The sequence below is a fragment of the Molothrus ater genome, chromosome 2, assembly GCF_012460135.2.
Source record: "Molothrus ater isolate BHLD 08-10-18 breed brown headed cowbird chromosome 2, BPBGC_Mater_1.1, whole genome shotgun sequence".
NCBI lineage: Eukaryota > Metazoa > Chordata > Aves > Passeriformes > Icteridae > Molothrus > Molothrus ater.
Window position 1 is genome coordinate 69,021,936 of NC_050479.2, and position 144,179 is coordinate 69,166,114.

Below are 144,179 nucleotides of genomic sequence, written 5' to 3' on the forward strand. Positions count from 1 at the left end.
TTGTAACCTCTTATTTCAGTCCTCACCTCTGCCTTTAGGAGTTACCTGACATAATTTGTGGCATCACTGAGTGTAACACCACTATGCCATATCTCAGAAACACCCACTAGAGTGGCAGAGCACGGGTCCTGTCTGGTTCAGCTGCATCAGGAAGGTCAGGAATAACCTTGGGCACTCAGTGTCACTCAGTTGTTTCCTATCATCTTCTGTTTGTACACGAGTACTGCAGATGTGAGGGGGGTAAATAAACCCTTAAAGCAAATTGGGGCATTCAGAGGAACAATGTGAGTCGGTTTAAACTGGTTCTGTGTTTTTATTTTCCAGCAAGATCAATCTGATTAATAACTTAAAAAATAGATAAATAAACCATGATTCTGCCTGGCAGTGTGTATTCTAAATGCTGCAAAATCTCAGAGGTCCTTCTGTTGCCTTCCTGCTGGCTCAGAGAAAGGTGAGGACCTGAGGAATGCTGTTCTCAGAAGCCTGCTGGCATTGACAGAGAGGCTGATAGGACCCACATGCTGGTTTGGCTTCACACAGGAGCAGCAAACAGGCAAAAATCAATGTTCTTCCAAGGGGAAAGGAGTCATTTTAGTTTAAAAAAAAATAAATCTGAACACAGAAAATAGGAGTTTTTTGCAGCAGCCAGAAGGAGAAACCAGCAGAGCATAGGAGCAGACAGTGGGTGGCAAGCATTCTGTGGGATCCAGCCCTCATTTCCAGTGCAGATTTTTGCCTGAACACCTTCGTTGTAAGGTGCCTGAATTAACTGTGTCTGAGTCATACCGAGTTGAATGCAAACTTGGCTCTGTAAGAGTTAAAAAGAAAAGGGCCACATGTTTCTACAAAGGTATTAAAAGTATCCTGTTGAGTAACCCGGTGTGCTCCTTGCTGCCCTGGATATCTTGCCGCTGTGGCTGCCAGAGAGGGAAAGAATCCTGATCTGTCTCATGGCCAAACCCCAAAGAATTAAACCTTTTGTCTTGGGAGCCTTTCACCTTCTCAGGGTGCTCTGAAAATCTGAAGGCAAATCAGAAATTGCCTTAAAGAAATTTCCTGATGTTGTGCTACCTCTCCTGAAGATGCTCCTGTTCACAGCCTGCCTCAAAGAGAAAACACTGGAGGACAGTACTGGGCTGAAAGCTTCTAGTGTCAGTCGTGGGATGTAGGCTTGATGTGGTCTCCAACCCCAGCAATTACAACACTCGGGAGAGAGTGCTGCTCTTCTGAAAAAGGGCAATCAGTCTCACATGTCAGCAGTGTGTTATGCTGCCATTAAGGCTATAAATGACATGAAGTTTTGTGCTCCAGGGCATAAACCAGCCTCTCTGGCAGCCTTGGCAGCAGTGGAAACTTAGCAAATAAGATGATTGTAACGTGATTGTCCACTGTGGGGGTCTGTGTGTCCTTCTCTGGAAGCATTTGATGCTGGCCACTGCTGGAGACAGGATATCACATTGGCTGGACTACTAATCTGATTTAGTATAACAGACCTTTTATTCCTATTAAGCACGTCTCAGTACAGAGTCAGCTTTCAACTAGTACTGATGGCCATGAAACACTTAATCCACAGCTCAGTCTACTTGTAAATACCTGGCACAATTCTTCTCTAAGGGAATACAGAATGGCCAAATTCTACTGTGTCATGTCATGTTTTTCAAATAAGGAATGAAATATTAGTTGTATACTTCGTCAATTTCCCCCATAAATTGCCAAAGTAGTGATGATGAATGATTTTGTTCCTGGATGTCCAAATTCAAATGACAGTTCTGTAAAGGAGACTTAATGGAAATAAGATTTGTGCATCTGAGTACAGGATTAGACCCCAAAAACAGAATAGCCTTTTAAGCTTCCTATGTTGCTAGCATTCTTCTTGAACTGCATTTTCCCTTTTTTTCCTTGATCTTTGGATGTGGAAAAGATTTGTTTTCAGATGTGTATGCCTGTAGCACTTGCTCGGGATTTATCTGCAAGTGATCACAGACTGAGCCTGTGGTTATGCTTTTGCAGGGTCCCTTGTTCCAGACAACTGCTGACCACAGCTCTCATTTCCTCTCTCTGCAAATGTGAAATTAATACTATCATAACAGAACTTCTTAATACATGCCAAAGAGAAAAGATTGTTTTTCTGCTTTATATTTGACCACCCTGCATTTCAAGCATATGTGACCTCACCTCTACAAAACTGGTAAATTTTACCCCTGTCATCATATGTAGTGCAACTTCTACCAGGATCATCATTCAGCAACTCTTCTTATTTATTTGCCCATCACACAATCACCCTGAAATGACTTCCAGCATGTACCAGTTGTACTAGACTCTCCATTCATTTGTGTTTGATCATCACAGATAAGAGCCAGGGGAAAACCCAATCATCTGAATATGACATAAATATCAGCTGTTGGGCAAACCCAGACTTATGAACCTTTCAGAACAGGACACGATATGTACTTTTATTGTGCTGTGCCTAATACTAGAGCATTCTGGCCAGCAATCATAACTGTAGAATCAAATAGATGGTAATCAAAGTAATCATTAAAAAGGTAATTGACATCTCTTGGCCAGTACAGCTGTGTATCAAAGAGAGGAGCTGATCCTCATTTATACAACACTTGGCAGAAAAGTTGACCGAGTCGACTGCATACACAAAGCAGAAGAGACTCAAAGTAGTCAGGACTCCTGACTCCTCCTGTACCCCACTGCTTCACCAACACATGATCCTTCCTCTTATTGGACTGCTAAAATAGAGGCAAAAAAGCAAAACCCATAAGAAACGTGCTGGTTTCTTTCCTGTGGTTATGTCCTTTGGATGTGTTTATCATTATGCACCACCGAAGAGTTCCTCCATCTGAACATTAGAAAGAGCCATCTCCAGTGCAGCGGATGTGCCCTGCTGCTGCCTGCTTACCTTGCTGACCCTGCATCCAGTTTGCCTGTGCTTGCTGCTATCCTTACTTGCCTGACTTGCTTGGGCACATGGGCTTCTTGATGTTCAGTGGAAGGGTATTTCCACATAGTCTTTGGCAATCCACCCTTTGAGCTGCAGAGGATTACAAAGCCCCACTGTCTGCATGTCCTGCTTGTAGCAGGGGAGGTGGGAAGGGCCATGCACCTCAGCAGTCACAAAGTGGCCGAGGACATAATTGCGCTGCCACCAATTTCAGTTTACATCAGGAGACAGCTGTGATGTGCAGTGCCTGTAAAGCAGTTTGGTGCCTGTTCTCTTGCCCCTACTCCAAGAGTGCTAGTGGGAAAAGTAGGGGCAGGGCACTTCCTAAATTACCTGGATCACCTCAAGGCACCTGTACACGGCTGCTGTCTGAGAGGAGTGGAGGGCTGGTCTGCAGGATGGCCTTGGAGCAGATCTTACAATCCTGAATAAATTGAAGCTGTTGTATGTAAGTTTCTTGGGGGTTTTTTTGTTTGTTTGATTGTTTTTCAGGAAAAAGCCCACATTAGTACGGTTCTACGGATGAACTCTACTAAGCAAGATCTTTTATAATTCCTTAGTTTGTCACTGATTCAATCAGAAAGTAACAGATACCAGGAATGCATAATGTTTGAAATAGAGAGTCATCTTTCAAGTCTCATCTCTTTGACTCCCCTCCTGTACTTTCTCTGTCCCTCAAGGATACCTAGTTGGAGAGAGAGTAAGTGGTGCTTCAACAGCTTGCTATTCCCACAAACACAAGACCTTTTATCCTGTTGGTGTCTAGAAGGCCTGACTGAGATTGGGGCTGTCACTGACTCCCAAAAATGTACTATCTAAGCAAGTTCAGCTGACAAGAGAGGGAGTGACACGCCTAAAGTCACACAATGTGGCAGTACAGAATGCTCACAGAGATCACACATGTGGGGCCACTTCTGTTGGCCCCCAACTCTTTTCCCAGGCATCAAACAGGACTGCTTGCTATCAGATCTATCTTCTGAAGTCAGAAGTTTTGAACTATTTTGGGGCAGAGTACAAAGTAAAGACTTATAACCCCTGCTAGGGACAGTGGGTTGCCTTTGCAGCATGAAGTTCTACAGAGGAAAGGCAGACTCGAACTTTTAGAATTAAAGGGAACAACTCTGTCTTAATTTCCTGTGGTTTTACATGAGATTTGTCCACAAAGGAACCATCTGTCACCATCTGCTTCATTTTCTTGATTTATTTTTTTTTCTTGGACAGTTTCACAGTCTTGGTATGTGAATGTGCCTATCCACACCCCTCTCAAAAGACCAACTCATTTCTTCAGTAGACATGTGCCTTGTGTGTATTTTTTTTGGTGTGTATTTGAGCTGCAGTGCACTTTTCATCAGGCACTGCCTTTCTTTGTTGAATGCTGGTCTCCAGGAGCTGCCTGGAATGATGGATAAAACACCAGTTTCACAACAGTTTCTGATAACTTGGGTCCATAACAAAATGCAGAGCTCTTCAGGAAGCAAGGTGGCTTCTGAGGGGGAATTTGACAGGATGAGGGAGTTCCCTTTCTCAGAGTGCTTCCAAGGCAGCAGTCATTGTTTGCACTGTGAATCTTACAGGAGGTTTTTTCATTATTAAAACTACAGAGTTTGGGAAAAAAACCCCAAAAATTTCAAATAATTAAAATAATTGGAAAAAAAAAAACAAACTCAAGAAAAACCAAAAGAATAATGTGAGAATGAGAAATTAAAAAAAAAAAAAAAAAAAGAGTGATGTACAGGCCCAGACTTGAAGATCTGGCATGCAAAACAAAACAATAACATGAAAATGTAGCACATCTACAGGCAATCTGTAGAGGGACTCTTGTCAGGAAGTGTAATGATAGGACAATGTGTAATATGACAAGGAGAAATGAGTATTTACATAATGAGGGAAAATACAGATATTAGGAAGAAATTCTTTACTCAGAGGGCAGTGAAGCACTGGAAAAGGTTGCTCAGGCAGGTTGTGGATGCCCCAATCCTGGCAGCGTTCAAGGCCAGCCTGGATAAGGCCTCGAGCAACCTGGTCTAGGGGCAGGGTGGGTTAGGGCTAGATGATCTTTAAGCTCCATTCCAAGCCCTTATCATTCTATGCTAATTAGTTGGGTTGGTTTTTTGGGTTTTTTTTTGGTTGGAAGCCGTCCAAGAGGACAGCGCGGGCCCACCCGCTGGGAACGGCACCCACTACGGGCGGCAGGGGCTGCGAGGGGAGCGCCAGAACGCCCTGAGGGAGCTGCAGCGCCCGTGCGGGGAAAGCGCCGATTCATGTGGAGCTCGGGGCGTCTCTGCTGCCCGGCGGGGAAGCGGCGCCGCCGGTGCCGCGGAGCCCCCTCGGAGCCGCCCTGGCCGACGCTGCGGGAACCCGGCGGAGCCCAGGGGCTGCCGCGACGGGGCGGGCCGGGCCCGCGGAGGGCGGATAGCCCCGCCCCGGCAGCGGAGGGCCCCAGCTGCCTACAAGCCCCATGGTGCCGCGCGGGGCGGCGGCGTGTGACGCGGCGGGAGCGGGGGTGGCGGAGGCGGCGGCGGAGGGTCCGTGTCTCCCCTGTCGCGTCCCCTCGCTCGGCTCGGCGGGCGCCATGTTGGCTTGAGCCGAAGATGACAGGGGGCGGCTGCGGGCGAGGATCGCGCTGAAGGAGCGGCACCTCCGGCTCGCAGCGCGGCTCTCGGGGGGCGGCCGGAGCCGCCGGCGGACGAGGCGGGGGAGGGAGGGAGGGCGGGCTGAGGAGGCGGCGGCGGCGGCGATGCGAGCGGAGAGCTGAGGCTGCGGGAGGCGGCCGCCGTCGAACGCCCCCCGGCCCCCTCCGAGCGCCGCGGGGGAGGGCTCTCCCCTCCGAGCGCCCTCCCTCCCTTCCCTTCCCGGCCCGCGTCCCCGCCGGGCGCTCTTGGATGCCGCACACCGCCTAGGGGGGGTCGCAGCCCGGCGTCCTCCCCAGCGGCCCCGGGCCCACCCCGGCCCTCCCGCCTCCCTGCCCGCCGCCCAGGGAAGGAGCCAGGTCCTGCCTGCGCGCCCGGGTCGCCTGCGCCGACTGAGGAGGTGACTTGGACGCACTATTATCCCGTGTGAATCATCCCGTCGTCATTTGTCGAGGCTGGGAGAGAAGGCAGAGGGCGAGAAGGGGGGAAAAAGCCCGCACGCAGCTCATGTGGCGGTGTAGTCCTGCTGCCTGGTCTACCTGGCACCGCTGGTGCCGCTGCCGCTGACAGGGATCTGCTGCCATCTCTGGTCTCCCGCTGGCTCCTCCGGTCCAGCCCGGCACCGCTGCCCCTGGATATTCCTGCTCCTCAGCCGGCCGCCTTCCCCGCTGCTTATCGGGCACCTCTTTCGCGCAGGGGACGTGGAAGCTGCTGCCTCCGATACTGACACCGGTTTTGCATCTTGAAGATCTCCAGCGGGCTGCCCTTGGTGCTGCTGCTTTTTTTTTTTTTTTCTTTTTTTTTTTAAAGTTGATTTTAAGCCATTTAGGGTAACATCAAAATGTCCAGCAGCGTTCCAGCTGATATGGTGAGTGTTGTACTGCTTATTTAATAGTTATATTATAGAATAACGTTTATTTCAGCCTGGTTTTGACAGAGAACGTGGAAATAACAGGGGCGTGGGAAGAAAAAAAAGGTCTTGGTTACATATTTAAGGAACATAAAGTTCCCAGTTAATTACCTTCCCCCTCCCGCTCCAGATGCTGGTTCTGCTTCGCTTTTTGGTGATGGAGTGGGAGATCTGCAGCGTCGCCTTCCGTGTAGCGAGGGAAGGGGGATGCCAGACTCCCTTACCTCTGGCAGTCAGTACCTGGGTGATCCCGCTTGGATCGTGCAGTACTGCTCTTCAGCTCCATGGAGCATTTTTTAGGGGGAGATAAATACGAAGCAGAGTATTCGGGATTAATTGCTCGACCCATTTCTTTCTTTTTTTTTTCCTTTGTTTCTTTCTAAACCTCTTAAACTTCGCTTGTGTCTTGACAACGCTTTGTCTTCCGATGTTGATGGGAAGTTAATCTCTTCACTTGCTGCCGGCTCAAGAGCGAGAGAGAAATTTTCATGCGCTTTATTTTCATGGCGAGGTCCTTTGTGCACTAGCTGCAATCTGGACATTTTTCAAGGGCACTCCTAGTACTTCTTATGGCGGACTGTACTTCAGCTTGTATTGGATACTCGGCTCGGTACATTTAAATCAGGAAGGTATAGCAGATCAAGAGGAGGTAGAGTGAATCAGGTCTGCTAGGTAACCTCCGTTCAGCACGACTTTCTCCATTTGTATGTATTTCCATAAATCAAGATATATTTTCATAAGTCACTTAATTGGAAGAAACACCCACGAACTTGTAGCTGCAGTTTGGTATGTAATTCTTTATTCTTACAGCAGAATATTTTCACGTATCTCCACATGGCTGTTCACATTTAAAGGTACTTTTTTTTACCTCCCCAAAAGCAGACGACTTGTCTGTGCTTTTGGGTTTTTTTTTAAATTTCAGGATGAAATTCAGTTTTGTGGGTGCAACCTGCCCCGGTAGTGAGAACAATAAAATCGAGTAGCCCTTGCTTAAGTCATTGATGTACAGTTAATTGGGATATATATGGCAACTGGGCTGTTGAAATAATGGTGTCTGTTTAGTTGCTTGCTGTCTGTATTTCCTTCACAGCTTTTGTACGGCAGTCACAATGAGTGAATTTTGACCAAAAAAAAGCAGAAACAGTAAGGTACAGAGGATGATAAAACAGCAAGTTATAAGCCTACAGGTTTTTTTCTTCCCCCTGCCTTTCTCAAATACTATAAATAAATTTTGCCTCCCCTGGATGAAAAGAGTGATGAAAGGATTTAAACTCAGAGGCAATAAGCTCCCCAGCTATCAGTTTTCACATATTTCTTTTTAGTGTCTCTCTCTCTTTCTGACTGTTAGAGCCTTTTGAACCCCCTTTTCTCCTGCACGTGGCTGTCTAGCGTTATATCACAGAAATCCTCGCCTGGGCCGTGGAGGATTAGGTGCAAATCTCTCAGTGCTGCTTTTTAAGTTGCCTGGAGGAGTCCCTTGACTGTGACATGAAACACACTCCTCCTCCCTGTCACCCTGGGCTGAGCTGCCACCTCCGTGCTCCTCCTAGGGCCTGCCTGCCTGCCTGGGAGTCCCGCTGCTGCCACTCGGCTCGTAATGCTTCACATTTGCTACAGAGTACACAGATTTTGAGATAGGCAAAATACAGTTTTTTCTATGAAAACTATTTCCTTGTGTTGTTAGTGTAATGAGAATACCACTGCTGGGGGTAGCTGGGCCTAATGCTGCTCTGTTTATTCAAATCAGGAAGAAGCTTGTTATACATAGTGATGTTTAGATATTGAGTCATTACAAAAACATTTGAATGAAGATGTTTCCAATGTCGGTAGAATTTAACTAAATAAATAGATATTTTCTGGCCTGTCATGGGATCATTTTTCTCTTAGTGTCTGCGTTATTAGATGCAGTTTCTCTCTGGAAGTTTGAAGTGTGCTGTAGAAATTCCAGTTATTAATTACAACTAATAAATATTTCTTTATGAAAAGATTGCTTGAAAACTCATTTTTGGTCTACTTTTGTTGACATCCTCCATATTTGAAAGGAGTTTGTTCAAGAGGGAAAGTGGGATTGCCATTCCTTAGCTATTTGAAGAGGAGCCCTTACCAGGCTGTCACCATGTTTATATATGTTTTTATTTAGTGTAGGATTTTGCAGTTTGCATTTCTCTTACCCACCCACTGTGTAATTTGCATTTGCAAAAAATTGATTTCCCATTTCTGTAGGAGCTGGCAGCAGTGTGATGGAGTGTCATTTTATGAAGACTCCATTATACTTAGTAAATCTGCTATGAATTACATAAGCATAATAATAATAATAATAATAATGTTTGAAACTGTTTATGTCAGATTCACGAACTAACCTACTCATAATAATAATAATATTATAATTGCAGCTTCTTAAAAATGTGTTAATTTGTCTTCCTGTCCCACCTTTGAGAATGATCTGCTATACATAAATTAATAGTAAATTATCTGATTTCCAGTAAGCTTCGGATTTCTGAGTAGACATAATTTGACCCAGTCTCCTGTTCCCTGGCATTGAGTTGACTTGTTTCCAGAACTGCTGCAGTTTTTACCAGCTAGCCATTTCAACATCACTTCCTAAATAATTAACACAGTACTTTATCATTTGCATTCCACTAATAAATTGGATAGTGACACACCACATTCCCGGTGTTGTAAGTTTGTGGTGCATTATTCCTTAGCAATGTTTCCTTATTGCTTAGCATTATTCCTTAAGCAACGGCTTAACACTCTACTCCTGGAATGAAACCTGCTAATACTGACCTCTCTACCTGAGTAGTTTCATTAACTTTATTAGGACTAGATGTGTCTGGGGCAGTTCTTGAAGACTAAACTGCATATCTAGAGCCCAGTTTTGCTCAATTTTTCACATATGCACTGATGACTGTAGTGGCAGCAGGGCATCTCTGATTATGTTCAGTAATTTAATCAGGTAATTTGTCAGTTTTACCATTTGGTAGCAGCTAGAGTTTGACTGTGAATAGCAGCAGGGCTATTTGCAAGTTGTGTTTCTTTTGTAATGATAAATAGACATGCAGTGGTTTATGGACTTGTGAAATTATTCACACTGGCTTTTTGAGTGGACAAAATGAAAATGGTTTGATATTTATTTAAACAATCTAGCTGACAATCTAAAGCAAGCTATGAAAAACTTATGCTCAGTCAAGAAGTTCTTACTCAGTTGAATAATCCCCTTTATTTTAGTGGAGTTATTAGAATCTGGGAAGCTTCCTCTCTGTATTCTGTGCACCTGTGATACTTCTTCTGACGGATAGAATTCTTCAGGGATTTTAGGAGTCCACAGAAAGCTGCCTGCCTAAATGATTAAAAAGTTTTAACAGTGTCCACCGTTTCCTGTAGTCCATGTGTTTTATGTCGGTATGAAAAGGCTCTGCCAGCACTTTCTTTCTGGGCAGTTCTTTGCATGCCCTCTAGGAGATCCAATTCCTTTTCTGTCTGAGCAGTAACAGAGGGTGATGCTTTTGGCTCATGGCGGGATTTTATTGTTGGTTTGTTTTCTTGTTGGTTTGTTGGCTATTTCTGCATGTGGTAAACAGAAAAATGCTGGAATCTACCAAACAATTAAATGTTTTAATTTTAATGTGCATGGCTCTTCAATCCATATGCTGTACATAAGAGATGTAGGTGGTATGGGAGAGATTATTTTTAAGAAAACTGAATGTTTGGTGTAAGACATTTGCAGACATAGAAGAGCATGGAGTGTATGGTTATATGTGGTCAACGTTAAAAGGGGGCAGTAGGTGGAAGAAGAATAACAAATAGAAACCTTGCTCAGTTCACTCCTTGTTAGAGTTAACATCTTTAGTGGAAATCTGTATGTGCATCTTCTTCCTTAGGAAATTTAATATAGAATGTTGATGAATAGTTGAACATATATAAGGACTTTGTTTCTAGTACATGTTAATGGAGGCTAACAGTGGAAAAGGATGGACAGAAACTGATGCTACATCAGTAAGGGAATTTTGGGATCCAAGAATAAGGTTCAGATATGAGAGACTTAAAGGAGTAGTTGGTTGTATGGCAGCTGAGTTTAGTTGTCATCATTCAGTTTGAAAAATTATTTCATTTAAGAATAGTAGGTGCAGTAGGATTATAATACACTTGGAACATAGAAAGTAATTTGTTGACTATAGCACTTTAATGTATCAGAACAAAATGTGAGAAGTCCTGCATCTCTGTTCTTCTGTTTTAGGTGCTTTTCCTTTTGCCTTCAGTGGATCCTTTTTGTGGTTTTGAAAATTATTGTATTCATAGTAGCCTTTGTGCATAACAGGCTTAAGTCCATCCCTTATGTTTTTGTAGCAACAGAAGTATGATTATTTCTCTGTATTTTTGTATCCTCCACATGTTGAAAGTTCTAATTCATTACATTCTGTAATAAAAATAGCTAATTGAGTTTTTCTGTATGGGTATTTTTTCCTTCCCTTTTTTGATTTTTTTTCCCACAATTGTTTGCTGATTATATCAGAAATTAGTAGCCTATCTTTTGCCATTCTCAATGTTTGTTTTGGGTTTGTTTTTCTCCTCTTGGAGAAGGAATTGGAGGTGGGATCTGTGTTAAAAAGAAGAGCTTGGAGAAGCTTCTTTCTGACTCCTTATGTATTGAGCCAATATATAAGCCAGTTGAGCCTTTGTAGCATATTGCAGTGCTTCTTGTAATGTAATGAAGAATCTTTCTCTGTTATTTGAAGCAGTGGCCAGGGATAAACTTACTAAAGCTCATCCTCAGTGTGTATATGTTTGGGTATACACCAAAGTTATTTGTGTTTATCATTTTCTCCCACCCACCTTTTTTTTGTTTCACAGATTATAAATGTATCTAACAACCAAAAAGAAACATCTTAGCAACCACTGACATTTTTAGGTATGACACTGTAGGAGAAACTTTGTAGCATATTAATATTAACACATCTGACATATTCTGAAACAATGTTTGCATGACCGTCCTCTCATTTTCTTTGGGGATGAGAGCTGTAAGCTGTGGTTGGATTGATCCTTACTCTGGGCTGTGGTGCAGCTCTATACTACTGATAGAAATGTAGGCTGATGATATAAACTGTTCCTTCCTTCCTGCCACCCACCATTGTTGTCATTACCTGAACTGGTTTCTTTCTGCTTTTGTTGTCTAACTTCATGAAATACTGGAGGGAAGGTATACTGAAGGAGATTTAACTCCTCCCACGTTGGGAATGCTGGAAAGTAGCTGCTGGCAGCTTGCAGCAGGACTGAGAGGCAAAAGACAAATGCTGAGTATATGTGAGTGTAGGAAAACAGTCATATCTACAGCAGGAATGCCATTCTGCATGTTAAAAAATTAGCAGACATCATCTGGTAACTGGACGGGTCAGTCAGGGCCAGAATGGGAACAAGTTACACCTCTCAGATGTGGAATTAGAGATAATGTCAGGTATCTGTAGCCAGTGTTTCACCGTGGGGTTTGTGACTGCTTTGTGCATATCTAAACCTAAATTTTCAATCATTCAATGCCCATCTCCATCTCTCACTTCCTTGGTTTGGCTTAAGGCTGCAGTGGGAGCTTAGGCTGTCTGAACGTGGTCCTTGCAGCAGTCTTGGGAAGAAATACTTTCATGATACTTTGAACAAAACTACTAAAGGCATGCTTTACTACTGTTTTTAATTGAGAGTGCCTCCTAGGTATAACTTTTGTGAATGTTGAAAGCCACGGCCACGGTATTTGTAATAGTGAGATTTACTTGTTTTATACTTCTGGTCAGTCAGCTTTGTTACTCAGTAAAACTCAGAATGTAACTTTTGGAGATGTCTCTGTATCTTCTTATGCAATAATGAGCAGAATGGAGACCTCGGTTCTGACTCAGCCTGCGAGTGCTACACTAGCTTGCAGGAATCCAGAAATAACTGGAATGTGACTAATCATTCTTGTGGTTTTATGTAAAAGAGATAATTCAGCTTATTTTCAGTCTCTTCTGAGTACAGTATTGGATCCACTAGGTTGGTTATTTCTTATTCTGAATATGGTGAAAGACATTACTGCTGATCAGTATTCTTTTTCGCATTGGGTTTGTTTTTGCAGCAATTAATTGAGCCTACTAAAGTAGCAAGCCTTTCCTGACACAATTTTGCATGGATAAACTTTAGCTCATTGTAATTATTAAAGGAATACGACTGTGTTGTTTTCATTTTAAAAACATTGGAAAATGAGTGGCATGTCAATACACTTCAATATCTGAAAAGAAATTTGAAGTGGGAGAAAAGTTGCTCTAAAAGATTTTTAACAATGTAGATTAATTATTTAGGAGGTCTGTTTGGTTTTGAGAGCAATACTTAAAGAAAAAGTTAAGATCTTCTTATTTGTAGGTTTGCTGAGCCTGAGAAGTAGAGTTCTGGAGAAATACTTAAATGTTGCAGCTGACAACTCTTATATATTTGTGGAAATTTGGTGTATTTTGTGGTCACTAACTGGGATTCTGTTTAGCTCCTTGACAGAGGATAAATTTATAGCTGCTTGTATACTATCCACAGTGAAGGCCTGCTCTCAATTTGTAGTAATACTCCACACATATTGTAAAATGTGATTTAAAAAATAATTTACATTTTCCACAGATAGAAACTTTGTGTAAAATGAAGATTTGGCAGATGGCACAACTCTGACACTGCCATCAGCATCTTGGAGTTTTTTCCTTACTTTCTGTAAAGAAATTTGAAAATAGCTTGCCAGTGACAGGATTACATTTGTGAGTTTGTTTTGGTTTGGCTGCTTTCTTGAAATTATTTGGGAGATTCAGTTTAGAGTTAAATGGAAGGCTTGTGGCGGAGTTTAGCTAAGATCTCCACCGTTGTTATGGAGACAGAAGCAAGCAAGAAACTCCTTGAGTTTTATGTATCCCGTAGAAATTGGCCAAGTTAAACCAGAGATTCTGTCTGGGAGCTTGGTAGGTTTGTTTTACTACCTGCCTAACAAGAAATCTCTGCCTTAGTGGGATGGAGGTGCCAAAACAATACTTGGTGTTCACACAAGGAATACAAACTGGTATTGTTTGCGTTGCTGTCTACCTGCTGTGATGGTTTCAGTCTCTCTCACGGCTGGTATGATTCATGTCAAGGGCTTGGACCACTGCTGAGGAACAAAGGTGGCCTTATCCTGGGTTGGTCTTTAGCTGAGGGTCTGGATTTCAGTCTGTGACTCTGTGGACAGTTTGGTTGGAAATGAAAGCTAAGCTCCTTTTCTTCTTATCTTTTTTTTCTAAGTAGTCCTGAGTTTTTCTCTAAGCTCTTCTGTTATTATGCAATATTAACTGTTTTATGTTGCATAAGAAATTATCTCCAGCACTTGATGAAAATGGGATACCAATTTCAAAATAAACAGAAGGAAGCTATGTGTGTTCTTCTTTGAGATGGAAAAGAACAGTGCATTTAATCTCAAAAAGAACAGTACTTCACAGCCATATATTGTAGCATTGGTTGGTGTCTCCTCAGCAAAATTGTGATGTTGTAATGCTCTGTGGTTTGGCACAAATCCACATCACCATAATCTGTTTCTGATACTTAATATATGCTCTAGATGGTACTACCTAATCTGTCCCCAGAATCTGACATATGTTTTTAATATAGAGAAATAATGGAATAGTGATAAAATAGTGAAGTGCAGTGCTAGTCAAAAATCTTTTGTAGCTGAGGTTGTAAATTCAGGATTCTCTTCTTGAAAGTAGATTAGTGCCAATCTATATGCAAATATTTGTGGCATGTACTAGTAAGTCTCAGAAAACTTACTATAAATTACATTACTATAAATTAGTTCTTCAAAAATAGCATTTCTTTTCAGTATTTCTTTGAAGATTAAATATTGTGCGAGAGTTTTTAGGCATGCTTACCTTTTATATGCTATAAGAAAGTAACTAGAAGCCTTTGTGAGCTTTTAAAGTCTGGAATACCTGGTTGCAGTGCTTTCTTTTATTTATAGGTTTCTTATTTTTATGGGCAGTAGCATCAATATAAAGTTAATTTTTTTAAATAGTTCTTGGTGTTTGTATTTGATGCACAACACATTACTTAGGGCATATGTGAATATTTATGTCATTTTGCCTGTGAATTTATTTTTAATCTGTGCATCATAACAGTTGTGTGGTGTGACAGTGAAAGCTTAGCTCTCACTTCTGAATCCAAATTATTGATCTGTGATGCAAGCAAACTCTATTGGACTTGCAAGCTTTAGTGATTTATACTTTGCATACTTATTAGGTATTTTTTTGGCAATCAAGCCCAAACTTGCAAAAAGCTTTATTAAAGGGGATAATAAAGGGGGAATAAATGGGGAATAAATCCACATTTGCTAAGTCCATATGATTCAGTGGTAATAATGTTAACATGAATTAGTTAATGTTAACACAAAATTAGTAACTTCCACTACCCATATTACAGCACATAAGTGGAGTAATGCTTGACATGAATATTCAAAGATTTTGTACCAAAATGTGCTGTAATGTATATGCTTCATGCTGTGGATTTCCAAGAAAAGGTGTTTTAGAGACCACCTGTATAATTTAAAGTCATGTCAAGTATTTTTTGTAAGGTCAGCTATATGGAAGTTCATTTCAATCTCAAGAAAGTAGGAAGGGAAGATTTGTATCAAAAAAAAACAAAAAAGAATAAGCTAGTGGGTATTTCTAGTGTTCTAGACATAAGATTGAGGTTTTTGAGTGCAATAGGTTAGGTCTGGCACCAAGACAACAGTTTGTTGCTGAGATATTTGACTCTGTTTTGAGGATCTCATTTTCATAACTAATGGCAAGATAACTAGGAGCTCTTAATAAAGAGAAACTGCAACTGGGTTTGATTTCTGTCTGCTTACTGCATCTGGCCAATATATTTCTGGATAAATCAGGATTTCATGTAAGTCTGCAAATGGATAATTATTTTTTTTTCAAATTACATATGTTTGAAATTATTTGGAGGTTCAAAGTAGCCATTGTAGTGGGTGGAATGGTTGGTAAACTGTGAGCCAAGGTTGTGATGAGGGTTCTGGTGAAAGTGGCAGCAGGTATTTGCAAAATTGTTTTAATTTGGAGAGGGTAATTTTTGACTTGATTCTTCTCACTAGGAAGGGAGAAAGTGGTTCAAGGGATAGCCAGGGAAGTCCCCACAGAGGGCTGCAGTGCAGTTGCTCAATAATTCTTGTCCCAGCGTTCTCATGCAGGCACTTGATGATCCCAGCATATGTGCTCCTTGCACTTAACTGCAGGAGTAAGGAGTGGAAAGTTTTTAAGGGTGAGCTTTTGGTGGGGGTGGACTCCAGAAGTGCAGCTGTAACTGTCCCTGAATTAACTGTGAGGACTGAAATATCTCTCTGCAAAGAGCCTGGCATTTTTAAGCTTAGATTGTCTTTCAGTACAGATTTTGTGGTCTTCAATTTTATCTTGTGTGTTCGACTGCTGTGAGGCTGGTGTGTGTACCATAGTGCTGTGTCATACATGGAAACCCCATATTGGGGAACTCCCTCGACTTGCTAAATGAAGTACAACTGGTCCTAAATATCTGACTGTTCAACAATATTTATCCATCCTGTGGTGTAAATGCTTAATTGTCTCTCTTCTTCCAGAATCACGTGCTTTTGCCCCTCCCCTTATTCAGCACCTCCTCATTGTTCAGAGACTGGATCAGTGTCTTGTCTTCCCGCACTGTTCAAACTTTTCTTGGAAGATAAATCCTAATCTTCAGCCTTTCTGTGATACTAGTCTTCTTAACAAGTACTTAATAAAAATCTATCTATTTTTTGGGAAGAAGGTTATTATTTATAAAAAATGGTGGATGTTGAGGAAATGTAGTTTCACTCAAATATACTCTTATGCTAGATAACTGCGGCAGAGCTGTAGGGAATAAAATCTTACAGTTTGAATTGGAGTGAGTCAAAATTCAAACAAGATCAAGACTTTCTTGTGGTTTTTTGTGGTTTTTTTTTTTAATGACATTTCTTATTTTAGTCAAATTCTGTTGAAATTTCTCAAGCCAGTTTTGCTCTGGTGCATCTTCTGTGCCTGTCAGTCTCAGTTGTTCAGAGCATGACTTTACCAGCATTTCAGCTAAGCCAGCATGCTCTGTGCTGATGTGAAGGGTTTATTTCAAAAGACTTGTGGAGAGCAAGTTAATTAAAAACAATGAAATATTTATACATTGAGAAATGCTCCTAAGAACATTTGGAGAAAGGTTGTAACTGTATTTGTTAATGAGTTGTAACAGCAAGTTTTGAGGCTAATGCATATGGGGAAGCTAGTTTTTAGGGTTATGTTAGTATTTCTTTCCACTCTTGCTATTTGAGAATCACATGATTTTGTTGATGTGTTTTTGTTGATCTTTCAATAAAGTAGTAATTCTGAGCTCTTGATTGTCAAATATTGGCTTAATATATCTGCCAATTTTCATGTTCCTACTTTTTAAATAGCATTCCCTCAGTTTAAATCTGGAACAATATCAGGAGAAGAAAAAAAATCCAGAGTAGTTCCCAGTGTTCAAGGACATGGGGATTTAGTTTTATTCTTAAATTATCTCCTTTAAATTCTGTATTAATTTTTTTTTCAGGAAATGAAATGTAGGAAAGATAGCTTGCCCTAAGCATAGAGCACAGAATTATTATATGATTATCAGTCAATGTGTTTATCTCCAAATGTGCTACTTGGTAAGTTTCAAAGTCAGCTTTAAAAAAGCCCACAACCAACAGACAAGCACCAAAGTGAATAATTCAGTGTGCTGAGTAGTGCCAGATAAGGCAGAGTGTAGGTAAATAGTTTGCTGCCTTTCGAACTTGATTCTGCTCCTGCATGTCTGTCCTGACTTTGTTGCTTAAATAAGTGTCCCAGGTTATGAATTTTATTTATAATGAACTTGTGGTTTGGAGGTGATTTTGTTCCCCTTTATTGTTCTCTTCAGGAAAGGGAAAAAAAAAAAGAAACTTCTTGTTTTATCTTGTAATTCTTAACATATAGAAATGAATATCATTTGAAGTACAGTTTTGAAGGTTTTTTTTCTTTTCTTTGACTAGGTGTTGTTTTGCAGGAAATGCAACATAGAGAATTATACTTGAATGAACACAGCATTTTCTGCTGTGTTGTGTATCACATCATTTTTTCTTGTAAAATCAGAATGTTACAAAAAATGGGATCCAGCTTTTAGGAAGACCCATAGCTCTTTGTTGTAGCAGTTTAAAATTTTCTATGCAGAAATCACTTACTCAAAATCCAAAAATAGAGTAGTCTTGTCTTTTTGCCTTGTGTTTAACTTTTGGATAAAGCCAGCAGTTATTTTGTGGGGCTCTGTTGGAAGCTGTATTGGCTAACCCCCCAGAGTGTCTGTGGAGCTGTTGGGATAGGGAAGAGAAGTCTTTTGAATTGCTTCAAAGCAGTTCTTGCTGGGTGGCATTCACTTGTCAGTGTAGGCATTTTGGAGTAGTGTAGCAGTTTGTAGGATGGGTGGTGGTAGCAGCTGAAAGGACTTTAAGGGAAAGACAAATCGTGATTACACAATTGTGTAGTGATAAAGGTACAGACACTGAACATATCAGTGTCAAAGCCATCAGGCTTATTTATGGACAGTAATTTGCTGTACAAGCACAATGGGCTGCAAGAAACAGTTAAGGAATTATAATGAATTTCTCTTACCATGCATAGGTTGTACTTGGAGTGATTAAATTCCATTTAATTAAGCTATTAGTGTGTCAAATGATAACAGGTTTCTGATGAAGAACACCCTTGCTGTTCTTCTGCCTTCCAGACACAGACATATCCAAATCCATCACTTAATATTTGTATTTTCAGAATTGCTGCTGAGTGGAGATAGAAAAGCAGTGTGTGTTACTTTGCTGGGTGAAAAAACTGTTGAGAAGTGTCTGTGTAAACATTATCTCACCTTTTGGCAAAAGTAAATCTTACCTTATTAAATACAGGCTTTACAGCAATAAAGCTTCAAGCACATGATTCAGTTGCCTAAACATGGCATCCAGTGCCAGTGTGCACATGCCAGCATCCTCAGGATGGCCAAAAAGGGCAGGCTGCAATGACACATGAGCTGCGGGAGAGGAGATGCAGCTGCCCTGGACAAAGGGAATATTTCATGACACCTGGAATAGTGCTAGATGTATATTTTTAGGTAATTTTTTTGAGCTGTTGGGGCTTTGTAAAACCTCATTTCCCATCCTTTTATACTGTTTTTTGGTAGGTTGGCTTTTCCTAGCTTAAATTCATGAAGTAGTGTTTCAAAATCATTAAATGGTTCAATTTGCAGGTAATCACAGTTCTACCAGCTTTGTTATTTCCTACAGAAAACTTTCACATCTGCAGACATGAACGATCCAAAAGAAGGAAATTTTTCTGAGTTTTAAAATACATTGCTGCCATTTGAGTGTAGCAGATCTTCTCCTAACTACAATATGAAATATTGTACAGCTGCTTGTGGTGGTGAAGTAGGCACAGTGTGGCTGCAGATCTTTGCTAAGCATGATCCCATCTAAGCTGTTGCATACAGCCTGTTAAAAAGGAGAAAAAGGAATTTTATACATGTTATCACAGTAAATTTAAAAGTAATCTAAGTTATTGAACAAATGAAAATTGGGTTAATTTAATTTGGGGTAATTCTGAAAAATTTTAAGAAGCATTTTCCATTCTCATCATTATCTGTTGCATAAAGTTGGACTTGAATGGTCTGTTCTAAAAATCACAGCAGAAATGTGGTGTGCTTTTGCTTAGCTGTGTAATCACACCTGTGGAGCAGGAGAGAAAGATCACTGCCTATACCATTGCTGTGTTGCTTTAATAACTGAACTTTTTATAATGGAATCTTGCAAAGAAAGATATGGATTGGTCTGGGGGTTTTTGTATTAGATTAAAGGAAAGAGGCTTACTGCTTGAAGCTTGACAGGTCTCTCTTGACATTTGGCCTGAAATGTTTGCAAGATATTTCATATCCTCAGAGCAGAAATGAATATGAGTGGGTTGAAAAATTATGCTTACATAATTAAATAATGAGGATTCTTTGGCATTATGTAAGATATAAATGCAGGGAGATTTGTTATCATTGCCCTAGGAATTCAATGTAATTTCTCCACTTGAATACTGGAGTAATTTCACACTTACATTTTGCTGAATATATTTTCCATTTATATTTTGGAGGGCAGCTTTTGATATGTGTGTACTGCTAAAGATTAATTTACAGATTGAGTGAAGCCTTTCTGGTGTGTTTCATATTAGCACTTCTGTCTGAATTGAAGTTTTGAAACATTAGTTTTGTATATGTGCTGTTTTTTGTTGTGTTTTTGTTGTTGCTGGTTATGCTTTGCTTTTTTAAGTTGAGGTAGAAATCTAATGGTCATAAATGAGACCTTTCCAGTATAAATTGTCATGACAGTTATTTTGCTTATACACTTCTTCATGTTGTGAGGAATTTCACGTAGAGGAATCTTTACATGGTAACTGTGTGAATAGATATATATCCAAATACAGTCTTCATTCCTTTGACAAAAGTAAACTTTGTCTTGTTTCTAGCAGATTTCTTTTGCATGGCCAGATTCCATTACTAAGAGGTCAATGAAAAATTGACAAAGAATTTGTAGATCGAGAACCCTGGAATTAATATTTGACCTGAAGAGTCAGATTTATTTTTTTTAATAATTTTAAATTACAAAGGAGCAAAGAACTATCAGCTCACAAATATATTTGTTCAACTCCATCCCTTTTCTCTTGTGGATATATGGGCTGTTACACATACAGCTTCTGTTTGAGCATGAGTGTATCATAATTGTTGAATGCAGGCAGATTTATTTAAATGACTTTTTTATTGTTCAAACAAGGCTGAAAATTATCTGTAAGGTGAAGCTGTGACATAGTTCTGGACTTCCACGCTTTGGAAAGTATTAAATTGGCAAATCTCTGCACATGTATGTCTATGTTTAATTTTACTTCCTTCTCTTTGAAGATTGATGATGAATAAATTATTTTATGTTTAGGAGTTACGTGTCTGTTAATAGAATGTGCACAGTATTTTATTAAATATTAAATTTGAGGGTTTAATTTTAATGTGAGGAGAATGTTTCACCCAATGTAACATATTGGACGGGTCAGCCTACATCATTGATGTGGGCTCTGGAATAAGTAGTTTGCACATTTGTGGCATCAGCATGGTACATATTTAGGGAGAATTGACTGCCCAACCTGTAGTGATAGGTATTTGAATTTTAGAAGTCTGATAATTACAGAATCATGGAATACATTAGGTTGAGAAAGACCTGTAAGGTCAAGTCCAGCTGTTAACCCAGTGCTGCCAAAGCCTCCACTTAACCTTGTCCCTCAGTGCCACACGGACGCGGCCTTTAAATACCACCAGGGATGGTGACTCCACCACTTCCCTGGGCAGCCTGCTCCAGTGCTTGACAACCCTTTCAGTGAAGAGTGTTTTCCTGAAATCCAATCTAAACCTCCCCTAGTATATATTGACTTTTCTTTTTCAAGGATGGTCAAGTCACTGTAAATGAGCAAATTTATTACTTAGACATGTAAAAATAGAGGTTTTAAACATTAGAATAAAGAATTGCAGTTAAGTAGTTATGTTCTGTGTTTTGCTTTCCTTTCAAATTGATGAAATGTGGGGTTGTGCTACTTTAGCTTGAGCCCAGACTGAGCTTGTTTTTTGTGGCATTAAATTTGATGATTAAGTTCAACAGGATTGAAGATGTTTATCTGTGAGTTTAAGAAAAACCCCTTATTTAAACCAATGTTTTTTCAGAGGATACCTTCATTTTTTCCTATACCATGGGAAAAGGTTAAGACTTTGATTTATGAAGGAATAGAAGGGAATGAGCTTTGTTATTTATAAAAAACAAATCTCTTTTTTCCCTGAAATCCTGTAATATAAAACAAACATAGCAGCCCTACTCTTTTCTCTGTGAAAATTGCATGTTGTTGCATGGCAGCACATTCCAGAACACCTATTTAGAAGACAACTTGGTAGCTATATGAATGAGGGGAAATTTTTAATTGTTTGTAATTTTTTTAAAACAATATAATATTTGGATACAAGAAAGTCACCCTAAACTCCTCACTTTCATGAACACAGATTTTTTTTCTCAGATAACAGAAATGTGGAATAGGATATAATCTATATACACACATACACTTCAGTAAGTGCTTAGCTTTGTTTCATCTGAGAATTATTCTAAGGGTGTTTAAATATTATATCTCAATTATGTTAAAAATAATATTTGTAGACTGAAGCAAAGACCAATTTCATAACCTGTGTCACCATCTGTTAAATACACCAGAAGCTTATTTTTTTTTTTTCTGGACGGGTTTAGCCAGCTGTCCATTTTATAATGTTGCCTGGATGGAGGCGTGCATTTAAGAATAACACAGTAGGCTTTCTGTGAGTTGACAAAAAGCTTTTTTATTTTCATCTGAAACTCCCCTAGCTTGTCTGACACTTCCTTATATTTAGTCTCTGGCTGAGGAATGTATTTGAAACCTTTCCCCTGCTGCACTCCTCTGGTTTGTGCTTTCATCTCCTCCCAGTGCTGTCTGGAGCTGCCCCACAGGAGCAGACTTGCCTTCGCTGCGACCCCTCTGCCAGGCATGTGCGCGTCTTTGCTCGCGGCAACCAAAGTCCACTCTAATCCTATTGACATGCAGCCCACGTGGCGGTCACTTATCTGCCCACCGCTCTCCTTGCTTTATCTGACCCTGTGAGATGATACAGCTTTTTGTAACTTTATTTTCCTTTACACGAGTGACTTGGGATGGTCATTCAGAGCACTAGAGGTTGCTGAAATCATTCTCTGAAATCATTCCCACATTGACTGTTGTCTTCACGATAAAAAAGATCTATTCTGTAATGATGTCAGGGTGACCTGGCAGATTTTAGTGTTATGTTGTTTGTGTACTTGATTATAATTTATATAAGGGATGATCAGACAAGGAAAGAAGTCAGTATTTACAAAAGCCTGGGAAGAAGGTTATTGCAGGTCAGATAATCATTCTATTCTGCTGCTCAATTTGCAGCAAAACAACCTCTATTCAGGGAAAAAATAATGAATTGTAGAAATTGGTTTAGAATTAAAAACATTTTGCTGGCTGCAATTTAGAGCTCGCTTTAAAACTTAGTTTTAGAAGTTAATTTTCTGACTTCCACAGGACTTTTGCCTTTTTAAAATTGCAGAATAATGCCTTAGTAAAATTGAGCAGAAGTCAGTTGAAGAAGCTACCTGAGGCAATGCACTGTACTTTCTGATTTGGATTTCCCTGAAATAAAATTGTGTGCTGTGTCTCATAACTCAGAGCGACAAGCTCCTTTCACATTGGCTCACTCTGTTTAGTCAGGATGAGACTGCTCTGCTGGGAAAGATGGAGGTCCTCGTTTGTTTATTCTTCATCACTGTGTTAGCTAGACATGTTTGTATCCCTTAAAAGCATGGAACCTCTCAAGTCAATGTTGTGTATGAGTACCCCAGTGTATTCTTGTCCTGTCCAGCTTCATTTTTGATCTTCTCAGAACAGCAGCACTGTTCATGTTCAGCTTGATGGAGTAGCATTTTGCTGCTTCTTCAAAGTGTAGCTATGGAAGTGAAATGAAAACAAGAATTTGTTGCTATTGTATGGAGTACGTCTGGACTACTAATCAAGCTTTGGTATCAAAATACTTGAAATGCTTGGGGCTTTTTTATGCATATGTGAGTAGGATAAACTGAACTTGAGACTCAATTGCATCCATCTCTGCTGTTTGTACATGGTTTGCTTTGGCTTAACTTTATTGGCCCAGCTCATCAGAGGCTTATTCTAGGAAGATCAAGGACCTCAAATCTATGCTTTTAAAATCTCCTTTGCCCCAGCCCTTGTCTTCAAAATCTCACTGGAAGCTTTGTAGCTTAAACCAGAGTATATAAGATGATTGCAAGATGGTCCATTTATCTGTCTTCCTGGCAAGTGGACAGCCAAACCAAGCACCTCTGGAGATCATCTAGTCCAACCCCCCTGCCAAAGCAGGGTCACCTAGTGCAGGTTATGCAGGAGCACATTCGGGTGGATTTTGAATGCCTCCACATGAACCAGTAGATGAAACTGTGCTGTAAGCTCTGGTTCTCCCTCTACCTTCCCATCTAGTCATTATGTCTGTACATGATTAACCACTTAATACTTGCCCTCCACTGGTCTCCACATCCTTATAGTAGGACTGGTCTGAGAGGAATTAGCCAGTGAGTGATTTGAGGGAGCAGTAATCTACCAGAAATTCCCCCAAAGCTTTTCCATAGGTCCAGCTTAAACCCACTCATCTGGTGCTAGTAGGTCATTAGATCTGACCCCAGCCAAGGGGAGATAGTGGTAGCATCCCTTTTATTGATAGCCTGTGTTACCTCAGGAGAGGTAACAGGAAATGCACACTCATAATGAAAAGACCAGCAAGCTGAATGTTAGAGATCCAAGCCTGCTTACATTTATGTAACCACCACTGTTCTGAGACAATGCCAGTCTCCAAGTCGGATCATAGCAGTGAACATAGCTTAAAGGATTAGTTGCTTGTCAGGCAAAACAGAAGCCCTCTTCTGATTTTTTTATCTCATGAACGGAATATATTAATAGTGAAAGGCAGATGAATACCTAAATAGTCTTCATTTTTGGTAGTTAATGCTGTTGTAGACTTCTGATGGAATTGAATAACCCAAGAAGAGAATTTAGGACATAAACTTCTTTCATTTTAATTCCTTTTAGATAGGATATTTACTCACTCTTCTTATATTCCTGGTGCCATATTCATCAGACGTTTATCTCCCAACAGGTTCTGTTGTGGGAGAGGGGGGAGGAAGTAAGTCAGAGGAACAGTGAGGAGTCTGTAGCAATAAAAGTCCATTGGTCTGAGAGAGGACTTCTAATACATTACAGTTTTAATAAAACTGTCATGTGCATGTATGGGAGAGGCATTGGGGATATTCACCTATTCCTGTAATTTTTTTGTTTGTTTGTTTAGCCCTTCAGCTATCAGTTGTAGTGAAGTGATAGTATAAAATGTTAAGGCAGAATAAAAGATTTTTTTTTCTTTTTAACTCTTGGAGTTTCAGAGAAAAGTTTTAAGTCAGAGTTTGTTATGCAGAGATATAGTTCTAGACTCATAATAAATAATTTTTCCAGAACTTACTAGCTGGGCTTAGTGGGCTTACTAGCTTGCTAGCTGAGGTTGCCAGACATGAACTTTGAAGCTCTATTCAGTTCACCGGTGCTTTGATATATGCAATGTGTTTAATACAAATGCTAAATAAAAGTAAGAAAATCTGTATTTATAGATGATTGAGTCTTAAGAGTAGAAGAGACCTGTCCAGTTTGTAGCCCAAAGCATGCTAGCTGTGATGGTGGTTCAGAGCAGGGCTAACCTCAGACTTAGATCATGCTGCTTGAGCCTTTTGCATTTGAGTTCTGGCTGTGTCCAAATATGCTGATTCTGCTGCCTCATAGGGCCAGAGCTTAACCTACCTTCACTGGGAAGGTTTTGTCTGCATGGGCAGTGGGAATTTCTCTTGCTGAAGCTTGCCACCATTGAGATGGTAAAAATGCTCTTAGATACTTCTGCTCTTGGAAATCAAGCTACTTCAGAATTCCTTTTATTTTAAAGTCCACATGTGATTGATTTGGCATCTGTAGCAGATAAGGATTTTGCCTGTACATAGGAGTTTGAAGATATATCTCTGAAGTTTTACCAAAATAGCCTGTCATTCTGCATTCCTCAATTCATTTAAATGCTTGCCCCCATCTCAAGATGGAATGGTTGTGATTGTGTAGATTTGTATTGAAAATCAAGCTTACCTAAAATACCAACTAAAAAGGCCATCTCAGTTACTTGGGTGGAAGTAGGAAAGAGAAAGTAAATTTATTTTTTTGGGTTAAGAGGAACTTAAAAACAGCAAGATACTTCAATTGAAACTAGATAGCTAAATAGGAAGAAAGAAAAGAATTCTTCCCAAATGTTAAACAGGCTATTGTGTGTGTGAAGCTTTGGACAGGAGCAGTTGATCAGATTTTTCTAAGGGAAAAAACAATAAACAGGGAAAAGTTTCTTCTCTTTTTGCTGTTTGTTAACGGGGTAAAGTGCTTTAAAAGTGTATGCAAAATGTTATGTTCTCCCATCCAATCTTCTGGGTCAGAAGTTAACCTTTTGTTCCTTGCATGTATAGTAACCTGTATTTTGTTCACTTATATACTTCATTTAGTGTGTTGGAGGGGTTTTTGGTTGCTTGCTTGCTTTTGGTTTTGTTTTAAACTTTATTTTAAGCATTCAGGCTACTGAAAGGAACAAACAGAAAAACGGGGGAAAGAAACCAGCAAATACCTTATTTAATCTAAGTGGTGTCGTTGATACTGAAGGATGTGGAAATTGTGTTTTAAGTTGTTCTCTGAAATGCTTTATTGCATGTGTCTCATAAAGTTTTGAAAACAGATATTACAAGAGTTGTCATCTCTGAAATATGTATCCTGGCGGAATTTGGTGCTAATTACTGGAAAAGAGGGAGATCTGGAGCAGAATATTGCTCTTAGCTTTTGTTATCAGCTAAGAAAGGGGCCTCAGTTAGCAATGTTATCCCTGTCTGGTCAAACATGTGACGTGTGTTTCACTGTCCTGTGCTTCACTTGAATGTCCACGCTGTCACTGTACCTTGCTATTTGTACATAACAAAGTTTTTCATTTGAGTGTCTGTTCCCCTGGCTTTATTTCTGAAAAGCCCTTCCATTTTCTGAAGTGATAAAACACAGCAGTTTAATCCTGCAGGGCCACTGGGAGCTGTGCCCCTCAGGATAATGTCACATTAGATGTACGGTACCTTCATCTGAATGCTATCAGGCAGTGTCATCCTTGCAGCAGGTTGTGTAGAATTTTAGGTGGTGTGACCATATACTGAGTAGTGTTTTTCACTCTGTCACTGCTGGTGTGTTGCTCTCTCATTCCATTTCCAGGTGTGAACAGGCAGTGACTCAGTGAAGAAAAGCATGTTTGTAGCATTTGTATATCGAGGGAGTGTGGGTGACTGCTTATACCTGGTGACTCTTTTGATCCTTTCAGATATAGGAAAAAAAATGTGCCTGTCACTCTAAGAATTGCAATACTGGAAATAAAATTAGGACCTAAGAAAATGCCTGAACCACCCATAAAGCTCTGTAAAGGGTTTGGGTAATATTCTAAGAAAGTGATGCTTCTGAATATCTTAATTTTAATGAAAATGACACTATGGTATTTTTTTTTCCTCCCTTCAAATATGGGCCATGAAAGGAAAAGTTCATGCTGTTTTAATGAATTAAAAAATGACCTTTTCATAGTCATAGTAGTTAGAGGAAGAAATCATAAAAAAGCACAAAAAATACCTTCAAATCCTAAATTACTTTCTGAACAGATATTTATTCTCTTCAATATGTTTGTCTTTCTAAAGAGATCCAAGGATTGGTATATTAAATGTACTTTTATTTCTCAGTGCCAAGGGAGGATTATGAATAAAATGAGAATAATTTATAAGTAGGTTTATATACCAACAATTGAAAATATTCTGATATGACATGCCTTTCTTCCCTGGACTTTTGCCTGGCCTGAAAATCCTAACATCCATGGTATGGTTGTGGGGAAAAACTGTGTTAATTCAGGTGTTCTGTAGACAGACATATGGTTGGAGAAGAAACAGAAGGTTTTTTTCTTTTTTAATTAGATAATGGTGGAGATCCTGTAGACTGCAGCATCCTACAGTGCCAGCTGGAAACTGTGCCATGCCCCTTGCCAAACTGCTGAAGCTTCCCTTGTCTGAGCTTGCTTTATCAGGGCTTTTTGCAGATTCCACCTGCTCTAAGCACAGAGGTAGTCTATCCCAGGAATGGGGAAAATGAAGAGAGGAGCCTGTAGGTTGGTTGGTTAAACAGGGAACTCATGGTTGGATCTTTAAACTTTAGATAAAGGTTGTGCCTAATGGTTGGTTTCCATCCTGCACGTTGGGTACAAGCAGACCCGCAGGGCTCTTATTGTTGGACCAGATTATTTAATATCTTTTATCAGTGACCTGGAGGAGGAGACACTCCTGCCTTGTGAACTCTTGTGAACACCAAACTGCAGTTTGGTGCAGTTGACCTGCTGGAGTTGCAGGGCTGCCATGCAGAGGGACCCAGCCAGCCCAGGGAATGGACCAGCAGGAACTTGAGGCAATTCAGCAAGAACAGATGTCTTGCACCCGGGGCGGACTAAGCTCTAGAAGTGATGCATGCTGAGGACTGATTGTCTGGGAGCCAGACATGAGCTGCCAGGGCATCTTGGCAGGAGTGAAGGCTGACAGCACCCAGGTGATTCCAGCAGGAGCATAAACTAGGGAATTAGGGGAAGTGAATGTTCGCCTTCACTTGGCACTCAGTAGGCTGCATCGGGAATACAGTGGCAGCTTTGAACATTGTTTCCTGTACTGCACTGAAAGAGGAAATGTGTCCATCAGCTGCAGCATGTTCAGCAGAGAGGAGTGAGGTGGAGCACTTCTGTGAGGGAGGCTTGGGGAACAGGGCTTCTTCAGCCTGGAGAAAAGCTGGCTTTGGGGAGACCCTAGAAGTAGCCTCCTTGTATCTACAAGGAGCTTGTCTAAAAGCTGAAACCAATCTTTTTACTAAATTAAAAGGGTGACAGAGTGAATGACAGTGGTCATAAATGTGAACAAGAAAGGTTTTAAATTAGGGGATGGGATGGGGGAATACTGGTGGCATATTTTTTTTTAATTTTTTTTTTTTTTACTTTTGCATTCATCTACATGATTTTTTTTTACTCATTCATAAGCTTGCTTCATGTCCTTAGTGTTCAGGTTTACTTTGAAATTATTTTTGCTTAAATCTAGGTTTAGATAAAATTTAACCCCCCCCCCCAACTATATTTATAATATTTCAAAGAGAAAACATAAATGGTGTAAAGAACACAACCACAGAAATGGAAGAGAGGGTCACAGTTAACTGATGTACATTAAGATTGAATCTGGAATACCTCCCTCTTGTATCCAGATGGTTTGCCATATTTTATTTCTTGAAACCCACCTTGACAGGGATGCTTTTTGTGTTGTGTTCCATATGTAGTTGCTTCTCCTGGAGCCTCTTTAAATTTTTTTTGTAATTTTTTTTTTTTTAATCTCTGGCTTTTAAGTCCTGAAAGGCTGTGAACATATTTAATCACTTCCTTGAAGCATGTTAATATATACTTCAAGCAATGTCTTCTGTTGTGTTAATACAAGTACTGTAGTACTTTCCTCAAGACGGAATTGCAATTTTATCTGATATAATTTGCAATTGTTTTTGTCCTGCTAGGAACAACTCAAAAAGACTCAAAACTTCTTGTTCCAACTTCTGTGCCCAACAAAAGTTGGAACTTTTGTTCCAACTCTAGTGCCTGTAAATCCTTGAGAGAAATGTCATCTTCAACTACATCTTATGTCTGTGTCCAATGTTCATTAAATAATACACTTGTTACTAATCTCTAAATGAGATGTGTGCATGTATCTCACTATCGGCAATAAATTACAGCCTTGGAGTTATAATGGATTTGAGGAAGTCTCAGTATCCTCAGGGATACTGTAACATTATTTTCTCTTTTTTTTTCAGCAGTATCTTTATTGCTTTAGATGGCTCAAACTCTTTCACTCCAGGCTTTCTTGCAGAGGTTTCAAAACACACTGTCCTTGGTACTTTGCTCAGTTGTGTTTGTGTACCCATCTTTGCTCTATCTCTCCTTGCTACGACTTTCCCAAGCACTTCCTTGTTCACAGAGAACCATCTGCTGCCAGGTTTGTGTGAAAGCCTCTAGTCCAGGCTTGTCTTTTGGTCCAGCTAACATCTCTGCCCCTCTGATAATCTTCTAGTAGCTTGAGCAGAACTGGGCCTGAAGGTCTTCGCTTTACCTCTCTTCTGGTTACATGAGCACCATCAGCTTTCTGATCATCACTTGGGCCTGTAATCTGGGTGACATTTTTGAATGGGTGTGATTGAAAGGCCTTAATAAGATCTTCATCTAAAGCTTTCAGATTCTTCTTTCATAGCAGCTCCAAGTAACTTCCATTTTCTTGGCCCTACAGCTCGTACTGTCCAGGTTCTTTTTTTTTTTTTTTTTGTTAGTTGCTTCGGTATTCTTTTCTCTGAAAAAGCTCATTTTATAAGCTTTCAGAATGATCTGCAAAGATAATACATGTAATGTTTGCATTCTTAATATGTCTATTCACTGCCTCTTTCTCCCCTAGTTCATGAAAAAGTAGATTGCTTATCTTTGTATTATACACTTCTGTTTGCTGCAGGATTGTTTGTCTCTCCCTGGCAGCTGCACGTGCACTTAATGATCCAGTGAGTACATCTTGACCTTTATCCCATAGTGCTCTTTCTGTTCAGAAAGAGTATGGTGTATGTCTGTTGCAAAACTAGTATTTTCCTTTTTTTTTACCCCTTGAGTATCTTTTGCAAATTCCCACAAGGATTTTGACAACTCATAGGTGTTAGTCTAAGACCACTGAGCATAATAATAGTCAGCAGTGCTGTCTTTGTGGTTTGTCTGTAGGGATTTTGTATTTTTTTGTCAACCTTGAGTTATAAGGGACAGCTTGTTTGTTCTGGTAACAGTTAAGTGTGCTAGACTTGGATTTCTAGGCAATATTGTGATTACAGATAAGTAAGGAAAAGGTGGACAGTGTCTGTCCATATTTGTAAGGAGCAAATGAAAATTGTAAGGTGCCCTGAGTGAGTGCTGGCCAGCAACTACTCACAGCAGCCAGAAAAATGGGACAATAGTAGTAAGTACAAGTAGGAATAGATACAAGTAGGAAAGAGTTTGAAGGCAAAACACAAACTTACTTTGGATTGTGCTGAGCCTGAGCTACCTGCAGATAAAATGGATTGTCACATATGTAAGTGACTAAATTAAGGGCAAGTGCTTCAATGTATAGTGTCAAATAAATGTGTGAACATAAATGAGTCGCCTTGTACTGAGTGCAGATAATGAGAAAACAGTGCTGAAGGGGGGAAAAGTTAGGAAAATAAGTAAGGAAATTGATAATAATCTGAAGTATTGTAAGAGGTGGAGAGAGCAAAAAGCATCCAGGATCACAGCAGATGACTAGGGATTAAAGAGTCATCAGAGTGGTTTCTTGCTAGTTTTGTTCATCTTCTGGGAGTAAATTGGTTTTTGGCTTCTTGACAATTTCCAGTCAAACAGGAAAGGTGATGTAATCCATGTTTTCTAGTGATTTGCACTGTTTTTCCCAAGGAACAAGAACTCACCCACCTAGAAAAAGTAAAGTTAGTTGTATAGGATGATTCCTGAGGGAAGCTGAATATGATATGGAATGCTTATAGAAGGATTTCCTAAGTGTTACATACTTACCTGTATTATTGTGGATGCTTGGTCTCTTGGATAGTATTTACTTCTTCATCTAGGTGCATCTAGTTCACTGTGAGCCAGGAAAGAAACCTAAGCTACAGACAGCAATGTGGGCCAATGAATTAATTACCAGAAAGCTGTCAGCTAAAATGACATCTGCAAAGGATGACTTGTTGCAAAGCTTCCCTTTAAAATGTAACTCTTCCAAGAAAGACTAAATGTTGTTGTGCTCTGATACAGTTTTCAAGATAACTGTAAACAGCTTAATTTTCTTTGCTTGAGTTAGAAGGTAGCTGTAGATAATAAACATTAAGGGGTTGGAATGGGCCTTAAAGATGATCCAGTCCCAACTCCTTGCCATGGGCAGGGACACCTCCCACCAGACCAGGTCGCTCAAGCCTTATCCAACCTGGCCTTGAACACTGCCGGGGTTGGGACATTCACAGCTTCTCTGAGCAGCCTGTTCCAGTGTCTCACCACCCCCACAGTGAAAAAATTTTTCCTAATCTCTAACTTAAGTTTCCCCTCTTTCAGTTTTCATCCATAACTCCTTGTCCTATCAGTTCCTGATGAAGAGTCCCTCTCCAGCTTCCCTGTAGGCCCCCTTCAGGTACTGGAAGGTTGCTATGAGGTCTCTCTACACAACCTCCTCCAGGCAGAACAGCCCCAACTTTCCCAGCCTGTCTTCATAAAGGAGGTGCTCCAGGCCTATTACCAACTTTTGTGACTTTCCTCTGGACATGCTCCAACAGCTCCATGTCCTTCTGTTGGGGACAGCAGAACTGTGGGCAGTTCTCCATATGGGGTCTCACAAGAGCACAGTAGAGCACGTGGTACACATCACTCAAACGTTACCACTGGGCATTTAGGTTCCTTTCCATTTGTACTAAGACAGTTGTTTCAAACTTTAATTTAAATTCTAAAAGTTATTTTTTAAAAAGTAAGTGGAAGCGTTTCTCATTTTTCCTTATTTCTTCACTTTTTTCAGAAGAAATTACTTCTTTCCAGCCCTCCTTTTGAACATACAGAGCAAGCCCTATCTTAAGTGAGAACTAGTGTAGAAAATCTCAGTGTCACAGATGTAGGTCTGAGAATATTGAGTGTGATCAGTGCAGAAGGTTTCAATGGAAAACCTCAGTGAGTATTAACTATCCCTTTGCTGCTAACATTGTATGTGTTAGTAATGCAGTGAATGTGGGCCTGTTTGTCTCTAAAAATGTTTTTCTGGAAAGATTGGAGTCATATGTACAACCTGCAGTTTTATACAACAAAAATGTAATTGTGCTGTTTCTGAAGCAATTAAAATAATTGTGGCCATTTAAAAGCCCTAGCTACTCTAATCCTTTATTTTACATAGAAGTATCTAATCTCTTAAAAGATATGTATTCACAAGCACTTAATGCTTTTCTGGAAAGGGAAGCAATCAGTGTTATTTCAAGAAATTAAATATTTGTTCTGTGTTTTGTACTGCTTTCATACTTGAACCATGTGCAAAGGAGAAAACATTTTGGTTGGTAATAGAGTTTCTATGCTAGGGCACACTTTTTAAGTGTCACCAAAAAAAAAGAAAAAGAAGAAAAGCTACCACAAAAATATACTGAAGTTCTTGAAGTACTGTTGGAAAAAATATTAATTGTTGTCCTTGCTGAGCACTCTGGATGAGAAGTCACAAGGTCTTTAAAATCTGTTAATTTTGGAAGCCAATGGTTCAGTTCCCTTTTCTGCACATTGAACTGCTGCCTGTGGAAGACTGGTAAAAAAAAATCTGTTGTTCTTTCTCTTAATCTCAAACTAAGAGCATGTACCGAGGGTGGTACTTTTACAACCCTTTCCAGGGACATTATGTCTAACTAAAACTATTTCAAGTGTGCACAGGTGTGGCACAGTTTTCAAAATGGAAATGGAAACCTTTCTCAATTTGAGGCTTGTGCCTTTGGCCTGTTGTCATGAACTTATGCTTCCAACTGTTAATCTTGCTGGTTTGCCTATAGGATAATTTTTCTCCATATGTATTTCCTAGTGTCTCTGTCTGCACTCATTTATATGCAGGAGATAAATCATATGACAGGCTGTGAGTGGTTTTGGAGAGACAGAAGGGAATGGAAGGGGGTCCATTTAGCAGCTTGTCATCTTTAATATTTCTCTTTGGTTTTCTTCTTAACGCTTTTCTACAGAGCCGTAACAGCTCTGTAGGAGAATCTGTTTGGCTTCAGCCCGTTGTTAGGAGGCAGCAGCAGCAGCAGCAGCCTGGGGAGCTGCAAGTCAAACTTCAGGTCATCCCCACCTACAAGCACATGGAAATGCTGTAGAGGCCTCACTTGTAACTTCTCCTGTTGAATCAGTGTCAGTTGGACACTCAGTGTCCATTCAGAGCTTAGTTTGTTGAGAGAGGGGAAAAAATAATAATTAAGAGTCTTGATGACTTTGTCTCTCGTGGTTTTAATGTCAGTTACACTTCCTTCCTTGATGAAACAAGCAGTATAACAACAAGGAAGTATTATTTACCGTTGTATTTTCCTTTGGAAAGTTTGGAAGTACTTAACTGATGAGTATCTGTGAATGTAGCTTGTGAAGCAGAGGAGGATGAAATAATATTTTGATTTATGTCCCTGTAGTAATTTAGCTTATTGCAAGTACCTTCCCTCTGTGCAAGTTCCCTGTTACCAAACCACAAAAGAATTTATTAGTAGGCAAGAAACATTTGAGTTTATGCTGCAATTTGCAGACTTCTTAGGAAATATGTTTTCCCTGTATGTATGTGCAGGTGGTTTTTTGGTAATGATTATCACTATTTAAAGAAGGATCAAAGTTAATGTTTTTCAAACCTGCCAGTGTGCACCTTAGTGCACTTGCATTTGACTTGAACTTTATCTATATGTGGAAATATCATATTATGAATTATGTTAACTATTAAACATTAACTGAGAAAATAATGGAGTCTGAGTAGCTGTGAATTGTTATTAACCCTTAAATTTGATGAGAAGTGAGAAGTTCATGTATATTAAAGGATAAAAATGCTGTTTTGGGAGTGAAAGATTACTTTTTCTTGATTAAATACAATGTTTCAAAATAGACCAAAATTGGGTATGCTACCTGCTGAATTACTTCCTTTTTGGACAAGAAAAACATGCTGAATCCCCCTTTTGAGGTAAGAAAAGGATGGGAAAATACTGTAAGAGTTAATAACCATATAAAGTGTCTTTGGACAATGAGGGAGATTAATGGTCAGATTCCAAGAAAAGAGAGGATGTGCAAGGTAAGTATTGAGTAGAATTTACTAGTTTGTTTTAATGACACAAAAGAGGTAATTTAGTAAGAATCATTGTGAAAATTATTGTCTTGATTTACGTCAAACAGGGCTGTTAATTTTCAAGACCCAAAACCAGTCGTTGAAGGCAGGAAAACATTCTTCAGTTATGGCATAGTGGAAATGAGACTCTCTATAAAAATTTTATTCCTTTCTCTGAGATATCCAGAATAGGTTTGTGATAAAATAAAGCTCCATCTGCAAGTTAATATTCTCCACAGGTAGAATTAGTACTGAGAAGTAATACTATAATTAATAATTATGGAACTGCTTGCTAGTATATGGAATTTACTGTTGTTTATTTGGCAGAGTTTTTAATGGAGAAAGATAGAGGTGCCTTTTGGAAAAACACTAATAATATTTGAGTTACAAAGAAATATCTCAGAAGTTTAAGAGAAATTTAAACTTGTGACCTGACAAGCATTCTAGAAAGTAGGATTGAAACACTGCCTCAATTTTCATTGTGAAAGCACAAATTATTATTAAATATATGTAAATAAATTTGTGAAAGCACAAATTTATTATTAAATTAATTATTATTAATATTGTATGTATTATTAATATCCTCACTATTAGTGAAACTAAATTCTATGGGTAGTTTATCTTAATTTTTCACAATCACATTGCATGTGAGTTATTGTTCTTATACCGAAACCAGACTGACTCAGGGTATGTGTAATGCTTAGAAAACTGGTGGGTTTTAGCAACACTAGTCACATTTTTATTACTTAATCTATTCTCTTATGTGGATTCCTATTTGTTCAGTGTTTTGAAGTTTCAGATTATATCCTGATGGAGACTTTTGTAAAGACTTACTCTTGTTTCCATACTTAGTGTGTTGAAGACTGGTTCTGTTTTGCTAATCTATTATATTTCTATTATAACAACCTATAATTAATCTATTACATTACTACTATATTTTTGTTAATATATTGTATCTATTATATTACATTTATATAATGTATATAAATGTATATAATGTATATAAAATGTGTAATGTAAGTAATAGGACATTTATTAATGTAGGGATTTTAGTTTTTTATTAAGGAAGTGGATTTTCTTCACCTGTAAAGAAAGGAAGATGGATTATGGAGCACAGGTGTGTTCTCAGTTCCAGAGTGTGGATGGGTACAAGAGTGCAAGGTCTATGCTGTATAACACAGCAATCGTGCGACCTTTCCTATGTTGTTTTGAGATGACACCCAGGCTTTTGAGACTTGGCTGTTAGTAGGTAATCATGATTATGGTCTCTTCTTCAGAGAGCAAATAGCACCCTGATGACTTTACTGACGCACTTGGGGAGGAAGGTGAATATGATCAGCTGGTTCAGTACTTGCATAAAAAGCTAATTAAACTTCTGAATCCTACCTTTGAGGCATGTGTTGGAAAGGTCCAAAATACCATGGGTTTTGAACAGAGGAGTATTGCTTATGGTTGATTACAATTCTCTGTGCTGCCGTTATTAAAATGTGAAACATGTTTCTGCCAGGATAGAATATAAACTTTGATACTTTATTAGAAGTTTCTAAACATTTGCCTCAGAGGTACTTTGGCCAAGCTTTTATGTGGGGCATATCACATTAGGTGTATTCACCTGCTCTTTCTTGGAGAGGTTTGCTACTCAGGAGGCTCAATTGATTCGTACCTTGGTTTTACTTATTTTTAATTGCTTGGCCATGAATATTTGTGGCCAGTTACTTTTCATGGCTTAGAGCCTCATAGGCTTCAGGTAGCTTTACAAAGTTTGTGGCTGGTAGCCATCAGTTTTGTTCCATGCTATGTTCATCACCACTGTTCTTGATTTTTGTCCTTTTGCTGCTGTTCTGTTTCCCTTGCTTTAGTAATTCCAGTGTTCTTTGCAGTCTGGAATTGAGTTGGGTTTGGGTTTTGGTGGGTTTTTTGTTTGCGTTATTTTCTGTTTGTGTTCTGCTTTGGATTTGTTTGGTTTTTTCCCAAGGAGACAGTTTCCAGGTTCTGCAAGTTTTTGTAGCCGTCATTTTGTTCCACTTCTACATTTGTTCTTCCCCTCTGTGCTGCCTTGTCTAGTTGCTTTATAGTGGTTTCAAGCTTTATTAAAAAATCTTGGATTCAAAAAAAAAAAAAAGTTTTTTGAGCCTCCTACAGTACAGATTAAAACAGAACTGAACTGTCCCACATGGTACTCACCTGTCAGATAGCTGTCACACTAACAAATGTGTACCCAAGATGACAAGATTGTATGTTTGTGTAATGTGGTGATGTTTAGATCCTAGGCAGTATCCAGCAGTGTACACCTATTCTGCTTCTCGGATCTTGATTTGTTGTGTAAATTCTGCATAGTGTACGTATAACACTTATCTGGTATGGTCTGATGGGCTGTTTCATGCAAGCCTTGCTTGTTGAAGTAATCAATGGAATAGTTATATGCACAGGAGAATTCATTATATTTGCTGAAAAGTAATTTCTGAATGAGGATGGGAGTGTGGAAAGCAGATGATGCCATTGCTGTGTCTGGCACAGTAAGGGACAGTGTTACTTGTCGCAGGTTGATGCTGATTGACTCTGCTGAATAGTCACCCAAGAAAACAATAGTTTTCTTGATAGCTGTTTTGTATGACAAATACACTTCTCTTTCTAAATGCCAGATCTTCCTTTCAGCTTTGTATAATTATTTGTTTCCCAAACTGATAGGGAAGAATGGAATGGATCTGGCTATGTGGACCTTCATTCTCTTCCTGTAGAGCAGCTGTATTTTTCTAGGCTGTCTTGTGTCTGTGTGCTAGACCCTTTGTAAGAAGTAGTTGCATCTACAATTCTACTACTGTGCTGTAATTTTGACTTGGTAATAAGCTAGAAAATAATTTGCCTGATAACTGGTAACTTTTGAACCATAATACTGTTAGCATGAGGTTGTATGTACAGAACTGACATTCGGCCAATATACATACGTATTTCCCTAAAAACAATTTTATAGATGCCTTTATATATTTTTATGCATATATAAATAAAAATAAAATTATTTTTGTTAAAGATTTGTCATTGTTGCTTACATGAAGTCTGTCCACAACTCTTGAGCTGAACCCCAATAAGGAAGACAATCTTCTGGCTTGTTAGTTTTTGTGAGAGATTATTCTGTTTCTTGTAACATCAAAGTAATGCTTCAATTGAGATAAATACAAAAGTTTAGTAATTGTCTAGGAAATTATTCTTTCTAACTATAACTGGTTATAGCCAGTGGTGCCAGTGAGATTTTTCATAACGTGGTCAGTTGATGCTATCACTGTAGACTGTCAGGCCTTTTCCTTAGTGAAAATAGAGGGTTAGAGGGTCTCTGAAACCCATTATAGCATTTGTAGAACCATTAATAAAACACTCTTAATTTTAAATCGGCATCTGTCCTGTAGCCTGGAAGTAATATTGTATGTCAAGCACAACAAATAGCAATCCTAAAAAACTTAACAGTCTGAGTACACAAGAAACAAAAATGAGGAGAGAGAGTCAGGTCATCTCCGATTGGGTCATCTCCAGGTCTCGGAGGACTTGGACATGCAGAGGTGGCGAGTACTGTGTGCTAGCTGTATTGACTACGTGCAAAAACATGAGGACAGGCAGATTTAGAGTTTTGGAATATGACTTAGGTCTAAAATTATTTTATTTTAGCAAAAGTCACAACGGATGAGAAGAAAAGCATGTTAAATTATGTATTCTGCTGTTGCCTCTGTATATAGATTCAAAGAAATTATTTCAGGGAGGTACTACTAATTCCTTTTTACTTTAAAGGCAAGAATCATAGCTACTTGGGGAGCTGTCAGTGACATACCTCTGTGTTTGTCCATACATAGTGTTTTGTAAACCATAATTAAGATGCAAGCTAGAACACATGTTGCCCCAGATTCACAGAAGCCAACCTTACTCACTGCTTTGACACAGAGCAGATGGCTTGTTATAATGTAGTTGTTGATGCAGTAAGAACTGAGAGCCGTGACTGGTGTTGCTTCTAATCACTACTGATTAAAAGATTGTATTGCCTTCAAGAAGGCATCACTGTTCTCTCCTTGTGGTAAGGATTTAGTGAGATCCTAGACCAAGAGGATATTTATGCTTAGAAGATGCCTGAATAGCGAGTCTTAAATTTGTGCTATTTGAAGATAGATTTTTCTGAAGGGCTGGAACAAAGCATTTTTATGTAATTTGATGCTTTTTGTGTAGACTCTGGGCATATAAGACAAATGAAGATAGAAGAAAGCTCTGAAAAGTTTTTCTTATCAATCTTTTTTTTTCCATCTTCACTAAAATCTGTTTTTCTTTGAAGAAAACTCTTGTGTGGAAAAAAGTTAAGGTACCTTCCCATGCAGACACACTGTGGTGGCAAGTACTTCACAAAGCCATAGGGTAGTCATAAAGGGATACTGCATCAGAAACTAGATCATCCAAGGCAGTTGAGTGGTAAGTTAACAGCTGGTAAATTGTATGTTTCTGACTCTACAGAAGTCTTTACAATTCTGGAAAAGGAGACCAAAATTAAAGGGCAGCTTCAACTCTTTTAGTCATTAATAGGCAGTCTGGATGTGCTGGTGCTCTTCATAATGGAGGCAGGATAAGAATTACTCTTAGACTGAGAGCTGGTTGGAACAACAGAAGCGCTTGACTGGCTTCAGAGGGGAATAAGCTGTGCCTTTTAGTGTTCAACAGTGAATGCAGGGCACAGTAAATAACTGCATCAGACCTTATTTGTGATGTCGTTCCATTAATTCAGACAGTTGACTTCAGCAAACTTAGCTTGGGGATGCATTAGTGCCATAATGTTTAAATAGAAGAAAAACATGTAAGCTTTCTATAAACATGGTTTAAATTTTTGTTGAACATTAAGGAAGGTAACTCATTGAGGAAGGAAAAAAAGGAAAAGAAAGTGTGTTCATTATTCTATTCTGAGGAGTACAGGCAGAGGTCAATGTCAAGCTGTTTGCTCTTGAAGAGTTGTATTCTGAATAAATTGGCATCAGCATCAAAATCCTTTATTTTTATCACGTAATTCATTGTTTTCTCTGGGCTATTTTAAAAGGAAAACAATTAGAAAAGGTTGTGTTCTCATTCATATCTGAGTTGCTTGGTTTTGCTAGAATAAAAGAGCTCTCTGGTCATTGAAACATCCATTTTGATTAAACTATGAACTATATTTTGCATCAGAGACAAAAATATATAATGTCCTGTCTCTTGCCTTTAATTATCACAGCTCAGTGATTTATGTAGTGCTTTGGAATGGCAAAACTTTGGCTGACTGCCATGATACACAGTAGGCCCAGAGAAGCTAGGAATTGGTAGTTATTAATAAAAATTTAATTTTATGATATGCCCACCCAAGTGATCTGAAATATATCTCTAAGTCAAGGTGCAGCTCTTTGCCTCTTTCATGTTTTAAAAGATTTTTAAGATTTTTTTCTATTTTGTTTTTGACACATACTCTCAAGGCCTGAAAAATTTCATACTTTGGTGCTGACCAAGTTAAAGGACCTGTCAGCAGAGTCCCAGTATGACAATATGTCCCAATAGGACAGCAGATTCCCAATATGAAGTGAGAAGCCACAAATTTGACCTCCTGTTGCTGGTATTTTCATTGGGATCTAGGTCCTGAAAAATCCTAGGGAAGTTTGTTGTTTTTTTTTTTTTTTATTCATGCAACATACTTATTGATAGCCCAGAGTTTATATGAGGGGACTTCCATGGAACTGTGTCACTCTTTATTTATCCTTATGGAGTGACTTTTTTTTCCTAAGAGTTTTTCAAGCCATGTTTAGTTGAAATGGAAAATAGTATTTTTTTTAGCTATAATCTCCTACTTAGTCACAGTGTGATGTTTTCTGTATAGCACAATAAACTGTATTAAATAACATATAATGCAATACTTATTGCAAGAGAAAAGAGAAGATGAAATTGGATTCAGAAGGTTGGGTTGTTTCCTTGCTCTTGTATTATTTCTCTTCTGCTCCAAATCAGGCTATTTTTGTCCATTTTTGGGGACCTGAAGAGTAGCACATTTTAAATAGAGGCTTTATGTCAGAGATCAGTTTGTTTCTGAGGAAAAATATACTCTCATTCTGTAATCTTCATGAGTAAGATCTCATGAATCTGTATGCTCTCCTATGTAAGGAGTAGACCATTCATTTCCAGGACAGTGGGGTGATTTTTTTTGTGGATTTGTATGTGGGTTTTTGTGTGTGTGTTTTATGTTCAGGGGTCTTTTCTTTTTAAAGAAATCCTTTTTTTTCCTTATTTAAATATTTCCAAGAGATTTTCTGAATTGGCTTGTTACTTGTGTCTTTATGTATATGTTCATGTACCTGAATATCCACACTGAAGTGATCCTTAGTTGGTGTTCCTGCCTCACATGGTAGAAAGGGGAATCAAAGGGAGGAGCAGTTGGACTTCTGCAATAAAGTCTAGCTCAAGAATGCAGAGAACCCAATCCATCTTTATTATGTTTAGGTAACTAAATATGAAAAATCATGTTTTAAAACTTCATTTAAAAACAAACAAAGAACATTTTAAAAAATCCAAGCTTTTCTCCTGAAAATTAGCATGTGGTACTAGAGGATATCCACGAATAAGTGCTGCTTGCAATTATAATTATTTTGATTGCTCCAGTAAATAGCAGCTCCCTTGAAATGTCCATTTTTTTTCATGTATTTTTAATGTTTTCGTTGTGTTCACTTTTTTTCCTCCAAAGAGCTTTAGTTTTGGTCAAATTGAAGCCGATGTTTATTTTCATCCAGGCTATAAGTGGAAGACTACTTTGACTTTTGTCGATGGTATGACCTCTGTGGGTTATAAAATTGTAGTACCTCCCAGTCTAGGTAATCTTCTAGCTACATGGTTAAAAGTAAGAAAAAATAACTGATTGGGGATTATGAAGGGATAGGGAGTATCTGTCTGCCACTTGTACTTGGAAAAAAGTAGCTATGAATGGAACTGGTTCCGTGGAATTTTATGTTCTGCTTTGTTAGCAGCAGTGGTAGTGTTGACTTTCAAATTGGAGGTGTTAGGCATTGCACAACATCAGTGGTCTTGCATCGGTCTTTTAAAAGGTGCCACTGAACTGCCCTAAATAATATTTAAAAACAATACATAAATATTCTCTCTACAGAACACAATAGAACAATTATTGAGTTATATCAGAATTAAATCCAAATTTAAGTGACTAGAATTATCATTAATAATATTTGTGGGGTGGACTCCTAAGCTTCAAATACCAGCTTAATAGAAGAGAATGAAAACAAAGTGTTGGGCTCATCCAGGGGCAGCTCTTGAGAAGAGATGGCAGAATGGTAACACAAATGGTACAGGCTGATTTCACTTTTAAATTCTGGAGTCAAACACTGGGATGTGTGTCATTAAAAGATATTTTTAGGGAGACAGAGATTGAAAATATAGAAACAGACACCTTCTTCTCTCTCTCTCTCCTACTCACACTCTTTACCACTTCAGAAAGAAACCCTGGAATGCCCTCCTCTGCTGTTATTATATGTAAGTTCTGAAGAAGGCATACAAATGCCTGTGTTGGAGCTTCAGCACTAACTCCATGCACTACAGCCAGGGACCCCAGGATACGTCACAGCAGGATGGCCTGGTTCCTGTTTTACAGGTCCCTCCTGAGAACAGGAGCTGTAAACCACTGTAGTTACCAAACCACCTCCCTGTGGCCCTGCTGACCAGAGCTAACTGGTTCAGCCTGCAAGCAAGAACTTCCCTTGTGGGCATTGGCGTTGGATGCAATTTTACTGCTATTTCCTCTCTTGTGTTTGGAATTGACTGGCCCAATGTGGCATACCAATGGCTAAAATGGTTTCTACCAAAATTTTGTGTTGAACTGAGTATATCAGTTTCTCTGTTTCATGTTTTAGTCACTTTATTCCTCAGTGAGTTGAAAGGATGATCTCTGAAAATAGCAAACTTGAATGCCACTTTCTGCATTTTTACTACCTATTTTTATTAAGTCTCGTGGTCTCCTGACATGTGTTAAAGACAAGTTAAAGGTCTTCTGTGTTTTCTGTCTTGTAATTTGCACATTAGGATCACGATGGACTAAGACAATTATAACATGTGCAGGGTAAAACTGCCCTGACTATTGCTAATGAGTAATCAGAGTAGGTTTTTGAGGCTTCTCTGTCAGAGTGAATTCTCCTGGGAGGCGGCAGGAGACAGTTTATGACTGAAGTATGTACTTGGGATACAATGTCCAAAATTCCACTTGACCTGAGAAGACCAGGTGCTTAATCCAGGTAAAGTAGTGCCTCGGTTTTCTTTTACTGCTGTGAGACAAATTATTCTGTGGTAGAGTCTTACTTCATTAAATCATGGAAAAATCTTTTGCTAAAACAACCAATATGTTGTAAGAAAAAGTTATTCTTCTGGTTTTGAAGTCTTGTTAAAGTTGATTTTCAGTGAAAATTCTTAGTTCTTAATTAGCTCCAGCAGGCACATTAGTGTGTTGTGTTTACCTCATCCCTCTCCACAAAACCCCAAAGAACCAAACTAACCCAGAATTGTTTCAGGAGTGCAAATAGTCAGGATGATAAAGGAAACGGTATGTAAATTTGACTGAAATCCATTGTATTTTGCTGCTTATTTATTACAGTGGCTGTATTAATTTATTTTGAAGAACAGTGTTTCCTAGATATTTCTTCTGAGAACATAACCCTGGAACTCATTGGAGGATATTGCCATTGTTCCTATGTTACTTGAACTGAAGTGAGGAAATGGATGAAGTATAACCAGGCACTAGGATTTTAAGTTCAAGAGTGTCATGGTTTCCATAGAAACAGCTAGTTCTATCATAGCTACTGAGTTAAATGCCTATAGTATTTTGCTTTTTTTCCCCCCTTTGAGTAAAATTTCTTTATGCTCTTTTTTGGTTTTCTCTTTGTTTTCACTTCAAGTTTCTGAAATTTGCTAACTAAATTTTTAGTAGTGCAAAGCTTCCTTAGTCATTCTTTGTTTGAGAAAGCATTTGCACATAAAACCATATTTGTTTCACTTTGTAGTAATCTAAAGGTGAGTGTGTCATTAGAACTGGTGTGAAGTTCACCTTAGCCCTGCACAGTGACGCAGGGTGCTGTCACATTTACCTGGTGTCATGTTGGGATTGCCCTACTTTCACAAGTGCTGTGCCTTTGAACAAGTGACCAGCTGGCAATGGACCTTCAGAGCTTGGTTCATTCACATAGACAATGTATGTTTCTTTTCATTTTCCATGTCAATCTTTGTTTCATAATACAAAGTAAATTTATTACAGGTACTGCAAGGTACTGTAGAGGTAGAGCAAAGCTAAATACAGGGGTTCTGACGGTTGACAAGTGTAAATTTTAGGTGTTCAGTTGAGAAGTGTGGTTAGTTACCTGCATTTCCGATAAAATATCTGGTGAAAATAGGTGTCTACAAGTGTGATTCATGAGAATTGTAGTTTAATTTGTTTTACCAAGTGACTCTTGAAGAAGAGTTCAGAATGAAGGATCTCTTCTCTCTCATTGAGAATGCTTGCACGGTTGGGCTACAACTCTATACTTTTGTTCTCTTACTTTCTTACCTTGTGCACCTCAGTCCCTCTACCAGCTAGTTTCTTGGCTGAGAAGGAGCTAATATTATTATTCTATATGTGTCTCAAATTCCCAGAAGGTTCTGGAAGTCTTCAGAAAGCTGCTTGGGGAGATGACTTAGTTTCAATGACCATAAGCTGATGCAGTTAAAATCAAATGGAAGAATAAACAGAGCAGGAGTATATGTAAAGGCTTTGGATTTCAAGGATGCAGATTCTGATTAAACTAAATGTTGTGGGTTAGTATTAAGGAGTGTGCCTGAGGAATTTGCATGCTTAGTGTTTCTTCAGGTTGAAGAAATTAAGTTATAAAATATCTATGTGCTAGTTGAGTGAAAAGATGTGAAGAGAGACTTTGAACTTGACAGATGAGTAACCATCTCAGGATGGATGCTGAGAAGGAGCAGAGAAGAAATAATGGAATAAAATTCATGATTTCTATTTATCCAAATCAGATCAGGACAGATTCATCAGCCAATTTTCTCTGGAAGGAGAGTGTTTTCCACATAGGGGAAACGCAGAAGAGGTGTAATCTGCCTGGACTTCAGTGAGTAGTTGATGTTGCATAGCAAGGGATCAGTTGAGGAAGGCAGGGTTTGATTGAGTGTGTGACTTAGGTGGAGAAGATGGTAAAGTACAGTGTTAGGATGTAAGCGTCAGGCTGTCAGTTATGCTTAGTGGAATTCCTTAAAGATAATTTTGGGACCAGCTGTCTTTGTATTGTTTTCGTTTATGCCTCTAGGACAAGGAAAATGAGTATGCTGATGAAATTTGTTGATGGTGAATAGTATAGAAGATGATTGTAGTGTTGTGTGGGGATGGGATTATCTCAAAGACTGAATTAAGAGGAACAGAATTAGTCAAATTACAATAAAAATATCCTGTACATTACAGGTGGTTAAAAGCTGTATTTTGAAATGCAAGCTTGAAAGTTTATGTCATAGAAACAACTGGGCTGGAGAAGAGCATTTTGAGATTACTGCATTACAAATGTAAGACAGTCGTGATGTTTGTAATTGAAAATGGAGAGGCTTTTGCAGTCAGTTTAAGGAGGTTCTAGTATCATTTTATAAATTCCTGAAATACTGTGTATCATTCTAATTATGCATACTTAAGAAAGTTTAAACAAAACTAAAAATATGGATAGGGATTAAAGTGGATTGTCGAATTGTTCACTTTGGAAAGGACCTTGAGCAATTTTCTAGCCCAATTTTCTGCTGGAAGCAGACTCACCACTGAATTCAGACCAGATTGCTTGAGGCTTTGTTGGTTGGACCTTGAAAATCCACAAGGCCAGAGCTTCCAGAGCATTTCTGAGTGACCACTGTTTTGAGATCCTCAGGGTGAAAACCTTTTATCTGATCACAGTTCAGAGTCTCTTGTTTCTGTTTATGACCATTGATCTGTTGATTTATGACCATTGATCTGTTGATCTTCTGTCTTGGACCTCAGTAAAGGGGTTCTTTGGTAATTTAGGCATGGGAAGGCTGCTAATAGGTCCCCTCCAGGCCTACCAAGCCCAGTTACCTTAATCTCTGTTGATGTGCTTCAGCACTCTGAAGACAGTGTTCCCACCAAGGGCCAGGCTTTTAATGAGGAGAACCTTTGCTTTTTAATTTTTTTAATTTTGGCTAAGTGTGTCCTTGTCTGCAGATGCAGAAGAAAGCCATCAAAACCCCAGGGTTTTTTTGGCTAAAGCGTGATGTGCATGTGACATCAGTGAGTGTAACTTATTCAAGAATAAATTTAAGCTGGGAATGAGAAGAGAGCACTCAGTGAAACAGCTCAGGTTCTACAGCAGACTTGCAGGACATGTAAAAACTGAAGTTCTTCATTATATTAGGTGGATGCATTCCAGGAGTGGCCTGGTGTTCAGAACCTGCAAGTCCCTGCTGACTTGGCTTGTGTGATGCTTAGATTGTTATTTGGGCTTAGTTCAACCTTGTATGTAAATCTGATGGAATTCAGTCGCTAAAGTGGGGGCTGGGAGGTTTGTCTTTGGCCTAGAGCCATTAGGAAACCTTAATGTGTCTTTAGAGAGCCAACTTACTTTTTACATTAATGAACTTGAACAAGAAGGTAAGTGTATTGGATGTTGATGAAAAAATTGTTTTGTGTATGTATTTCAATCTTAAAATAGCTAAAGAAAAGCAGTTGGTTTAAACTTGGGGCTGCATATGATGTAGTGATATGACACTTCTCTGCATTTGAATTGTAAGTTGGGGAGCAATCTTAAGCTGCTACTGGAGCATAAAATTAATAACCAATTAGCTTGTTTAACTGAATAGATGAGAAGTCAAACATTAAGAAATGAGATTTCCAACCTACACAATGTTTATTGATGTTAAAGTGACTTCTCATTTATTTAACATTAGCTGTGAAATTAGAAGCACTGTGGCACTAAGATATTTTGTAGGTATGCCTTAAAGAATGAACGAACTTTGCAGATGCCTAGAACAAAGAAAACACAATTTACTCCACATCAGCATATATGTGACCCAAATTTCTCTTCTAAAAATTGTGGTCACGGTTGTTACTATAATCTTTTCATAAATACAGTTTTATTTTTGGGTGGTTTTCTGTTTGGTGGGAGGGGTGTGCTGTTGTTGTTTGGATAATATAATCTATGCTGAAAATTTTTATTGTGTACACAGTGCAACTGATGGGGTAGTTACTGGAGCTGTGATTATGAGATTGGGGTGGGGGGGAGAGGGTGAGATTTGCATGCTCGAGATCACAAACAGAATGTGCTATTACATAAGAGTGCAGAGGGGATGTAGACTGCAAGTTGTATTTAATCCTTCTTCTGATACTCTGGCTGCCCTTGACTGCTGTCAGCAGTAATGTTGCAGTTGGTGCTACAACGCAGAAGTGTGAGGATATGATCACTTTGTTGTAGCAAAAGGCTGGAACTCCCTTTGGTACCCTGAAAAAAAGAAAAAAAAAAACCATAATCAGGACAGTTGTTGTAACATTCCCAGTTGAAGAGCAAACCTGTCAGGGCTATGAGAATTGCAAAAGTTTTTTGTGACCAAGACACTTGACAAGAATAGGTGGAGGGGCTTTAAGCATACAAGGAATACAGATACGACCTCCTTGGCAGCTTTTAATGTAGGAAATAGGATAGCTCAGATGACTAAGAATTCTTTCTTAACTTGAAAAATAAAAACTTGATGCTTTTGTGTCAAAATTTCTCTACCTAACCAAGACTTTTTTCTTCACTTTGAGTAATTGTGTATACACATATGGGTTTATCTTTTCTCTTTCTTCTTTTAGTTCTGAGGTTTCTGGAATTTTGCCAGAAATATTTTTTTCAGCTCCCTTATAGTTTGTTTGCAAGATTAAGTAGTACAGCAGTTTCAAGTTTTACATTTACAAATATTCTTGAGGGAAATGAGATTGGATTCTAAATTTAGAGGCAAATTTTAGGATTATTTGCTTCAAACCCTTTGGGGTAGTGTGATACGCAAGTCAAGACTAAGATTCCTTCAAGCCAAGATTAAGAAACACAAATACATATATATAGAGAGAGAGACAAACATGCAAACTAAATGGCAGTGGCATGCTGTGCTATAAATAAGAAAATACTCAAACATTTCATTAGAACAGCTATATCTTTGCACTTCATGTAACATCTGCTTGACTGACTTAAAAATTCTTTTAGGGCTTCTGCTGATATGTGATGATTTATTTTTTTAAATGAAAATATTTATCCTGTGTTTTAGACATACTTTGTAATATACCCTGTAAAATTACTATCTCATCTCAATGTGCATTTTATATTTCATAGTAAGTCTGTAAGAAATGCTCTTCAGCATCAAGAACCTTATCCATCTTGGGGAGGTAGAGGGAAGGAAAGTTCTCACATTTTTCATTCTTCCCCCCAACCCTCCATATTGCTTATATTGATTTTATGGTGTATATTAACTGCAGAGGTATGAATTAATGAAATTTTCCAGGAAGCCAAGTTAGTTTTGGTTATTTTTTAGTGATATTAATCTCCTTTCTGTATTCACTTTAGTGTGCCTGGTGATCTCAAAACTCAGTAGTGAGAATAAAAATAAATGTGTCTTCCTAATGTTGTGGCAGAAGAAGAATAACTTCACTTCTATGTTAATACAGTGCCATAATCATACTTTTAAGTGCTGAGTGTGGCTAATCTTTTGGGTTTTTTTTAGTCATCTCCTTGTAGGATCCAAACCAGGTAGTTCTAGGGAGTGGATGGTTTGGTGTTATGTCTACTGCTGAGGAAAGTGCTGTGGTCTTAAAACCAAGTAACCCCCACCACAGCTAAATTCCACACAGATGAAGCAAAATAAATCCTTAGGTAAATTATATAAATTCAGAGTTTGGGAACTGCTTAGCCAGAGGGAGCAAGCTAAGGGGGGTGTCTCATGAGCCAGTTAGAGTATAGGAAATGGATATGGGGAATTAGAGAGAGAGGCAAAAGGGCTACTGGTGAAGAAGCTAAGGTAGGCACTGGTGCTGAAAATTTGGGGTTGGTTTGTTTGTTCTTTTAAACAGGCAGCCCATTCCAAGCACAAGTAACAGTTTGTGATGTGGTCTGAACTTCCCAAATTTTTGGCAGTGTGCTGGTATTTTAAAAAGGTGCGTTATTGCTTAAAAAATAATTAAAAATAATTAGGTATGGAGAGAATGGAATCAAATGCAGTACACCCCACTTCCAAAAGCTGGAGTGTGGCAAACTGATGAAAGGAACTTACTTTCTCCATTCATATTTTTATAGTGTCATCTGAATATGTACTTAGTAACTAATGTGGTGCTGTTTTGCAAACTGTTGGTTAAACAGGAGAAATTAAAAAGTATTAGAGAAATTGTGTGTCTGTGAGCCTCACATAAAGGACCTGGCTGAGAGGAGGAGAGGCAGCTCAGAGAGCTCTTGTTATTAAATTCATTATGAAACAACTGTCAGATCAATTTTGATGTTTCCTAATTCATTTAATGACAAAGGGTTGTGTAAAGATGTCTTGCTGCTAGAATTCATTGGTGACATGAAGTTTGAAAAGTGCTTGTAATGCAGAGAGGAAGAAGAACTTTGGGGGATTTCTTAGGTCCAGTGCCCAGACATGGAATAAATCTGAAACATCTTTGTGATGCAGAATACTTCTTTACACCTAACCTCCTTTCTCTCTGAGGGATGGAGTAGTAGGAGTGGGATGAAATTTGTAGCCATGTGCTTTAGGGTGATACAGCCAAAATAAAAGCTTGGAGGTTGAATAATTAAAAGGATCAAAGTAGAAAAGTGTGCAAAGTAACTGAGCAAACACTGTGGTGCAATTATGAAGAAGGCATTTGTGCTCTTGGGACACAGTTACAGGTGGTTCCAGTAGACAGAGGAAATTACTGGTGGTATTCTACAAGCATCTGGTTAGACATCATGTAGTATGCTTCAGAAATTGTCATTTGTTTGGGGAGGAGATAGAAAAAATTATGCAGAGACAGGCTTCTAGGATGAAAGGAGAAATAAGTATCTCACTAGAGAAAGCTTGAAGAGCTTAACTGGGGTAGTCCAGCTAAAGAAACTGTGTATATGAGTGTTGTCTATACATGCACAGGTGGAGACAGTACAGGGGGGTGAAATACTGAAGCTGGAAGACAATATAAGCAAAACAACACCTGAATATAGTCCAACTTTTTGAAGCTGTAGTTTCATCACAGTAGTCAGGTTTTTGGAGTAAACAAGAACAGTAGAACTTGATCTGATTTTTCTGCTAAATGTTGGTGAAATTTGAAAATAATTCCTTAATCATTGTGGAAATCCCAAAGAAAACAAACTTTATTGTGTATAGCCAAATGTATTCTGAATTTTATGAAGAATTGTCCTTGACTAAACAGCATTCCCTCTGTTTCTCTCTTTCAAGTTTTTTTTGTCTTTTCATGGTATGCAATAATGCTCTTGGAGTGGCTGTGGTGCTTTCTCAGAGACAGCTACCATTTGCTTTCCTAGGCTAATGGGAGAACTTGTATTTTCCAAGGGGTGTTAGTGGGAGGAAAGGGAGGAGAACTTAGCATTTTATGCTCACTCTTTTTATACTTGCTACACTTTGAAATAGACACTGAATTGCTTTTAGGAGGAGTCATTTCCTTCATTGACCTTGCAGTGTGCTGGATGGTAGAGATTGTAATTTGGATGCCTCCATTAGGTGCTTAAAGATAGGTGGGATGAATCCAAGCCAAAGCATTCAGGAGGGAATAGATGATATGTCTAAAGAGCTTCTGAAATAACTGGAGAGTAGGCAGCTGAGGCAGGGCTCTTATGTTCAGAAGATGTGATGCACTGAGATCTTCATCCAGAAGTCTAGAAAACTTGGACTTTGCTGTAAATTTTGCACTTGATATTTGATGTAGAAAACAGTTTGCTGAATTCCAACAAAGAAAGCTTTGTTGCAACTTACCTAAAGTGAGAGCCACAACTTGAGAGTGTGACTTGGAAAAAAGTATCCAAGCAGTTAGTCTGCTAAAGTCTCACTGAAACTTGATGAAATGTGGGCTTGTAGGTCAAAGTACAACAGCAGCTAGACTCCTGCTTGCCATGGGCATTGCTACGTGCTACCGAATGTATTTTGTGACCTTGCAAACAGTCACTTGAGGAGCCGAAATTAATCTCTTTTGCATTGTAAATAATGTCATGGTGAGCTTTTTATATGTGTTATTTTAATGCTATATGGAAAAGAAATTATATTCAGTAGTTTGCAAATAGAAGAGAGGAAAATTATGGCTGAAGGTGCTGGTGGTTATATGGAGGAAATTAATGAAAGAAAAATTACAGGTGTGATGTTATTACTGTGTTGCATGTGGACCTCACTTTACTTGTGGTGAAAGACAGTTGTGGGACAAAGTTTTGGATTCAGAAGACTGGCAGAGGGATTCAGGAAGGCAACTCTGTGGCAGCTGGGAGCAAGGAAGGATGCTGTCTGACTGTGGCATCTTGTAGGAGATGCACTAGCTGAGATCAGGAGGGAGCATTCTAGGGCTTTTATTTAGGCTCATAGGGTATTCAGGTGTAGATTTTGATATTTTAATTCTAAGGTTGTTTTTCAGGTTTATATTTTTCCTCTTCATTCAGGAGCTATGCTGCTTATGTGTCATTGCTAGAGTATGTTTCTACCTTATTGAAAGCTATTTTTTACTGGCACAGTTGATTCAATCACTAACAGAATCTTCTCGTGTTTATAATCAAAAATACCAGCTGTCAGAATTTAATCTTCCTAGATTATTGATATGTGAACAACATTCTGTTGACCTCTTTGACCCTCTTTTTAACATATGTTAATGTGTTAAACTGTTTTCTCAAATAATTTGGAGCAGTCTTCCAAAACCAACGACAGTTTTTAGTAACTGTAAAAAATAAATAATTTAAGTTGTCTCTGTAAACTTTCCTAATACTGATGTTTTGGGGTTTTTTACCAGATAAATTTGCGCCTCATCTTGGTAAGCGGGAAAACAAAAGAGTTCCTGTTTTCACCGAATGACTCTGCTGCAGATATTGCAAAACATGTGTATGACAACTGGCCAATGGGTGAGTAGCAGCGTGGCTTTGGCTTTTTAACTGGTGAGCAAGGAGATTCCCTGTGTATTCAGACTGAAGTGTCAGTAAACTGATCTCTTGCTCAACAATCAAATTAAGCATGTTTATTCACTATCTGGACAAAGATTTATGTAGAAATACAGGTGTCCTGCCTTCTTTTTCACAGTTCCATCAGTTGGGCAGATTTTTACATGTTAGGACTGTTTCGTACTTTATTTCGAAAATCTGCTTCCCCAAATTGAAGTAGTTCTTTCCCCCATCTTTAGACACTTCTCTTTATTGATCAATTTAGAAGATCTAGTAAGTGTGAGGAAATGTCAGAGATATAAAACCTCTTACGTGAGAACAGCTAAAATAAAACATGGGAAGTCACAGGAATGCGTTAGTAAAATTGAGTCTGAAGTACTTTTTCCTTACTGCCTTATCTTGGAAAGGATCTGTAATACTGATATTTCTTCAGGAAGAAAATGAATATAAAAACTCATTTTAAGAGACATTAGAAGACTGGATGTTGTTTGTGTAAATATACTTGGTGTCATGCAGGAATACTGGCTTTGGAAAATGGACTTGAGAACTTAAGATGTGTATTCACATATGTGAATAGCTCCCCAAAACAAAGTGCTTCTGTTCTCCCCGACTATGATTTCATGGGAAAATAGCCAAAACCCAGACATAGCATTACATACGATGAAAGAAAATGCTTCTTTTGGTACAGGACTTCATTTGGGTTACTGTTTTGATGTTAAAAAAGACTACTATTTAGACAAACTAAAACATTGCACTATCTGTTTCTGTGGTGCCTTTGTCAAAGACATATGGTGGATAATAGTTTATGCCAAAAAGTTAATGGTGATAATCAGTATTTTAGGCCTTAAACTGGTCTTTGAGGTCAGGAAAGAAGTTCAGTTTGCTGTTTGATTTGCTGGGATGCGGTATTATGTATTTAGTAAAATATGTAATGAAGGAGGAGGTTTTAAATTCTCTGAAGTATTAGTTACAGAAGTAAAACATTTTAAAAAATAGGTTAGCATAGCTTCTGTGCTGTACATATTTTAATGTACATGTGTACATAATGTACGACATAGTTGTCATAACCAAATGTTGTTTGTGTACATTTATCTGAATTGGTAGAGGCAGAACTGGATTTTTTTTCCTTACTCAAGTTTATGCCTGTGAACATGTGATATCATGTTCACAGTCTTGTGAAGAGCTTGAAAGTTGCAGATTCTGAGTTTAGAGTTGGGAAGAAACCCAGACCTTAAAGTCTCTTCTTTAAAAAAACGTAGAACCAGACATGGAAATCTCAGTTCAAATACCTGCTGTCCTGAGGGAGTACTCTAAATTTTGATGAATATTTAATTGCTTTTACAAAGAAGAATAGTCTCAATTTAAATGAAAAATAGACATCTCACTTCAGAATAGCATATAGATTTTCACAAACATTTGCCCATTAGATGTTTTCAGACTGAGAATGCTCTCTTTGCCACAGGACTGAGAAATCTTGATGAGGACTAAAGTTGCCTTGAAACAGAGATGTTACAATTGTTTTTACCACCATTTGGACTTGTCATGATCTTGTGGGGAAAAAAGGAATGAAATAACCTCCGTCACATGCTGGCAGGATTAAGGCAAACCTTGCCCCACCTCTTTTGGCAATACAGTTGTTAATTAAGGATGTCTCGACTTGCAGTAGAAAATGCCAAATTTATTTTAATGTATATCATCTAGATAGGCTACCTATTCTCTTCTTCTCCTCCCCATTTTCTGCTAAATAATATTAACTTCTTTCTTGTACAGCAATTATCTGAACTTTAAAAAAAAAAAAAGGTAGATTCAGTGAGTCCTTGGCTCATTTAGTCATCAGTGGAAATCAAAATTTGAATTCATGTCAGAAAGAAATGTTTCAGACTTCCAGCCAAGAAGCATAAATTAAAAGGATGGGTAACTTGGCAGCTTAACATTGAGAAAATACCTGTGCCAAAATCTAGTCTGTCTTCTTTTGGTTGTGCTTTTACATCATTATGGCACTGTCAACTGGCTGAATTTCTCTTTAGAGCCACAGTAGAGTGGAGTTCAGACTGTATGGAGTAAAAAAGTCCGAAACAAAACTATTATGGTAGCAGTGCAATAATTCAGCCTTGGTGTAGCCCACTTCACAGCACAGCGGAACGGGCATGTGCTTGAATTGCAAGACAATTGAATCAGACCCGAAGTGGAAATACTTGAAATTCAAATAGCTTTGGTTGCCTAATTTGATCTAATCTTATAAACCAGGCACATGGGAGCACCTGGGAGTGTTGCACATTCTACTGTTGGTACCAGCCTGGCTCCCACCGCGGTCTGGGGCTGAGATGGCTCCTGCTGCCCAGTCCCTGCCTGCTTGCTTTTTGCACCAGATGCCTCTCTGTACAGTCTGCAGCTGTGGCTTTTGTTTTACATGCTTCCCCTTCTACCCTTTTCAGTTCTTCTCCTTTTGTGGTGCCAGTTGCTTTTGCCTGTATGTTAATTGTGTGTTCCCAGTGAACAGGTTGGTTTCTGTGGCTTGTCCTGATCCCTTGCTGAATATTGATTTTGCTATATAAACACTACAAAAACAGAAAGAGAGAATGTTTGTGAACAACTGTAGCCAGATATCTGGTCATCTAAGAAACAGAAGACACTGTATTCCCAGAGAGACCATTTAAATTCAACATTTCAAGGCTTTATGATACTTGTTCTGAAAGCAAAGTGCATATTTATTTGTTCTTCGCATTGTGACAGGGAATGGGAAAAGAGTAGGAAAGACTATTTAAGCTTATCATTTATTTATGATAGCTTAAGCATTATAGGAAAATGCAAGCTTGCTTTTTTTTGAACCACTGTTTGCTACATAAAACCACTGAAACACATAAAAACACACATAAAAACAGATGGGCCTTGGAGAAGCTCCTTAAAATGTAATGGTGGGTGCTCTGGGAGAGCTCTGTGGTGGCAGTCGGGGGCTGCTCAGGTCACTGCCCCCTCCAGACATGGAACTGGTTGGATCTGGCCGTCATCGAACAGCACTGAGCTGCCTCCGGAGCTTTTTTCAGGGCTGTGATCTCAGAGTCCTGTTTCAAGTGACCCATCACATGCATGCTCGCTCTGTGTGCAGCAGCTTCCCGTTGCTGGAGAACGACTCCAGCTAGTCAATTAGCTGGTGATGAGAAGTATGGCTTGGGAAGCTTCAGAATGGCCTGGATATCAAGATTCAGGAAGCAATTTGCATGTATGAAATATTTTCTTCAGGACTTGTGTATCTGCTAAATATATCCTGCAGTCTGTGACATCAGTAATATTTATACTTGCAGACATAAAATTATGTGTTTCAATGCCCAGGGTCAAATAATAGATTCAAGAATAGACTTCAGGAGTGCTGGCCTTGAATTATCTTCCTGTACCTTCAGCCTGTGTTCTCTCTTCAGTGTTTTATACAAGAGTCCTTTCCCGATTTTCTTCCTGAGTAAAGGTGAGAGAAGTAACAAAAGATGTTTTTATTACAATGTAACTGTGAAAATTCTCTCTCTTTTCAGACTGGGAAGAAGAACAAGTCAGCAGTCCAAATATCTTGCGGCTTATTTATCAAGGGAGGTTTCTTCATGGCAACGTGACATTAGGAGGTATGAAAATAATTTTTATTATACATGTTACAGTTTGGCGAAAGGGGATATTTATTTACAGTTCAGTGAATACTCCTTTATTGTTCAAGATCACAGGATGGCCTGCTTTATACTGCTGTTCTTGTGCATACAGTGACATTGTACTTTATTGCATATTTTTCCATCTTGTTACCACGAGCTGTTAAACTTCGCGAGGTCCCACCTGCTAAGTCAAGTCTCCTCTCACACAAAGAAACTGTAGTGCTGCTTTTATTTGTTGTCTTTCTAAATGGAATATTTTGTTCCAGCTCTCTTACACTGCATTTGCAGTACAAGCTACTTAATAAATATCTGAAGTATTTTAAAATGCTTGATAAACTTTATGATAATTGGTCAAACAATACTTTAAATCTTCGTGCAACGCAGGGAGACACCCTGTGAATGAGAATGAGGGGAAGCATTCTTGCTGTCCAGTGCTCTCCCAGGGATACAATTGCATAGTTATGTGAAAACAACAGTAAATGGCTTCACTTCGATTGCTAAGGAAATGCAATTCAACTGTGCCCCCTCGTGGCAAGTGTTTCCCCACGATTACGCATTTTGGTGGGAACCCTTCATAGAGGTGTGACACACATTTGTTAAGTCATCCCTCCTTTTGTAGGTAGCATTTGCCAGTGGGAATATCAGCTGTATCAATGACTAAACAATATGAGACTCTCCATTCTGTGCCTGTTTAAAAACAAATTAATGCTTCTACTTTGTATGTTCAAATTATATATGGTTTGGTACCTGAATGCTGTACAGAAAGGAGAATATAATATAATACAAAATCATCAATTAATTATTTTGAAGTTAAGAGGAATCTGAAAATAATATTTCTGGACTGCTTATGGTGATGTTCCATGAAAAATTGGCTGGGATGATACAGCTATTGATTCACTTTCTACCATTCCCAGTGTTGCCTAGTGATGTACTTATAGATTTACTCTCCACATATATACATTTTTAATGCTTCTATATATACAAACAAGATCATTGTCAGCTCAGCTGGAAGAACTCTGAAATTTTTATTTACTCTTTAATTTGTATTTTTACCAGGTGACAGTGAGTGCAGCTAGTAGCAGTTGGAGTAGAGTTGAAAGACAAATGTTAAGTCTTGGATCATCTCTGCAATTAAAGATGCTAGTCTTACCCTACATTTCCAGGCAAGGATAGCTAACTGGGATTTACTTTGCCATTTATTTACTTCACACTTTACTGAGTGCTGCTCTTCACCATCAGTATTTTTCCATTTAGTGACATTTGTCTCAATATGAGAAAATTTTGAATATTTGTTCAATATATTTAATATATTATTTAATGAGTTAAGCTGAAAAATAATAGCTGCATGCTGCTGACTTTTGCATTAACTTAGGTCTATGAATTTTGAACACTTACTTGGGTTCGGGGCATTTTAGTTCATTCTTAATCACTCATGCGTTGAGATTTAATCATCATGTTTTTACCCCAAGGATCTTACATGTATATTAGTGTTTTTCAAAAATATTCTCGTTGCTATATTGTTTTAAGAAAAAGAATCCCTAAAACATTGGCTTAACTTCAGCACTAATGAAGCTATCAGGAGTAAGATTACACAGCTGAAAGTGGAACAGGAATTCATGAAACAGCCTGAAAAGACTCTTACTTCAGTTTGTGTTGTTCATTAGAGGTAACCTTAAGTGAACTAGTTACCTTTATAAGGGAGGTGAAGGGGGGAGTTTATTAAAATAAAAATATTTATATTATGTTTCTTAACTTAGCTTAACTTTCATTAAGCTTTTCTAGCTGCAGTTCTCTTTGACTGAGTTATAGCACTTAGTGTTATATTTGCTTTAGGTGATAAGGAAATATTGACTGGAATTTGGACCTGCTGAAAATCATTTTATCATCCAGTGTAACAAAAGTTTCTAAGGAAACAGTTTGATGTTTCTCTTTTTAACTGGAGTCCATTTTTGTTCACTTTTACCTTACATGTCTGTGTAGTGTTATGAATTTAAGACTCCTATAAACTAAGATGCCTCAGAAAAGAGAAATTGGTAGGAAAAAGTGCTTTTGAGTGAAAAACTGTATTTTCAATAAATCATCCCTTGTGATACCCCCTCTGAATGGCCGGTCACTTATAGGAACAGCAGAGCTAATGGCACTGGGAGCAGTGTGGAACAGACACCTCTGTAAAGCTCTGCACTGCTCCTGCCTGCAGTGCTTGAGCCACACTGCTTTGTTGTGTCCTGCCTGTGCAGAGGGCTGGGGACTTGGCTAGCAAGGCAGAGTCTGTTGTTCAGCTTCCTACAGGAAATTTAATCCTTTAGCTAAATATTTGTTCTGCAGTTTGCATTTCAAATAATATTAATTAGGGAAGTAATACATAATCAACAGTTCTCCATTTCTTGGTAGATAATGGTAATCAGCAGCATTTGCTTCCTTATTTACTGGTGAAGGGAAGTTTAACTCACCATATGCCATCCACATTCCAAAAGGGGGTGAAAAGTAAGTTCTGACGATAGAAAATACAAAGCAGCAATGGAATTGAACAGTTGGGAAAGGAATTAAATACAAATTGGCTAAACTGAGAGAAAGGGGTGAGAGCACAAAGAGAAGAGCAAGAGAGGATTACTGAGCATAGGTTAGGCTGCCCAGTTGCTGTCATGGTGCTCCAAGCAAGAAGCTGGAAATTTCTAGCAAGAGCTTGTGTAAACTGTGCAAACTGCTAATATATAATATAAATATTAGCACAGTACTACTTGATTACTGTAAATAGTTAATCTCCACAACTCACTAATCAAGTCCCCTGAATTGTGTTGATATTATGAAAGATGTTCCTAATGTGATTATTTTGTAATTCAAGAGTTTATGTTGTGAACACAATCCTTTTCCATGGAGTTTGCAAACAGCATATTAACAGTCAGAGTTTTCAGTTTTATCATAGTGTCAAGTACCCAAAATGCATCGCCTTTGTCAGATTTCAAGTTATCCATAGCTTCTAGTTGCAGGGCACAGGCAGTGCTTCAAGTAAACTAAGCAACTTTCAGATTTGCCTTTCCATGGAGATGGCTTTTCCCAAAGTACAGCTGCTTCAAAGAATCTTGTGGAGTTCTGTATCACTTTGTGTGCTTACACCTGTGTTTGAACCTGTGTTTTAATCATCATTTGCATTTTTTTAAATAAATATGTAGGCAATGAACATGATTTAATAGTGGTGTTGTAGTGTGGCTTTTTATTGGTGAATCTTTAATCTATGCTGTAGGGATTAAAACAGAAAGGCATTTTTTACTTCATTTGCCTTCAGGTTCATTGCCCATTCCTTATTCATTTATTCACTTAAAATGCCATCTCACTTTACGTGAAAATAAAAGCTTTAGCTTGAGTTTGATAGGACAAAGTCTACTCAAGTCAGAATTATTTGTGTATTAAGGATTAAATTCTTGTTAAATTTATCACTGACTTTTTTTTCCACTATAAAGTAGGAAGGACAGAACTTTGCCAGAAGACCTTTTATTTCTCAGAAAAACAATCAAGGAAGATAGTCTAAGTATGCAGTGTATTTGTATACTTAAATTGGAATGTAGAAATTATCATTTTAGTTTCAGACACAAGCAGAATGAATTGTGGAAAGCATAATTTTAATTTTTTTTTTGTTGCTAAAGCTCACAAAGGCAGCATTGTGAGACCTACTACTTTAAATTTTATATTTTTCACATGCAGCTGATATTACAGATCAATATTAAAAGGCAAGATGCAGACATTTTGTATTTCAAGAAATCTGTGTCATGGATCAAAATATGTGTTAGGAAAATCTGTTTTGCTGTAGAGGCTCAGTGTTTTGATATCTCAGGAATAACAATTTGGTGGCTGCATTAGCAAATTTTTTGCAACCTTATCATTAAAGAGTACTTAACCACCTGAGTCTTGGCATGAATGCCCACTTCACTTTTTTACTCAAAAGAGGAAGGCTAAGCTTCCTAACAGGAGTATCGTGTCTTTAAGAATGCAGTGTTCTAAGTGACTGTTGTCATGCCCTGAGTCCCTGTTTACCAAACTTCAACCAGTAAGCAGTTAAACATAACAGTATCAACTTTTGAGTAGGTGCTAATTAAATTACAGTTATTTCAGCTGGGCATTTTGGAGAAAAAAGGGCTGATATAATGTGTTAATAACTCTCCCTTTTTCCTTTTGTAGCATTAAAACTTCCTTTTGGCAAAACAACAGTGATGCATTTGGTGGCTAGAGAGACACTGCCAGAACCAAACTCTCAAGGTAGGCTGGGCACTAGAGGAGTTTCTTACTCGAATACATGGCAGAGTGGTCAGGTCTCCTATGGGCTCTTTGAGTATTTCATAGTAGAGAAAAGTCAAGTCCTTGTGCTCTTTTGTGAAGAAGTTAATGGAATGCTTTTCTATGTGTATGTAGAAAACTAAGAAATTAACTTTCTTGTTTAGCATTTTTATATAGTGCAGAAACTTACTCAGATCTTACAAGTTCTTGTTTTTATTGTGAAAAACTAGTCCTTTATTTATTTTTCAGTTATGTATGCATGTGTATAACAAGAAATAATTTTTTTACTGGAAATAATTAAGAACAGACTTGCATTAAGCATACTCTCACACAGAACAGCCTCATTGCTTTAGAAATGGAATGTAAGTAAAACTTCCCTCTTCTTTGCAGGTCAAAGGAACCGTGAAAAAACTGGAGAAAGCAATTGCTGTGTAATCCTGTAAACCCTGTTAGCTTTACCTGCTAAGTGTGATGTAATATAGTCTTTGTCTTTCATGCTGCTGGAATAGAAGAGGCCCTACCTTGCTTCAACCACCTGTAGGAAGAGCCTGTCTGTAAATCCATGGAACTGAAATAATACACGAACACTGTCTCATTAGTCTTTAAAAAAAAAAAAGTGAAAGATCTATGAACACTTTAGTTGTTTATTTTTTTCAATTCCTCCTTTTTGTTTGTTGAATAATCTTACAGTACATCACTTTTTGAATGAATTCAGTCTCAGAAAAGTTTGTGTTTTTTTCCATAGCAGGAATCTTTTTGCTACCACAAAAATCTGCATTAACCGGATCTAACCAGTCAAGCTTTCTAGATGCAATTTGCACTAAATATGGTTGACAGTATATTTCTCCTCAACAATCTCTAACAATATTTGAGACATCTAGTAATAACCCACAATGTATAATGCAACACTGGAAAGTAGTATATTAATAAGTAAAACAAATCTCACTTATGGCCAAATCAAAGGAAAAACTGTTAAGTCAATTCTACCTAAGTCAACCTCGGTGGCCAAACTGGCACAGATACTAACTAAACCAAGTCTAACTATATATCTTTTCACTGCAACAAAGAAAAAATACTATGTGCCTGTAATTTAAAAGCACTCTGTAGAGGGCTGATGAAACTGATTTTTTGTTACTGTGTGCACTCCGATCGTGTGTTAGTTGAGTGCTTATTCAGACAGCACAAACAAGTGCAGAGAGTGCATTTCCTAGCCTTAATATGGGAGGGGTAGTTTCCTGTAGTTCATAGGCTTTTATTATTGTGCATAAATGTTAGAAAACATCATTTACTAATCAGTTTTATGTATTTGAATATTGGCAATTGGTGTTTTTCAGTCATTTTTCTCATCTGTACCTTAGACTTCAGTGTCATGCTTACTCATTAGAAATTTCAAAAGAATTATTAAAATTTAAAAAGCAAAAAGAAAATCTTCTGCCATAGTACTAGTTTTGTTTCTTTACGTAATCTGCATTTGGTATTAGTGCTTGCAATGGTATTAAAATCAGAAGCTGATTTTTGAAGGCATACATAATTGAAAATGATGCCATTCTTTTATTTCATATCAATAATTTAAATGTTGATATGCTAAAGAAATTTGCACAGCACTAAAGCATGAGCTAGTTTCATCTAAACCTGTAAAAAATAAAAATAAATAAAAATTAAAAAATATAAAAGATTTTATATTTTTTCACTGGGGAGGAATTCTTCCTGGGTGAAATTACAAATATGTGTAGAATATATTTAATAAAAATCTTATAAAATACATAACTATAGAAGTTAAATATAGATTGGCGTGTAGTATAATAGAACAATATTCCATATAAATAGCTTTAGCCTTTAAAAAACTGAGTCACAGGTTGACATTGTGTTCTGTACTTAAGTGTCCACAACTCTTACAGATGTTCTGTGTAATCGTTTTTCCGAATGATTGGCATCATTCAAATGTAAACAGGTTATTTTATTCATTGTTACTGCTTTGATGAAATGCTTTATATGCAGTAGATTTACAAAAATATTGTTCATACTGATCAGAATTAAATTTGTATAGAGCAGAGTTTTAAAACAAATTGTAAATAGCACTAAACATTTTCTTTCTGCAACCTGTACTGATAGACTCTTCTGTAAACTAAATAAAAGAATATTGTAGTGCATTTCAGTGGTGTTTCAAGGGTTGTAATTGGGCCTGAACTGCTTTTAATAGTACTTCTTAATCTGGAAATTAAGTAAGGACTCCATTTTACTTATTTTTTAAAAAGGAGGGGCACAAAGCTTGCTGAAAAATGCTAATGGGATTTATCACTTCAATATCTGTTTTCTTTTCACTCCATAAGTGGCCTGGAAGTCTTCTGTAGAAGAGGAATGTGGGCATGAGCAGTTGCAAAAGTGCAGCTGTGTCAGACACTTGTGTGCCTCCCAGGAGCCGTGTGCTTGGACTGGGAGTTTTTGCAGTCTTCATTTACTGATGGCAGAGAGCACGGACATTCCCCTTGAGGTGCTGGGAACTGAGATGACACCATTGTATGCTCATTACCAAAATGAATCTTGGGAGGGGGCTTTTCCTTCTGCTCTGCAGTGTGGTTGCTAAATAAGAAACTGTAGGGACACAAACCTTCTTCTTTAAAAAGACAAAAGTGTGATAGACTTCCCTTGTCCAAAATGCTGACCACCCAAGTAACGCAGAATTAGATGGGAAATGGCTATGACAGCACAAGAAAAAGAAATGGTCTGAGACAGGACATGCTCAGTCAGTTAAACAAATCTTTCAAATGCATTGATTTTGAAAAACAAATGCATGAGATGTAATCCTAGTTTGAAAAAGTAGCCAGGCACTTAAAACAGAATAAATACATGAAAATCCAGAAGCTTCCATTTAAAGTATTTGGTGAGGTTCTGTAGCAAATTATGTGGAGTTCCCTTTTGTTAAGGTGAATAAGATGCATATATGCACATGTCCAAGCAAATCCTTAAATACTGCCTGGCATTTAAAGCATGCCAAAATGACTCCTGCAGAAAGTGGATACAACAGTTGCCTGAATTTTCCCACCAATTGTCAGAGTTCTGCCCTTGGAAGAGCATTTCTGTTGTGGTGTGGGGAGGGTGGAAAACTGGGGTGGGGGGATTGCTCAAAGATGTGTGCTTTTTTCCTTGTGTGCTTTGTATTGTGGTTTGTGCATTTGCCAAAACAAAAGCAGTAGCTCTTAGTCCCACATTTCCCAGCCTTGCTAAAGCTCATGCATATGCTTCCCTTCTTCTTTCATGGGAGTAAAGTGGATACTAGAAGCCCAAAAAGATTAAAGCTAAGTCTTTGCAGGGTCAGGCTGTTGGATGGTCTGATAATACACTGAAGAGTTTGACATTTGATTTGCACTGCTAGATGGAAATGATCTTTTCCCTATGCATTAGTTAATAGATGTCATGAAGGAAGGGAAGGACAGGATGATCTGTAGCCCTTCTTATTCTGAAATACCATGAAGGGACTACAGCTGTCTCTTCTACCACTGTGTGTGTTATAAACCATCACACACGAGAGGAATGGTATTGTGGCCGATAGCCCAGAGTGCTGGGCAGCCCTTCAGAAGGACCTCAGCAGGGTGGAGGGATGAGCAGAGAGGAACGGTCTGAAATTCAACAAAGGCAAATGCAGGGCTCTTCCCCTTGCACCAGCACAGGCTGAGGGAAGGAGCTCTGTGGAGAACGGCCTGGGAGTGGGTCCTAGTGGACAACAAGCTGCTCCTGAGCAGTGCCCTTGTGGCCAAGAAGGGCATTGGTGTCCTGGCGTGGATTAGGATGGAAGAGCAGTGCCAGCAGGTCGGGAGAGCTGATCCTGTCCCTCTACTCTGCCCTGGTGAAGCACATCTGGAGTGCTGTGTCCAGTTCTGGGCTCCTCAGGACAAGAGAGACACTGGAGCTCCTGGTGCAGTGGAGAAGAGCAAGGATGAGCGAGGGACTGGAGCATCTCTCTTACAAGGAAAGGCTGAGGGAGCTGGGCCTGTTCAGCCATGGGAAGAGATGACTGAGGTGGGACCTCATCAGTGTCTTTAAGTATCTAAAGAAGAGTGCCAAGAGAATGGATCCAGGCTCTGCTCACTAGTGCTGAGCTACAGGACAAGAGGCAACAGACAGAAACTTATGCATAGGAAGTTCCACCTGAACATGAGGAATTGCACACTGGAGCAGATTGCCCAGAGGGAGTGTGGAGTGTTCCTCACTGGAGACATTCCAGAACTGTCTGGATGCAACCCTGTGCCATTTGCTCTAGGATGGCCCTGCTTGAGCATGGAGGTTGGACCAGATGACCGACTGGGGTGCCTTCCAACCTGGCCCATTCTGTGATTCTGTAGTATCTGGTAGCAATGAAAGTGCTCTACTTCTAACTTCTCTTAAAGGATAGCAAAATTATGGCTCTGGAAACAGTTCTGGGGATTAGCTCAGCTGCTGGAGGGAAGAAAGTGTGGCTGGCCACTGTAATATTAGAGGCTTTGCTAGGGTGCTGCATCAAGATTAATTTAATGCTGATCTCTGCAGTTTATGGCTACCATTCCTTAGCACATGTGCAACAGAAGGAACAATGATTTAACTTAGAAGAGAAACATAAGCACTTTGTAAAAACTTCTTTCCTCTCTCACAGTTAAGAAGGCAGGCAGGTGTTTCTGGGCTAGCTAGAAATCAGGGATGGCTGCTGCTCCTGCTTTCCAGGGATGTATTTTGTAGTTCTGTGTGTGTTCTGATTAGATTTCTTATACAAATCTTGCTTCAAGAAGCAAATGGATGGATGGATATACTTCTCCATCTAAAACTCTCTTGCTAACTTTATGTTAAGTGGTTAAACTTGAACAGATTTTGAGCTATATGTCCTGTGTAAATTGGCATTTAGACAATTATCAGCAGATACGCTATTGAAACCGGGAGGAATTCTGTGCCTAAATCAGAGGAAATGCCAAGATCTGTTAAGATTCTTAAAGGAGAGTTCCTTCCCCCTTTATTTCTGCTGCAGTACTGAGGTTCTTCCTAGATACCCTGTCTTGGCCATAGCGTTGAATTTTCAGAGCACAATAAAAGGTTTGTTGTTACTCAAGAGGCTGATGGTGATAGATGGCTCATGATAATAAGCTGTTAACAATCCTCATAAAGTAGTATAATAAAGACATATTTGTCCTTCTGTGCCACATGTACATACCTGTGAAGAGATTTAAAATGTGTGAGCTAATTTGCTTACCAATTTCTTACACTAGACTGTATAATTACAAGACCCTTATTATGCTCTGGGTTTTTCCAGTAGTTTATTGTTGACTTCTACTTGGCTTTTGTTTTTTGTTGTTTTTTTTTTTTTTTTGATAAGTATTTGGTTTGGGATTTTTTAATTAATCTGGAAAAGGACTAGTGAGATAGAAAATAATGAAGGTTATGAAAGTCAGCTCACAGAAAAAAAAAAAGACTGTAATGATACATTATCAAGCTCAGGGAGTGGATCACAGTGACAAAGGAAGTTGCAGTTTGGAATGTGAAGGACGGCATAGGCAGAGGAAGCAAAGTATTCTCTTATTTTTGAAATTACCTGGATCAGTCCAAATCTGAATTCTGGCCATCATGGGCAGATGCTTTGTATTTCAATTTCCTTAGGATTTTGAAAATGCTAACAAAAATAGTGAGACAGCAGAAATATTACAGAGAGATTGAAGAGAATGAGAGGTTAAAATAGCTACAGTGATGATTAACACAGACAAAATGGATGGAGAACTTCTATTTCTGTCTTGTAGCTTTATAGGCCCGGTTTTTACATTTGTAAAGCAGAGGTGACAAATTCACATTTGATAGAAACATTTTCTCATTAAATGAATGGCACTCGCTGCCACCAGAAGTAATTTGAGGAGAACAGCTGAACTAGATATAAAAGTAAAATGGATTATTTTATCAATGAAAATTGATAGAATTTCCAGAATTAGCAACATTAGTGATGCCAAACTCCCAACTAGGTAGTATTTTTATCCTTTAGAATTGTGTTACCTTTCAGTGAAGAGCCCAGCTTTGAGGGGAAAAATATTTCTGGCATGTTACCACCTTCATTATGTACAAGCACGTGCATAATGTGAGCCCCAGGGCCAGCATATCATGTACTCCAGCAGGAGTTTATCTCTACAAATTCTCTGCTTCCTGAGAAGAATTTTTGGTCAGAGTCAAGGAGATGTTTGTGCTGTAGCAGGCTTGAGGGAATAATTTACTGTGGTTTAGCTGGTAGAGAGTGTGAACTATAGTTCCTTAGGGCAGAAGCTGCTGCCTCTTGAGTAGTGCCACATGTAAGCACCCTGTTTTATCAATTCCAAGGATGCTGAATTTATAGGTAGTAAATGTTGTGACACTTCTCACAGAAAATACTCTGCAACTATTATTTTGTTTGTTTGGATAGAGGCAAAGTAGTCGGATGAAACAACAATTTTCCTTTTACTTTCATTGAACTAAAAATCAGGAGGAAACAATGGGAGAAGTTTTAGGTACCTACCATTGGATCAACCATTAAATGTCTGGTGAAAATAAACTGGCCAGCAGCTATCCATGCAAGAAAGAACAGCTGTAGGAAAGAATTGATCACTGCCCACAGTCAGCAAGTGATTGCAAGGGTGAAACAGCTCAGGTTGAGAATGAGAGGCAAAAGTGGTTGGAAAGTTGTCACTTTGGGACTTTCAGCTGTTGCCTGTCAAAAAAGGGGAATAGGATTTTGCACCACTCATTAGGGAGCAGAGTAACAGAGTGGAACTGCTTGTAGAGGTTAGATTGGAAAATTAATGTTTTAAAAAATCCATTATACTGGAAGCCAGTTCTTTATTGGATGGTTAATATTGGACTTCCAGAATGAGGGAAATACATTCTGGTGTATGTCTTACCTTGATCTGTTTGTTACCTGTGCTGGCTAATTTAAAGATTGGGTTTCAGTTCTTTAATTTGTGCAGCTCATGTGTCCCTAAATAAGGCTCATTAATCCCTCGTGGTCCCAAGGTTACGGCTCTGCTGGAGCTGGCAGTGGAGCTGGCAGGGAGCTCCGGGGTGCCCTGCAGCCTCACCAGCTGAAAAGTCACTGCAACTGTGCCCACTGTGTGACAGGAGAAGCACAAAGGTCTTGAGCGGCATAAAATGTCAGTGTGGCAACTCAGCAGGTGTCCAGACTGGGGCACTCCACCAAATCCATGGGACTGTCCAGCTGAGCTGTCTGTCAGTGAATGCGATGGGTGCTCTGCAAAGCAAAAGGCAAGAGTCTTCTCTTGCACTCTTGCATTAATGAAGTGATGCCAGCCAAACCTTTTGGTTCCTGTCACCATGACTGACAGCATCCCAAGGAAGGGTCTGCTCTCAACAAACAGATATGAAGGCTGCCTCAGGCTCTATTTTTCTTTGCCCTGAGCAATGACCATCTCTGGCTTCATCACCAAGGTCTTTGAGTATCACATCATTCTTCTGCCTGCAGACAGGACTCCTCCATGGCCCTTGTTGATGGGTAGTCTGAAATGCCTAGAGGAGAGGAACATGCTTTGAGCTTCCAAGCAAAGTGCAGACTCACCATTCACCACACTGGCCAGCCCCCAACTCCATTTGCCTCTTTCCTTTGGGTAAGTCTGCGTTGCAGCAGTGAACCTCACTGGTGACCAAACCAGTGAGAGCTAGTGGCCCTCCTGCAGCAGGGAGGCTGTAACTCCTGGGCTGCTTCTCCACGTCTGACCAGGAGAGCAGATGTGCCTAAGCTCTGCCCCTACTGCAGAGGTGAGTGCTGTGCTGGCTACTCTGGGGACCATGGGGAACACGCAGCAGAAGAGTGCTCAGCGGGGATGGTTTGGGACCTGGCCCTGTCCTTCTCTGCTGCTGGAGCTCCCTGTCACAGTGGACCAGAGCTGGGATCACAGGGCCTGGCTTCAGCACCCCGAGCTGCCCTGGGAGGAACTCGCCTGGGGGCTGCTCAGCTGCCAGTGCCTTTTACCATCTCAAGGTCTGCCATGATCAGAATAATCCTGAGCTCCCGGCTGGGAGGCTGGGATGTTACTGCTGGGCTGGGACAGCCCAAGGCAGCCCTGTCCTTGGAGAGCCTCTGGGGACATGCAGTCAGTGCAGATCACTTCTGCCAGCTCCCCGTGGCTGCACAACTGCTCATCTGTGCCCCAGCCCCTTTCGAGAAGTGACCTCGATTACCACGTTGACCTTGCATGGCTCAGCCTGACTAGCAGGGAGCAGCCTCACTGCCCCCCTCATTCCCAGATCCAGCACCCACACCTGAGCTGGTAGCCCCTCAGGAATTAAATGCTCCCATGAGCTCCCTGGAGGTGTGCTGCCACCAGTGGGATGGGGGGATCTGAGCTTCCAGAAGGTCTTGCAGGGTGCCAGGCCTAAGCCTGTTGCTTTCCTTTTGCCTCATTGGCCTGGCAGCTTCCCCTGGGCTTCAGGGCTGTCGGGGTTTCATCTCCAAAGACACAGTTTCTTCTGCCTGCTGGTTAAAAGCCTGAGGAGGCTTTTGGTCCTGTTAGATCGTATATGTGCCTGGCTGTCCTTTCTCACCTGAAAGTTAATAGTTAAGCCCTGGAGACTGCAGCCAGGCACTTAGAAGCCTCTCCTTACCTCTGGAAATTAAGGCAGCTTGAAGGTGTGGTGGCTTGTTGCCTGTGTAGGTGCCAAACGCCCACCCTGCCTTTGAGGAGGGCTGGGCCAGCAGTGATGTAGGGCTGTGGCAAGGCTTGCATGCACAAGTTCACAGGCTGCTCGAGCGAGCCTGTGGGTCTTAAAGATGTTGGGGTGGTGTTGTGGTATCTAAATCTCTAACTCAGCTTCCCTTTGATTCAGTAAAGAACTTTTGTCCTGTTTCCTGGAAAGGGGAACCAGTGTGCAGAAGTTAGTCAGCTCTGGTAAAAGTTCTGCTGGAATCAGCTGCCTGGAGGGCAGGTGTAGGTATTCCCCTGTGCTCCAAGAGGGAAGAGTTGGCCACAGACAGCAAACACGGAGATTCCTCTCATGCCCCTTAGAGTGAAATATCACTGCTGCCAGGAAAAACCCGACTGGTTCCTCTGATCCCTGTAGGCTGATTCCATAACCTGGAGAGAAACCTCTCCTTCCTCAGGTGAAAAAATGAAAAACGGAGATGAGACATTTCTGTGTCGGTGGATTAGGGCAAAACAGGAGAGCCTGGAGATAATGAAGCTTCTGAGAGCATGGCATAATTGGCGTTCAACAACTCACCTTTTCAGACACGGAGAGCAATTTAAATGTGAGTGGTTCAGTTCCTACCCCCTGGGATGAATAATCCCTGACTCGCCAGATGTTTCTTTGAAGACAGCCAAGGGATCTGCAAAATCCCAGACTGAAGCTTATTATCTGCTGAGCCAGAAGACAAGGGAACTCGATAGCCCTCCGGAGCTCCTGGCCTTGTGTGGGGCCAGAGAGTCTGGGGCAGCCCCAGCCACCCTGGCACCGGTGTGGGAGGAGAGAAGGGGCCCAGCAGCTGCGGGGTGGAGCTGCCTCAGCCCTGCTCACCCGCGTGAGGAGGTTTAAATTAGCAATGTGGGCATCCCCAACTGCACCATCAGGCCAAATCAGTCAAAAGGGTTGTGAGCCAAAGCTGAAACAAAGTATTTGTGGAACGGGAAAGGGATCATAGGTTCAACTCCCCTGAAGCAGCATTGCTGTCAGAGATGCCAGTTTCCAAGGTGAAAGGCAGCCCGGTAATGGAAGAGGAGGAAAAAGGCTGAGTGCCATTCAGCTGGGGAAGCAAGCAGGCTACTGCAGTGTCTGGCATCAGCAACGAAAGGCTGCTTGTAAATAATGCTGCTTCCAGCACTTTGGGATTTTGCAGACTGTCATATTGAGGCTGTTATCGATCCCTGGATACAGGTGCTGAATTCCGACATCTGATAGCTCATTACAGCTGCAGTTCTCGAGCTTGTTTCTTTACAGAAGTACAGTTTCTACTGCTGAAAAGAGCTTTGTGTTAAGAAATGCTCCAAGGGAGACGAGCTGGTTTTGTCAGGAAGCACAGAAGTGACTGGTGAGGGGAGCTGAGGCCATGGCTTTCATCTGACATTTGTGTCAGGTCCTGACAAGGCGCTCACAGCACCTGCAGGTCAGGACTTTCCCTCCTGTACCTGCTGCCATTCCTGCATCAGGGTACTTGTGCTTACTGATATTTTCTTAAGGGTGAAAATAAGGTCTCACCAAAGAATAATTTCCAGAGCAGGCCCTTTTTGTCACCTTTACAGTACTGTAAAAGTAGCTTGACTCTTGGTCCTAGTTTTGTAATGAAAACAGTATTTTTCTACTGAAAACTTGAAAAAAATAATTGTAAAAGACTAAAAGTGCAGAAGCTTGTAATAGATGCTATTATTCATTTCTAGACTGAAAATCCAGGCAGGATGTTGGCATCTGATTCAACAAAAATCTCTTCTTTTCCTGTCTCTTCTTTACACCTCTTTTGAGCACTGAATTCACTTGATCAACATGAAAAATCACCTTTCTGGGTGAGGTGACATCTTGGTAATACTGGACCATCAGTCCTGCTGTAGTGAGACAGTATTTTCTCCTTATGGCTACTCCATCACTGCTCCCTCTTGGTACTGCTGGCAGGAGCAGGGACAGAGGCAGAGGTCACCACCTCCAGCTCTCAATCACACCTTGGATGAGGCTGCCAGGTTTTCTGGTGCTTTCAAGAAACTGTGAATGGGCAAGCCTCTGAACTTCTTTAGAAAAACTCTACAATAATTCCCCAATTTGTGTCTCTGCATAGATCCTGTACCAGTGATCTGTGTACTTATATGCTCTTTTTTTTTTTTTTTTACGTGCCAGCTACAGGATTTGGTTGGCCAAGCTGCTGCAGCAGCAGGAATCAATCTCCTTTCCTCCTATGAGGTAGGCATCTTTATGATGCAGTTGTGTGCAGAGCAATAGCTGCTCTGCTAGTGCAGTCATTACTAAGCAATCACAGGAAGGCTCAGCAAAAACAGCTGAGAGCTGCATCCCACACATCACACAGGGAAGGAGGAAATAAGGCTGCTGTACTCCAAGACCAAATAGAAAAGGCTTTAGTCTATGGATAGGAAGGTGGGCTGGTGTGCAGCCTGATTTTGGGCTGGTGCAAATGAACATATGGGAACACTGGGGACCAAAGCAGAGGACTGTCTGCTCTCACCAGCAGCTGTTTCTCAGCCACGCTCTTAGATTCCTCTTCCAGCACATTGTCTCTTTTGGGCTTTTTGCATTTGTCTTATGCCAAGCTGCAGGGTTGCATTCACCATGTGTTTAGAAGGAGGGAAGAGAGATTTTTCTCTGAGCAAGTTAATGCAACTCTAAGCTGACATAATATCCCTGTTAGGGAAAGGGCAGACGATAAAGGAGCTTGCACTGACTTTGCCCTATTCAGCTTCACTGCTGTGTTGGTGCCTCAGTGCTTTTTTGCACCTGTCTGGAAACCTGAGGGTCCACCTTATTGGAGTACTTGAAGCTCATGTGTTCCATGATGCTGCTGTGCAAACTGGTCTGTTAAATCTGTCAAGCCTAACTGGACTGTTGGAGAGCTACAGCTGTCAGATAGATCTTGTTCAGTCTTCCTCTGCCCAGACTGCCCTGGGATTTATCAGCAAACTGAAAATTGCTGCACAGTTTCCTTTCCTTCCCTTCAAAGGCTCCTTGGTCAGCTCTCGGGAGCGATTTGGTTTGGCAATCGTGTATTGTTCTCTCAGCAGGCACCTGTTCTGCTGCAAACATTTTGGAAATCAGAAAGGCTGATGCTCATTTACATGAAGGACTGCATGTGTCATGAGGGAGGTTTCAGCATTAACAGATGGGAAATTTGCATGTGGATGGAGCCTTCAGTGCCTTTGTGTCAACAGCAATGCAAAGGGCTCACAGCCCATTGAACCTGGATTACACTTGCATCCTTAAAATCAAAGCAACTCCTAATGGACAGTCCTACCTGAGCACCACACAGGAGTAGCAACTGCAAAAGGACTCATGAAAGAGCTAAGATCTTTCAGAATCTCCTCCAGAAGAAATCGTTTGAAAAGGCTTACAGAGTGCTGGAGACCCAGTTGTCAACACAACTCGTTTCACAGTCTTTAATTAGCTGAGACTTCATCTTGTCAAGCTATCCTTGTTTCAGGAAATGGTAATGCACTAACAGAAGCAGCCAGTGCAAGGCTATTGATTTTTAGGTGTGTGCTGAAAAACGAGGAGCACAGGAAGCAAACTTGGCTGGTCTCCAAGGACTGTCAATAGAGAGGAGTAGCAAAAAGAAAAAAGTACTGAGAAATGTGGCCTCCTCTTGTTCCTAGAGGAGCTCATGGAAAGTTTTCTGTTGACTCCAGTCATTACTTTGCATTTGGCCCGTGTACCAAACATGGTGAGAGCTCTGATGGAAGTTTCCTGGTGAAAGACTTTGTCCCTTTTCTGAATGCAGGATATCTCAGTCCTTTCCGAGATCAGAGTCAAGCCCCTCTGGCTATCTGAGTAAGTCAGCAGGCTGGATCAATCTTCCCCTCCCACAGTTTTTGTTTGAGGACTTCCTGCAAGGGGCTAGAAGGAGAGAGAAGATTTCCCTTGGTGGCTTGTGGTTTTGCTCTGCCCATGGTGCAGATGCAGCCATGGATGGCACCTGAGGACACTTTTATCTGCCTAGATTATTATAGCACCACTTCACAGGTTCTGTTTCTCCTCCTAATCTTTATCATGTCTGCTCTTTGCAAAAGCAAGCTACTGATCTCACAAAGACTAGTGTTAGCACACTGCTAAATAATTACTGAGAAGAGGACAAAATTTGTGAAGAGAGGAGAAATTAGTAGTGCCACAAGAGACCAGCTTTTCAAATTTACCATCCTCTTCCAACTCTTTGCCGTGTTAAAGAGTAGAAGCAAAACCTGTGTAGATGATCAGAGGGTAATGGGTTGTGCTCTACCCACAGCCCCGTAAGGAGGGTGCCAGGGGCCACTGTGGGCACCTGTCCAGTCTCAAAGCTGACCTTGCTCTGTGCAGCAGGGTGGACTAAAGACCTCCTGAGGCCCCTGCCAGAAGTATCCAAGGGTCCCAAGATGAACAAAATGCTGAACCATTGTTGGAGCTACAAATTATAGCCTGGTGCATTACTTCCCCTCTCACACGTGCCGCAGCTCCTGACTTGTTTGGTGTGTATCTATTTCCAAATGGTTTCCTGACAATTACAAAAAACCCCAGAGATACTTCCATTAGAAACGGCTCCAGTGTGAGCAGTCATACCAAATGATGTGGCTGATTGCTCCAAAAGCTATTTACTCATAACTTTTCCCAGAAACCTTCTTGCTTATAAACCAGGTAGAAGTACAAAACTGGTTGTCACTATGGAAAAAGCAGTCCTGCTCTTTGAAGTGGCCCTGGGGAGGATGGGAGGAGCAGGAATAGCTGCAGCATCCTCTGAGGAGGCTCAGTGGGGACAGAAAAGGAAAATAGTGATGTGCATGCAGGGGGCAAGAGGAGGATAAAGCCTCTCTCTGGCCCTGCCTGGAATGATGGCAGGTGATGAGGACCCCTGCATACTTAAAAGCTTTTGCCTTCCAGATTGGAGTGAGGCAGGCAATCCATATCAAGGTAAATGTAAGAAAGGTCAGTCTGAAAAGGGTAATTTATTTTCTCTCTTACATTTAACAGTGTCTCCAATTCAGGTGATTCTGCCAAAAAAATACATAGGTAATGAGACAGAAGTAGGAGGCAGTTTGTTTCCTGTCCAGGCCATTTTTTCCTCTGGCAGATATAGCTTCAAAAAAAAAAAGGTACAGGTTCTGCTAAACAGCCCTGGCATTCCTGTGCATCCTCTGCATGAAAGTCGTCTCCAAGCCCCTAAATCAATACATTCCTTCCTGTCCTTCTGAGATCATTTATCTGCCATGACTTCACTGCTCTTGCTGCAGACTGCTGAGTTTGTTGCTTTGCCAGTTGAGCTGGGTGCACTGAAAGAAACCTTTGAATTCCCATGCCCCAGCTCAGTTTGCTGGTTCAAAAGCATTTTCCTCCTTTGTCACAGCAAAGCCCACTCCCTGGAAGCTGCAATTCATGCTGCCACTCCAGCCCCTGCCATATCACCATTTGCCATTGGTGGCATAACAGGAATGCAATTCCTGATGAATGAAAAAACCTTCTTTACAATTGACTGAAAGTGCTCCTAGCCTTCACTACGAGCCCATGCAGTGGAAACCCAGTGTTTATTTTGGAAGGTACAGGTGGGGGCAGTGCTGGATGCCCCTCCTGTCCCTGGCTGTGCTGCACTCCCAGACCCTGCTGCACCATCCTGCAGCGGGCAGTAGAGGTGACTGAGGACACTTTTACTCCCGTTAAGGTGTTTTGGCTACTGCTTCCGTTGGATTTTGAGCTTTTGGATTTTGGATGACTTTAGATTATACCTTGATATAATGTTCATGGAATGCCTGGGGAAAACCCTCCTGAGCTCCTCTCAATTCCCCCTGGGTGTGCGCCCCATCCCAGGGGCTGCTGCCTCCCCCTCAGCTCCCTGCCCTTGCCAGGACCTGCAGTGCTGCTCCCAGGCTCCACAGCAGGGACAGGGACTGGGGCAGGTGGCACACACCACAGTTTACACAGGATCAAATGGTTTCTTTGTCTGCTTGTAAGGAAAGGGAAAAAAGAAATGCATCTAGTTCACAGCAGTTTCTGCAGCAGAGCCACTCGTGTTGGAATTTCAGGGACAGAGAGAGCAGCTTCCCACTGCTGCAGCCCTGAGCCCCAGTGTGCTCAGACAGCCCCAGAGGCACCTCCAAACCAGGCAGCAGGGGATGAGTGGGGATAGCTGTCCTAGGGTGGCTTTATGGCCCTAAACCAGGACAATAACTCAGCCCTGGCCCTTCTCCAACCACGGACCATGTGTGCACACATAGGTTTGTTCTGGCATGTCTTTCCTAGGGGTAAATTTCATTCTTGATGCAGAAGGCTTCCTGAGCCACAGGCATTGGCTGTGTGGTGAGAGGCTGTCTCCAGGAGGCTGTCGTGGCATCTGCAAGCTTAAAAATTTTCCCTCACCTTCATAATTGACATAATTCTCCAATTACAGGAGTGAGATGCTGACTGAGATTCATGTCATAGGGGGAGCCAGGAGGATGGCTGCAGTCAGGTGAAAATCTGGCTGAAAAGCAAAATCCCTCAGCTGAGGCTTCTGCTTGAACACCAGGAAATTTCCCCTTGTCCCTGCCATTTAACAGAGCCACTTCCATTTTCTGGTGTCCCTGGGTTTCCACAGGAGCCAACGAGGACTCCTGGCAGAGAGTGTGTGTTCTTTTGTGGTTTCAGGAACACAGAAAGCCTGTCAGTGTGCCCTTGTCTGGCCCTGACAGATGGGCTATTCCTGCCATGGGAGAGCATCCTGAAGGCAGCACATGAGTGTCAGGGTACAGCATGTGCTTCACCTCCTATAAACCACGAAGAAGAGGGAGAAAATGGGAGGAAATTCATCCTGGTATTTTGCTTATATGCAAAAGTTTATTTTGTTGGCTATTTCATGGTGGCAGAGACTGCCACAGATCAGAAGGGCAGCTTGGCTGTGGATGCTCTGCCTGCAGAGAAGGGCATGGCTGGCTGTGGTGGCTGCAGGAAACTGTTCCCTGTTTCTCTGCACTGTGCCGCTGCCTCCTGAGCACCAGCAGCCTGCAGTGAGACAAAAAGGGGAGGCTGCACAAGTCCCCAGCAGCTCTCAGCATGCTGGCTGCAGGAAAGCAAAGGAGGGAGGAACAGTGGCCCCTTCCCTGCCTGAGGAACCACCCCTGGGTTTTGCCCATCTATTTTTAAAGTACATTTTGTTCAGACTGATCTCTGTGCAGTGGTGCAGAGCCACAGCTGAGCTCTGAAGAAAAGAAGGCATTTGGGCTCCTGAACAGGCTTCACTGAACTGAGGTTGCCAGAAGCAAGTTTCAGAGGGGTTTCTGGCTCCTTCCCTGCCTGCTGCTGCTGGCATGGCCCCAGCATCCCAGCATCCCTCTTCCTGCGCTGGCCTATTGACCCTGTGGCTGGACACAGGAGATGCTGGTCTTGTTCATGTCTCTTAATGGTATTTTTTAATTTGCTTTTCAATCTCTTTTAGTGCCATAGAGCTAAAAGGCTGTCATCACCTTGTAGGGCAAAGCCTCCTGTGCCTTCCTCCAAGGAGAAAAGGGGATGTTGACATAAGTTATCCTTGGGGTAGAGGTGATGGGCTGTTTCCCCTGGGCCCTGCTCATTTTTGCTGTGTGTGCTGTAGGTGTGCTCTTCAGGAAGCACCTTGACCTTGAGTGTCCCTCTCTGTCCTGGCAAGGGGGGGTGAGGGGGGAAAATCAGAAAGCTACAGCTGCAGAGGGCCCTGGGGTCCCTGGGCTGGGCACCACCTGCATGTGGTTGGTGGTGTTTAGCTGTGCCCACTGCCAGACAGAGCAGAAGGAAACAGGGCAAGAGAACGATCACTCTGTTCTTCTCCTGAAGTCACAAACATTCCACAGATGACACCTGGCATGAGCCTGGCAGGCAGCAGTGCTGTCCCTTACAAAGGAATGGATGAGCCTTGAACCCCAGCCTGACTACTCTGGGCCATTTGTGCCCTCCTCCCCAAATAAGTTGGATAAAAATGGCAGAACAGGATGTGTCCTGGACTCAGATGGAGCACGGCTTTTTCTGCAAGGAGGCTTAACTAAATAAGGTTTAACTGACTTTTTTCAAAGAAGCTGAGCAAGCTTGGGCAGTAGGTGAGCTGTGATCCAGGCTGTATGAGTGAAGGGCCTGCTGGCCACCAGATCTCTCTGGAAGGCTCCCCAAGCCACCAGAAGTGTGGAGGGAGGGTGGATGCAGAGTCAGTGGGCAGCAGTCAGACACCCCCACTCTGGGGCTGGGCTGGGGCCTGGGGTGCCACTGAGGAGCAGGAGGCTGAAGTTCTATTTAAAGGCTTTTCCATCCTTATTTTCTGTGACTCTGCTTCTGTGCTTGGGGATGGATTGTCTTTGTCAGCCATAGAAATAAGAAAGTCTTTGCTAACAGGAGATCTTTATTGCTGGATATATGTATTTGACCTTTTGCTCTCAGTTGCCCAGGACATGCAGTGAGCCCAGAGCTACCTCTTCACACCTTCCTAGAAACCACTGCTGTCATGGCACAAACACTTAATTTTAGCTTAGATTTCTGAGGAAATGAGGTCCATAAACTCACACAAGGCATCTGTCTCAGCAGCCAGGCACCCAAGCTGGGTCTGCTTGCCCTCAGCAGCTTCTGATGCCACTGACCAACTCTATCTCAACGTGCCAGGCAGGTGTTGCTCCCAGCAGGGGGAAGATCACACAGGTGATGTTAAGAGTGATGGATGGCTGCGTGGGTGACAGGTCTGGAGACCAGAGGGGGAAGGCAGGAGTGTGAGCTGAGCTATCCATGGCTAGTGTGATCCACTGATGGCCACACAAGGAGCTGGGGGCAGGACAGCAGCACGTGGAGATGCCTGCCTCCCTCTGAGCTGCCAGCTGGGGACAGTGGTGGGAAACAGGACGTGACTTCTGCTGTGATAAGATTTTGGACCCAGTTCTTGTGGAAATCTGTCTTTTCTTCCTCTGCCATCCCCAGGAAAACCACTGCCTGCAACGTGGAGCTGGACAGCCGGGAGAGGCAGAGGTGGGGCAGAAGCTGCTGGGGGCTGGCCAGGGGGAGGGGGCACAGCTATTTCCCCCTGTTTCCCTGGGGTCAAACCAAATGGTTGCATTTTGTGTGAGGTCAGAGGAGCCAGGCCCTTGACCTCCCAGGCTGCCTGGCCCTGCCTCGGGGCTCTGCCTGCCTCCAGGCAGCCACAGGCTCAGTATTTCAGCTCCTATTGCCCAGGCTGGAGCACAGCTTGGGAAATCCTGATTTATATTGCCAGGGAGTGCAAAGCGTGGCAGACAGAGGCCAGGGCACCACTTGGCACAGAACAAGGAGACAAATGCTCCTTTCTTCTCCTCTGGATGTGCTCTCTGAACTCAGGGCACCCTGTGTTCATGGACTCCACGCTGCAGGGGGATAGAGTGCCGTGAGGAAGGGTTTTTCCATTTTGAATTCAGTATTTTGAATAACTAAGAGTAAATCCTACCTCGTTTGTTCCCTTTTCTGTTTTTCTGACCCTTTAAACATGTAGGCTTCTTTAAAAAAAAAAAAACAAAAAAAAAACTTTGCGAGATTTTACCCTGAAGTAACTCCAAATCTCATAAATTCAAACACACTACTATTCAGCTGCCAAACATCATAATCCTCACGGTGAGACTGCAGGGGGAAGCACATTTAGATATTACCATGGCTTGCTTTGCCACATCACTGGTTTTATGGGAATAAAACTGTCTTGCAGACTGAGCTCCAAGAGCCGGTGGCTTAATAACCTTAACTTTCTCTAGAGTGTTATAATAACATTTTTAACAGATCCCAGGTGAAAAGTAACCTACTCTGACTTATAGATGCCATTTTGCTGTATCCTAACATCTAGCCAACATTTAGAGACTTGAAAGCTATTTTCATCTGGAGAGAAAACAGCCCCAGGATGGCATCCAGCGTTTTTCAAGTGTTTTTTTTCTGCTGTTGCTTAGCATTTGTGTTTGTTCCCATTGGTCTTTTTACTTCCCTTTCCAACATTATGCCTGTTCCAATTTGTGAATATCCAGGCAAGCTGTTTGTTGTCTGCAATGATGTAGAAACTGCATACACCTAATATTTGTCTGGAGTGGTAGCTTTTGTGCCAGCTGACACGGATGGGAACTCCAGGCTCCCACATGACAACGAAGCTGTTCCATGGGACAGTGAAGCTTTTCAAGAGCAAAAAGATGACCAGGTTTTGACTGGTGACCTCCTGTGAACCAGATTAGGGTATGCCAGAAAACACAGGTTTGAAACCCTGGAAGTCCTTTTGACCCCAGCTGATGGAGTCAACTGTGCATACATCTGTTTGCGTGATGTGACTGTGCTCCCTCAGACCCTGCAGAGGAGCAGCCTTCCTCTGCCAGGACTTGCTCTTTCAGGTGCCTTTTTCCCTTTCTGAGCCTTTCCAAATCAGTGAGCTGTGAAGCCGAGCCCTGGGCTAAAACCTATCACACCCAGGGGGTTTATATCCCCAGCTTTACCCCCCATCCCAGGGCCTGCACAGCCTCTTCCATGAGTGTTCATCACTGTGATGACTTTGGTAATGTGGAGTGACTGCAGTACCCATAGTGTCAGAGCAAACAATGTCATGATACACTAGGGCCAAAGCATGGGGCAGGGGGGATGCAAAGGTGGGGGGATAAGAAGCATCCTTCACTTCCCACCTTCCCAACCCAAGTAGTTTCCAAGAGGCAGCAGTGCTGCAGAGCAGCTCTAGGGACATCCTCGTCCTCTCTCACTGGACCACGGGAGGAAGGATGCAGAAAAATCAATGGGCAGCATCCATTTACTGTAATGGGCTTTTGTTTGGGTCAATGGGCTTCTTCCTCCTATTAATCACCACTGCAGTCCACTGTGCAAAGGCAGCACTTGAAGCTAAAAGGGAATAAAATCCCATCCCTTCAGGGAATGAAGGCAACCCATTAGCTATGCTCTCTCACTTGCATAAGTTCTGTCTGTCTGTCAGTCTGTTGTGACTGAGGTTACAAGGGGTGGAAGGGCTGGGTTCAGTTTAAATATCTATTTATCATTGCAAGGATTACTCAGAAAGAAGTGGCCAGCACACAGGTTTCCCTGAATAATCCTTGACATTTTTAAGAGTCAGACATTTCCCCATGCTATTCAGCTTCCTGACAACCTTTTCTTCTGACATAACTGGTGATGAAATTAGATTTTAAAATTACCTGGTAGCCCTTGCAGCTCCTTATGGAGAAGTGTCTATCAGGAGTTTGTCCTCTGATGGGAGTGGGGGGAGGCTCCTACCTGTGTGCCACAAGCAGCCCCTTGGCCCCATGTTCTCCCAAAATCCCTCTGGGAGCCACACATGGTCACCCAGACCAGCCACCTTGCTGTTCATGCTCAGTGATGAGGAGTGGCCATGCTGCCTCCACAGGTGTGTGGGAACCAGATTTTCCACCCCTAGGGGAGTCTCCCAAATGCCTCTTCCAGTGGAAGGCAGCAGCAGTGAGGCACCTGTAGAGGGAAAATTTCTTGGCCACCAGTGCTGGACCCGGGTGCAAGAGCCAGGTGCTGGTGGGACTTGGTGAGAGCCAGGGCTTGGCTTCCCCCAGGCTGATGAGCCTGTGAGCGAGTAATAAACTCTTGGTGATTAACAGGCTTCTGAACGGGGCTAGGACTTGGAAGCAGTCCAGGGAAACAGCTCAGGGCTATGCCATGGCACACAAAGGAGCTACACCTGTCAGATAAATTATTCATTGCTACTTTCCCAGCTCAGCTCTCTCTTGACCTGGTACCACTGATGAAAAAAGGCCTGCAGGGAATAACGGACAAGGTGGGACTGGAAGATCAGGAACCTTGGACAGAGGCTTAGCATGGAGGAGAAAATGGAAACCAACAGGAAGAGGCAGATTGAATTGGGAGGTGGAAAGGGAAAAACCTGGTGGAGAACTACTGGAAGTGATTGAGGTTGTGAAACTGGCACCAGGAGAGGAACAGTTCTGGAAATTGCAAGGACTGGAGTGCACTCCCAACATTTTGCCAAAGTCAGGAATGAATGTGTTTAAGATGGCTTCACTGAATGGGTCAGGATGTGGAGCATGAGAATGGCAGCAACAGAGAGAAGCCAGCTGGGCTAAAGTTGCAGAAAATAAAAGATGATGTGATGAGGGAAACAGCTAAGAGGAGAAGCTGCCCTGTTACTGAAGTGTTGGAAAAGACAGCTGAGATGACTTGGACACATGTCAGGAGTGTTGCCTGAAAGATACCTTACATGGCAATGCACATGGGAGTGCTAGGAATAGAGGAATGCTGAGCACAGGGCAGGCAGTGAACAGCAAAACTGAGCTAAGTGGTTTGAAGGCAAGGGAGGCTTCTCCAAGACCAACGGGGTAGAAGGAAACCTCTTCTGAGCTGATGGACTAGAGGAACAAAACAGAAAGCCATTGTCATTTTCTTGGTTCAGCTAATTAATGGAAAGGTTTGAAACTTGACCCATCCAAAGAGCACCTCTCACCCAGGTGTTGGAGGAGCTGCTGGTCCCTGAGAGGGTTGGTAGGGAGCTGGAAGGAGCTGTCACATCCTGGGAAGAGGATTAGGATCCAGCTCTACTCACGGCCAAGACACCAGGGTGCACAAATGGTCCCTTGTGTGTTTGGTGGACACTGCTCATGGACAGGCTTGAATATTTTATTGAAACCTGTGAAATAACAGTCTTCAGACAGTCTAGGCACCTACATCCCACTGTAATCCTTGGAGTGGGGTTGGTACTGGAAGACCACCATTCTTCCAAAGTCTTTTGCTACCAGGGAGGAACTCTGGGGCATCACAGCTGCCTGCTGTGAGTGGGGAGAGTTAAGGAAGATTCTCCATGAAGCTCTTTTATGGCTTTCTGAGATTCATCTTTGCTTTGATTTATGCTGAAATTTATATGCACCTAGCTCATGTTTTGGAGCTTTGAAGTGTACTTCAGGCAGCAGCAAAGGGGCAGTGGATATTAAATGAATAATTAAAATGAAGAAAAGCAGTTAGTACAAACACAAAGGCACCTATACAGGGAAAAATGATCCCTTTGCTTTTCTTGTAAAGATTAAAAAGTGCCTTATGTAGGGCAGGATATTTGGCTTTCAGGAATTCAGATGGGAATGACTTAGTGGAAGTAACAAATATGGCCAAGAAAGAAAGCAACAACTTTGATCTACATTGTTGAAGGGGGGCTCCTTCTCCCACAGGATGGCTTGCACCACAGTGGTTCTTGTGCCCACCAAAACCAGAGGGGGCCGTGCCTTTGGGCACAGCTACCAGGGAAAACTGGGATGGGGGGCAGTGCATCAGGTGAGAACATGGTTATTTAAAATTCATTTAATGAGAGCAGCACCTCACAAGCCAATGCAAGCTGTGTGTCTCATTCTACCAATTGTCTTGGGGGAGACACCCCAAAGCCATGAACCTCCTTCCTTTCCACCCTCTGTGAGGTGCACTACATGGAGTGAGCCCCTGGGTTTGCAGCACCTCCTCTCTGCAGGAGGATCATGATCTATGGAAAAATAAGGACATGGATAAAGTGTTTGTACATTTTTCTTACTGAAAACGTGAAGCCTAAATATATATGCAGAGCTGGCCTGGATGATAGATCCATCAGGGCTTGCTTTTCTCCAAGATCAAGCTGTCAGCTTGTCAAAGGCAGCTGCTCAGAGCCTGAATTTTGTTTCTGCTCCCACATTAATCAAATTTTAAGTCAGTTCCAGCTTGAATAGTTGTCGTAGTCCTTCAACAAATTGTCTGTACGTCCCTCTTTCTCTCTGGTGAGGACCCTGGGATGGGAGGGAAGCTTGGGCAGGTGCTGGTCCCCTTCGCAGGTGCCACCAGGGCATACCTCCAGCCCCTCCAAGGACATCTGGCACTCAAGAAAACCTAGGAGAAAGGAAAAAGCATCTGGTTTATTTCCATAGGGCTGGTTTTCAAGATTCAGGAAGTGCCAGAGACACATTTATGGCTGCAATTGCTTAGCTTTGTTAGTAGTAGTAAAGCAAGAAAATATAATTCCTTTTTCCAGGAGAAAGTATTTGAAGGGAAATTTTTAAGGGAACTTCTAGAGAAAAAGGCTCAATAAAATCCTGGTAGCAAGCAAGGAAGCATTGCGCTAAAATAATAAAATTACTTTGCTTCAACCTTTGCATGGTGAAATACTTGGCTTAATCCTTTATGAGGCAACATGTTCTGAAATTCATCTAATACAAAAAAAGCCCTGTCAGTTGTTGAAATGACAACAAACACTTGACAGGTTTCAAAGGATCTACTTGTGTTACCCAAGTTTAGTTTTATAGGAAATTCCAAAACTTTCTGGTTTTGATCCAGGAAAGAAAAATAGCCCATTGAAAAACTGGGGAATTCCCCACGAACATGGAAATTCCAGCTCCTGCACAGTGCTAGTTACTCTCACTGGCTTTAGTTTCTGGCTTGAACACTCCCTGTTTTCCCTCTGCTCCCTGGGACACTGTGATGCAAACATGAGAGACAGCCAGTGCTGCCCAGCCATGCCTGCCCCCTCCCCTGCCCTCTGCAGCCACGGCCTGGGAAAAGCACCAGCTCAGCAGAGTGAGGAGGGACAGGGAGCTCATCCAGCATGGGAAGAGGTGCCCATGTTCCTTTGTGTTTTGCCCACAAAAGCAGTCCAAAAAGAAAGAAGAACGGGGCTGAATGTGGTCATGAAGGCTGGGAGTGCGCTCGTGCCACTGGAGGGGACACCTTGCTGAGGGGGAGAGCCCTCCTCCAAACCTGCAGGCAAAAATGAACACTGCTTGCAAAAATGGAAAAGCAAAGTCCTGCTGGAGCTACAGCATGAGGTAAGCCTGGTCCCATCTGGGCTTGTCCCTGGCAGGAGTATGCCCAGGTGGCTCCTGTGCCTAGGCAGGAGTGAACTCCTTTTCTCTACCAGGACACCTATATCTACCAAATGAATAGGATATATCCCCCTGCAGCTGATCTCCACCCTGCAGTTAGGTTACTTGTTGAGGGATGGAAAGGTGGATGTTGAAGCACTTGAGGGAAAACTGTTTTTTCTCCCTTCTGAATGTGATTGTACCAGTTCATCTTGAAAACTTGGCCAAAAGAGGGCTGAATATAAATTGATTTAGCACTGGATAAAAAAAATAATAAGAAAGTTTTTCCCATCCCTGCTGTTTTGATTATTTTTCTATCTGGTTTCCACACTTTAGCATCACACAGAGAGTTGCTTTCCATGGAAAAACTATACTTACCATCAGGAAAACCAACTTTCTGCTCTCACGAGCAACAGAGCTGCTTGCCCTGGCCAGGAGTTTGCTCTCTCAGATGGGTGTTTGCATGGGCTCACCCTGTCTGGACCCAGGCATGCAGCCACAGGGATACATGTCCTTCATAGCTCCCAGATCCTCAGCACAGGCAGTCCTTGTGCACCCCAGTGTGATGGTGCACTCATACTTTACTCCTTGACACACTTTAGGCTCTTTGCAGCAACCTATTCCAGCATGAAGTTTCCCTTTAGGATGAGAAAGAGGTTGCACAAGAGCCCCAGCTGGGATTCCACACTGCAGTTCTTAAAAGCATACTTGTATCATGCATGCAATTTTTGCATAGTCCTGGCAAACATTTCTGGGCATTGCTGCAGCATTCATGAGAACTGAGAGGATCCCAGCCTCTGAGAGCATTCCCACTGGTCCCACATGTGCTCCTGAGGCCACTGACAAGGGGAATGCACCAGCATGCAGACCTGTGGCAGGATGTGCCTCCAGCCAGGGACAAATAAGGAAGCTCTTGCACAGAAAAAAAGGAAGTAATTGGGAGACAGAAGGACAAAAGTAACAAAATCTTTTGAAGGAATAGAGTCATTTGCTATGACAGAAAATAATTCTTTATCAATACAGAACAGAACATGTTCCAGTTGGGTTTTTAGGTGTATCTCCTGTGATTCACAGACTGACTCATATCAGAACATCACCAGTTATATAAAGGGATATGTTTTTGAAAGAATGTTGTGGCCTGAAATTTTCATAATGGATGAAATTTAGATAGGAGCCTCTATTGTTACATGGCTGGACCATTCTGGCAGTGACATACTGCAGAAAGAAGCAAGAACAGGGCAAAGTCACAGAAACATGTGCTTTAAAATTAGGAACTCATAAAGTTTGCCCCAGAGTGGGGCTCCCCTGCAAGATGCACTCCATGTACGTGGTCACTGGCAGCAAGGCAATAGTCAGGACTCAGATGTGTACAGATAAGGCAAGGGCTACTAAGCCCTATTTCTGCTTCCTAGTGGAAATTCCCAGGGAGACTGAGAGCTGTGGGACTGATGGGACTCCTGGCTCATCAAAACAAACCTCCTTTTGCCTCCTGTGCCTCATCAATCACCTAGCCCTGCTTATGAAGCTGCCATCCTCTGCTCCCAGGTGGAGCAGGGCCCTGTATGCTGGGGCAGGGGCTGCCCTGGGCCCGCTGGGACCCTTGGGGAGTGCCCTGGGCAAGCTGCTATCAGCCTGCTCCGTGCCAGCACTGGTTTACAGCCTCTTCAGCCTTCCTGTGCTTGCCCCTGGGGCATGAGGAGAGTGCTCACAGCCTCTCTCAGGCCTCCTCAGGAGGCTCGAAATGCCCACCCCATCAGCGTATGCTGATCCTGGGAAGTTTTGTTTGTTTTGGGCATGGCTGAGCAGAGCAGGCAAAGGGCTCACCGGCTCTTCAAAGGAGGCTTTCCACCCCCATGCCAATGTGGGGCATGCAGGCCTACACCAGCTAGCACCACAGCAGACACATGGAGCTCATTGCTCTGCCAGCCTCTCCCCCATCACCACAGGCCACTGCAGACACTGCTATTGCCCTGCCAGGGCACAACCCCTGCTGCAGTGAGATCTGTTTCTTCTGCTCTGGTCCTCAAGGTGAAACAGAATCACAGAATTATTTAAGTTGGAAAAGACCTTTAAGACCTTTAAGATCATCAAGTGCAGCGACTAACCCAGCACTGTCAAGTCTACCATTAAACCATGTCCCTCACACATCTACACATCTTCTAAATGCTTCCAGGGATGGTGACTCTACCACTTCCCTGAGCAGTCTATTCCAATGCTTGACAACCCTTTCCACAAAGAAATTTTTCTAAAATCCCACCTAAATCTCCCATGGAACAGCTTGAGGCCATTTTCTCTTGTCCTGCTACTTGTTACCTGGGAAAAGTGATCCGACCTGGCTACAATCTCCTTCCAAGTAGCTGTAGAGGGCAATAAGGTCCCCCTGAGCCTCAGTTTCTCCAAGCTGAACAATCCCAGGTCATGATCAGGATTTTAGCAGAAAATAACCATTTGAAAGAGCTGTATCACCAAATGTGGCACATTGTTAGTGTTTCACTCAGAGGACTGGATATTCTCTGCTGGATGTGGATAGCTACTGGTACTATCACCAGCTTCAAGTGCTATGAAGGTGGCACACAGAACCTGAAAGCCCTCATTTTGAGACATGGCCTTTCTCAGGGGGGATCAGGGCACAAACAGGACCAAAAGGCTTGTGAAACTGATGAAACTTTTAGTACTAAAGAAATACTTCTAACTTGTGGTGTTTGATGTTGATGCTACAGCCGCATTCTTCATGTTGTCTTACTGTGATGTGGATTTGATGTTTAGATTTTTTCTTCATAAGGTTAGTTGCTTCATCTATTTTTTTTAATTTCATGTTTTTATTTATAAGACACTACTATTGTCAACTGGAATACTTTTAGTGAGCAATTTGGATAATTATTTTTATTTAGGTAACACTAGAAAGCCTTCAGTGAGGGTGAGGTCACTATGATTTCATGCACTGTTCAAAGAAAGGGCAGAGACTGTTTTTGTTCTACCTTGTTGTCTCTGTCTTGCTCTTTATTTGTAAAGGTAAACATGCCCAGAAGAGAGACTGAGCAAGAGCTGAGGATTTGGCCCAGTGATGTTGCTGCACAGTTAGAGCCAGTGCCATGGACAGATGACCCCAGGAGCACAGCTCCCTCCCAAATGAAAAGCCTGGGGGTGCTTTCAGCCTCAGAGATTGCTGGGGCACATGAATCAGTGCTTTGCTGGCTGAGGAAATATTGTGTTCAGCACTACTGCAGCAGGAAGTGCAAATCACATGGACTGAGCTGCACCAGGTGTAGGATGCTGCGGACTCACAATCTCATGCCAAGGCAGAGCTACTTTGGAGGCCAACAGAGAGGGTTTTCACTCACTGGATAGGGTTGTAGCACTGGAATCCTGCTCTACATAGGCAGCAAAGATGAAACAATCTGCAATGAAACCAACCTGGACAATTATTTATTAACAAACTTGTCCCACGCACAGCGCTACCAAGGGCTAAGCATTAATATAAGAGGTGGTTGAACACTTAAATGTCCTGCTCAGATGCTTCCTATGACATTGATGCCCAAAAAAGTGGTTTAGACATCAGACTTCCCAGTGTTGGCTCTGTATAGACTGTGAGGAGCAGGGCCTGTGTTCAAACCAAAGTCTACTGGCACCTCCCCAGGGTGTTTTGATGGCTTCTCTTTATGGACCATGCAAGCAGGCAGGGTCTGGGCATGCTGGAAAATAAGGCTTTGAATTGCTCACTGCTCTCTCAAACATAGACTCCACAGGAGGCACCAGTGACAATTGTTGGTATCATAGAAAATTACCTCAGTATCATCTTAGTCACTTTTTGAGATGTTTGTCTAACCCCAGACAACCATTGATCTGGACATAGGTTCATTCTAAAACAATGGTTTTCCACAAATAGAACTCTAAAAGATATTCATGATTAAAAACTAAATTACTGCATAAACAACTTTAGCTTAATTGCAAGCTCCAGCTGAACAGACCCACTGGGACATTAGAGAATTATAGCTAATGCAAACAGAACCCTGATGTGTTTCTTCACAATATTGTGTTAAGTAAAATCCTTGAATTCCTCCAGTGTTATTTTAAAGAACTGTGTGTGATAAGTCAACTTGGTTATGTGTGCTTGTGTGACAAATTGCCAAACATCCCACAGGGAAAATATGAAAAAACAACAGAGAAGTAATTCTGAAGAAATGAGACTTTATTGACTTTTTTGTGCCACTTTCAAAGTCCATCAATGATATATTGTTGAAGACTGTGATTTCACAATTTCATTGCAATTCCAGAGAGTGGGGAGCAAAGTGAGTTTCACGTTGGCATATCATCATTGATTGGGTGATTTTTCTTTTTCAAACCAAAAAAGAAACAAAGCAATTGAGGGAAGAGTGATGGAGAGTGAGGAAACAATGACAGTCCTTGATTCACTCCTTTCTGATATCCATGACAGCTGGAGTTGGTCTGTTACAAGGACAGGATTCACACAGAAGAGGATATGATGAGAAAGCAAAATCTATCATCAGGGAAATGACTTCTGAGCAGATCAAGAAAATGTGGATCCCATACTTGGGCTGGTTTGTTTTGGTTTTTTATTAAGCAGAGAAATAATAACTAGAGACACAGATATCTAGTTAGTCTATAGCGGCATTTTTTTTGTTCTTTTCTTCTTTGCCATTGCCAAATACTGCTGATCCAGCAGATCAAAACTGAGTAAGGGCTTTTACTCTGTGCTATATCATGTTTCTGTTTTGCAAATGGTATTCCTTGAATAAAGAAAGCAGGAAAGACAAGCCCACTGGTTCATGCAGGCGCACCCGCTGCCCCAGCTGGGCTCAGCAGCAAAGCCCTGGTGCTGAGCAGGTGCAGAGGAGCACAGCTGTCCCCACCCGTGCACAGCTGCACCAACCTTCTCCATCCACATGACCATGAAGATTTAGGGCCTGCTCTACCATCTGGTTTCTACCATCTTCTCCAAACCCTTCAAAGTCCCACATCGCACACTCCATTACCAGAGGTCACCTTTGATTGCTCCCTCTGCCATATGTCTCATAGTTCAAGGGCTGGTACTCTTTTTCCTCCTTGCTGTTTAGACTCCATCTTGGTGCTATCACCATCTTTTTATCCATTGATACATATTCTTACCTATTGGCAGTTTAGTCCTTATCTCAAAGAACACTGTGGGTGAGACACCAGTGATCTGTATCCTCCAACACCTCCAATGGCCTCGAGCTGTTAATTGTCAAGGACTACTGTGAACGACATCAGGGGAGTATTTGGTGCTGATAATTTACAAAAGCAATGATTTTTGAATGCAATCTTCTAAGTGAGCTTGTGATGTGAACAATAATGGAAGAAAAGGAACTGGGGAGAGCTGCATGCTGAGGAAGCAACAAGGGATGCCAGGAATGAGCATAATTGCAGGTGGAAGGGTAAAACTACAGACAAGGCAGGCAAAAAATAATGAGGTAGCTTGTGCTAAATTACAGCACCAAGCTGTGAGTGAATTGTTGCCATGAAGTGGTGTCACAGGCAAACCCAAACTGTGTGTAGGCCTTTAGAAGTTTTTCTGATATTCCTGTTTCCAGATGTTGCTTCTCGGGATTTGGGTCTTGCTGGAGATGGGACAACATTAATTCAAATGCTGACAGTCACTGATGCTGCTACTTGGAAGGCTGCGAAGTGCTGTTTTTCTTAACATTTCAAATGAAATGTCCTTGAAATGTCAATAAGTGTGACAGTGTGATGGAAAGGATTTACAGCAGACTTGCCTGGAATGTGTATGAGGGGACAATGACAAGCAAAGAAAGTAGAAAAGAAAGCAGGCAGAGCTGTAAACGACTGAAAATATAGGGTTTATTTATTAAAACGGAATTTGTATTGCAGTAACAATCTAGTTGTTCTCCATTACACCAGAATATGTGTTATGTAGCAGCATCTCCTGCAAGCATCAGAAACATCATCCCGTTTCTCTTAGCAGTGGGAGCCTTTCTTTCCGGCTAGATTTTGAATCTGATTTCCAGATTATCTTAATTACTTTCCAACTGATTCAAGATACTGGAATGTTTATTTTGGAATTGTCCAAAATGAGCTTTTTCTTCTTTTCTTGGAGATTCACTTCTGTTTCTGTACGGAGTTCATGAAGTTCTGAGTATTTAAATTTTCTGCAGCTGACCAGTGTCGACGACAGCTCCGCACACAAAGGGCTTTGTAAAAACAGATCCTTGGCACTACTGCAGATGAAATGCATTAAATTACCTATGTGAAACTGCACAAATCAACAAGTATTTTCCAGTAAACTTAGAGGAAGGAGAATAACCTGGACAACTCTGACCAATTTTGCAGCTATTCCTGCAGAGAGAGTGGCTGATGAGAAAGGAAGTGAAGGATGGGAAGATGCATTGAGACACTTATCTCTGTCATGTCTTGATTAATACAACCGAAAGGCAGAAGCTGTAATTGAACACAAGGTCCTGTGCTGAAGTCTCTGACAGACACATGCTTTGAGGAGAGCTGATAAGCCAAGCTGGTTTTGGTACATGAATATCGCTATGTATTATGTTTACCTAAGCATTAAGGGGAAAAAAATTGAAGAGAAAAATGAGCTCTTCTCTGAGTTTAAAATATTAAATAGAGGCTGAATGATTGTTTCTGAGCCCTAAAAAGCCTCCTTACATGAATCATTGACAAAGTGAAGACATGAACCTTATTTAATATATCAGTTCCTAGAATGGGACTCTGGGCTTTTTACTATAGAAAAATGATCCCTGAAAGTAATGGCTTTATCAGTGTGATTAGCACCATGCAGAGTTTACTGCCTTCTGAAATCAGTGGTCCCTTGCGAGAGGTCCAGGACAGTACTTGGCTCTGGTTGTCCCTCCTCATGCACAGGTGATTAAAACAGGAGAATGTGTCTGGGTGACATAGCTATAGCTCATGGGACTGGATTTATCTGTATGCTGGGGAATGAGCTGATTGCTCTACTTTTTCATGATTTATTTTGTGTTCTGGTGTTGAATGTAATTCCTTAAGGAGAAAGACTTCCTGACTGCAGTTACATTTGTTCTTGCTACAGAGCCACTCCCCATGTCAAAGTGCCTAATTTACTTTCCTAATGTTGTCAAATTGCTCTCAAATTTAGATTTCAAGCTTTGATGTACCAAAAATACCAGGCAGGACTCTCCAAAGTACAAGTAGTCTGAAGTCTGTGTAGAATTGCTGCCCTGGAGACTGGTGATTAAGCTGAGATTTTTTTTTTTTTAGAAAAAGATATGGAATAATAGAGCTATATTTGGATGTTCTTTTAAAATCAGTGGCTGTCTAAGAATGGTAGCTCCTAGCACAGGCTTCACTGTAACTGGAAAATGGATCCACCCAGAAAGTTCAATCACACATATATCACACAGGCTGACAGCTCACATTCTATTACCTTTCTTTAATGCTTCATTTCTAAGTTATAATTATTTTAATGGGTGATTATTCTATTTTTGAGCAGTTTAAGGAATTTCTGATATGGGTAAGCAGGCGTGGCTTTTAAAAACCTTTGCTTCATATAAATTTGCTCTATAATTGATCATATAATCTCTGTGATACAATCCTCAAAAAATGATCTGACTAAAACCTATCATTTTATCTCATTTGAGATACATATATGCATTAGACAAGGTTCTCCATTCTCTCTTTAATTATTTGTTCTGGCAATAAAATTTTCAGTGGCTGTTTAAGAAAAAAATCTGGTGTTCAAAAGCTCCCAGTAGAAACTGTGGTGAATATACACAGCACAGAAAACATTCTATCTGCTGAACCCTTTGTGGCCTACTGGGAGAGTCCTGGATCAGGGAGAGGAAAATGCCTCCTTCTATGGGTTGAAAATTGGATCATATCTAAGTTTTAATTTTGAGCTGAGACAGCAGTGCCAAATGAGTCACTGGCCAGATGAAGAAAAAATACAACAGACACCAGTTTTCTCTATTGTTTGTCAGCCTTGCCCTGGCCCTTTTTTTTTGCATGCAGGACAAAAATAAGAGTTCTAAGCCTCCTTCATTCTTCAGGAAACCATGGAAAGCAACTGTCTGGGCACAGGAGCTCCTAATTTGGTGGTCAGTGAATGAGAAAGAAAGGCATAGACATGAAAGCTGTTCACACCAAGTCTGTCAGGAGATTCAGGACAGGGCACTGTCCCTGCCAAGCAAACTGCAATGAGCAGATACCTAAGGAAGGAGAATATCTGCTTTTCAAGGATCATCACTGCAAGGAAAGGCTCTGGAGTTACTGGTGCATCTGCTTCTCATGCTGAAGACTGGTGTGGGGGTGGATACATCTGTGCTGGAGGTTTTCCCACATACTGCAATTATGAAGAGGGGATTACCCAAGGATTTTCCCTATTCTGAATGGTGACAGACAGATGTGCCAGTCTGTGATGAACATGTTGGGAAAGAGGAGCTGCTGCAAAACACTGTGTTCCTTCTTTATGGTTATGGGGTAGGAGGGCAGATAGGTCAAGATCTGGTCTGGTCCTGTTTCTTATGACCCCAAGAGGGTGGCTGGAAGGAGGCAAGGCAAGGCAAGGCAAGTTGTGGTAAGGAGAAGAGTATATTTTTCAGATACAAAATAAAACAAATGGAATCCTAAAATTTTCTTTGACTAGTGCATGAATGTACATACCATCACCAAAGAATATATTCTCTCAAGAGGCCTGTGGTGTCCAAAATATCCACAATGTTTTCCCATTCTGTCTATTCTCATATTCCTTATGAATATACATATATAGCACAAATTTGTGATAAACTAGAATAAATGTGCTGGTAAGAAAGGACACAGTCACAGTAGGATACAGTAAGTCAATAATACCTTGTGTGTGTGACCAGCTCCTGCTAGACAGATCCTTACAGTCTTCATCACTGATGCAATGCACTCTGTGAACAGGAAGGTCTCCAAGCAAGGTGGCTAAAGCTGCAGCCTTTGGGGAAAGTCAGCTCTCTTCTGGCAGTCCAAAGATGGACTTTAAGAGATTAAAACCAGTATTAGGATAAACCCCACGAAGTGTGACTGGCCCAGAACTGTGTGATACTGGTCAGACATGAAAAAGTATTATTTGCTGGTCAGGTGAAACAAGTCAGCTCCTCTTCTTGACAAGGACATGGGAATGTTTCAGCCTGCACGGTTCTTGGATGAGCAGAAAGTCTGTCTTTGTCAGCTCTCCAGGAAGATGGGTGAACTTTTGTCTGCATTCCTAGCTGAGACTCATTCGGTATCCTGAAGGGCAGAGCTCCTTTGATCGTGTTTCATCAGCCTGCTTTGCTGAGCAGGTCTCAGCCAACTTTTGATCTGTGGCTGGTAACACACTCCTAATAAGCCAGCAGTCAGTTCTGCAATCAGCCAGCCTCTGGCTTCAGGCAATGGGCTTCTTGAGAGGGCACCTGCTGTGGCAAGAGTCTTCCCCTGGGCTGCCAGGACCACAAGCTAATTGCCTCATCCCTCACATCTGGATTCACTGCACTCCCTGTGAGAGCAAGCTGGGACAACCTGACAGGAAGAACTGCTCATGGTCAGCTGTGAGAGCTACACAGAAGCCTGTGGTAATGTTTTTTCTCTCTGTGGAACAGCATTCCTGAGGCATATGTCATCAGCCCAGCCTCAGCATATCCTTCTTTCTCAGTGGAAGATCTCCTCTTTCAATGTCATGGCATTGGCACATTTTGCTGGCAGAAGAGAGGTGAGCTTTAAACAGAGATCGTCTTGTAACGTAATTCCTTCTTTGCCCACCATCACGTCTTTCTGCACTTCAGTCAAAGTACCACAGTTCAAAGATTCTCAGGTGCCAACCATTTTGGGATATCTTTTTATTTTTCCAATAATTTGGTCATACCCAGATAAGAGTTCAGCTCCATGGTGACACTCTGTAGATGTCCTCAGCTGGCTCTTGCCGGAGGAGTACTGGACATGGAAATGAAGCTTTCTCTTGTGAATCCACATCTGCTTGCATTCAGATGAGTCTGGCTTTTTGAAACAGTCACAGCATTTTGGTCAGATGACCACAAAGCATCCAGACAATAAAGCCATGCACTACAATGTGGTGAAGGTCACGCTTATGAATATTACAGTGGGTGGCTAATTGTCTTTCCAAATGTCTTAGATGCAAAAGAAATTTCAAAGAATAAATATCTGAGCTTGCACATTCAAATGCAGCTGGTGGGTGTCTGGAGAGCATCTCAGACATGAGGGAATGATACCCACAAAATACCATTCATTTTAGCGTGTTCTTGGCACCAAGTTTACCTGGCCAAGTGCATGCCTGGCTGCTAGCTTAGCTAAATATTGTGTTCCAGCTTTTCCTGATCTCTAAGCTGGGGACCATGCTATGGCCCATCACATTTCCTGAGCTTTAACATTTAACATTTTGCAGAGTTAATTTTGAGGAATATCAGATAGGCTTCCACAGGAAATAACCTATAAAGAAATGACAGTTCCCCTAATTTTACCAAGTTGTCTGTGTCAGAAGTGGAGGCAGGAGCAGAGAGGAGAATCTGAGTGTCACTGAAACTGCTGGGCATGTCTGTGATTTAAGTCTTGTGCCAACAAAACAGCACATTGCAGCTCTGAATGGGGCTGTGTGCTGTAAGGCAGCTCTTCTGCAGGAACTGGAGCTGTATGAGGCCTGCTGGCCAGCCATGGCTTGCCTTTAGCTTCTCAGCTTGACTGCAGATTCTCATTAAGCCGCTGTCACAGCTAGTTCTTCACTTAAATTACAGCTCAGCAGCACTATTTAAAAGGTTTTAACTCAACAGATGTCTTCCTGTGTGGACAGCATCTCAAACCATGCTGGTGTCCTGGATACTGATTCTGGCTGAGGGGACCTCTTTGGTACATAAAATTGCCTGCCAACAGGGCAGGGTGTGTGCTGAGCCAGAAGAGATTTGTACATCTTCTCAGGAGTATCTGTTCCTATCATAGTCCTGAAACAGACTGTACAATCTCAGTGTGAAATCTCTCTATTGCAGTGACTTACTCCCTCATCTCCCCAGAGTCAGATGTGTGTCTAATGGCCCTTGTGTCCTTTATTACCTCAGCCATTGGAATAAGCAGCTACTGCTGCACCAGATGCATACAAAACTGTTTTATTTTGTCTTACTTTGTACAGACTGTTTTTTGCTTGTTTGGAAAAGCTGCTGCAGTGCAGGTTATTGCTGATATTTCTTTAACTGTTGGCATCAAGTAATAACATGGTTGATGTTTCCTAGGGGACTCCTGGACCCTGCAATGTCACCTGCTGCTTCTTGGAGTTCTTGGTTTGCGTATTTGCTGTAATTGCTTTCTCTGGCGTCAAATCAGTGTCAAGCTACAGCCTCTCTGACACCCAGCAATCTCTCTTACAAAAAATAAAAATAATTCCTGTAACATTTAATCATGAAACCTGTGGGTGAATTCTCTGTGCTGTGCTGGGATGTGCAGGGCTATGAAAACTTTGCCAATAGAATCAATCTTGTAAAAAAAAAAAAATCCAGTATCTTATGAAATATTAATTCAAGTTGCCAGCTTCAGCATTCTAGACTTTTGCATTTTCAAAGTCATCAGCTTGAAGGAAAACATATTTTCAGCTCTTGGCCCACCAAATACAGAGAATAGAGAGCAGAGCTGTTCTGAGAGTTTGTCAGCCTGATCTTTGGCTAGACTGCTTGAATCTTATTTTCCATTTGGTCTAATCAGCCCCAGCCTTGAAATAAATTCAGCATCTGGCAGTGGGAGGACCCAGACCTCAGGGCCATTGTTAGAGCTGGTTTCCTGCAGAGAACATTCAGAGAGTTCTCTCATTCTCTTCCCAAGTTTTTTTCCCCTCCTGTCACCAGAGACATTTTCTCGTTTAAATAAAAGCTGCCCATCTGCTCTGGTCTCCACAGCGTGCTTCTACTCAGCTTTTAGCAAGCTAGCCTGAGGAAGTGCCGTGCTTTCTGAGAAAAATCCCAGCAAACCCCCTTCTCCACTAGCCAATAAATCAAAGCTCACATCCCAGCACCCTGTGGCAGGAGGGAGCAAAGATGGTATTACTGCAAGGGGGGGAGGAATCCCAGGAACACACAGAGAATAATAACAAGAGGAGGCTCGTGATTGGGCGTTCCTCAGCACTAACAGTGTTTTGGAGGCTTTTGCCAGAGCTGCTTAGGACATGCTGTGGAGCTGTAGTGAGGCTCCTGCTACACAGTGCTCAAAAGCCAGTGATGCTGAAGGGAGCAGCCTCTGTCAGCTGCCTTAGTCCTGAGTGGTTACTGCACAGTACTTGGTACCACATGTGAAATCAAATGGAAAATACCCCCAGTGAAAAAGGGAAGCCGTTCAGGAAAAAGACACAGCACAAGGACCTGCAGGCTCTGTGGCAGACACCACAAACAGAGATGATGTTTGTCATTTGGAAGGAGATGCAAAAGCTGCAGCATCTCCAACGTTTTGCAGCATTGACAGAGGTTGCCAGTAGGTGCAGAGCACACATGGGTGATCAGCCCCAAACCAAACTGGGTATTTGTTTATTTAAAACTGGATACAGATGCCCAAAGTGGTGTGGTGCTAAAACCAGTTTTAACAACACTGGAAACAACACCATCGATAAGACAAGACACGAATAAACCCTAGACACTACACAAACTGATCTTTAACAGGAAGGGTGTGAAATGCAAACTCAGATAAGTACCAAAGTGAATGTGAACTTGTTACATTCAGAATGTGTATGTGCACGAAACACAGTCTCTTTGTTATGTGGGAAATCCTACATGCTGAATTTCAACAGAAGGGATGGGCACCAAAGAAAGAGGGGACTGAAAGAAGGGAGAGATCAGAACTCTCTGATGGAGAGATTTTAAAGGATTCCTGTAAATGTGTTGGAAGGGAGTGATTTCACTACATGCAAAGGGAATGTTTTCTTCAGGATATACTTGATGCCAGGTATTTTTCTACACTTCATCATCAGCAGGTCTCTGGTGAGGCTGTAAAAAGACAGCACATGCTTTTTTGCATTCTGTTTGAGAGGTATTCTTGTGTCCAGCCACTGCTTAATTCGCATTCAGCAGCTCAGAAGCTTCAACAGGCCAACCAACCATCGTTTCTTACTGTGGGGAGAGATGGAGACTGCCCTCACAGATCTTTGAAAGAACATCTCAAGCAAAGCTATCTGGCATAGTGCTAGTAAAGATGATGCTGCATTTGGGCTAAGAACTGGAAACATGACCCCTTAATTCTACATCTAACATACTAAGACCTGGGAAAACACAGTAGCAGAGATTGTGCCAGCACACCAAGCTGGTCAGACACCAGCTGGAGCACTTGGGCCAAAGCAAGGTGACAATACTAGAAGACAGCTGCAATATGCTTGTCCTGCCAGAGAGAAAGGTTTACAGAATAAAAAATGTGTCTCATCTTCCTCAAGCAACACCTGGAAACTGAATAATATAGAGACTGAAAAAATGGGAAGCAAATCTCATTCAGGGGAAAAACTGAAGGAATGCTTGGAGTCCTGCTGTAAGGGCAGCACTTTGTTGGCTGAGGTAGCTCTGGGCAGAGCCAGAGGATGGATTTGCCCAGGGTGCAGACATTTTTATGCCACTTCTACAAGTGCCAACACATACACTTCGAAAATCAATAGGACATTTTAAATCAGTGAGGTTGTTTATTTATGCTGGAAGCTATGTGTTATGACCATTTCAATTCTTACTTGCTATTACCTTTGGCTTGAGGAAGAAAAAGGCATGAGGAACTGCCCTCTTTAAGGGAGCCTGGTAAGAGCCAGGCAGAAAGAGCTGTGCTTGCAGAGCTGTGTCAGGCAGCCCAGAGTGGATGGATGTCCCAGTCAGTGTCCTTTGCTAGGACTGATTACAGAACATATTTAGCTTTCTACCATTTAAATGTACAAATGAGTGCTCTGTGACTCAATTAATAGCTCCAGTGCTCCTGGCCTGGCTCTCTCCCTTGAAGGGCAAAAGGCAGAGCTCTGTGACTATTAATGCTCCTATAATGATGCAGACTTGTTTTGATTTTCATGATGTGGCACTCCAGAACCACGGCACTCTCAGCTGGATGTCCCAGACTTGCTTTCCCACTGTGCTCCCTCTTCCAGGGCAGTTTGTCATATATCTCATTCCTCAGGGACAAAGAGTCAACTGATCCTTTTGTTTTCATGGAAAATTGCTACCATTTCTGATAACACCAAATTTACCAGGAATCAACTGATTACCCCTGAGGAAAGGGTGTCACAGTGAACACCCATCTCCTCCCAGGCAGTGGGACCCACTCTTGATTTCTACCAGCAATTCTCCACACCCCTCACCGAGTGACTGGGAAGGGTGGGAGCCCGGTGCCCATCCTGTCTGTGCTGCACATGGGCACTGCTGGGCAGTGACCTGTGCTCTGCTGAGCTCCAGCAGCCCCAGGACATCCAGAGCCATTGTGTCACTGGGCAGGAAAGCAGTGGCTCCACGGTGAGTGAGTGCCACAGAGCGACAGACACAGTCATGGTCTTGTCAGGCTCACTGAACCCTGCTCAAGGTCACGGCCCTGGGCCAAGCACTGGGCCTGGGCTTTCCCAGTGATGGAGACAAGTTTTCACATAACACTTCCCTGGCTTCCAAATACCAGGAGAACCAGGGTTGTTTGGGGTAAAAACATTGCATAAGGTGATTAGGTATTTTCTGTCTGAATTTAACTCTGCCAGAACCTGAGAAACAAAACACAGTGGGGGAAGTTGGAGACAGCAAACACCAAGCTGCTACATTTCAGAGGCAGCAAGGGTCTGAGAGGACAGGGCAAAGATCAGAGGTGCCTCTGGTTTTGCTACTCAGATGTTTTGCCTCAAACACATGTGTTTTTTTACTGAGAGACTGGAGGATGATATGTTGCTCTGGAGAAAAGTATTAAAGGCTACCAGTGGGAGGGAAAGTCTGGGGAATTTCTAGATGGCACCACAACTGGGGTGGAACATAATTACTCCTCTGGAAAAAAAGCATAAACAGCAACCAAAACCCATGAGGTCTTAGAGAATTGCACGCAAGGTATGTGCATTAAAATAAAGCCATATTACAAACTTAGGAGAGGGTAGAAAACTGCTAAGAATGCCCAAAGAGGAATGGGCCACATTAGGCAAGCTAAAGCAGGAGTCACCACATGCACATAATTCCCTGCTGCATTTTCATTGACATCTTCAAATTTCCTGCAAGGGTAGCCCTTTCTCCTTGAAGACTGAATAAAATGTTCCTTCATGAATTCCTGGTTGTAGGAGAGGCAAACAAAGGACAGGGGCTGGGGAAAACCCATGAGCAAGAACAAGGCACAGATTTTGCTGGAAGGTTATTGAGGAGAGACACTGGAAATGCATTCCTGTCTGGGAAAGATGTCCACATCTGCTTCTCACTGCCTTGGTATGGTGCAGCTTGAGGGAAGGAACAGAACAGAAGGAAGTAATCTCAGAGATGCTAGCTTGGGAGATGCTGGTTTCAGGCCGCACCCAGGCTGTACCAGGCTACCCTGCACCAGAGGGGCTGTGAGACTCTAAAGCAGAGAAGATACAGGCCTGAACTGTCCCATTGTGGCAAGGTTATTGAATACAGAAGAAGAAACACTGTGTTTGAAGGAATGGAAAAGCCTAAACAAGGCACCTGAAGGAGAGGATCTGATCTGAAGTTCTTTGTGAGAGCTAGGCCACACCATGGACCTGGAAGGATCTACTTTTGAAGGAAATTGAAAGAGTTTTCTGATGGAAAATGGAAAATGCCCATCTATTTCTGATGGACAGCAGGGTCTAGATAGGGAAATACTGGCAAAAAGAAAAAAAAAAAAAAAGAAAAAAAGAAAAAGAGCCACTAGCTCAGAGGAACAAAGATTTGGTAGCCAGGAACAGATTGGTAAACCCAAGAAATTGGCAAATTGGTAAACCCAAGAAATATATGCCTTGTTGTTGTCTAGGAATGGTATTCTTCGATTTAGTAGTCCCACTAAAAAGAAATAACACATCATCCTGCCCCCTCCAGTTGGAAGCACAAAAAGCAAAGAACATGGATTGAGATAACAACAATTTACTGGAAAGAGTAATGAGATAAGAAAACAAACACTAACAGCAATATTAATAATAAAAGTTATAAGACAAAGAAACTCTATACGCAGAAAGCCCCAACAAATACAGAGCAGCTCTTCCCCACCACAGCACACTTTCTCCTGACTGGAAAAGAAAGCCCTTCTCCTCAGAAGCCAGAAAGTCCCTTACCCCCTGTGTCAGCAACTGATGTGAGGTGGTACAGAATACCTTCCAAGCCATGTCCACACCACTCCAGGCTTCCCCTCCTCACAGCTACTGCAAAAATTAACTCTGTCCTGGATGGAAACAGGAAACTTACGTGTCAGCAAGAACATGAGCTGTGGATGGCAATGACCCCACTCTTCATGAAGCAATGGGGAGACCAAAAGGATATTTCTAGAGGGTGTGCAGTTTTTGTGGGGGAGATGATGGATATGTCAAATGGAGGAGGGTCAAAGTCCAGGCATTTTTTGGTATAATTCAGCAGGTTCAAGTAAAAGCCGCGGTAATGGCTTCTTTTGCAGGCAATATGGGAACCTTTAAATAAGGAGGAGGGATGCTTTTCCCTCAGGAGCATTTCTCCCAGGCCACATCCAGGAAGGCTGCTCTCATTGCAGTAATAGCCAGCATCAGGATAATTTGATTTGAGCCAGTGCCCCACTGTGTTGTCCCCACTGGAGGTGTCAGGAGGGCTCAGCAGTCACCCTGCTCAGCATCTGACCTGGCCAAGACTTGGGAGACTGCATTAGCTCCAGCAGCACTTTGCAAACTGCATCCATCTTATTTAAGCCAGCCAAACCACACAGCCTCACTACAGCACAGTCTTTGGGTGGGAATGGTTTTCCCCCTTACATGTTTTCCCTTTTGTGTCATGGGTAAGACGTAATTTCTGGTGAAGAAACACAACCACCACCTCTATGGAACACAGGTGCTCCACGGCCACATGGTCAGGGTTTTCACTTTATTTTTATGTCAACAAAGGAGAGTTTGTAGGGGGTTTTTTGGGGAGTTTCTCCATTAGCTCAGTGGGAAATTCCACACTGCCTGGAGAATGTGAAAGAAATTAAGACCTACACATGTATTTAGGTACCAACATCCGACTGAAACCGGAGGGTTTAGGGGCCCAAATGTCTTTGTGGGTTGACTCCTTGGAGAGAGGAAGGTTTGGTGGTGGGAGGTCAAGCCGGGGAAGCGAGGGTCTGTCCTCTGTCCTCTGTCCTCTGTCACTCCAGTCACAGTGACTGCTGTGACAGGAGCCTCCGTAAACCCTTGGGGACCTCCGGGGTGCGGCCCGGCGGATGACAGGGTGAAGCCCCAGCAACACCCACCGATAGCTGAGGCCTGAGCCCCGCGGAGCAGCCGATCCCGTTCCCGGGGCTGGGCGGGGGCTGGAGGCGGCTCCGCCGATCCCGCAGCGGTAAGGGAACGGGAACGGGAGCGGCAGCGCGGGAGGCAGGCGGCAACGCCAACGCCGCCCGCACGGGGGCGCCCCAGGACGGCGCCTGGGCCCGGGCCCGGAGCCGCCACCGCCGGCTCTGCCGCGGGCCTGGGACGGACAGGGATGGGCCGGGATGGGCCTGGATGGGGCGGGTATGGGCGCCGGATGGGGCCGGGATGGGCTCGGGCGGGAGGCTGCTCCTCCCTCTCCGATTCCTGGAGATTCAAGGTGTGAACACGCCCTCGGATCCCAGCATAGTCCAGGCTAATCGTTCACACTGTGCTTGGCGGTGGTGGTCACAGGCACAGCTTGCTTGCTTGTGGTGTGGCTTGCCTGGTTTTTCCCCTCGGCCCTTGCTCGTGTGCCCAGAAACCATTGCCCAGACCAGTGACAGAGCGAGAGTTAAGATTTTGGCTATCACGGCTTGCCTGGGTTATCAAGAAAGACTGGAAATGATGCAAGGCCACTAGTTCCTGTCGTACAGAGGATTCACATGGAGCCCTGCTGTCACAGCTTGGTCCTGCTAAAGAAAAGACTGTGTCTAATTCAGGTAGGAAGGCAGAAATAAGAAACCCTATTGCTGCAAGAACTAAGCTGGGAAAAATAAAGCAGCAGAAAAAAATATTGTCACCGGAGAATATTCAAACACTGTTGGTTGCAATCCTGTGCCACATGTTTAGGATGACCCTACTTGAGCAGAGAGGTTGAACCTGATGCTCCACTGTGGTCCCTTCCAGCCTGGCCCATTCTGGGAAGAGGGTGCAAAGGGTGTATGTGAGCGATGAAAGAGGAGCACAGAAACAAGACCTGAGTATGGAAGAACATGGCACGTAAAACCGTCATGGTGTGCTGGGTGAAGGACTGGCTGAAGGGCAGAGCTGAAGGGCTGTGAAGTGAAGGGGGTACAGCTGGTGACCGGTCCCCAGCACTGCTCCTCAGGGGTCAGTTCCAGGGCCACTCCCCGTACTTCCCAACCATCTGCATGAATGAGTGCAGTGCACCTTTACTGAGTTCGGTGGTGATACCAAACTGGGAGGTGCTTTGGCTTCCCTGAGGAACAGGGGGCTTTGTGTAGGGGGATCTACATAGATTGGAACACTGGGCTATGATTTATAGAATGAAATTTAACAAGTCCAAATGCTGGATTGTGCACCTGGGACAAAGTAATGCAGGACGCAAGTATAAGCTGGGAGAGGAGTGGCTGGAAAGCAGCCCTGCAGAAAGGGATCTGGGGTTCATGGTGGGCAACAGCTCAATGTGAGTCAGAGTTGCAAACTCAAGAATAAAGGGACGTGGTATTGTGTATCTCCACAAGCAAAAGGACATGTATTTGGGATGCAGTTTTAGTAGTGAACATATTATAGAAGAACTATAGAACTATAGTTAAATAAAAAAATTGGATCAGAGTATTGATAGCATTTCAGTAGAATGGGGAAGAGGTTAAAAAATATCTTTCTGAGTTTTGTTTGTTTGTTTGTTTTTCCACAGGGAAAACATAAAGAAATTTAAGAAAACTAGTGACTGGAGTTAATCAATTTGACAAGATCTGGGGTTGCATATGAGGGTGTATGAGATTTTACATCAGAGGTAGAAAATCCTTCTGGAATTTGTATGCTAAACAAAGAGAAAACTAACAAGGACATTCTCCAGAGTTACCTGGATAATTGACTGTTCAAGGAAGGATGCTAGGTGTAAACACTGTGGGAACAGATAAAGAGGTCAGGCAGTCTATGCAGCTATATTTTGAAGGTCAAAAACTGTAGGAATATAGCATCAAATGCCAAAAGTCAAGCTGCGTTAGACCTTGCAAAGATCTGTGAAGATGAATGCGGAAAGGTTTGTTAACAGTATAAAGAGAAACAAAATTTAAAAAGGAGGAAGTGGGGCTGCTGTGTACAGAGTAGGAGGCTGAGATCAAACACAGTATTTGGATTACACTTTGGATCATAAAGGGCCAGACCTAGGGGGGTACACAGGCTTGTAATGCCAGGAAGTTAATTTAGCTCTGGGAACAAAATGTACAATGCTAAGGAAGATGTCTTATTGCTAGTAAATGAGAGAAAGTCACATTCTGGGGGCGAAAAGCTACAACTGGTGTGGTGTCTGAGCTACTCATGAGGAAATGCCAAAGCCATATGTCCAAAACCATCTTGTTTGGTTCTAGGTTCACAGCAAAGCTCCAGCCTTCCTGGCTACACCTGCATCAGCAAATAAAGGATGGTGAGGGCTCAGGATGGTGTGCCAGTCCTCAACTGCCCATGGTGTTAAACAGTTCCTGCTACAGGTACAGTCTAAACAAGACAGCCCTCTCCCAGGAAATGCCTGTGCACAGTTCATGGGATAGCATCAGATTGTTCTTCCCAGTGAGCAGTTTGGAGGTGGTCACCCTGCTATGGAGTTGTTTTGGAGAATAAGAGGGTTTTGCTGAATGGATGTAAGCTGTGCTGTGCCCTCAAAGACAGAGAACAAGCCCACCTTATTTAGTAACACAAGTCTAGCTTCTGAGACTGGGATGATACAAATGACACTTGTTGTTGGGACATCTTGGATGACTTCAGTCATGTACTGTTAGAGGTCATTAACCACTGGATAACTGTTTTTTTTTTTTTTTGTTAAACTGATAGACAACTGCTGCATTACTCCATGTACACCTTTTGTTACATCTTCACATTTGGCTTGATAATTTTGAAGAAAATGTTGAAGTGCTTAGTTAAAGCAGCTCTGCTCTCCTCACTGCCTTACCTATCATGGTTTTGTGGTACACAAGGCAGTATTCATCTCACACTTAGCTTCACACATCCAGCCCACATCTGTGCTTGGTAGTGAAACATGGGGCACGTCCCTAAGCACTGTTCCACAAACAGCTGTATGGACTGCTTTTTTATTAATCTACTAAGCTTGCTGAAGACAGAAAATGCTTATGGAACAGAATGGTTAATGTCTGCACTATTATATCCTCTTACCTTCCATAATTGAGTGCTTGTATGTAAACAGGGAATGGCCACAGGCTTGTGTTAACAGCTCTTGTGTCTAAGGATTATTTGAGATACTGTTAGTTGGTATGATGGGTTCCACTGATTAAAATGAACTAGGACAGGCAGATCAGCTGATTAATTAAAGAGCAAGGAAGGATTAAGGTGTGAGAAATGATTTTTGAATAAAGAGTGTATTTCCAGCAGAAAGAAATTTCAGAGCTGTTGTTTGGTTGGGGTCTTTTTCCTATTAATTGATACTTGGTGTCTTGGGTATTTCAGCTTGGCATAAAAGAGAGGGTTTCTTTCCAAGAACAATTTTAGGAGCCATTATCTCAGACCAGCACTCCCCTTATTTATGCAACCACATCTATAATAACAGAGGACAAGGGTTCTATGGAAGTGATAGGCAGAAGCAGATGGCAACATGACAGGTATAGATGTTGATCTCACATGGAGCAGCTGATGAAGAAACACAGCAGTAAAACACTGTTTTAGGGGTTTTTTTAATGCTTACCTCCAAATTGTCCTCCAGCATGGTGCAATTGTGATTGACATTAAAAAATTTCTTTCTTCCTTTAGTGTTTATACCTTTGCTTCTTAATCACTGAAGGACTGTTCTACTCTCTACCTTTGTCCTGAAAAACAATTCCTTGAACTTTTCTTTAATGAATGTGGTTCCTACCAGTGTTTTTTCAGGATTCCACCAAGTAGATGTATTTCTTTATGGTTAAAGGCCAAAATTAGCACCGTACTAAAGATTTGGCACTATTGATTACAACTTCATAATTACTTTCTATGTACTACATAAGTTTCAAGTAAGGTGCTCTACTAGAAAGATCCATTTTTTTTGGGTGGTATTTTTCATTAGCACCATTAGCAGTCTCACATGGCTTTTGGGATCCACTTTAATCTCTTGATCTCTTTCGAAACAGAGTTGTTTAGGTTGCAAAAGACCTCTAAGATCATCAAGTCCAACCATTTACCCAGTGCTGCCAAGTCCAGCACTAAGCCGTGTGTCCCTACACATCTTTCAAATACCTTCCCCACTTCCCTGGGCTGCCTGCTCCCTTGCTGGACAACTCTTTTGTTGTTTTTCTTAAAAATTAAAGAAGTTTTACTTAATAGCCAAGCTAAACCTCCTCTGATGCAATTTTAATTGGTTGCTCAGCCAGATGTTCTTCACTGCTTATTTGGTTTTCTTTCCTTAACTATCACTCTCCTCCTTTCTAGAATTCCACTTTCTTTTGAACAGTTTGAATCTTGATGTTTCTTCAAGATTCATGTTCAGATGCTATCTCATCCTGCAGCACACTGGACAGTTTTCCCATAGTGATCTCTTATGAATGGTAATGGAAATGGGATGTTGTCAAGCATGGCACAGACACCATGCTGTTCTTCCAACATCCACAGCTCTTTTGGGCTGTTTGCCATAGTTTTGGGGTCAGCCATGGAAGTTTCTTCAACAGTGTATTTTCCAGATTGGGAGCATTGTGCTTCATGAGAGGTAATGTAAAAAGCCTAATCCAAATCTACCAGTGTCTACCATTAGTGAATCCTGGGCTGCACCAAAAGCAGCATGGCCAGCAGGCTGAGGGTGATTCTCCCCCTCTGCTCTGCTCTTGTCAGACCCCACCTAGAGTGCTGTGCACAGTTCTGGTGTCTCCAAGATAAAAGGTCATGGAATGGTTGGAGCAAGTCCAAAGGGTGGTCACAAAGTTGGTAGGAGGACTGGGACACTGTTGGGGGTTAGGTTTTGGTTTTTTCTATTCTTTCCTGTGGAAACCTGTAGAAACCTGTAGAATTTCTTCCCATTGAGTTGATAATTGGAACTGACAGGTTTGAGACAGGCAGGCAAGGGGAACTCTTAGTTTGTGGGATTTTTTTTGGGGGGAGGTGGCAAAGATACTGAGATTGAGGCTGAGAGAAGGGGCTAAGGGCAGTTCCTGGCTGGCTCTCATTCTCTCGGCATGGAGGGGAGACAGGCTGCAGGCACTGTGGAGAGGATTCACCACCACAGTGAGGCTCCGGCCCTGCTGCCTTCTCCTACCACCACCGTGACCCAGTGGGGAACCCTGCCCTGCCAGGACACCCTGCAGTGCCACCTATTTGCCGTGGGGTTTTGGGACATCCTCATTCCCTGCCCCAGGACTTCTGTTCATTCCTGCTGTTTCCAGCCTGCTGCTTCCAAGAGTCCTGTCAGGGGCACCGAGATTGGCTGCCCAGGGGCTTTGTGAAGCGAAGCCTCCCCTCCACGCCGTCTCAGCCGAACCGCCATCGCCATGTGCTCCCCGAGCCCGCGCCACAGCGCCCCCTGCAGGCCCGGAGGAGTCACCGCACCCGTCCCGCCCGCCGGGCGCAGCAGCGCCCCTGCTGGCCGTGACCGGAACTGCACCGAAGGTTCCGGGCTCTGTTAGGTGTTAGCGCCGTAGTTGTTGTTGTTTGTTACTTTATTATACACACCAGAAAAGAACTGTGATTCCTATTCCCACATCTTTGCCTAAGAGGCCCTTAATGTCAAGATTCTAATAATTTGGAGGGAGGGGGTTTATAGTCTCCATTCCAAGGGAGGCTTTTCTGCCTTCCCTAGCAGACATCTGTCTTGTAAACCAAGACAGACACCTCTCCTGAGAAGACAGATAGAGAGATGCAGTACTGCAGTTAGCTGGATAGAAACTTTCTAGCACAGTTCTGAGTACTAGATAGAAGGCATTCTTTATTACAGCATGCTGGAAGATATTTCCTCTAATCGATGCCCTGAGTGTCAGGTGTACAGTTTTTATCAAAAACACTGATTACATGTTCATTAGCTATCCCCACTTCCTTAACTTTATTTTACACAGTCTCAATCCTTATCAAAGTCCTTCTATTTGTTCTTTAGGGGTCCTCATCAAAGTCCAGCGTCCTTTTCAGGGGGCTATTCTTTGACCCCTGCTTTTCATTAAGTACAGCCAAGATTGTTTTGCTTAACTTCTACTATTTCAGCCTTGCAGAGCTGAGCTGGCATCCTGCTTGCATTTTGCATGAATTCTGTTTGCCTAAGTTACATCCTTCATTTATTTCTCCAAGGCTGTGCTGTTCTGTTCTACTGTCCTTGGTAAGAAGTGTTGTTCCCTATCAAGTGAGTGAAATGCTGTTCTAGTGCCCTTATCAGGGGCTGTTCAGCCTGGAGAAAAGTTTGTGTGGAGACCTCAGAGCAGCCTTCCAGTATCTTAGAGGGGCCTATAGGGAAGCTGGTAAGGGACTTTTTGTCAGGAACTGTAGTGACAGCACAAGAAGTAATGTGTAAAAATTGAAAAGGGAGGAATTTAAGTTACATATTAGAAATTTTTTACTCTGGGGGTGGTGAAACACTGGAACAAGTTTCCCGGGGAGACTGTGGATACCCCAACCCTGGAAGTCTTCAAGGACACATTGGATAATGCTTTGAGCAACCTGACTGAGGGGGAGGTGTCCCTGCCTACAGCAGGAGTTTAGGACTGGATGACCTTTAAGGTCCATTCCCAACCCTTAACATTCTGTGACACCCACTGCATCCATTTCATGCTGGCATCTCTTGCTCAACCATGTTCTGCAGAATCCATCAGCTCTTAGAGCTGGATGTGTGTTACAGCCGAATGGATGATTTAGTCCAACCCTGCCCCTCAGTTCTCACTCCCAGGGAGCATCAGGAGAAAAAGAAAAGCCGAGTAGCTTTTCAGCCCACGCCAAACGAGCGGCATGAGCTGTTTGCAGGGAGCTGGCCTGTGAAGCTCCTTCCTGCCCCACGGAGGCGATCTCCGCGGCCGTGCCCAGCCACGCGGTTCTCCCGCGCCCGGTGATCCAGGGTTCCATTAGCCGGCCTCCCCCTGCATCCCGCCGTAGGCTACCCCCGGCCCACCCCCTACACACGTAGGGCTTTTCCCACGTGGAACAGTGAGCGCCTCCCATTCATTAGGAGGTGCGGTGGGCCGGACCTGAGCAGCGATCTAAAGCGGCAGCGGGGAGCGGGGTTCGCGGCTGCGCTGCCTCACCGCTTGCCCGAGCTCCCGGCTGGGTGAGTGTGGGACGGAGCGGGCGGGGGCTCCACGCGGCGCGTCCATTTTGCGGTGCGGCGTGTAGGGCGCGGCGCTCCTGGGCGCTCCCAGGCGCTCCTGGGCCGCAGCCGGCCCTGCGGCGCGTCCCTGCCGGAGCGACCCCCTCGCCTCGCCTCGCCTGACCCCCCACCCCCTTCCCTTTTTTTGCCTGTCTCCTCTGCGGTGCCAGCAGCGCCGCAGGGAACGTGCTGTGCTGGAGGTGAAGGCCCAGGTGCCGTGGAGAGACCCTGGGCCGTGCCCCTGAGGGCCTTCCAGGGTGGCTCCCGGGGGGCTGCCATGCTGGGCTTTGCTTCCTTCGTCAAATTGCAAAAGAGACTTAGAATTTGCCGAGAATGCGGGTATAGCCCATAGGGCTCATAGCCAGGCCCGTAGCCCAGGTGTTCTTGGAGCCTGCTGCTCCCGAACCTGCTCCTGTGAGCAGGACAGGGAATTCTCTCCATTTGGACTGTCAGCGCTTTGCAGGCAGCTGCTCTGGCTCACATATGGGTCTTACCATTTTCTGCATGTGTGTGAATGTGGGTGGCAGATGGGGTGGAGCAAGGGGAACCCACTAAAAATCCTTAAGAGGAAATTTGTATGCAGCTAAGGCTGGAGAGGAAGATTGGGACTACATAGGAAATTGCTAGTTAGTTCTGTTGTCATCAGCTGGAAACCTTAGTTTTGGAGCAAGGTGGTATTTTTGTAGGTGCTGTATAGATTAGTGACAGAAAGGCAGTTGCAGCTCTACAGAGGCTGCTGATCTGGGCCGAAGAGCTGATGATGATGGTGCTGAAGGTTCATGAGTTAGCTGGCTTGCTTGCCTGTGGTCATTTGCAAACATTATTTTGTGCTTGAGCTACGACTGCCTGGTGAAGTCCAACATCAGCTGAACTAGTGCATACCCTACCCTGACTCCCTTTGCCCACCTCTGTGGACTCTGCTAAGCCACGGGGACTAGTATTGACGATGTGGTCACACGTGGTGATGCAAGTGTCATGTGGGACCCTCTGCAGTGGCACAGCAATGCCTCTTGAAGCCATTCATTCACTCGCTGATGCTTGACTGGCTGCCATCTCCAAGTTAGAGGCAAATACAATGAAAACTTGGAAAGAACAGGCACAAATTTATCTTTCTGGTCAGGTGCTCTATGGACTTCTCTCGCCTTCAGTGGCCATCTGGACACATTTTTTGGACAAGCTTTCCACATAATGCAAAAGACCGTGTAATGGCACAGGGTCCTTAGCTGCAAGTGCTGAACCTGGCACAAAGCAGGAGTAAGCTTGTGCATTGCCACAAGCTTTGAAAGTTACTTTGCGTTCAAGTACTTCAAGTATCTTGCATTTTTAGTGACCTGACAGGGTCAGACCTTGACTGTGCTCCATCACATGCACGCTTTAGATGGTCACGTTGGCTTTGAAATAAAGCCTTTTCTTGGGCAGGGGAGCCAATTGGTGTTTAGTCCCCAACTTATGCCACTTTGGTGATATTTGTAAAATTTTGAGTCTTGCTGCTTGTAGGACTGTGCTTAACAGTGAGGAGGTGTGTTCAGAGGGCACTTCTTGTTTCCAGTGGGCTGTAACAAACCCGAGGCCTGCTAGGCTTCTACATCAGGCTGTTCAGTCGTGCGTGTGGTTGAGATGCAATATGCTCTTGACTCCTCGTGGAGTATATTCTTGCAATATTTTTTATAAACAGAAGGCATTATTTTAGAGAAGAAAAAGCTAGTAACTGTTTAACCAGTTACTGGAGAAACCAGTTCTAAGGTTATTGTTGAAAGATTTGTCACTCCCTCTTCTTTTTTTTCCTTCTCTTTTCCCTTCTTTTGTTTTCTTCCTCCTTTCTTCCTGGGTAATCTGTTGCCATGTGGCAGGAAGTGTTCATTCTCATGGTGTTGTGCCTGTGTTCTGTGTCTCTGCTTTCAGTTGTGTGACATGGCAAATGGTTGGATTTGGTCATCTGGGAGTTCTTTTCCAACCTTAACAATAGCATGATTCTGAGATGACAGGAGCAAGTTCCAATCTAGCTGGCGTTGAGCACAGTTGCTGGCCTGGTGTGTGCAAGAGGGAGGGGGGAAGAAGGAGGAGTGGGAAAGAAGAAAAAGCAGATGGGAAAGAAGAGAGGGAGAAATATGGCTAGAGTGCAGGAGGGCAGGGGTCTTATTGCAATTACTGCCTCTGCTACCTTTAGTTCACTCTTGATCTAGCAAGTTCCTCAACCTTGAGAACAGGTTAACTAGACTTTGGTAGCCTTTCAAAAATGTCCCTTCCAATTGTATCCCACCTTTAAATGAATAGAAAACAAAGTGGTATGTTTAATTTTCTTCTCTTGACCCATATCTGTGATGCTAAAAGCATTGGTGTAGAGTGGGGCAGGAGGAAAAGAGAGTGAGTTACTTTGTCTGCCGATGTGCTGAGGAGATGCTGGCTTGATCCTGGCAGGATTTATTGGCTCTGCCTTCCAGTGGTGACAAAGGTGGATGGGGATGCGACACAGCCCCTTTGCTGCTCCTGAAGGATGAGCTAGGAAATCGTGCTGACTTAACTCTGTATGAGGAGAAGCTAGCACCATGAGGCTGTGTGGTGTGGAGAGCTGCTTCAGTGCTTCAGGCAGATTTGCTTGGGGTCAGCTGCAGTCAGTGCTGACCCAGAGTTAGTGATGCTAGTCATAGTTTCATTTGGGAGTGCTGATGTAGGAGGTTTATTTGGATGTGTACGCAGCAGGAGAAAATGCACTGTACAAGAAATTACTGTGATTTGATAAGTGAACTGTTTCCTTAAGCTGAAGAATAGCTTGCTTTTGTCAGGTGACAAATTCTTAAAATAAACTAGTTGGAAAATGCATTGTTGAGTTTGTAGAACAAGATTGTTTTGTTGGAGTGACTCTTTTATAAAGCATTTTCAGGTAACAAAGTAAATAATGTGTTGAATCTTTAGAAGATTTTCCAGAGGGAATTAGTTATCTGAGGTAACTAGAATGTAGTCTTCTGTCATTAGGTTGCTGATTGAACTTTACTGGGGGTTGCACACTCCCTGATAGCTGGTTGATGACCCGTGTGATATAATCCCCAAGCAATGGATGCTGCTGCATGCCACTTCATTTGTTTTTCTCACTCCAAAAAGTACACAAAACAGCATGACCTCTAACATATGTGATGTCAAGATTCTTACTGTTTGTCTCACATTGCAGGGACAGGCTGGTTTGTGTGCTTATAGCTTCCAAAAGCCCTTGGGGAGGCTCTTGAGAAGAATACAGCACTTGGCTGATGTGGGTTGAAGTGCAGAAGTGCTGTACCATTGTGTGTCTGTCCACGCTGACCCCAGGTGCATTAGGCACAACTGTTCTGACTCTGCAGTTGGCTGGGAGAAAGGAGCAAAATGTTCTGGCACCACAAGCAAAATGAAGGCACAACAGCCAGAAGTCATCAGCTGGATCTTGGATTAGGGTGGAGGTGCTACATCTTGGAGGACTAAAACAGTAGGTGCTTGTTGGAGTTTTGGAAGTGAAAACTTCTGTGAGATGGGAGCAGAAATTTGGCTTCTAGCAGCTTTGTAGTTCAGGAAAGGTACCAACACAAGCAATACAGTGAAAAGTGTAACAGCTAAGTAACTGGAAAAGAGCATAAGCAAAATGCTTATGCTTTGCGCTGGAAGTGGTAGGATCAGTGCTTGGACAGTCCTGAAATCACAAGGTTTTCTCCAGAAAACACTATTATTATTATTTTTGAGGAAAGCAAGAACAATCAGGAGCTATTGCTCTTATGAGAAAGGTGCATGTCTGAGTCTTAAAACCCCTAAGACTATTAAAAGACTTTCACCATCTTTTTATTAAGTGTCCACAGAAAGACCAGTCAGAATTCATCAAGGTGTTTCTGCTTCAGCTGGGTTTAGGTACAGTCCTGTTTTCTGTCTCGTGCATCTGTCTGGTGGAGTTTTTGTAGATGTTGCTAGAGTAGTGCAGTAACTACTACACTAGTAATAGTTACTGGGAACAGCAGGTACCTCTGGAGGACCATAGCTCCCATCTTTCCTCCAAAGGGAAAAAGTTCATGCCTGGAGGGGCCTATCTTAGCCTTACAGAGCGAGGTGAGATGATGCCCTATGTCTGCTTTGGAGTGGGCTGAAGCTAGTCAAGAGGAATCCTACCCCTCATAACCTGGTTGGTATGTGAAGAAACATGGATGATCCCCCAAAAAAACTTACACAAGTGATGAAGCCTCACTCTTGTGCTTTGGCTGCTCCAGATAAACCGTCACAGATGTTACAGCGTTTTTGAACCTGTTTTTCCCTTCAAAGGAAATACCTGGAGAGCAGAACAGCATGGTGTGGGGCACCATCAAAAACACAACAGCAGTGCTTTACTTTTCATGCTCCTGTTCAGATCCTTGGGGGAAAATGGTAATTATCATTTGTTTCACTTACTTTGCTTTAAAACCACCTATTTTCTTCTGCAAGTCTCGGCACAGGGGAGCTAAGCAGAATATTTACAGCCAGTTGTTTGTTTCCTTCTTGCTGTCACTTAAAGCACCTTGCAGCAGCAGAACTTCTTATACTTCAAAGTTTCTTGTTCTAGGTAAGTGACATGGGGCGAGATGGCACTGTACATGTTCTGAGAGGTGTTGCATTATACATTTCACCACACTTCTCCAAGACTGTCATATCTAGGTCTCTGTCTATTCCCTCAGTCCCATAAACATAATTAGGTATGATTTCCTTTGATGCCAGAATGATGATGTGGAAAAATATAACATTGTTTTAACAAGTTGAGCAGACTGGATTATATTAGTAATTTTTCTCCCAATAAAAATGTATACTTACTCCAAACACTGCATTTTGCTGATAGGAACACAATTATTTTTAAGGATAGCAGTATAACTTCCCTTGACAGGACTGTGTGCTGGGTGGCTTCACTTACCTCTGTTACTGGGTTGCAGGAGCATTTTTTTGGGGCAGACCAGGCTTCTGCATGAAAGGCAGGGAGGTGCAGGTGGCAACTCCAATGTATTCAGAAAACTGAGTAAGATAAGATTTTAGCCTATAGATTGGATAAGTACTACACTGGTGGGGTTGAATAAAAAGTAGACGACATCTGTTTTTTTTTCTCACAGGATTTAATTACTTCTCTAAGTTGACTTGTGCTTCCAAGGGAGCCTGAACAAGCTTTCTTCTTGGAGATATGTGGGTTGCAAGACCTGGTTTTCTGCCACACAGATGGCAGAATAAGCTATAGGGGTGTCTACAAGGTAATGCTTGTCCTTGTGCAAATCAGGGAGCTGAGTCTGCATGGTATTTTGCAGTGGCCTCATGTCTCGGTTCCGGCCAAGTCTGCCAAGTTTTTGCATTTCTTACCTCCTGGTATCCCTGTGTTGTCCCTGCTGTCATTGCTCCTTCAACTGTCACATCCAGCAGCTTTCTGCCCAAACCCCTCTTGGGGCTGGCCAGCGTGCAGGATCCTTCTGTATGACATTGGCAGCAGTGAGATGTGAAATATGTGGTCATGGTCTGGCTCACAGTTTGGTTGGTCAGTGTCATCTTTGCTTTTCGAGGGGAAAAAACCCTTAAAATCCCACAAACTTTAGTAAGTCTTGATTTAATCCAAAAAAGGAGCAGGAAGTCTTTTGTTGTGCTTTTGATAGAAGTTCTGAGATAAATATGAAATATGCTGTGTTTGTATGCCTCTTTTCCCCAGTCCTTCCCTATATCAGCAGCCTTGTAGCCATGATTGTTTGGGTCAGGTGGAGGCAAAACTCTACTTAACAGCTTTGCTGTTCTGAAGAGGAGAAAGCTGAATGGTGAACATATTCCTAAGGAAAGAGCATTTACCCAAAGCAAAAAATCCTCCACACCTACCTCACTGTGAAATTTAATTCCACATCAGTGTTCTAGCACTTTTCTGATGAGATTTGTTTAAGAATATATCAAAACTAGGTTGTGATACCAGTGTGTGAAAACAGGAATAGTTGGTTACCCCACTGACATATTAATCAAATATGATGATTGTATGATTTGCCATGCTCTGTACTTAATTTAGACTTAAATGCCTAAAGCAGATGCAGTTTTCCAAGGCATTTTGTTGTAAATCAGTCAGTTTAGGAGCTGTGAAGTCTTTGCAGTGATGGCTTGTGGGATAGTATGCAAAACGCCTTTGAGACTGATTTTTTTTTCCACATGGCCCCATACTTTTATCTCCTCTGCTCCACCTCCTTGCACCATCCTCAGCTCCTGTTTTTCTGTGTGTGTGTATATCTAGGCTACACTGATGTAGGCATATCCCGTTGACCTAGCAGCCAGGTTTTGTGACTGACCTGCACAACCAAGTCCCATTCCAAAAGGATGGTCCCTGGTGAGGCACATGTCATGGACTGGCGGGGAAGGGGAGTCGTTTCCTGGCCCAACAAGATGGAACATTGCCATATCCCAGTTACTCTGGGAGTGCAGCCACACCATTGGTGCTCAGCAAGCCCCTCTGCCTTCAGCTGGGCTACCCAGGCTGCCTCATTTAGGGCTTCCTCCTGCAGAAGCTTCTCACGCTGTTCCAAGGCAGCTGAGGCATTGGTGCATCCAAGTCATGCACTGTTGTCTCATTCAGCACTGAGTTACCCTGGTCAGTGGGGTAGGTCTGGTCAGTGAGCAGTACTAGTTGGATCAGACGGTAGGATTCAGTCATTGCTTTCATTCCAGTGTGTGTCAGGGCACTGCCTGTTTGGGGAAGGCCTTTCTGAAGAACTTGACAGTAGGAATTACTTGGAAGAGGCACCTGGGGAACTGCAGACATGCAACAGCCTCTCTGCTGCAGGAGAGGATGTGTCTGCTGCACACACCAGCCAAGCAAGGGGTGTGAAGTGCTTGTCTGTGCCTGCAGTGATGAGCACATGATGCTTGGAAGGAGCTGATCCCTCCCCAGCCCGTGAATTATGGCTGGAATGTGGGAATACTGAATCTAAAGCAAACATTTAAACTCCTTTCACAGTCAGCGTCTCTTTGTATGGTGTAAATCATAGTTGCAAAAAGCTTTAGTATTAGGTCTGTAGTCATGCAAGCACTCTCAGAAGGCTGTAACATATTTTTTAATTCAGCTGGTGTGTTCAATGAGAAATTAACTTCAGTTTCTTCAAAAAAGGAAAGTTTTTCTTAATTATTCCACTGTGTTGAGTCATCCTCCAACAGCCACACCAGGGTGCAGAGTTGGCAGATCTCACTTGGAATTTGGCATAGGGCAAGCCCTTGAATGGCCTGCAAACCAGTGGAAAAACTCCTAAATTAACAAAAATGTGTTCTAATTACTTTGCTAATGACTTAGTTTTGATTGCAGGAGCCTAAAGGAGTGATGTAGCATATTTTGAATTTTCACAGAATCCTAGAATAGTTTGGATTGGAAGGAGCCCTTGAAGTTCCATGCGGTACAATCCACCTGCCATGGGGTTATTCAAAGCCCTATCCATCCTGACTCTAGATGCTTAATTGGCATACCCAGTTACCCAGGGATAGCAAAACCTTTCTCAGAAGCCTGCAATAACCTTGGCATAAGGCAAGGAGCCCTGTGACTTGACCACATACAATTTCTGTTCCCCTTCCTCCCTGAATGAGTGTGTCCAGCTCAGGCTGAGTACTCCCTTATGTGAGCCATTCCTCTGAAGTTTGTTACAGTGTGTTTTCTCTGAAAAAGGTATTCAAACTCTTCCATCTCATTTACAAAAACAACACTCCTGCTTTCCCAGCAAGGGAACGGGATCTTTTACTTCAGTTCAGCACCCTTTATGGTAATGGAGGAAGTTTTTAACTGGGACAGCATTTTTTAAATTGGGACAGTTTTTTAATTAGTTCAGCAGTGCTGGGAGCATGCCTGTTTGAGAAGCATCTGATCTGCAGACATGCTGATCCACAGGGGTGGCCACAGGTCCATGGCCCAGCCTGTCACTCAGGCAGGATTCTCATGGATTGCTTGACAAGGGTGACCAGGGTCTGCAGCTGCCTCATGGTCCTGCCTCCAGCTGGAGCTGCCACTGCTCTCCATGACCTAGCTGCTGGCCTCTGCCGGTTCCCCGCTGCTCAGGGATGTAGCAAAGTCCAATTGTTTATACCCACTTTGATCTGCCCCTTGTCTGCACCTGAAAGTCCCAATTTGGCTCTGCCCTTCGTTCCTGGTAAAAATAATGGTGTTTGGGGAAGTCTTCTCTTTCCTTTCTTCTATCAGTCTGATTGGATGTGTCCCATGTCTGTACAGGATACTTTTTGTTCTGCATGAAGGTTGGTGCTCTTAATGTTTTTGTTTGTTTCCCCAGTATTGTTTTAATAACAAACCAACTTCTGTTGCTGTCTAACTTACTTCCTTATCCCCTAAGGAACATTTCCCACCTTCTTCCAAGCACTGTGCTCCAAGGACCCCAACTGGTTTATGCTGAATGACATTGCCAGGGCTTTTGGCTAAGCAAAGTTCTGTCTTCATTTTATCTGGGTTTAACGTGACAGAAGCTCACTTATTTAATATTGTTTCCCAGAGCATTATTTTTTTTCTGTTCAATACCAAGGCTGAGTCCCTGGCAGATCATGGATGATGGGTTGTTTCAAGTGAATCACTGCCAGTCTGTCTCAGGCTTTCATTTGGGAAGTTTAATTATCAGTGGAGATCCCCTTTGGTGTTATGACAAATTGAGGGAGTTAAATCAAGCGGTTTTCTTGCACGGTGTAATTTGAAGTCATGCTGAGGAACTGTTTGAGGAGACTGTACTAGAGCTGATGGGAGACTTCAATTAGATGCTTTTTCTTCAGAAAATAGTGATTCATGTAATTAGAGAGGTGTGATGCCCTTTAATGGCTAGGCAGGAAGACAGTTCCTTAACTTTTTTATTTCTGAAGAGCTGTGGATGGCAAATGTGCTGCTGTCCTCCTCAAAACATCCAGGTGCTGTTTTGAGCTGACAGGATGTTACCAGCTGAAATTTGAGGTGCGGGCTAAAAGGGCTGAGGGCACTGCTGGCACCTTTCACTGGATGGTGCTTCTCAAATGGGCATCTATCCTGGAAAGTGTCACCTCCCTCTCTTCTGCCCTGGCTGCTGTTTGTGGTGGCCTACCATTTGGTCAGCTGTAGTCACACTGTTGAGTTTGTTTCAGTAGTGGTGGTTTTCAGCATGATTCCCCAGGTGGTTATTCTGGTACAGATATGGATGATAGGCAGTAGGCTGGGGAGAGGAAGATCTGGTTTCATGATTTAGCCCTGCCAAAACAAACATGTTGTCTGGTTGCTCCTGTTTTCCCTGTTTTAAGGCAGGGTGCACTATACCCAGTTAGAGTTTAAAAGGCATTTCTCTAACCTGTTTTTGCAACACTTGGGTGATGGAGATCTGATATTGTACCCTGTCCCAGCCTTCCATTGTGCCCACAGTTGGAAAGTGATTGGAACATCAAATTCCCCACTGCAAATTAAGCATGATATGGTGTGTGTTTCTGCAGTAGGGGAATTAGTGTTTATCCAAACTTTTCCCTGTTGAATGGCTTACTGTGTGACATGTTTGATGATAATCACAGCTGGAGCTTTGTGCAGAAGAAAGGGCATCACAACTTATATTTTGGAGATTTTGAAGCTTGAATTCTGAGTGTTCGAAGTACTCTTCTCATGTCTTCCACAGCAGGAACGTCCCTCCTTTTGTCAAAAATAGCTGCTCATTTCAAAATGGATTTTGTGTATCATCACAAATAACCCAGATTGACTTTTCTGCAGGTATTGAGACAAAACCAAAGTTTGCCTGCTTTGAAATTTTGGGGAAGTTGAGAATTCCTATTTGAACTTGTGCAAAAGGATGGTCTTTGCCATCTTGGAAGTTGTCCTGGGATGAGAGGATTTTCTGACCTTGCTACAGCCAGTAGCCATGACAGTTTGGAAAGCAGCTGAGTGAGCTGCAGCACCCTGGCGTTCGCCCATGGCAGTAATTGAGCGCTGTCCTCGTGTCCAGTGGGACTCGGTGGTCACCTTTCAGTAATTGGTTGTTGGTCAGTGGGTGGTGTAGGGATTATAAAGAGCACCTCACTGCACCTTTTCCAGTGGAAGAAATCCTCCAGGTCTATGAGACACCTGAAGAGGAGTGGGCAATGCTGCTTTGAAAATGTTCCTAATACTCGGGAGATTGAAGAACAGAAAGCTGCAGCATGCCCAGCTGTCTGTGACAACGGGCTGCTCCCCCAGCACCACCTCCCTAGTGGTGTTAAAGGACCTGCTCAACAAAGGAGGGTAATATGATCCCCTTCAGACAGGCAGTGTGCCTTTAAGCACATGAAAAAGATTGGGTTTTGTGTACACCGCACACCCACTCCTGTGCATGCCTCTCTATCTTTATTTAATGTGTTGTTTGTATTTAACTGCCTGGCTCCTTTCCTCTGAGTAACAAATGCCTTGCTAGTGGCTAATCTTGATTTTTAATGACAAAATTGGCAAAGAATTTAACATTAATGTCCATATATGTATATAAGTATATACACTCAAACATAATCTAGATTTTATGCATATATCTCAATAATATATATTGAGATATATGCATACATTTGCACACATATTAAAAAAAATAATGGTAATCAATAAGGGAACAAATTTACCAGCTCATAGACAATACCTTCCTTTTCTAGTTAAAATACTTCAGCAAGACAACATCTCCTCACACACAATTAAACAAATGCAAAGAATTGCAGCTACTTTGGTGGTTTGGCTTGGACTCCCTGCCATTGCTGCTACTATAGTGAGATAACTTCCAGCTTTGCATAATGCTTGGTCATGCCTTTGCTTTCACTGGCCTTTTTGCTGGTAGCTGCATCTGCAAATGACTACACTTGAAGTCTCTGAGTTGGTCTCAGCATCTTTCTCAAGTGTGTCTTCCCTAAACTGCCTGCCCTCTCCAGCACAGCTGATGGGGACACTTGGAGCTGCTTCAGGGACATAGCCAGATGCAGCTTAGGGTCTGATGCCACATCCTTTGCTTCTGTTTCTAAAAGTCTAGAGACAGGTGCTCAAATATCTGTTGGGAAGGCTCAGCATCTTCTGTAGTCATCTTGCCTCTGCTCTGTTGCTTGTTGCAGAGTAACATAAAATATTGGAGTTTCCAAGGCAAGGCATTTTGGAAGGATGTATCTGACACAATTCTTGCTTAAAACTGGAATGGATCACACCGAGGACTGATGTGCCTTGGTGATTTGGTTTTCTGAATGATGCTTCAGAAAACATTCAGGAGATGTAGTTTGGTCCCTTACTTTATGATCTTTTGCTTTTAGGAGTCTACAGTCAAATCTGACACCCCAAAAATACCTGTAATGCTAACAGCAGTAGTAGGAGTTGAGGTTTTCCACCTCTTTTCCTCTGTAGGACTTCTGTGTGAATGATGCTGTCTTGGGAATGGAAGCAGCAAAACCAGCCTTTGGAAAGGGCTCCCAAAGGGGTTTGTTACCCATGTATTGATCAACTGGTTGGCATCATCACTACATGCTTGTTTGGGGACCATGTTTGGACTAAAAATACAGGCTGAAAACCATTCTACATTGTCAAATATACCAGCACCAGGGCAAGCTCTTTGTTCTGCAGACTTGTAGCAGTGATTATACAGCTGTATGAGGGATATTTCTCCTCAGCATTCTTTTGGTCTTCAACAAATGTCAGATTGTCCATAGGACATGACTTTGCTGTGAGAGAAGGGTACTGATGGCAGTAGACATTTCCATGTGTTTCACAATGGATATAAGCATGTGTGGGATAATGTTGAATGAGGATTTCAGCTCACTCGATCTTCAAGGAGATGTCTGGGGACTTTGTTGGGCATGCAGCAAGATTAGGCTTAGGTTTACTTCTTTCTTTAGTAGAAAACTCCTTGTTCTGCTTAATCAGCTTTAGTTTTATGCTCTTCTGCAAATTGGAGAAGAAAATTCTCAGGAGCAGCAATGCCTTGAAGTAGGTAAGGGGTGGCTTTTCAGAAGCTGAAACAACTTGTAATTGTTGAGGAGGTGATAGTATTGCTTATGTAAAATGGTGCCCTGTCAGCTTATTTTTACACATGGTGTTTTATGTTTAGCTGGACAGATGTTTATTATGGTTTACTTCTTGCTGTCAACCACATGGCAGATTGCTTATTTTCTTATGGGTTTGAGGAATGGGGAAGGAAATCTATCAACCTGATATAATAGGTATGTTAACTGTTAGATAAAAGGAGGAAGAATATCTTATTTTATTTGAAAATACAATAGAGTCAAGACACAAAAAGTTGGACAGGGAACAAAAGTAATAAACATAAAATGCACTGTAAATAAAACACCAGTAGCAGTTGGACTATTGAAGTTGGTGGGAGCTTTGCCTTTGACTTTGGTGGGACAGGATTCACCCAAGGATGTGGCCCCTGGCCTGGGGTCCACCCTGCTAGGCTACCTGGGTGTGTCCTTGCTTCCCACCAGTCCCAAAGACCTCGGCTCCAGCCAGAACATGGAGATACTCAAGGTCTTGGGGTGAAACCATGTCCTACCCAGGGTCTGAGTGGCTGGGACTTCCAGCTCAGTGTTTCTCATCAGAGAAAGCAGAGCTAAGCATGTGCAGAACAAAACTCATCTATATTCATTCAGATTCAAATTTCCTCAGCTTGAAGGTGGTTTGGTACCATCTGGAAACATTTCTGGAATAATTTATATTGTTTTATGTTATTAGGACTGCACTATGCCACAGGAATACTGACTATGCATTCAAAAAAAAGGCTCATCTTTTCAAGTGAGGCTGGGAGTGGAACCACCCCAGAACAAAGGGTCACTTCAAAGTCAAGGATGACTGTTTCAGAAGGCGAAATCACAGCTGGATCCAACTTCTAAGGAGGGGAAAAATCATAATCTCTGCCAAAATCACCCTTTGATACACTTGCAAAGATAACAAATGATACACAGAAGGTTTTGGGCAGAGGTGTAATGACTCTGTACTGCATCCTGCTAAACCAAAAGATTGTTCTCCTGAAAAAAATTCCACCTGTCTTCACTGAAGGTCTCTTTGTTAAGTGACAGTGAATATCATTGAAAGTAAAAGGTTGATTTGGTACCTGCTGTTTCAAAAGCAAAGAAAACATGTAAGAGAGGCTTGGGTGGTGATCAGTGGTGCCTGTAAGATGAATGACAGTTCTGTGTGTGAGGGCCACAGAAGATGGCTGCATTGCAGACTCCCTGTTTGTTACCTAAAGGCTATAGGAAGTATTCTATTCACAGCAGAGATGCTCAGACTTTGACATGTTTTTTGTGAAAGAGGCAGTTGATATCTTAATCTGGAGTTCACCTGGAAGAGCACTGTCTGCTGGCATCAAGCCAGCTGCAGGATGTTGGTCTTAATTTCCAGGTCTGTCATAATTAAATAGCCCCTCTTCTAAGCAAATTACTCAGAAAAAGCAGTTCTGCTTTATTCTTGATGGCCACAGTACAGTGTGCACACCTGTAGATAGGCCCAAGGGAGCTTCCAAATGAAATTGCTTTGAGATATATTTCTTCTGGGACACTCTCCAGTGATATATAAGCTTGAAATAATTCACTAGGTTATTTTTTTAGTGAATACATTGTATGTCCCCCTGCACCCTAGGACCTTGCCAAGTTCTCACCCTGGTCCTCTGTCTCTGCACTAAGGGTCTGTTCCTCTCCTGGGGATGTTTCCCCTCCCCAGCCCTGTTTTTTGCCAAGGAAGCGATTTCTTATGATGTTTGTGTCTGTGACAATGCAGAGAATTGGGGACCAGTTTACCCCTTCATTTTCAGTGGAGAATTAAAACCACTAAGTTATGTTTGTTTTGCAGGATACCAGATTTTGTTAAGGTAGATGGCTGTGTAGGAAGTGAAAGGTCTACCATTGTTGTTAGGTAGCATCCTAGAGAGCAGCAGAGTTCATAGGAGACACTGCAGTACCACAATCTTCTTGTCTGTTTAACCCAGTTCAAAGTTTGTGACTGCTCTGTCCCAACTTTAGGGAGGTGGGCAGTTGTCCAGCTAAAAGCAATCCTGGCTGATATGGATTTGGGTAAGGCTCAGGTGAAAAGGAGATTGAGTGAACTATCTGACATGAATGCATTTAGGTAAAGACTTAGGTGTGTCTTCCTGCTGAAGGGAGAAGGTATTTTTCCCTCTCTGTATGTGTTGGGAACTCCCATGGTTAATGAAACAAGATTTTTGTAAGATTGGCCTAAAACCTGCTTTTCTTTATTTGTCCAAATCCATGTCTGTTGGGAGCGTGTTTGAGAGCTGTTGGTGGGGTACAATTCCTGACACAGTGGGCCTTATAAATCCCCAGCCCTGTTCCTGCAGTTGTAATTACTTTCTCATAGTAGGGGAGTTAGTGTATAGCCAAGAGAAAGGGATTTAAGCCAGGATTTATGATGGGTGTCTGGAAAAGTGAAGAGGATTTTTGGTTTTGTAGTTGATGCTGTGGTAAAAAAATTGAAGCATGGATTTAATAGTTGCCTCAGTTAATTAAGTTTCTTAGCATGTATTTTGCCACCTATTACTCTAGGTTTAAGCTGGAGCTGATGAAGTACCAATCTCACTGAACTGTACTGTAAATTGCATTTAGGAGTATTTTTTCCCCCACGTTATTCTCAGCATAGTATTGGTGTCTGTGTGCAGTGTATCCTGCTGGAAAATGTATGTTTCAGTCCAGCATTGCATTGGAATAAAAGAACCTTTTTCCTTTTCCATAATTAATGAAGAAACATTTTTAAAGCCCTGTTGTTGAAGCCAGCTAAATGGTGCAGTGTGGGTATCAGGATGGGGCTGTTGGAGCTAGAGGATGCAGTCTGAGATGGAAAATGAGGTTCATCCTTGTAGGCTGTGGGCGCACAGCCTGGAGATTTGTAGAGCAAAGCAGAGAAAATCTGATGTCTGCACAACACATCTTACAGAGGAGGTTGTCCTGGAGTAGCTGTTCCCCCAGGCTATCAGGTTGAGAAGTGTTACGTACATCCCTGCAATGTCCTCAGGTTTAGATTCATCCCAGTAGTATAGGGTTTGTGCACTCCACAAGCTCTCTGCAATGTGAACCAGAGCGTGGTAGATGGGCAAAGAAGGACATTCACTTTTAAAGTACTCTCCTGCCCAGAACAGTAGAACCCCTCTGAAATCTGAAAGACAAAATTTGCATTTTTAGTTTGCCCACTTGTGTATGAACAAAGTGACTGTGGAGCAGGGTGGGAGCTGGACTGGAATATCACCTCTCTCCCGGGGTTGCACAGGGTTTGCAGCGTTACTGAGAGTTGGAAGCAGAACTTTGGGGTTGTTTATTTTAATTCCCCATGGTAGGTCTTGATAAAATGCCAAAGGAGACGTTTCACCCTAAAAAGGGGAAAAAGGTGGAAAGTGGGAAGTTTCATTTGCTGAAATGTTCCAGGGCTCTAGTATTGTACCTGTGCAGTGATGCTGATGTAGGAGGGTATTCTGGTCTGGATAATGATGGCAGCATCTTTCTTGCAGGCCCAAACAGGAAGATGGAGTGTCAAAAAATTACGAATTTTGGAAACCAGCTTCTTCGTCGGAAAAATGTGGACTGCTCTCGAGAAGACAGTCGCCTCTCGCGATGCCTTAACACGTTTGACTTGGTGGCTCTGGGTGTAGGCAGCACTTTGGGTGCAGGTGTCTATGTACTGGCTGGGGCTGTGGCACGGGAAAATGCAGGACCTGCCATTGTTATCTCCTTCTTGATTGCCGCCCTGGCTTCCGTGCTGGCTGGACTCTGCTACGGAGAATTCGGTGCTCGAGTTCCTAAGACGGGATCAGCTTATCTCTACAGCTACGTGACTGTGGGTGAGCTGTGGGCCTTCATCACAGGCTGGAATCTCATCCTCTCCTATGTTATTGGTAAGTGTGGTGGGTGTGCTGCAAGATCCTAGCTTCAGTTCAAGGTGGCAGCCTAATGTTTAGGGTCACCCTTGTTTCTGGTCACGCCTGTGTTACTGTTACAAAATAGATGCTTCACTCTTGCGCTCACCAGGATTTCAGGACTCATCAGTGGGATGCATTTTTGATGGCTCCTGTGCTGCTGGCTGAGGGCTTATTGCTGCTGGGAATTCCTCTGAATCTCCACCTCATCCCTCTGGCATCCCCTGTCTTCTGCACACTTGCTAGGGTGCTAAAGAGTGTCCTCTCTGCTGAGAAAGGAGCTGCTCACGGAAAGATGGTTTTATACAGAGTGCCTGTACTCACAGTTGATCAAGGATTAATTCTGGTCCCTTTGGGATCTATTTAAAGTATCTGGAGATAAGAGTTTTGTCTTGTGAAGTGCTGCAGAATTAATCTTGAGATGATCTGCAGGTTCAGAGTCTCTGGAAAATACAAACCAAATCCCTCCTAAGTCCTTGACTCCCACTAGGAGAGGCCCTGGCTCAAGCTCAGAGCATGCGCTGTGCAACTCAGCTGATGCATTAAAACTAAGCCACACTTTGCTAATTAAGGATTTGTGTCTTTTCAAGCACATTCTGGGCAGGCTGCTTGTTATCACGCCTCTAAGGCTGCAACAGACCCACCAGCTGAGACTGAAAGCTTGCTAGTTAAACTGAAAACCAACTGTTTGCTAAATTACTAAAAGGAGTTGGTTTTTTTAAATGCATTTTATGAGATTTGTAAGCATTACCTCGGAATTTAGTTTCCATGGTGCTTGGAGGGTAAGATCATATCAAGAACAACATAGTGGCATAGCAGCTGCCTATCTGAGATCATGCTGGCTTTCCTCTGTGTGTTACCTGAAATATTTTTCTCCTCTTCTCCTCCTTCTTAAAAAAAAAAAAAAAAAAAAGAGAAGATGAAAAGCCAGAGTCAATAAACTCCTCTCCTTAAGAAATCTGAGTCCTGTAGCTATTTTGTGAATTACATTCACTGCAAGGAGTAGATAAAAAATAATTTTTAAAAAAGTAAGTGTTTAATTTCTTCCACACTTCTACGATGGACTCTGCTTAGGCTACACATAGAAAAATTGAACAGACTTCTTGGTAACTTTTCTTCTGTTCCAGAAAGGTAATGATAAATCGTCTCCTTCATGCCCTCATCTAGTTGGTTTTGGGGCCATTCCTACCATGATACTGGACGACCAAAATGAATGACATAGCCGTGGTTGCTGTCCCAAAACCTGATTCTGCAAATGCACAATGAAAAGTTTTGCCTACTGAATGTTCTACTCCGAGGATCTGGGCTCAGAGTGGTATTTCCGAGATTTTTTTTTTTTCCCCTCTCATAATGGATTTTGAACAACTGTCTCAGTTCTTGTTTCAGAGTTGACTGCTCAGTGTATTGTCACAAGGCAGGAAATTCAGTTAAAAATAAGTAGATACAATCCATGAATGTGTTCAAATACAACTTCCTTACTTTTATTTCAGTCCTGTGTCAAGAATGTGTATTTGCAAACTGTCTTTCTCATAATTTGTGAGAAAGGGTGGCTAAGGTGGAAAAACACTGGGGGAGGATATGAGGTGTAGGAGGTCTCTTTATCTTGCCCAGCTTTTTTCCCAGAACTAATTGCCCCTCTTGAGGGCAAGGACAACTCCCAGCAGCTTCTGGGGCGTGGAGGAGAAAGATATGTTGGGCTGCCACTGTAAGGCCCCAATCAACTCGCTCAATGAGACTTTTGAAAGTGTTTATAATGGTTCCTGTACTCTGAGTTAGACACACGGGAGAAATATCAACCAGATAGTCTCAAGAGATCAAAACAACACGAAGGTTTACTGGCAAACTTCTGAAAAATTAGGAGACTTTGGCTAAAGACTTACTACAACATCTGATCAACATAAGAACACTTCTCACAGCATTAATTTAGGCCATCCAACTTGACAAACTTTACACCTGTTAGTTACTTAAAATCTTCCAAGAAGAGGGAATTAGAAGAAGGAGTGAAAGACGGAGAAGATATAGAAAAGCACACAGAGCTACCAATGCCTGGGTTCCAGAAGTGTTCAGATACAAGCTCCAGGAGGAAGGTAGGGTCAAGATGCGCTGCACTCATGCTCAGCCATAAAAACCCCTGGGCCTTTGTTGGCCCTCCCTCCAGGTGGGACTTCTGGCCATTTGGCCTCTCAGGAGCTGGGTTAGGCAGAGTGGAGCCCTGCCCCTGCTGTGCTAATGCAGTGCTGGAACAGAGGCTGGGAGGTGTGGGGACAGGGCACTGCCTCACCAGGGCAAAGCTTGACACACAGGCATCCCTAAATGTCTCAGGACATCAGTCATTCCTCCCAGTCTCTGACAGGCACATGCTGCACTTCAGAGCCAGGGCTTGAAAGGGGAAGAAAGCTGTTTTTTTTTTCTTAATCTTGCTGAGAAAATGCCAAGCAGTGCATCAAAAATGTGCATCTCTAAAGAGCTTGGCTGGCTTGGTGTTTTCATGCTGAGGTTCTCAGACATCGGCTCAGGAAGTATTGTGAGGGTGGTAAAAGAAAACCTGGAGTCCCAAGGATGAGTGGCCAGTAACTTTTAATTAATTGAAGTGACTTGACTTGGGGGAAGGCTTGTGTGGAGTCTTGGAGGTGGGCGATGAGAAATAAATGGGCATGCAACTTAACAGTTACGGTCTAGAGAGAAGGAGAAAGGTGTCCAGGACCAGGATCTGATGTGAACTTTCTTCCGGGATGATGTGGGTTTGGGGAACTGTGCCAGATTGTGGGATGCATTTCAGGAACTAGAAACTGGTGGGAACTGGTAGTATGATGAGTAACAGCATCTCTGTTCAGTAGGTGCTGCTGGGGTTTCCTGGCACTTGGTGACCTCCTTGCCCATGCCTGTTCCTGCAGCGAGCCCAGCACCTGAGCTCTGCAGTTCTCCTGGGAGCTGTATGCTGTAGGCAGGAGCCAAATCTGCTCTGGTGAGGCTATGCTGACCCAGAACTGGGTAAATCCTCCTAGGTACAAGATGAATGTCTTTGCACTGTGCTCTCTAATAACAGCAAGATATTATCCAGGTGTCTGTGTTGTTGAAAGAATGTCAGATTCCCCCTGCTCCCTCAAGCCTGTTGGTTACAGAGAGTTCTGGATAAATGGGTGATAGTTATGTGGAACTGGCATTGAAGCAGCTGGCATCTAATATAACACATGCAGGAGCTGGGTGTTCCTGTCCTAGAATGTAAAATATTAGAGCTAGGACAAAAAATAGCACTAAAATAGTCTTTTTCCTCAAATCGTGCCAAAGCTAACTTGAAAAATTGTAATGTGGTGTATGATAACTTTTGCAATTTCTCAAGATTAAATTGATGGCAGCGATGTCCAAACTCTTTAAAGGTGTGTTCACACTGTGCACTTTTCTGTCTTGGTGAACAGAAGAGTCTCCCAACAGGTCTGTTCTGCAGCTTAATTTTTATGCTGTTGCAAAGCTGAATTGGGCAGGTGAGTGTTCCCAGCTGTGCTGCAGGTGCTGCCCACCACTGCTGCAGAGGATTTGGCTGTGGGTGAGCACAGACATTGTTTGACAGGATTGCAGGTGCTGGAGTTGGGACCTGAACACCCACTCACAGGTGAGTGTGGTAGGACAGACTGTTCTGGGTGGAAAGGGGCCCCTGATGGCATCCTCTGAGGAGCTGCTCTGCAAGCCAAAACCAAGACAAGGTCTTTCTTTAACTAGGTAATTATATACAGAAATAATTATGATATGCAATTAGATGCTGTTATATACAGTCTATGTACTGTATGAGACATTGGGAGTGTACCAGTAGCCATGTTAACACAGGAGAGGGAGAAGTTGGCTTTTATCCAAGCCTACTTATTTCACAGAATGCTGCCCCTGTCTGGTGGTAGCTCTTTGTTGTTACTATTTCAGTCCTCTAAAATTACTTTTATGGCACAGACACTGTCCCTAGCTTGCTTGTCCTGAGACCCCAGGTTCAGTTCTCACCCCAGCAAGCTGCACGTAGTTGGATGCACTCAAACAGAAACAAAAAGCAGCCCCAGAGGGCGAAGCCTGAGCACTTGCTGCAGGCAGGAGCTGTTCCACTTGCTGTGGTCATCCCTAGCATTCTGCAATAGGCTGACTTATGCTCAGATAACATGTAAATTGTATCTGAGTCTTTTTCCTGCTTGGATGCTCTAGCACTGGAGGTCAGAGTAGACCTGGGTGTTGCCAGAGTGCAGAGCTGGCCACTGGTGTGGTCTGGGTTCTGGTGCTCCAGCATTGCAGTGCTGGAGGGCAGCTGGATTCTCTAAGGGCTCTCTGCCTGGGCTGCAGCCACCTAACTGGGGCTGCCACGGACTTCTGCCAGCATTACCTTTGGACCTCTCTGGTAACAGAAATTACCAGGTTTGGGGGAAAGGCCCTTGGGGGTATGAGGAAGAGGTCAATCAGGGCAGTATCAAAGGCAAAGTTGAGGCTTGCAAAGAAGCCAGACTAAAAAGATTTTTCTCATCTTGTCAGCTCAGGGTGAGTCTGAGGTCCACCACCTGTGTGTGTTACTATCAGAGCAGATGCCAAACATGAACACAGGCTGTGGGCTGGGTATGGATATGAAAGGCTGCTCCCAGCACCTGGGAGCACATGCAAGGTTGCTTTGAGGCCCTCTGTATTGAAAAACCTTACAAGGCTCTCCCTGGTTTGGAACATGTGCCAGCCACAAAGGTGATCTTTGTCCTTTCTATCCTCTGGCAGGAACCTCAAGTGTGGCCAGAGCCTGGAGTGCGACATTTGATGAAATCATAGGGCAGCACATTGAAAAATTTTGTAAAAAATACATGACGATGGATGCTCCCGGAGTGCTAGCAAAATACCCAGACATCTTTGCTGTGGTGATAATCATCATCCTAACAGGTGAGGCACTGGAGGGGTTTGTGGGTCTTGCACCTCCTTGTTCTGTAATCTCATTGTTTGCTTTTGGAATGAGCATGAAGTCCTGATTTATTTTGAGCAACATATTAAAGACTTTCTTTGCTACAAGTGTTGGATTGACCTATATAGCTGCTGAGGAGTTAGCACAGGGCATAGCCTGCTTACAAGGTTTTGAATTAGAGGGGAGCATTCTTGATATTTTTGAGCCACTTTTAAGGCCTTCAATCAAATTTTTTATAAGGAGGAAAAGAAAAGATGACTTGTTATCCTCAATCAGGTATAGGAGTTTAATCCTTCCCTCCACAAATCCTATTACACAAGAATTTCATGCAGTTAGTCTATCAGCCTTATTCCCCCTTTGATAATCTGCCAATTTTTTATGCCTTGAGCCAGAAAAGTGAGGGAAAAAAAGAAAGAGGACTCGGTTACAGTTTCATGTACTACTGTTTTAGTTTTGGGTGTTTTTAAATGTGTACAGGCTTCACTTTGCAGAAATGAATACAAGACTCCAGAGAAATAAATGTGTCACACACAGTCTTCATTTCTTTTTTTTTTCTAAAAATGTGCCAAGCCTTTGTTCATAAATTGGACAAGTTTTGACAACTTGCAAGATCAAAATTCTTCTGAATGTTTACTTTTACTCCAGCTGGGTCTTGCAAAGCATTACCAAGTTTAGGCAAATTTAAGAAATTACACTTCTATATTCCTCTGCAGTTTCCAGCAGGCAGAAGCTTCAGTGTCCCACTAGCAAGGTTATCCTGACATTTCCCACTCTGATTGGAATGGCCTTCTCAGTGTGAGCTGTGCTCATAGGGACAGGTCTCATAAGCAAGGGATGCTTTGACATTTGGATTTGCATTTGGATCTAGGACTGCATGGATGGCTGCTGAAGCCAATAGTAGCCCTCTGTTTTCAGGATTACATCTGAATGGGAGAGATTTTCCCCTTTGTTCATTTGTATGTAATATTAATTGCTCTCATTTCAAATCCGAATCCGAACTTTCACTTCAGATACAATTTACAAAATTTAGAACTCCTTACTTTAGCAGTGCTGAGGTGTAAAATTACAAAGGTTACTTTGTAATAAGGTGGCTTTATGCTCCTGCATGAAGCAAATTCCATGGATTTTAATAAAAAAGGCAAACCATTCTTTTCTAAAAAAAAGCTGCTGGAAGAGCAGCTTTAGTCTCAAATACCATCATAGCAAGTTTATTTCTGCTTGCACTGTCCTGAGCTTCAGATTTCTAAAAAGTACCTTGCAAGTTTTTGTGGGCTGGTATGCAGTTATATCAAACATTCTTCTGATATGACTGTCTCAGCTTATTTCTTACTTTAAAAGAAGGAAAGGTGAGTACACGGGATGCTCTTCTCTAATTGAAGTGCCTTGGAGTTGCAGTAAAAGAACACTGTGTTGTGCTTCTCTTCTCACTTGGGCCCGTGTGAAGTTTTTTTACTTCTCCTTCAGCCTTAGATTTGAGTTAAAAGTTTCAGTTCTTAAAAATCAGACAACTGAAGAGGAAGTTAAGAGAGCTTGTCGACCTGAGAAGCCAAGCTATGCCTCAGTGAGATTTTGCTTCCCAAGGCCTGTAGCCATGCTCTTCTTCAGATAGATGATCTTAAGACCAAGCTGAAATCCTCCTCTCACTGAACTTGCTGGCAAAGCTCTTGCTGATTAAGTAGGAGCAGGATTCCTAAGATGTCACCTTCTTTTTTATCTTCAGCTCTAGAAGTAGCTATTGGAAGTAGAATCCTCCTGGATTTGGTCCCTGCTCATATTTCCCCCAGTTTCTGAGGAAAGTTGAGTGTTGTCCATAACTTCTGCATTTGGCCAAGACCTCTAAGACAGTGTTCCTTCATTGAAAACCACCTGTTGTGCTTTCTCTGGGTCTCTGTGTGGAGTTTGAGGCTGTGGGAGTAGTTTAAGTGTATTAGCAAAGCACTTTACCAGGGACACGGTCCACATGGGCATGCTGGATGGGAGGGTGTGTCACATTCTGCAGAAATAATGTCTGAGCTGAAGTCCCCATCCTACTTCTGACTGAGTGAATCCTGAGCTGCTTGGCTTTGTGAAGAAACGAGATGGGATAATTTGGGCAGAGCACAGCATGAGCACAGTTGAGCTATGTCTGTGAGTCCCCAGCACCTGCTGCTGATGGTGAAATACCTGACCTATGCCATTTTTTTCCCAGGGCTTTTAGCTTTTGGTGTGAAAGAATCTGCCCTGGTGAACAAAGTGTTCACCTGCATCAACGTCCTTGTCCTTGGATTTGTCGTGATCTCCGGCTTTGTGAAAGGATCTGTTAAAAACTGGAACCTGACTGAACAGGACATTTACAATAGAAGCCATAGCCTTTTCAAAGACAAGTAGGTTGGATATTTTCTTCTCATCTCAGAAGCTGGTGCATTTTCAAAAGCAAGTTTAAATGGGGGGTTATGGACTGAGTTAGAAAACCAGTGAATGGGATGGCTGCCTCCTTTGCCACAGACCTTGGAGGCAAAGCTGTCTTTGGTGTGTGTTTGCTGAAAGCAACCTGTACTGATGGGCTGAAAGTGCTTGGAGTAGGCTGTGTCATCATGGGCCCTGCTGCAGGACTGACCATTTCTAGCCTTATAACCAATATAGAACCCCAAGTTGAGAGAAAAGGGCTCTTTAGATAGTGTTCTACTCAAGTCTACACCAGGCTGGCTCTGGTGCCTGTATGAAGCCATTTCCAAGTATAGCCATGTACTTTGTTTGAATACTTGGGCAACATCCTTCGGCATTTTTATACCTTATAGAGACCTTGTTGCAAATGCCTCAATAAAATGAAGGCAAGTTGCAGATTATTTTAATGCATTGCTGCAAGCATATCATAAATCTGTTTTTAATGACATTTTGCTTGGCCAAAATTCTGTCATCCTACACAAGATCAAAATTAAGGAGCTTACAAGGCCTACCAGTAAGACAAAGCTATTAATTTTTGTTTGAGACTGTATCACACAGGATAAGGGCCTTTATATATCTCCACATATATCAGGACTTTTATGATGGCCTGCAAGGAAGCGCAGTTGGGCAAAATTGGGTGAGATTCATAAGTGTTGTGTGGGTCAACTTTATCTTGTGTAAAAGCCACTTCTTGAGCCTCTTTTCAAAATTCAACCTGCTGCTAAGAAATTGCTTCTATAGGACTGGTCCCTTCTCCTTCCCTCCTGCTATTCCCATGCAAGGAGCAATTACTGCAAGAGTTTCAAAGTATGAGTGCAGCTCTTTGACCTGTATGACTTACTATTTTTGTAAAATCTGTCTGGGGTTTATTTTATCATTATTTCCAGAGTGATCCACATTTGGGTTGTACTATTTCTGTTGGCCAGATTTCATCTAAGTCTCAGCAGAGCTTCTATGAGAGAGTTCAGATATGTGAGAAGACTTGCAGATTTGGGATTTAGTTTTGTTTAACTGCCTTAATTCATCTTTACAAAGACTTTTCACTGAAAAAGTTACCTAAGTCACTTGAACTGAAGGGTGTGCTTGTTATATCACTCAACACAAGGCACATGGATATGGGGTTGCAATCCACAGTGCTCTGGGATCAGCCTGTGTTTGTCTGTTGACTTGAATGAACTTTGGTTAAGGCTCAGCAAAGCAGCTGGTGTGTCAGGGATCCAGGCTCCACTTCTCTCTCACGGTTACAGGAATGGTTTGGGTATGAACTTGTCACATGGAATTTGAGAAGATGGGGTGGATTTTAAACCATCACGGCACCCTGCATTCCTTTCTTATGTCTACTCACCTACCTTTTATCTAAGTATCTAAAGTAAAAAGTGGATGGTTTGCATGTTTCTCAGTTTTCAGCTTTTCCAAAAGCTTCTGTTCAAATGAATATATGTATCTGCACACATGCAGTAATGTTAGGAAATTATTTTTAATGTTCATGCTATTTTCTCCTTGTCTTAGCCAAGACATTTTTATCCACCCCATAGAAAAGGTGGTGGGAGCAAATCATGAACCATTTTTATTCCATGCCTTCCCCAGGCTGTTGCAGGCCAGTCAAAGCTCAGCAGTGGGTAGGGCTTAGCATTATGCCTGGTATGCTAGCATATGAAAGGGAGAGCCTGCTTCTTCAAACTTTGGCTTTGGATTTTGTTATGAGCTGTGTGAATAGCTTTGTGACTCCCAGCTAGGCAGGATCACTTCTAACCCAGTGCCATGCCTTTCAGTCAAACACAGGAAGAAAAGCTCTACGGTGTTGGAGGGTTTATGCCCTATGGATGGAAAGGAGTCCTCTCAGGGGCAGCCACGTGTTTTTATGCTTTTGTGGGATTTGACTGTATTGCTACTACAGGTAAGAGGGAAGATGTCTTCATTGTGGTTATGAACCTGGCTGCCGGTAGATCGACTTTCAGTAACATTGGAGAGCACAGATAATAGGGAATTCAGGACACCACATTTGTTGTCCCTCTAAACCTCAGCTCAAAATAGGCTTTTGGCTCAGTTGCTCCTAATAGTGAAAGTGCTACATTTGTTCGAGTTCCTGAGTGCCTTAGTGCTAACTTCTAGCTGCTGTAGCACACAGATAAACTGTATAACCATGAGCTTCCTCCCTTCTTTGCCTTCAGGGCCCAAGCTAGTGGATGGTCAGTGATGACACAACCAGGTCAGATGTTCAGGTTTTCCAGCTAGGCAAACAGGGAAGGCCCAGGTTCACATGTCTGGTATGGGTTAGAGCCTCTAATTGTAGATGATACTTTAATCAACAGGTTATTCTGGAACAGTGTTCTTCAGTGCCTTCAGCTGAAGAAGCTCTGATGGCTTGGAGTATTTTAAAGATCCAGAGAAAGAGGAAGCCTCTGGGGAGTAAACTGTACCCTAGAGCTGTGCTTTAGAATCAGGAGATTTTACATGTCAAGGTTACGAGGTCTCATTTTGAGAGAGAAGCTATCAGCATGGTCATAATTCTTGGAGCTAAGATGAATCTTAATTTCCTGAAGAAAGGATTATCCTTAATTTCACATTTGGCAAGAACGGTTGGAGCAGAGGGAGAACGGAATCATCACAGACAGATAAAGATTTACCGTGTCTTCCAAGCAAGGAGCTGGAGAAGTGTTGGCTCCATTACTCCAGCCAGCCCTGGAGCTTCTCCTTGTGGGAGAAACATTCATCTACTTTTGACTTGTAGGTGTATGGATCTGTGTTTATCAGTTCATCCTGTTGAAATGCTGTACCTCAGGAGCTCTTGCTTTCAGAGCAGTTTTATAGGACTAGGAAAGTGCAAATCTGTTCTGTAATTGATCACTGCCTGAATTTTGAGGAATTTTGGGTTTTTGCACACATTTTTTCCTGCTTGGTTGTTGAAAATTTTCCATAAAAACTAGAGAAGGTCCTTCTGTTATGAGGCGTGTTCAAAGAGCCATATGACTTTCAGGCACTCTGTCCTTCTCCAGAAATGGGCACCTATGGTGTATTAGTCCTGGTGTATTAGTTCTAGTAGAGATGGTACTAAAATGGACATCCATGGATTTTCCCTGCAACTGCACAATACTTTCTTGTTCCATCATCTGTGATCATTGAACTCTTCTTGGGTCTGCACCATCAGTAGGATAGAAGGAGTAGGATAGAAGGATGATCTGTTTTGGGCAAAGCACTATTTTAATCCAGATTGTTTCTGTGCCTGAGTTTACAAGGCTTCCACGAATGTGTGTCAGAAGTGACAGGAGCAGCAGAAATGGGAGCAAACAGGCTGTGATAACCCAAGTGGATGGAGCAGGCCATCAACAGCATTATGGTCAAAGAGCACCTCTGTACCCATGAAACCTTTGAAAGCCCCAGGCAGCATGCCTGCCCTAGGTTGGGATAAAGGTCTTGCTTGTCATTTAGTTGATATTTAAATTTCTTTCTTCTAGGTGAGGAGGTAAAAAACCCTCAGAAGGCCATTCCTATTGGCATTGTGGCATCTCTTCTTATCTGCTTTGTGGCTTATTTTGGCGTGTCGGCTGCCCTGACGCTCATGATGCCTTACTACCGGCTGGATACCAATAGCCCTTTACCCAATGCCTTTAAATACGTGGGTTGGGATGGAGCCAATTATGCAGTGGCTGTTGGTTCCTTGTGTGCACTTTCTACGAGGTAAGACACTGCTCTTCATTTTTGCATCTCTCAAGGTACATGTCTCATGTACCTCCATCTCCTTTAAGAAATGGAGTGGAGACCAGGGATGAAATTCAGGGCTACTGACCTCAAAAGGACTAGATTTCACCCTGTGGTAGGTACTAGAGAAGCAGGTAACCAGTATCACTTCAGAAAGTCCCATCTTAGCAGAAGAAACCAGCAGGTGCATCTCAGGAATATAAATCTGGATTGAATTACTAAATCATGGAGGCAGCTATGCAATGCTGGCACGGTTTGGGTGCAAGACATCCTGGCCTGCTGGGTGGAGAGCAGACTTGTGTCAGGTGGTGCAGGGTGCATCTTCAGGAGCACATGGGGCTTACCATATCCAGGGCCATCTGTCTGCAGGTTACCTGCAGGACAGCCATCTGGATGGGAGGCAGGGCAGGCTGGAGGCAGAACTTTTCACCTCTTGAACTTGGAAGGCCTATTTCAGATCAACTTAGACATGCTCAATTAGGTGAGCAGCTCACAGAGGCTCGTAGAAGTTACAGCTCTTTTACTGCCTGAAAGTCAGGCTGGTTTTATGCCCCATGGCTAAGTTTAGCTATCCAAAATCGTAGAGCTGCACCTCAGTTACCAGCTATGGGTATTCAGAGGGAGCCCTTGAAGGAGAAGCTGAAGTGAATGAAGGCCACCTGTTCTATAGTTACACTGCCATAAACTTGTTTTCACTTTTGTGCCTGTGCTCAGCAGGAGGTGACATAAGTAGATTATTTCTCCTTCCTATGTCCGTAGTCTGCTTGGCTCCATGTTTCCGATGCCTCGAATAATTTATGCTATGGCAGAAGATGGACTTCTCTTTAAGTTTTTGGCTAAAGTCAACGAGAAGAGAAAAACTCCCTTAATTGCAACGGTGACCTCAGGAGCTACTGCAGGTAGGATCCAAAGACTTGCACAAATGTGTGGAAAGGAGACATAAGCTCATCTTCAGGGCAGATAAGTCTGCCTGACTCTAGCCCACTTACTAATTGGATATTGCAGAATACAGCATCCCAGAGGGTGTCCTGGATTTCCAGGGCATGCCCTGGGGAGTCTGGTGAGCATGAGAAGCTTGCTGTGTGCTTGTCCCTCTTTCTCAGAGCTCATTGCTTACAGTCCTGTCTCCTGCCAGGAACTACCTTCTTCTGCTCAGCCAGCCTTGAAAGTAATTAACGCCCTGCAAGGTAGCAGCCAGTGGTGCCCCAGCATCCTTGTGGCTGTTGGCCTGGCTCGGCTGGAGACACTGCACTGCCTGTGGGTAGCAGCTCTGCAGAAGATGCCAGAGCAGCCGGAGACAAGCAGATGGCCCCTATGGCACTGGCATTTGTTAATCAGTTAGTCACAGCTGGCAGCCATCCTGTTCTTCCTTCCTTCTCCTGGCCTGCCAGAAATATGGGAATTAAACCTCTTAGCAAGGATGAGCAGCTTACCCTGTTCTTGCAGCCACCCCCTTCCTCATGATGCCTGGCAAAGAGGAGAGCAGCCTTGCTGCTTCCGCTTTACTTTCTGCTGCAAGTATAGGATGAGCTGTGGGTACAAGAATGTGCCACCTTTGGTGGGGAGTTGTCCCAGACTGCTTCCCTGGGCTCTGAGCTTCTGTGAAAGGGCTCAGCTCCTGCTGCTGGGACTCACAGAGCTTCCTTCTCCCACACCTTCCTCTTCAGGTGTGTTTGGGTCCAGACCATAGTGGGGTAGAAAAAAGAGCAATATAAAGTAAAAAAAACAAACAACTTTGTGGTCTCATCCAAGTGGTTCATAGTGCCTGTGACCAAAACCCAGGGTGCAGGGACAGCATTTGCCAGCTGAGTTTAAAGGTTGGGCTGGCTGTTGGGCTCCAGGTTGTACATTAAGGCTGAGTGGGGCCAGGCTTGGCTCTGAGGTCCCTACACTCTCATATGTCTGTTGGTGCCACCTGATGTCTGACTGTGTGTCTTTTATCCACTTATTTGCCTTCTGAAAGCCCTATACAAATTCCTGTACAACCAGGGTTACCTGGTAAGGGGTGTAAGCAGGGTAGTCCCTAAGGAATGGCAGCCTTTTTCTGAAAATCCCTGTGATGACACCTGCTACTTCAAGATGTCCTCTTTGATGCTTGGTCCCACTGCATGCACAAGCCTGATTGCAACCCAGCTAAGCTGAGACACCAGGGCAAGGTGCTGCCCATCCTCTGTTCCCTCTAGCTACTTCCAGGAGATAATTGTGACTTTAGGAGTGCTGCAGCTGCACTGGGGGACTAACAATGAGGTTGTGGCTTAAACCCCTGGTTTTTGTTGGTAGTTGGGTGAACATAGCTGTGCGAGACAAACAGGCTGGAATTTACTGTAGTAAGTTTCCTATTGTTTCAGCTACTGAGGCTGGGACAGCCTGTGGAGTCTTAGGGTATTCATGCACCAAGGCCTGCCTCTCCTTCTCTTGGGACATCTTAAGCTCCCCTACCAAGTCCTGAGCAAGAGTCACATGTGTGCTGCATTGTTATTAACACTGCTGAGATGTGCATGTTCTGCCATGTTGCTGATTTTTCTTCTCTCTTACCTTCCTCTCCTCCTACAGCTGTTATGGCCTTTCTCTTTGACTTGAAAGATCTTGTGGACCTCATGTCCATCGGGACCCTCCTGGCTTACTCCTTGGTAGCAGCCTGTGTGTTGGTACTGAGGTAAGAATGTAGAAGCTTTGTCTCTTCTGGCACACAGAGAGAATTCCACACAGTAGACAGATGCCCTTATAGTTTCTATGGGTACATCTCCAGCTACAGGCATGTGAAGAGCTTGTTTCTTTAATTTTATGGGGGATTTTGTTAGTGGGATCTACAGGGAGGTCTTCTGAACTTGGTTAACCCTTGTTCTGTGCCAGTCCTGCTGTGGTCAACTCTAAATGCCCCGGGAGTTATGCCAAGGGGTAGGGAGGAAAGGTGTGCGATCCTGGATGCCTGCCTTGTCCCCACTCTTGTTCCCAATGGACAACCATTTCAGGTTGTCCTCCTTTTAAAAGGAGATTTGAGATGAATCTATTAGCAGGAAAAGAACTGAGCATGTGTTTGCAGGATCAGTGTGTCTTTTAGAAGTGCTGAGCTCCCACATCTTCCCAAACCTAAGCTAAAAATCTTCAGTGCTTGGCACCTTACGGACAGCAGTACTTGATTAATGAAAAAAAAATCTGAAGATCATGTTACTGAAAAGTACCTTTGTGTGTTGAATGACTTACTCAGAATCAGATGGAGGCTTTCACAGCAATTGCACTGAACTAAGAACAGTCTTGGAGCAGGTGAAGGGCCAGTGCTGTTCTGGGGTGCTTTGTGTTTATGCTCTGTTCCCTTCCCCTTGAAAATTCTTGCCAACTTACCCTATCCATCTTAAATTTCCTGATTTTCCAGCCTACTCTTTTCCTCAGAGCTAGAAATGGCTTTTTAATTTGTTTTTGCAAGCTGCTGTACCTATTGCATGACATTTCCCCCATCATGGGTTGGCAGAGGCAACAGCCTATTTTGTAGTGACCTTGGCAGCGGATTTGTCTGCCTCTTGACTGCTTAATGATGTAGCAGCTGAATTGTTTCCAAAGCTGTAAGACCCTGCCACTAGTTGCTTGCTGTGGCTGGACCCAAGGATTTCTCTGCATTTCACAAGTCTCAGTGTTTAACAAATGCCTCATTGTGAACACATCCCCACAGGAACAGTTTTAAGGTGACTTTGAAAGTGGCCCAGTCCTTTAGTCAGACTTGTGGCTGAGTAACTTGACAAAACCTTCTGTTACAGAGAGCTGAGGCTGGAAAAGTGTTTTTTATTTATGGTTCCACATGGTTGTGTGTCACAGCGCTGTTGAATGTGCTCTCCACACATGCAACAACCATTCTTGCTTCAGCTCTTCCTTCCTTATGTGGCAGCAGACAAGCTGGCAGGAGAGCCTGGGGTGGAGGGGTATGGGGCAGCAGGAATGCTGCTGCAGGGTGTGATAGCTGCAGAGCTGTTAGCTCAGCCACCTCTGTGCCAAAATGCAAGAGCTGAACTGCCGCAGGTGACACAATGGCCCTGGTTATGACCATCAGTCTGTCCCTCTGCTGTTTCCTTCTCCTGTCACCCAGTCATGTCTTGGTGACATGGATGACAGGGCTCATGAAAGGGAGCATTGTCCACTTTAGAACACTTACGTTACAACTACGCTGTAGGGGATAAGAGCTGGCCGTACTTGCTTACATCATGATGACATCATTCCTCAAATTTCCCCTTGAAGCAGAAGGGTATAGATGTGATGTGGTGCTGTAAAGGTCTGGCTTGTAGCCATGACTATCTGTGTGGCTTTTAAATGAGTGGTACCCTCATTTAAAAGCCAAACTAACAGACTCTTTGTGTCATTTCCTTTTCCTAGGTACCAGCCAGAGCAGCCTAATTTGGCATACCAGATGGCAAGGTCGACAGAGGAGACAGATAACAATGAGTCTGTGAGCACCAGTGAGTCACAGGCTGGGTTTCTGCCAGAGGAAGAGGAGAAGTTTTCCCTCAAAGCCGTACTGTGTTCCACAGAGTCAGATCCTTCCAAATTCTCAGGTTTGGTGGTGAACGTCTCAACCTTCATCTTAGGTGAGTGCTGGGCAGTGTGTCTCTGGGGCAATGAGTCAGCTGGTAGGGCTTTGTACTCACCATGGTGGGAAAACTCACCTCCTTGATGTGATTTTGATGAGCTTTTGTAATGGCCAGAATAACTGAAGATTAAATTTCTGACTTAAAAAGAAATCCACGGATGGAGTGTGTGGGGTTGTATAGTGGGAAAGGCATATCTGTTATGGTTAGGTTTTTGTGAGTCGCTGTTTTGTTTGTGAGCTTTCAGACTCGGCTTTGCCTGCTTATGATTTGTTCTTGGGTTTTCCCTGTATCTTAAAAAAAAAAAATCAGTAACCTTTGGTGTCTGTTCACAGGTTTCCTTATTGTGGGTATCTGTATCCTGACTTCCCTTGAGCCAAACATTCTGATAAACACTGTACAGATTATTGCCGCCATCCTTGTTGTCACTATCATCTTCATTATACGGAAACAGCCTGAAAGCAAAACCAAACTCTCCTTTAAGGTGAATGTCCTGGGACATGTAGCTAGGATAGAGGTGTCTGGGAGGTGGTTGGAGGAGGAAGTACATGTGTTGGCCTGTATCAGAAGGGGGACACTGGCCAAATGGATGTGCATAGAGTATAGGCATGATGTCAGCTTTGCTATCCAGGAGAAGCTGGAGACGCAGAAGCTGCTGCAGAGGTGTGGCTGGAAGGGAAGGGCAGGACCCTGCATTTGAAAGCAGATGGTTATAGGATAGGGAACAGACATACACTGGAGGAAAGGGGATGGTTGTGAAGGGCCACATCAGATCATGGATACTAAGGGAGAAAGAACACAAGAAGTAAACTTGTTTGCAAAGATCTAAGGCTCTAAGTGTATTTTCATGTCCTCCTTAGTCCTCATGGAGGCTAAGAGATGACCATTCTCTCTTAAACAGCCTTAAGTATGAGGAACTCTGTTGTTTTCCTGCCCTCTCTAAGAACACCATCCTTTCTATATTAAACACTGGGATGGGTTTTTTCTCCCAGTGTAATCCTACAAGTCATGCTTTATCATATTGATTTCAGGTAGCTCTGCAATTTATTAAATTATTTTTTTGTTATAATCCATCCTCTAAACTGCTTTCATTTGGATTGCTCTTCAATTAAAATTTTTCAGTAAATTCTCAGATTTTAGTAACTTAATACAGCCAGAGTTTTCCAAGGTTGTCTTTGCAGCTCATTTTGGGGTAATGGTCCCAAAGGTGGAAACAGAAATGTCCAGGAGAAAAAAGTTATATACTCTCACTAGATCATATTTTCTGAACATGCTTCTGAAGAGGTCTGTTCACCTTTCATTCAGGATATTTCAGGTCCTTTTTTTCCCCCTCAGCCACTACCCTGTCCAAGAAAAAAAGAAAATTATACTTGTCACAGCTAAATCTGTAATCATAAAATCATAGAATCATTTTGGTTGGAAAAGAGCTTTAAGATCATCAAGTCCAACCATTAGCCCAGGACTGCCAAATCCACCTCTAGACCATGTCCCTCAGTGCCACATCTACATGTCTTAGCACCTCCAGCTATGATGATTGCACCACTTCCCTGGGTAGCCTGTTGCAATGCTTGGCAATCTTTTTTCTTATCTCCTTGCTGTTCTTTGGGCATTTACAACCTGATGATGATTTTTCTCCAAAATCACTCTGGAAATCCAAGGCTGACCTGTTTGTTTCCCAGTTGTTTTTCTGTATTTTTTAACAGGTAATTTTTCTCTCTTCCCTAGTCTTAAGAGACTTTACCAGTCTACCTAGAGCTCTCAGAGTTGCTTATTTAATAGTTCAGAGATCACTTCTGCAATCTCTGGGTACATAAGTCACCCACCTAGGGAAATTTTGTCTCTACTGACTTGACAAAGCCAGCTTTAGAAAAATATTCTTCTTCTATTTTCTAATTTGTGTGCCTAGCCCCTCTCTCTAATGATGTGAGCAGCTACTTTACATAAATTTTTTTTGGCAAAGCTTAAATTAAGAAAGGCCCACATTTATGCCTGTTTGTTTTTGTAGTTCTCCTTTTTTCCTTAGGAGTGAAGTTCACTTTCCACTTAATTCCACCATATTCAGAAACATTTCTAGTATTATAATTTGCCTTGTTTGATTTTTTTATTTGCAGTGCTATTTTCTGTATTCTTTTTTTTGCATTTTGGCTTTGCTGTCTCATTCTTCTTTGATTGTCAGACCACTGAGGCATTCTTGGTACTGGTATAGTCATCTCTTGCAGTATTTGCTGGTTTTCCTTGCTTTGGGATAGTTTGCTCTCTATTGCTTCACTGCCTTGGTACCTGATGGATGAAGTTCCTCAGGTCCCTCCTCTGACATTCCCCTTATCTTCATCTCTTGGTCTTCAATAGGCGCTTGTCATGATACAGTCCTTGGTTTTTACTCTTCTCTCCTTTGCCCCACAAGTATTTAGTATTGCCACTAAAATTTGCCTCTTACCTCCTTCTAGACCACAAAACAGGCTTTTAAAACAGGTGAACAGCATCGTTCACATGCCCCTCCTGTGTTGGCCTTTTGGGTTTAACCTTGCCTTTTCTCACATCTGGCAGCTGAAGAGTTGGTAACAGCCATCACTTCCCATTTACAAGGGATGTGATGTTCGTTCCTGCTCATTAACCATGCTTGTAGATGTAACATATCCCTTATTCTTTCTCAGGTACCTTTTTTGCCCTTTCTTCCTGTTGGGAGTATTTTTGTCAATGTTTACCTCATGATGCAGCTAGACGCAGGCACGTGGATTCGGTTTGCAATCTGGATGCTCCTAGGTGAGTTTAAGTGGAAAATTCTATGTTCAGAGTTACTAGATTTTGTTCACCATAAATTTATTATTCCAGGGAGGGATTCTGCGCTCTGGTCATCCCTGGGGAACCCTGGTGACTTGACTGAAGCCCTTTAGTCAGCATGTAACAAGCTTTGTTTCAAATCAAAGGGTCTTGAAGCCTTTGTGTGGACAAAACAACAACCCATGAACCATCTTATGGGTCTTGTTGCCAACAAGAAACCACAGAGCATTCCTTGTTGGCAAGCCTTGCACTGCTGTCCAGGTGGTGGAGCTTGTGCTTCTGGAGCTGAATAAGCTGAGCTGCATCCCAAGATGCTCCCAGCAGCCACTTAGATAAGGCTGAATTGTCTGAGATGCTCAAATCAGGATCCTGTTTGGGGCTGGGATAGATTGACTTTTAAAGACTGGTGCCTGTGTTAATGGCTTTTTTCCCTAAAGAAGATAGTGGCTGTCTGCTAGAAGCTAACCATGAGGATGGCTGGACTTAGACTGGTGTAGCTTGGGTCAGTAGATGTGAGTAGAGGTTTCTGTTTCTTTTCAGAGCTAACAGTGCCCTCTCCCTTGGCTTCCACAGGCTTTATCATCTACTTTACCTATGGAATATGGCACAGTGTGGAAGCCAGCTATGCAGCCTCAGCAGAAGCGGAGAGAAACACAGACACTGGCTCAGACAGCTGTAAATGACTGTTTGGCTTACGGGCGACTGAAAGAATGGCTGCAGTGAAAGAAACTTTGTGGTGGGGGTCCTGAACCAGATTACACCTGTAATCAGTTATGCAGAAATAAGGAAGCAGAATGCAGGCCTCCCCCACTTGGTTACTGCAGCTTGCAGTTTGTTTAGCAGCACAGTTAAAAGGGACCACAAGATGAAAAGACACAACTCTGGCATATTCCCAGCAGCACTGGCAGCTCATCTGGGCGTTTCCCTCTCTCCCTCTCCGGTTTTGTTTTTTTTTCCCCAGTGTAGAAAAAGAACTGCTTCTGTGTGCAACTGCTGCTATGAAACCAGGCCTCACAAATGTCCTTCTTTCAGTAGCCCTGGGAATTACCTCCCGACAGATATTCTACTCAATTTTACATGGAGCAGGTTTTGCAGTGCTACTATCAGGCGTAGACCAGGATCCATCCTTCACCCTATGTGAGCTGTACCCTCTGTACATGCACACACACAAAAAAAAATTCTCCCCAGTCACTAGATTTCCCCAGGTTAACAAAGCACCTGCAAGATTTGCATTCTTTAGACTATCAGGTCTTACCTTTTTTGTTTTTATTTAACTGGGTTTTGTAGCTAGTGCTCACATGCTTTAAAGCATGTCACTGCTGTGAAATGTTGGGAAGGTTCGTAGTTGCTGATTGTCAGGTGAGCGATCACTCAGCAACACACAGCTAACAGCAGCAGGTGTTTCTCCCAACTGTACACTCCACAGAGGAATTGCCAGCTTTAGTCAGGAAACCACGTGGTGCAAGTACTGCAAAGGCTTGAAAACAACAGGTGTCTCCAAAGAGCAGTCCTGCCTCTTTGCCTCAGAAATCACCAGTGCTGTGGCTGTAGTGGTGGGGTGGCCAGCAGAACTGAGCTAGCTCTGACAGAGAGTGCAGCCCTATGTTCCTCCCCCCACATCAGTCTTCTGTGCTGGCTGCCTGGCATAGCAACTTTGGTTTGGCATTGGTGGCTGGAGCACATTCCTGCCCTGGGAGGGGAAGCACAGGAGAATCCTCAGAGGAACAAAGTTCTGATGTGAGCAATGCCTGGTGTCAGCCACCTGCCCAGGGGAGGCTCTGGGGGTGTGGAGGGACTTTTCAGTCCTATCAAAGTGTGCAGCCCAGAAAACACCATTAAACTCTAGGGTCTGACTTGCTGAGGGGAGCTTTCTCTTTGGGGCTGGAGATCTTCTCCAGAGCCTGCCTGTAGTGAAAGGTGGGAAATTTGGAATTGAGACCAGGGTCTATATTTGATTGACAATGCCTTGGTTTTGGCTGTAAAATGATTTTTTTGTTTTAATTCTCTCTAATAGCTTTCCCTAGCCAAATTAATCCACTACCCTAAAAAGGCTTATTAAGGTGAGCCATGCCCAGGTAATGCGACTGATCTAAATTAACGCTTCAGCTTGTACTGAAAAACAAATCTTAGAATTGTGGAACAGTTGGGTTGGAAAGAGACCTTTGAATATCATTTGGTCCACCTTACCTGACATCAGCAGGGACATCTTTAACTAGATCAGGTTGCTAAAAGCCCTGTCCAACCTGCTCTCAAACATCTCTGGGCTGGAGCATCCCAGACAGATACTGCAGAAATCCCCTTTCCCAATGTGAGCGGATGCTTTCCTAGGTGTCCTTCATACTACTGCCTCTGAACACTGGACAGTCTTTAGTTGCTTTGTCAGCATGACTCTTGCTGATGAAGCGACAGGCTCTTGCACCTGTCATTGAGTTGGAGAACTGAACAGACCCCTGCATGACTTGCCCAGGATCTCACCAGGCATCTGATGCAGCAGAAAAGGGAATCAGACCATCTCCTGGATTTCATGGCTGGATTGTGGACCATTTCTCACCGTTTCCAAGAGACTTTATGGCTTTCTGCCCATTGAAGTGTTTTCATCTTTTAATTCTAGTACATTGGGAAGCTTTTCTTGACAGGATTGCAATTTGAGGAAGTGAAGGCAATGTGTTCATTGCCTCCTAGGCGCACTTCAGGGTGTGTTATGAGTGCAGCTTCCCCCTCAGAATGAAGTCGGGGGTCTGCTCCAGTCA

The 144,179-nt window shown here is 42.5% G+C and overlaps 2 protein-coding genes across 2 annotated transcripts in view; both read left to right on the forward strand.

The window, feature by feature from the left end:
• Positions 1-5,487: 5,487 nt before the first annotated feature.
• UBL3 (ubiquitin like 3) lies at positions 5,488-61,397 on the forward strand. The gene is made up of 5 exons (XM_036404284.2): positions 5,488-6,448; positions 51,202-51,310; positions 54,871-54,957; positions 59,152-59,229; positions 59,638-61,397. The coding sequence occupies exons 1-5, from the start codon at positions 6,422-6,424 to the stop codon at positions 59,688-59,690; spliced, it is 354 nt and encodes a 117-aa protein (XP_036260177.1). The 5' UTR covers positions 5,488-6,421; the 3' UTR covers positions 59,691-61,397.
• Positions 61,398-107,066: 45,669 nt separating this feature from the next.
• SLC7A1 (solute carrier family 7 member 1) overlaps positions 107,067-144,179 on the forward strand; it is a 37,205-nt gene continuing 92 nt past the window's right edge. Inside the window, exons 1-12 of the mRNA XM_036404279.2 lie at positions 107,067-107,167; positions 122,635-123,018; positions 127,774-127,932; positions 130,140-130,314; positions 132,148-132,272; positions 133,831-134,053; positions 134,834-134,973; positions 136,628-136,730; positions 138,437-138,648; positions 138,984-139,132; positions 141,303-141,411; positions 142,003-144,179. The exon at positions 142,003-144,179 is cut by the window's right edge and continues 92 nt beyond it. Coding sequence (XP_036260172.1) covers positions 122,649-123,018; positions 127,774-127,932; positions 130,140-130,314; positions 132,148-132,272; positions 133,831-134,053; positions 134,834-134,973; positions 136,628-136,730; positions 138,437-138,648; positions 138,984-139,132; positions 141,303-141,411; positions 142,003-142,112 — 1,875 coding nt within the window. The 5' untranslated portion in view covers positions 107,067-107,167; positions 122,635-122,648 and the 3' untranslated portion in view covers positions 142,113-144,179. The remainder of the gene's footprint in view (positions 107,168-122,634; positions 123,019-127,773; positions 127,933-130,139; positions 130,315-132,147; positions 132,273-133,830; positions 134,054-134,833; positions 134,974-136,627; positions 136,731-138,436; positions 138,649-138,983; positions 139,133-141,302; positions 141,412-142,002) is intronic.

What these genes read in the sequence shown, in the direction of transcription:
- UBL3 (XM_036404284.2), top strand. Translation starts at nt 6,422, where the DNA reads ATGTCCAGCAGCGTTCCAGCTGATATG. An exon ending in GTATGACAACTGGCCAATGG is followed by an intron (nt 51,311 to 54,870) that starts GTGAGTAGCAGC and finishes CTCTCTTTTCAG; the next exon opens with ACTGGGAAGAAGAACAAGTC. An exon ending in TGGCAACGTGACATTAGGAG is followed by an intron (nt 54,958 to 59,151) that starts GTATGAAAATAA and finishes TTCCTTTTGTAG; the next exon opens with CATTAAAACTTCCTTTTGGC.